Source organism: Triticum aestivum, chromosome 4A, assembly GCF_018294505.1.
Source record: "Triticum aestivum cultivar Chinese Spring chromosome 4A, IWGSC CS RefSeq v2.1, whole genome shotgun sequence".
Taxonomy (NCBI): domain Eukaryota; kingdom Viridiplantae; phylum Streptophyta; class Magnoliopsida; order Poales; family Poaceae; genus Triticum; species Triticum aestivum.
Genome location: NC_057803.1, coordinates 405,520,183 through 405,664,361, shown reverse-complemented (window position 1 = coordinate 405,664,361; position 144,179 = coordinate 405,520,183).

Here is a 144,179-nt window from a genome sequence, read left to right as displayed (position 1 = left end):
CAAACTTGTTCGTGTTTTGTGTTATACCTTGGGATCCTTACTAACCAGCAGATGTTCTTCCTTACCTTGGAATATTACCACCTTTATATCAAGTATGTTGTGAGAATTGCTCCACCTCTTGAGAATTCTTGGTATAGTGATACTTCTCACCATCACCATTCTTTCTTGTGTTGTTTCTAACCGAGATACCAACAGGTGAACGGTGTTGTTTGGATTCTGTCCTTCTATCAACCCTATTGCTTTGGAGTTGATGGTCAACATTACATCCTTAGGCCATTGATTATTGAATCACCATTCTAACATTGATTCTGCTACCTAAGCCCATATTTCGGGTGCACCTTTGAACCAATGTTTAAATTGTGTATGTTTTCCTCAAGCATACATCATTATACCATTTTGAATTGACAAATGTTATCTCCTTGTGCACATAACTGGGGAGATCCATCTTTTGAGAATCTCGATGGATTGTCACCGAGTCCATCAGCCATCCCCTCACCCTCTCCCTGTTTTAATGATGAACTCTTGCTTTGGAACTCGTTTCCATAGTTCATTTCCCTGAGAACCATACAATGTAATCTCGACAATTTGTGTTGCACCTTTCTTCTCAAGCATCCTGAATCTGAGTTATCCTAACACCAATCAGATCTGAATCTTGGTCAGATATGATGGTTGGAACATATATCCAAGAGTTATAGCGTTGGTCTTATATGACCCGGTAAGGTGAGGTCCTGCCTGGCACACCTGATTGGAGGACTATTGTTATAGTTTCCTTTTCAGCAAGGTTATCCATTCTTCCATGAGGAAATCGTAAGACTTATCCTATAAGTTGTTCCTGATGGATCCTTTGTGCATCCAAATTCTTACCCTTACTTGATGGCCATGTCAATGCTATCTCGAAGCATGTCTATGGTACCCCGATTTTCAACAAGAACATTTGAAGCCCAATGCTAAATGTTTCTTGGTCAATTATCCAAACACCGTTGTATGGGTAATGTCATGAAATTTCTCTTCCCTTACCTAAAAGTTTTCTACGCTATATCCCGTCATGGATATCATGCTTTGCTAGCCCTTGGGAAGGATATACCCCTGAAACATGTGTTTAAACACATTTACCTTTCCATTGTTCTGTTTTATCTGATAGACACTTTTCCCTTTCCATTGGTTTGTTTAAACCCCTTCTAGGATTTATATGATCTAAGCAGTAATAAGTCACTACTTTTGTAAGCACCTTGGTGTACCAATCTGTCAGTAAGAAACTGTTATTATTGTTGATGACATTCCGGTAACCACCGATGGACGAGAACTTTGCCTATTGGTCCGCCTCGTTTAATGAGCAGGAAGATGGTTCTCTTCGTCCCTCGCCCTTGGTACCAATGTTGTTAACGACATAACTGATAGGTTATTCTCAGACATGCCTTGCTATCATGATCGTGCATGATGAAAGCGCCCTTCCTACTTTTAACCCACATGGTGGGCCCATAACCCACAGGTCCCAGGATCGAAACCTGACTCTCCTGTATACACTCCTGTTCCCAAAGTCAATCCTCACGTTTGGCTTCGTATGTAATTTATGGGTCACCTTCCTAGTGATCTATTCTGGGATCAGACACAATACTTATTCCCGTTGTTTTGAACCCCTTTCACGCCTTGTTTCAGTCATCGGACGATTGCCTACCCGCTCGAAACTTCCCACAACACCTCCTTTATTTACTCTTGATATTTTCTTAAGTTTCAATTTGAGAGTTACTTTCCACCTCCCCCCCGATGTTATCGACCAGATAGTCGACCTTGCAGAGGTCCGTTCTCCCGGGATACCCACCCTTTATTCTTTTGTAAGCACGATGGAGCTTTCGAAGCATAGAAATGAAGACATCAACGTAATGAATTGACCACTTAGAGAAGAGTAACCAAGACCGAGAAGATTCGTTAGAATTTTGTAACCCGAACTTTCCCCTTACACCACCTCTTAAATCTCAGGACGAGATTTCTTGTAGTGGAGGAGATTTATAACACCCTGATAGTTATGCTACAGTAACCTCACCCTAATGATGTTATGCCATCACAATTATATGGCTAAACCTCGCTAGGTCAAAACCCAGTTTGAAATCATATTTAAATTGAATGTCAAAATTTTAATTTTTCAAACAATAAAAGGATAAATGTTGGTGGTGTTGCAAATATTCACTAAGGAATCGTCATGTAGAAAACAACATCATTTGACTCACAGATAAATTTCTAGGAAAATAATAAATGGTCCAACATCAATTATTTTGGCCTTCTCAAAATAAACAAATAGATAAGCCTTTCAAAATAATTTGAGAACTTGTGGGTGGTCCCTAAACTTTGTGCTTGAATATGCGCAAAATTCCGTTTATAAAAAAAATTCATTTGGTACTAAACTAAAATACAAGAGAATGTCAGAAAATACAAATAGAAAAGAATTAAAGAAAAAGAGCAAATGGAAATGACACTGTGCACTTAAGCCCACAGCCTACAAGAGAAGGCCCAGCCCACCCTCTCTCCTTCAACCTCCTACTACAGGAGGCAGGGAGGGGGTGGCGTGCATCCATGGCGCCATGGCCATGAATGGCCTCCACGTGCCCCCCCGGCCTATAAGTGCGCTCCCGCGAAACCCTAGCACGCCCTCGCTTGATCCCTTCCTTTTCCCCATCGCGCCCCTCCTCCTCTGCTCTAAAACGAGCTCGAGAACTCGCATTGTCGCGGCCTACGTGCTCCCCGGTGCCCAGGGTGATGTCCACGAGCTCCGGCGACGACTACTCCATCCACCAGTGCAATTGGTTCGAGCAGGGAAGCAACATGTTGTCGCCTTCATCTTTGTTTCTCTGCCATGGCTGTGGCATCTCGCAGTCGATTGCTGCCACACCGGTCCACCTCCGTCCCCCTGAGCTCGTCATCCGCACCGCGGTGAGCTCCTCCTCCATTCCCCCCTGCGTGTTCCCTCCATCCGTGCCGTAGTCGTCGTCCACGAGCTCGTCTTTGCCGCGTTGGCATGCGCGCCCACATGCTGCTCTTGCCCCGCTCCCGTGCGCCCCCTAGCTGCCCTTTCCCACACCGGGCGCGCCCCAGGTCGTGCCCTCGCGCGCGTATGTTTGCCCGGGCCATGCCCCTGCTCTCGTAGCTGCTGCTCCTACTGCCGCTGCTCTCACTTGCCACCGCTAGCTCCGGCACCGCCCCCCAGCCGTGCCCCAACTGCCGCTCCCCTGCTGCGCTGGGCCATGCCCCGACCTCAGGGCCACACGCCCACGCGCCGGCCTCGCAGGCCTCACCCGCATCGCGCGCCCTGCCGCCTCCCACCTGCGCTCATCCTTGCAGTCGTGGCCGCCGGCGCCCTGGGCCACCGTTGTTGCCTGCGGGGGCATCGAGCGCTGCTTGGTGGTCGTGGTTGGCTTGGGCCACTACCCCATGGGCCCGACCCCATTTAGTTTAGGGGATAACCCCCAATCAGTGCTAATTCCCCCTCCTAATTAATCTATGACATATGGGCCCCAGCGCCCTAAAAATAATAATAAGATTAAGTAATTGGCAATTTAATTAATTAACTTAGTTAATTGCCTAATTAACTAACTAATTAGTTAGTAACTTAAATAAACTAATAGATAAACCTAAGCAGTCAATGACCAGGCGGCCCCACCCTCCTGTTGACCAGTCAAAGTTTGACTGGTCAACTGGGTCCACTGGCCCACATGTCAGCCCTTGTGTACATTCTGTGTACACAGGGCTGGGTACCCATAGCATTTTGTCTATTAATTTTGAAATACAAATAATTTGGAAAAATGGATTAAATCTTTGAAAAATCATATAAAATAAACCGTAGCTCGGATGGAAAAACTTTGTACATGAAAGTTACTTAGAACGACGAGACGAATCCGGATATGTAGCCCGTTCATCCACCACACATCCATAGCATAGCAAACACGCAAATTTCCCCCTCCGGTTCATCTGTCCGGAAACGCAAAACATCGGGGATACTTTCCCGGGTGTTTCCCCCCTTCGTCGGTATCACCTCCTACCGCGTTAGGGCATACCTAGCACCGCGTATTGCCTCATTATGTTTTGTGATGCTTTGTTTGCATTATATTTATTGTTTCTTCCCCCTCTTCTCTCGCTAGACACCGAGACCAACGTCGTTGCTACCTAGTACGACTACGGGGTTGACTACCCCTCTCTCTTGCCAGAGCAACCAGGAAAGCCCCCCCTTTTATCACCAGGTATCGCCTACTCTTCTCTCTACTTCTTGCATTAGAGTAGTTTAGCTTGTTACTGCTTTCCGTTAATCCAATTCTGATGAATAGCATGTCATCATTGTTGCAACTGTTGATACCTTACCTGCAATCCTAAATGCTTAGTGTAGGATGCTAGTGTTCCATCAATGTCCCTACACTCTTGTCTGTCTGCCATGCTATACTACTAGGCCGTGATCACTTCGGGAGGTGATCACGGGCATATGATATATACTTATACTCTTACATTACTTATGATACTGTTCGGAGATGGGGGATGAAGGGGCAGGTGGCTCCATCCAGGTAGTGGTGGGCCTGGGTTCCCGACGGCCCCCGACTGTTACTTTGTGGCGGAGCGACAGGGCAGGTTGAGACCATCTAGGAGAGAGGTGGGCCTGGCCCTGGTCGGCGTTCGCGGATACTTAACACGCTTAACGAGATCTTGGTATTTGATCTGAGTCTGGCTACTGGCCTATACGCACTAACCATCTATGTGGGGACAGTTATGGGCACTTGACGTCGTGGTATCAACCGAAGCCTTCGTGACATCAGCGACTGAGCGGCGCGCGCCCGGTTGCACCGCGCAACACAACTTCCTTTGTAATGGAGGTTGCTAGGTCTGCTCATCGGCTGCGTACGCAACGTACAGGTGTGCAACGGGCGATGGGCCCAGTCCCCTGCGCCATAGGATTTAGACCGGCATGCTGACCTCTCTGTTGTGCCTAGGTAGGTCTGTGACGTGTTGATCTTCCAAGGCCGGCATGACCCAGAAAAGTGTGTCCGGACAAAGGGGATCGAGCGTGTTGGGTTATGTGGTGCACCCCTGGAGGGAAGTTGATCCATTCGAATAGCCCTGTCCCTCGGTAAAAGGATGACCCAGAGTTGTACCTTGACCTTATGACAACTAGAACCAGATACTTAATAAAACACACCCTTCCAGGTGCCAGATACAACCGGTGATCGCTCTCTAACAGGGCGATGAGGGGAGGACCATCGGATAGGATTATGCTATGCGATGCTACTTGGTGAACTTACCATCTACTCTATTCTCCTGCTGCAAGATGGAGGTTACCAGAAGTGTAGTCTTCGAAAGGACTAGCTATCCCCCCTTATTCCGGCATTCTGCAGTTCAGTCCACCTATGATACCCTTTTTCCATTTGAAACCAATGCATACATATGTAGTGTAGCTCCTTGCTTGGGAGTACTTTGGATGAGTACTCACGGTTGCTTTGCTCCCTCTTTTCCCCTTTTCTAAACCCGATTGTTCCGACCAGACGATGGAGCCCAGGAGCCAGACGCCACCATCAACGACGACTACTACTACACGGGAGGTGCCTACTACTATGTGCAGCCCGCTGACGACGACCATGAGTAGTTTAGGAGGATCCCAGGCAGGAGGCATGCACCTCTTTCGATCTGCATCCCAGTTTGTGCTAGCCTTCTTAAGGCAAACTTGTTTAACTTATGTCTGTACTCAGATTTTGTTGCTTCTGCTGACTCGTCTATGATCGAGCTCTTGTATTCGAGCCCTCGAGGCCCCTGGCTTGTAATATGATGCTTGTATGACTTATTTTATTTGTATAGTTGTGTTGTGATATCTTCCCGTGAGTCCCTGATCTTGATCATACATGTTTGCGTGTATGATTAGTGTACGGTCAAATTGGGGGTGTCACACTTTCCTTCTCCCCTCCCTCTCCTTCCCCCTTTCCCTCTCCATTAGAAGGAATAAGAAGAGGGCCGAATCCTACTTGGATTGGGAGTCCTAGTAGGACTCCCCCCCACTTGGTGCGCCCCCTAGGGCCGGCCTCCTCCCTCTCCCTCCATTATATACGTGGGCAGGGCACCTCTTGGAGACACAACATTGATTCCTAGCCATGTGAGGCGCCCCCCTCCATAGTTTACACTTCTGTTCATATTGTCATAGTGCTTAGGCGAAGCCCTACGTGGATCACTTCACCATCACCGTTACCACGCCGTCATGCTGACGAAACTCTCCGTTGACACTTTGCTGGATCAAGAGTTTGAGAGACATCATCGAGCTGAACATGTGCATAACTCGGACGATAGTATTTGGTGCCGTATGTTTGGTGCTTGATCGGTCGGAACAAGAAGAAGTTCAACTACATCAACCGCGTTGTCAAACGCTTCCGCTTTCGGTCTAGGAGGGTACGTGGACACACTCTCCCCCTCTCATTGCTATGCATCTCCTAGATAGATCTTGCGTGAGCGTAGGAATTGTTTTTGAAATTGCATTATACCTTTCCCAACATTAACATGCCTCTCGATGTACTTACACAGGACAATTTCGGGAACAACTGTTGTTTTCCATCGAGGATAGTTTCATCCCATGGCTTATATATACTCACTGTTCAGGATATCGGTAGTTGGTACCATATAGCTCGGTGGCTGATAAGGGATTAATCGGTGAATCCGACTTTTAACTAAATATATCTATAACCCATTTATCGGTAGCTTTACTACGGTCATATCTAATATATCTAAGGCTACATAGCAACATGCACTGTACTGAATGTCTAAATATGCAATCCTAGGATACATAGAAACAAGGAAGAGTGTTACCTTAATGTTCTGATGATGTCTAGATATACGTAGAAGAGCAGCAACAATAGCAACAACACAAGCAAGAAAGCGAATGATACAACACAATATTTGATTGCATAAAGTAAAGGTAAGAAATATTAACCACAAATGGAGTCAGTGAAGACGAGGATGTGTTACTGAAATCCCTTCCCCTTTAGGGGGAAGTACGTCTCCATTGGAGTGTGTGGAGGCACAATGCTCCCCATGAAGCCACTAGGGCCACCGTATTCTCCTAACGCTCTCGCACAATGCAAGATGTCATGATTCCACTAGTGGTGCCCTCGAAGGCGGCAGCTGAACCTATACAAACAAGGTTGGGTCAATCTCCACAACTTAATTGGAGGCTCCCAACACCACCATGAAGCTTTCATCACAATGGATTGTAGCTCTGAGGTGACCTTTTCCATCTTAGGGTGCCAAAACACCCAAGAGAAACAACATCCGCAAGGGATTAGTGGGGGGAATCAATATCTTTGGAGGTACCATAAATCGGTGCCCTCCTCAGCAAACCCTAGAAAATCAACAAGATTTGATTGCTAGGGAGAGAGATCAAGCAAAAATGAGCTTATGGGCAACAATGGGGTGCTACTTCTTGAGCTTTCATTGGTTTTCCCCTCGAAGGGGAAAGGGTTATACAACAAAGTATAGATAAGTATTTCCCTCAGTTTGAGAACCAAGGCATTAATCTAGTAGGAGGTACAAGCAAGTCTCCAATCTATGCACCTGCACACACAATCAAACACTTGTACCCAATGCGATAAAGGGGTTGTCAATCCCTTCATGGTCAATTGCAAAGGTGAGATCTGATAGAGATAGGTATAAAAGATTACTAAAACGTCAAACAAAATAAAAGTAAATAAATTGCAGAAAGATATTTTTGGGTTTTTTGGTTTATAAATCTGAAAATATATGATGTAAAATGGACTGAGGGCCATAGGTTTCACTAGAGGCTTCTCTCTTGAAGGCAAATAATATGGTGGGTGAAAAAATCACCATCGAGCAATTGATAGAAAAGCGCAAAGTTATGACGATATCCAAATCAATGATTATGCATATAGGCATCACGTCCGTGTCATGTAGATCAACTCCTGCCTGCATCTACTACTATTACTCCTCACATTGACCTCTATCCAGCATGCATCGAGAGTATTAAGTTCACAAATAACGGAGTAACGCCATAAGTCCGATGACATGATGTAGAGGGATAAACTCAAGCAATATGATGAAAACCCCATCTTTTTATCCTTGATGGCAACAATACAATATGTGTCTCGCTACCCCTACTTTGTGAAATCACGCAAGATTGAACTCAAAACTCAGCACCTCTCCCATTGCAAGAAATACCAATCTAGTTGGCCCAACCAAATTGATAATTCAAAAAGAAATACAAAGATATCAAATCATGCATATAAGAATTCAGAGGAGATTCAAATAATATTCATACATAATCTGATCATAAATCCACAATTCATCGGATCTCGACAAACACACCGCAAAAGAAGATTACATTGGATTGAACTCGAGGCACATCAAGGAGAATATAGTATAGAAGAACATAGAGAGAGAAGAAGCCATCTAGTTACTAGCTATGGACCCGTAGGTCTGAGGTAAACTACTTACACTTCATCGGAAGGGCAATTGGTTTGATGTAGATTCCCTCCGTGATCGAATCCCACTCCGGCAGATTGACGAAAAAGGACCCAAGATGGGATCTCATGGGAACAGAAGGTTGCACAGCTGAGAAGTATTTCCGTGGATGCTTATGAGGGTTTGGGACTATTTCAGAATTTATGGGCCTAATAATAGGGTTAGAGGACCTCCGAGGACCCCAAAATATACCCTTGCCGCCGCCTCGGGACTCTTCTGTCTTGGTTCTCAAGTCCTATGTTTGTCTTCTAGTCCAAGAAAAATCATCATAAAGTTTTATTCCGTTTGGACTCCGTTAGATATTCCTTTTCTGCGAAACTCAAAAACAAGGAAAAACAGAAACTGGCACTGGGCTTTGGGTTAATAAGTTAGTCCCAAAAATAATATAAAATTGCATATTAATGCATATAAAACATCCAAATCAGATAATATGATAGCACGGAACAATCAGCAATTATTGATAGGTTGGACACGTATCAAGCATCCCCAAGCTTAATTCCTGCTCGTCCTCGAGTAGGTAAATGATAAAGACAAATTTTTTTATGTGGAATGCTACCCAACATATTTATCCATGTAATTTTATTTATTGCAGCATGAATATTCAGATCCATAAGATTCATAATGAAAGTTTAATATTTACATAAAAACAATAATACTTCAAGCATACTAACAAAGAAATCATGTCGTCTCAAAATAACACGGCCAAAGAAAGTTATCCCTACAAAATCATTTTGTCTGGCTATGCTCCATCTTCATCATACAAAGTATTAAAGCATGCACAACCCCCATGACAAGCCAAGCAATTGTTTCATACTTTTGATTTTCTCAAACCTTTTCAACTTTCACGCAATACATGAGCGTGAGCCATGGATATAGCACTATAGGTGGAATAGAATATGGTGGTTCTGGAGAAGACAAAAAGAAGGAGATAGTCTCACATCAACTAGGCGTATCAACGGGCTATGGAGATGCCCATCAATTGATATCAATGTGAGTGAGTAGAGATTGTCATGCAACAGATGCACTAGAGCTATAAGTGTATGGAAGCTCAAAAAGGAACTAAGTGGGTGTTCATCCAAGTCGCTATCTCGCGAAGACCTAGGATAATTTGAGGAATCCCATCATTGGAATATGCAAGCCAAGTTCTATTATGAAAATTTCCCACTAGTATATGAAAGTAATAACATAGGAGACTCTCTATCATGAAGATCATGGAGCTACTTTGAAGCACAAGTGTGGAAAAAGGATAGTAGATTTGTTCCTTCTCTCTTTTCTCTCAATTTTTTATTCAGGATCTTTGGCCTCTCTTTTTTCTTTCTTTCGTCCGGAGTCTCATCCTAACTTGTGGGGGAATCATAGTCTCCATCATGCTTTCCTCACATGGGACAATGCTCTAAAAATGATGATCATCACACTTTTATTTACTTACAACTCAAGAATTACAACTCGATACTTAGAACAAAATATGACTCTATGTTAATGCCTCCGGCGATGTACCGGGATGTGCAATGAATCAAGAGTGACATGTATAAAAAATTATTAATGGTGGCCATGCCACAAATATGATGTCAACTACATGATCATGCAAAGGAATATGACTATGATGAAGCATGTCATAATAAACGGAACGGTGGAAAGTTGCATGGCAATATATCTCGGAATGGCTATGGAAATGCCACGATAGGTACGTATGGTGGTTGTTTAGAGGAAGGTAATGGTGGGTATAATGCACCAGCGAAAGTTGCACGGTACTAGAGAGGCTAGCAATGGTGGAAGTGTGAGAGTGCGTATAATCCATGGACTCAACATTAGTCATAAAGAACTCACATACTTATTGCAAAGGTTTATTAGTTATCGAAACAAAGTACTACACGCATGCTCCTAGGAGGATAGATTGGTAGAAAAAGACCATCGCTCGTCCACGACCACCACTCATAAGGAAGAAAATCAATAAATAAATGATGCTCCAACTTCATCACATAACGGTTCACCATACGTGCATTCTACGGGAATCACAAACTTTAACACAAGTATTTCTACCAATGCACAATTACGCACTAGGATGACTCTAATATTACCATCTTTATATCTCAACACAATCATAAGGAATCAAACTTCTCATAGTATTCAATGCACTTTATATGAAAGTTTTTGTTATATCCCTCTTGAATGCCCATCATATTAGGACTAAATTCATAACCGAACGAAATTACCATGTTGTTTAGAGAGACTATCAAAATAAAATAAGTGAATCAAGAGAGTTAAACAATTCCTATAAAATAAAACCACCGCTGTGCTCTAAAAAGACATAAGTGAAGCACTAGAGCATATTGTCTAGCTCAAAAGGTATAAGTGAAGCACATAGAGTATTCTAATAAATTCACGATTCATGTGTGTCCCTCTCAAAAGGTGTGTACAACAAGGATGATTGTAGCAAATTAAAAATAAAAGACTCATATCATACAAGACGCTCCAAGCAAAACACATATCATCTAGTGAATAAAAATATAGCCTCAAGTAAATTTACCTATCGATTGAAGATGAAAGACGGGATGCCTTCCGGGGCATCCCCAAGCTTAGGCTCTTGGTTTTCCTTGAATATTACCTTGGGGCATCCCCAAGCTTCGGCTCTTGCCACTCTTTATTCCATTGTCCATCAAATCTTTACCCAGAACTTGAAAACTTCACAACACAAATCTGAACAGAAAAGTCAAGAGATCCGTTAGTACAAGAAAATAAATCACCACTTTTGGTACTATTGTGAACTCATTATTTATTTATATTGGTGTAATATCTAGCGTATTTCCATGTTCTGCATGGTTCATACCCCCCCCGATACTACCCATAAATTTAATCAAAATATGCAAACAACACATAGAAAACAGAATCTATCAAAAACAGAACAATTTGTAGTAATCTGTAAAGTTCAAATACTTGTGTAACTCAAAAAATTCTGAAAAATTGGGACAATAGAGGCGATTTGTATATCAATCTTGTGCAAAAAGAATCAGTATTTTATCGCACTTTGGTGATAAAGGAAAATTATTTTACTCGGTGCAGAAGTTTCCGTTTTTCAGCAAGATCAAATCAACTATCATCGTAAGCCAATCCAAAGTTCTTACTTGGCACAAACACTAATTAAAACACCAAAGCACAATTACTAAAGAGGTAATAATGTGTATTTTCTTCAAAACAGTAGCAAAACAAAAAACACAAAAGTAAAATTGGGTTGCCTCCCAACAAGCGCTATTGTTTAATGCACCTAGCTAGGCATAATCCAATAGATCTAGGTATTGTCATATTTGGTATGCAACTCCTCAATTGCACCCTTGGTCCTTATAAGAGGTTCATTAATCTTATCTATAATCACACTCCTTTGTAACAAATCAAGAAATTCATATGTAACAAAAGTTTCCTTCATGATTTTGACAAAACGAGGGTAAACACTTATCATCTCAAGATCTTCATTTTCCCTGCTAGAAGATTCACCTCTATTTTTAGGAACATAAATAAACCTGGCAGCCTTGATGGAAGCAAAAGCGGAACCCAAGTTAGTAATGATATTCTCAAACTTATCAATCCTATTGGAGCCTTGATCTAACTTCTCATTAACTATGGGTTATTTTTCCTTTAGATTCTTCAAAGTAACTCCTACCTTCAATCCGTATTGAGTAATATGATTATGAATCTTTTTATCCAAATATTCAATAACATCTATGGTAGTAATTTTATTCTCAATAATATCAAGCCTTTGCATCACATGTTCCAAAGTTAAAACATTTTCATTAACCATAAGTGGCGAGCCTACCAAATCGATCATAGCATTATAAGCATCTAAAGTGTGGCTTCCCAAGAAATTTCCCCAAGTGATGGTATCTAGAACATATCTATACCAAGAAGTCACACCAACATAAAAATTTCGAAGAATAACTGTAGTAGATTGCTTATGAGTAGATCTATTTTGAGCATTGCAAATTCTATACCAAGCATCTTTTAGATTCTCCCCACCCCTTTGTTTAAAATTAGGAACCTCATTTTTTGGGGTATTGACTATGATAGAGGAGCTAGCCATGAAGTCAAAACAAGCGATCTGTCAAACGAGCAACCAAAAAGCAAACGAAAAGATGAATGGAAGAAGGGCGAATAAAATGGCAAACATTTTTGTGTTCTTCTGAAAATTGTTTTAGAAGTGGGGAAGAGGAAAACGAGAGGCAAATGGAAAATAATGTAATGCAAGAGATGAGTGTTTATGGTGGGTGTCGTGGTTCTAAGGCTGACAGTAGAATGGTGGGTAGGTATGAGGAGGCAAGATCCCAGCTGTGGTGAAGTTGTACACACAAGATTTACGAGTTCAGGCCCTTCACGGTGGAAGGAAAAGCCCTACGTCTCGGTGCCCAGAGGTGGTCGACTGGATTATATGAGTGTGGTATTACAGGGGTGCGAACCATTGTCCCTGAGGAGGGCGTGGCTTATATAGAGTTCACCAGACCCCTCCGGCCCTCAGTTACACAGGATTTAAGGTACATAAAGATGGGGCATTTCTGGTAACTCCAGCAATAAAGTGACATAAATAACCATTAAGTCTACAGAGTAAATGTTCGACCTTTTCTATACAGAGTGGTTTTAGGTCTTCTGATCGTCGAGTGACAATTGCTACGGTCGAGTGACTTCGAGTCTTTTGAGTGGAATGCTTTTGGTCGAGTGGATGATGGTATCCCTCGAATGTTTCTGGATTAGGGTGATCTCCTAGTGGAGGGTGTCTAGGTCAGGCCTATGACCCTACCCTAGGTACATAGCTTTACCATTAGCCCCTGAATGGTTTAGGGATCGAGTGGAGAAGGAGTTGAAAACACCTCTGACTCAATTCTTGCGCTTCGGAAGCGTTTGACTGGGATGAAATGACCAATCACGATGACTTCAACTTCTTTTTAGTCGCCTTGATCCATTCTTAGTTTTTCGAGTGAAATTTTATTGAAAAGCTTCGAGTGTTGATATGGAAAAAATCTTCCGTCTAACAGGTAGCTCTGTTGCTTGCGGATCCTGCAGGATTTGAATTTCGGGAAGCGCGCAAGGAGGAGAAGGCCGCGGTAATCAGAGAAGTTTAGGCAGGGGTGCCTCAATTTCCGTGCCACCTTTTTCGCCACGTACTGCGCGCGCGACTATTGTGGGATTTGACGGGATTGCTTGGACCCACAAGTCAGCCACTCGGGAGAAGACCTCATATAAGGCGATGTGGCTAGGGTTTTCTGCACAGTGCGCTCCATTCTCTTCCTTTCTCCTCTATTTCTCCACCACACCCCCTCTGCTCTCGGCGCTACCGGCCCGCTCGAGCTCTGTTCGCTGCAATGGGGAAGGAGAAGACGGCGGCCTTGGAGCGTCCGAAGAAGGCGACAGCGAAGGCGAAGGGGAGGAAGACCAGCCGGGGCGGATCCTCGTCGAGATCCGACCTACCGCGCAGCTGGATCCAGGGAGATTGGATTGGATTGACGATCTGGCAAGACGACATCGATGATCTGGTAGAGGGGGACTGATTCCCCATGAGTCAGGGCGGCTGCTGTAGGTCGAGACCGAGCCGCGGCCACTAGAGGGTGAGTGTGTCCTCCTCGCCACCCACACCGACCGTGGTTTTTCTTTGCCTCCCCACCCTTTCTTCCGAGGTTTCTTGAACTTCTTTGGAGCACAACTTCATCATTTCCCTCCAATACCATAATGTACCTTGCTGCATTTGTGTCCATGTGTGAGAATTTCCTGGGTTGTCGACCACACTGGGCCTCTTCAAACACATTTTCACCTGTCGTTCTCAGTCGGTCAAAAAGGCCAATCCGAGTGATGAGAGGACACATGTGATCCAGATGTGTGGGGGTCTTGGGATCCAAATTAGAGGGAAAAGTACTTTCGCAGCCATGATTCTTCTCGAGTCAGTCAGAGGGTGGAAGTCGACCTGGTTCTACTGCAAAGACCAGCCGACTCCAGGCCAGTCGACTGGGCTTCCCCCCTTTTCCATGGCTCGAGTTGAGAAGCCCTCTGCCTTGAAAGTGACTCCAAAGGAGAAAGCGGAGGTGAAGGTGCTAGTCGAGTGAGTGGTCCAGCTTGTTCGTGATGGCGTGACTAGCATGGATCTGCTGGAGGTCTTCCTCAGATGATGCATTCAGCCACTTCAAGCTCGCGACCATCCGATGTGGATGTATTCGGGCATCGATGATACCACTCGAATCCACCCAGAAGAACTCGACGAAGATACGGTGGAGCAGTGGTTGAGGGGCATCACTAGCAACAATGATAACCCGAGGGGGGCCAGGAGAATACCTCCACTCGACAACTCATATGAACCAGACAAGGTCCAGCTCTAACTTCCGAGTGTTTTTTGATCTATCATGTAATTGACTTTTGCCAATCGACTGACATTTGTTCCACATGTTGTCTTTCGGGACCTCACTGAGATGTACTCGGTGCCCAACGGAGAGCAGGAGCAGGACCCAGAAGGGCAGGAAAGTGGGGGCGAAAACATGGATTGGCAATCTGATGGAGGGGGAGAGGAGGAGGAAAGCGAGGAGTCGAGCAGTGGTGAAGAAGTCGAGTCACCGCCTCTCACTGAAAAGCGTTCCAAACATAAGCACGGCCCAGTGAGTGTCCGTGGAGAAGTGGCTAGGTCGACCGGACAAACTTCCAAGCGCACTCAGACCTCTTCCCATGTGCTAACTGAGAATGCCCCGAAGCAGCAAAAGGTTGCAGAGCCAAAGCCTCGGAACGCCCTACCCAAGATGAAGATCGACATCCCCGTTGCTTCTGCGTAAGTGTCTTGTCTCCACCTTTCGATCGAGGATTTATGTTGTTGACTCTCTTTCTCATTTGTCCGAGTGAATCTTTAAACTTGCAGAGCTTCTGGGACTTCTTCTTACAGGGATGGTGATTAAGACGTAGAAGACACTGTCACTTCTAACCCGGGTACGACTTTTGCAAACTTGCCTTTGCTTTCTCAGCCATTTTGTTGACCGACTGAATTCTGACAACTAATTCTTTTTGCAGCTCCTCCCCATGTCATTGATCTTCCGGATGACGACGAGGACGTGCCGCTGAGGCCTAGGAGGAGTAAGAAGGCATCAATTGGCAAGACGTCCCAATCGGTGCCGGTGGCAGAGCCAGTGATTCAACAGCCTGAAGATGTGACTCGGGCTTTTGTTACTATTGCTGTTCCAGTATCAAGTGAATGCCCCACATCGTCGACTGCACCAGTGTTTGCTTCAACTATCCAGCCTCATGCCTTGTAACTTCAAGATGCCGCTACTGAACCGCCAACCCCATTCTTCACTACTCATCACGTTCCAGAAGACCAGGCAGGCGCCACAGCAGAAGCCATTCACCAAGCTGGCGTAATGATGGAGCAAGTGAAGGTGGTGCATGAAAACAGTCAGGCTGCTTATGACGCCAGTGCGTCCCTTCGAGCCAATGTCCATGTAAGTTGTCTTACAACTGAATTCGTATCTTGTTGCTTGTTCTGTTAGGATATGCTACCTGAAAACCTTTCTTTGTGCATCCTCCTGTTATTCTGCACTTCCCATCTGCACACCTAGTGGGTGTTTGAATTTATGTCGAGTAGCTTTCTCAGTTGAGTCGACTAGGTTGTGTCAAAAAATGTCTTTATTGTTTGACTCTTCAACTTGGTCTGGGCGGACCATGTCGAGTGGAATCCGAACCAGTGGGGGCACGCTAAGTGCAGCCACTGGGTGTAGTCCCCGAGACCACAGTCGACAGCGGGCAGTCCGTTGGGGTCTGAGAATGTCTTTTGTTGACTTCGAAAAATAACCTCGGTCTTCTTCTCTTTTTTTTCTTCCACTCGGTCTGATCGGACCATGTCGAGTGGAACCCGAACCAGTGGGGGCACGCTAAGTGCACCCACTGGGAGTTGTCCCCGAGACTACTTTAGAATGTTTTGATTCTGCGGTAGTCTTAGAGCTCTATTTACTCGAAAGAGACTGCTCTTTGATCTTGTTTACTCATGTACTGTCAGGACCCCGGTCCTAAGTCAGACCGATCTAGCATGTAACACTTCATATCACTTTGTGGCCTCACGCACGGTATTCCCACGGGTGCCACCTTACCTGGCACGGGACCGCTTGCGCCTTTTGGCTCACATATATGATAGTGTCGCTAGCATCCATATGATAGAGAACCCAGGCCGACATGACTAGTCGTGAACACAAAGTGGCACTACCTTACGGGGACATGCATACATGAACCGGCATCGAACGTGTCGGTCATCAGCGTGTGAATCCAGGCTGTAGCAACTGGGCTAAAAGGACTCCGAGAACCCGGGCTATAGCAGGCTAGCAGGACTCCGAAAGTCACTGCATGACATTTCCCCGAAGGGACAGACACAAGAATGAAGTGAATCACATGCCGACCAGTCTAAGTGTTCCGGAGCAGTAGTACTGGGCTAGCAGTACTCCAGTAAACCGGGCTGTAGCAGACTACCAAGGCTCAGTGGAAGCACCAGACTACATTTCCCCATAAGAGAGGCTACCAAGGATAAACAACTAGGTTATCGGATCACACACATACCAAGTATTTCAATCATACACACAATAAGCTCGATATGTGCAAATACAACATGGCATCACAAGATGACTCTACAACTCAAAGTTTCATTCATTATACTCTGAGGAGCCAAGTATTAGAGGCATGGGTCTCATGACCCAACATTCAGAGCATAGAAGCAATAGCACAAGCGGAAGCTTAACTTGTCTGAGTACAGACAACTACAAATGAAAAAGGCTGAGAAGCCTAACTATCTACAAGATCCTGCCGAGGGCACAAGATCATAGCTGAGGTAACAAGCTAAACGTCGAAGTCCACATGGAACTACTAGCGAGACTGAAGTCTCTCTGCAAAACATAAAATAAGCAAACATGTGTACAAATGTAGCCAGCAAGACTTGCATCAGAACTATCTACATATGCATCAGTATCAACAATAGGGGTGGTGGAGTTTGACTGCAGCAATCCAGCTTTGACTCGGTGGCTATCCTAGACTATGACTGCAAGTAACTCTTTTGAGGTGGCGCACACGAGTCCACATATTCACCATATCAATACACCACTATGGATCCACTCCCATCTGCCTACGAGAACGCCATCCATAGCACTCACACTTATCTTGCGAGTTTTAGAGTATCCACTTCAAGTTATCTATGAACTGTATAGGCAACCAAGTAGTCCTTTACCATAGACGCGGCTATTCGAATAGATTATGTTAACCCTATAGGGGTGTACTTCTTCACACACGCTCTCACCACTTACCTCCATTTACATGACATGTACTCGGCAACCTTCAAGCGGAAGCCGAACGAGGGTGTCGGCCGCGACCTACCTAAACCCTCAAGTCTCTAGTCCAGGTTTATCGCGTATCCAGGTTCCATCCGCAGGGAGTCCGGCTGAGGTTTCCACATACGACCCCGAACGATGTGTACAGGGTTCCCGAGACACCAAACGGGCGACTCGGTACACCATGCCATGGTGTATCTACCGCATCATAGCCCACCCCTAGGGTCAGCACTACGAACGGCCGCCAACACATATCCTCTAAACACTAGAAACTAGTTGCAACTCCTGGATAGAGGACTAGGGTGGTTAAGAAGCCGAGAGGGTCAATTAAGGATCCCAATGCATGGTAGTAACTGATCCTTAAATCACACATACAGATCTCGGTGCTTAAGGACGGTTCCAATGAAACAACCCACCATGTACTCCTACATGGCCTCTCATTGATACCTTTACCAAATCGTGTTCAACATACTTAGCTCACACACAGTAGGACATGTTCACAACTTTCCAATTCATCCCCAATGAATCAGACATAACAGAACTCTAAGCAATAGCAGGCATGACAAACAAGCATGAATGTGTAGGCACATCAGGGCTCAAACAACTCCTACTCATGCTAGTGGGTTTCATCTATTTACTGTGGCAATGACAGGTCATGCAGAGGAAAGGGGTTCAACTACCGCAGCATGTAACAGTTGAATCATTGTTGTCTGAATGCAGTAAAAGAGAGCAGGAGCGGGAGAGTGTGATTGTATCGAAATGAACAAGGGGGTTTTGCTTCCCTGGCACTTCTGAAGATAGTATAGTTCGTCATGGTGTCATCGATATCATCGCCGGAACACATCTATCGAGACGGAACAATTACCGGCAACAAGGAAGAACACAATCAATGCAATGCACAATATGATGCGTGAATGTGACATGGCAATGATGTTATGATTTGTACTAATGCATCTAGCAACAATTTAGAGGAAGTCCATATGAACCAAAGGTTCATATGCAAGCTCCACATTAAGCACTTAAAATGCAATTATCATGTTTTCACTTATACAGTATGTATAAGTTGGTATGTCATGCATGAGAATGGTACATATGGACAGATTGCATTTTTCCGATAATTTTTCATATATAAATCTTTTCATATGGAGTTACGGTTGATTTACTATGAATTTTTGAAGTTTAGAGCAATTTCAGGAATTTCCAGAATTGTTTTAATCCCGAAATTACATTATTGCGTCAGCACTACGTTACGGTAACGTCAGCAGTCAACAGGCGTCGACCAGGTCAAACCTGACCAGTGGTACCCACTGGTCAGTCACCCAGTCAACTAACTAAGTTCGTTAGCCCTAACTATCTGGGCAGGGCCCACTAGTCAGTGACTATAGTAACTAACCTAACTAGTTAATTAGTTCTAACTAGAGTAATTAGTCGGGCGGGGCCCTCAAGTCCGTGAGAGAGAGAGGGGGAGGTCAAACCGGGCAGTGGGGTCAACCCACGCCAGTCAACGGGTCAACGGTAGCCGATGTTTAGCCGCCGGCGAGTCCAGACGCGGTGGTGCATTGTGGGATTCGCCTATAGAGCGCCGTTTGGCGCGCGAGGCACAACTACGAGATGCGGATGGAGTGGCGCTTCCAACGGTGGCGGTGGCGGGAGCTGGGGTGGCTAGGAGCAGTGCCGACAACGAGGTTTGCGGCGGCCGGAGTCGGCAGCGAGCGGGGACGCGGTTGCGGTGGCCCTGGCGATGTGCGTTTAGCACCTACGACGTCTACGTGGTGCAGTGGGTACGATGGGCACATGCCCGGGACCAAATTGTCACCGGAGCATCACCGGCGACGAGCACGGGCGGCGGCGCATTCGATTACAGGCGAGGCGACGGCTACGGCGCACAAGGGGAAAACAGAGAGGGTGAGCAGGAGCAGGAGCTCACAGCGGGTGCGACGAGATGCTCAGCGGGCTCGAGGACGCGCTGAGGTCAACGGGGCAGCGAAGGCGATCTCCTCCGGCCGGAGGTGAAGGCGACGGTGATGGCGGCTCTCCAAGGCTTCCCGCGTCACGTGGCTCGACGGAGAGGCGTAGGCGACGGTGGCGGGGTTCGTGGACAGGTCAGTGAGGCTAGGGGGAGGCGGTGGCCATGGTGAACAGCGATGGTGGCGCCGAGCTCCGCTCAGTGGTGCGCGCGAGAATAACATAAATAGGGGAGGAGAAGGGCCAGAGAGAGGGAGGAGTGAGAGGAGGTCGTGGGGAGTGCGTGGCGCCCTCGGGTGGCTCCATTGGCAAGCAGGGAAGCAGGAGGTGGCCGGCGCGTGCCTACGCGCGCCGGGCACTCGCTCGTCCTCCTGGCAGAGGAGGAAGACGGCTGGGGAGGAGGCGGCGGTGGGCTGGGCCGCAGAGTGGGCTGCGGGAGGTGCTAGGTAAGTGGCCCAGGTGGCTTCTCTCTCTCTCTCTAATTCTTTAAGTTTTCTATTTTCTTTAACTCTGTTTTGATTTGATTTTCAACCCAAATCATTTTCCGAGCTTCTGTAAATTGTTGTATGGACTAGTGACATTAATATAAAGCCCCACAACAATTCCCAGAATTATTGGATCATATTTGAAATATATCAAATATAAATCCAATGCAAATAGTTATTGAATTAATTCCAGATGCCCAAAGTATTTATTTATGAGCTCCTGAAAATATTGGTTTGAATTTTAACTCTAGCCAATATTTTCATAGAGAAATATGAACAGTTTCTTGGACCTATTTGAAGCAATTTTTATCTTGGTCATTTTCAGGAATGATTTCTGAGGCTTTCACATGTCCCCATTTCAAATTCATTGAAATTTAAACATGATGCACACATGACTAGCTAGTCTAGGTCATACCAGACTAGGGATGTGACAACGCACCCCTACTAAACAAGAATCTCGTCCCGAGATTCAAGCATAGGGTAAGATGAAGGGGAAACACAAACTAACACAGTCTTCACGATTCAGGATGCACTTTGTAAGAATGTTGATTCATCACCATCTTTGTCTCGTTGTCTTGCTCTGAGAACTCCAGTCAACATGGCAACAAGAGGAAAAGGAAACTCTAGAAGGATCGATCTTCTCGATGATCGAACTACTCAGGATCAACTCACGGAATGAGACATAGCAACATCTCTCGAGCTGAGACATTCAAACACACCTCGGAAGGGATGGAAGAACAGATGAAGGGGTTCAATTTGGTAGGCAACAATTCCACGCTTGAGAAGATCGTGAATGGGGTCAAGTAGCAAGGAGACAATTGCCATGATTCCATAATGTAACACCTCGGGGAAGGTGCCTTGTAGAATTATTCCCTTAAGTGGCCAAAAGAATTACTTTTGATTTAGAGATCATTGAAACTCTTTATACCAGCCTAAGGCAAATCACAACAATCATTTGGTGGAGTACGAAGGGATGGCATACCTGGACTAGAATGGATGATGTGGAATACCTTGTTGAAGACAACCCAAGGGATGATTTTTGCTTATCATTGGAAATGGATGCGACCCCTGGTAGGACCACTTTGAAGATGATCCTGATCAGTAATTACTGAGAAGGGTAGTCCATAGTTGGATGACATAATAGCGGTGCAAGCTGGGAAGAAAATGCAAATGCTGGGAATGATTCTAGTAACTGGGGAGAAACCCAACAGTAGAGAGAGATTCCACTTTTGGAAAGGTTATAGCATAACCGAGGAAACTGAGAGCGGATCCCAATTAATGCCGACGATAATTCCTAGTGATTGTGTGTGCTCTCAAGAACTTGAGCATTCCCGTATTCAACAAGTTTTAACAATATCCATGTCAAGGATCTTGGCAACACAACATACTACCATGATGAATAATGGTGGAGGATGTAGATGCAAAGAAAGATAACACTTTCTCAGATCTCACCTTAGCGAGGCCAGGGGATCAAAATCTGGATGATCGATCGAGAGACATTTAGCACTCCGCTTCTAATGTTCTCCTTGATGTGCTAGCGTAACCCATTTGTTAAAATGGTTTGGTACCTAGAACATCAAGTAAAAGGTCGGTCTTCCGGAACACAAAATTTCATAAGGAACAACTAGGGAGTAAATCCTATGGAATCCTTAGGGGAAGGTGGCCAAGTTCTTCAAGAAAGATACTACAATAATAGGTCTTCCGGTTGGGTGTGTTGGCCACGACATCCACTCCACCGGTTACCCCGAGACCAATATTATAGCTCTTGGGAAATGTTCCAACCATCACATCTGCCTGAGATTCAGATCTGGTTGGTGGCAGGATATTCCAGACTCATCGAGTCTTGAAAGAAAATGAAAGTTTGCAACACAAATTGACGAGATGACATTGCGAGATTCTCGGGAGATGAACTACGATAGCAAGCTACAAAACATGAGCTGGTTCTGCTACAACATGTGAACAAGCTGTCCCAGACAAACATGACCAGATAATAGTCTTACAATAAAACACTACCGATTTCTGATTAGAAACCATCATTGAAATAATGAAGTCTTGTGCATGTCCGTCTGGGCCCTTCGGGAATAGCATTTAAACTTCTTATCCTTGAAAAATTCAATCAGTGGCTTCGTGTGCTAGGGATACATATAGAATGAAGGTTGCAAGGCTCCAGACCACAAAATACTTTGCACATATGTATGACTGACTTGGGATGATTCCATGGGAAACAAAAACAAACTTTCTCGAATTCACGGCGACAACTTGCATCGAATGCACATGAACTAGAGGAATTCACTTCTTTCATCCAAACATATTGTTCATGAATGGGCATGAAGATAATCGTTACACAAGTTTCCAACACTGGCTTGATGTCCGACAAAATCATGTTGTTGATGGACTCAACAACAAACCATCCAAGCTTCCATATAGATGGAATTCCACAATTAATTAAACACGGTGATAGCATTGGTCAGACCCAAAAGATATAATGGTGTACGCTCGAGGAATCAACCACGAGCAAGACAACATTACGAACAGTGTTCGTTCTGATTTGATTTGACGATAGCCCATACTCAAATCAAGGATTGGATAAGATAATAGCTCAATCTCGTCAAAAGAGCCAATATGATTGTTAACATAAGCTCACGACTTATGAAGTCGGCGAGAAGGCTTACCTTCGGGTTACTCCGTTAAAGGGAACCCATCGTTTCGGTATCGAATGCAAATTGGCTCCTCGTTTCATTGGACCCTTTCGCATTCTTGCTAAACGAGGAGAAGTTTCCTACCAATTGGAACTACCTCCGCATCTTTCTAGAGTTCACGATGTCTTCCATGTTTCTCAACTTAGGCGTTGCTTCGCGGATCCTATCCGTGGAGTAGACCATGAAACGCTTGATCTACAAGATAACCTCTCATATCGGGAATATCCCGTTCGTATCCTTGGTCAAGCCGAGCGTACCACTCGACGCCATAACATCAAGTTTCTCAAGGTTCAATGGTCACACCATTCTGAGAAAGAAGCCACTTGGGAAAGGGAGGATCGTCTTCGACTCGAGTACCCCACCTTCTTCCCAACAGATCCTAAATCTCGGGACGAGATTCTTTTGAGTGGGGGTGAGTTGTCACACCCTAGCTAGTTCATGCATTAGAGTGCTTGCATCATGTTTAAATTTTCCAGAAAGGTGAAATGGGGATGACAGAACCCCCAGCACCCCCTTAAACCAACTTGGCTTTACTAAAATTGGTCTCAATGAACCCAAAATGCCCTTCACAAAATGTGCATCATTTTTGGTTTGGGCTAAAACCCCTGGCAAAAATGGTGCACTCTTTTCTAGGACATTCTGGATTTTTTGGATTAAATCATAAGTATTTGAATTTGGGCATTTAAATACTATAAAATATTTTAAATGCCCAAATAATTCTGGATTTAAGTGAGGGCTGTTAGGAATAATCACAACAGAGCCCACAATTATTTTCAGGATTTTTGGAAACATTTTAGTATTTCTAATAAATCCCTAAAGTTATAGAATAAATAAAAAAAGAAAACAGAAAGCAGAAAGAGAAAGGCTTACCTGGAAGCCCACCAGCCGGCCCACCTACTGGCCCAGCCCACCTCCTGCGCCAGCGAGCTGCTTGCACTCGCTAGCACAGGCAAGCATCTGCTCGACGGCGAGCACAGCATGTGTGCCACGCAGCTGCCCGCCGCCTCGCCGCTCCCCTCATCGAGCTGTCGACGTGGGACGAACCCCCTCTCTCTCCCCGACATCGCAGACACTCGCTCTCCCCTCTGGCTCCTCTCTCTCGCCCTCCCCGACATCGCCCGAGATGTCACCGTCACCGCTGCTCGCCGCAGCCGCGTCCAATGCCGTCCCCGTGCCCTCTCACCATGTCCGGACGGTTCGCCGTAGTCGACTACGTCGACCAGCCGAGCTGCACGACGACGGAGCCCCTGCATCGTCCCCGCCACCGTCGTCTTCAACCTTCGGCCGCCGTCGATCATCGTCGTGGATCCGCTGCACCCGAGCTTCCCCGAGCACACTAACCCTCCCTGCGGCTTCCCTGTGAGCTGCTGAACCTCCCCGTGCTTTCCGTTTCGCCCCTAGAATATCGTAGACGCCGCGCCTCTTGTGCCCGAACGCACCGCTGCCTGACCACGTCACCGGCGATGCTCCGGTGACCATTTGGTCACGGGCTTGTGCCCGTCACACTCCCCGTGCTGCGTAGATGCGGTAGGCATTTTCGCCGCATCGCCTAGGCCACTGCAGCCATGCGCACGAGCTGACCCGAGCTTCGGCCTCCGCCAAGCTCGTCGCCGGCGATGCTCCGGCCACTCCCCGGACAAGCCATCACCACGGCTAGATGCGGGCGAGCACCAGCTGCCCGTAGCTGCTCTCCGCGCATCAAATGGTGCCATGTGGGCGATTCCTGCAGTGCGCCGCCGCGTCTGGCCTCGCCGGCGGCTAAACGCCGGCGGGCTTTGACCAGCTGACCGGCGAGGTTGACTCTGCTGACACGGGTTGACCTCCCCCTCTATCTCATTGACATGCGGGCCCCGCCCGATTAATTACTCTGTTAGTGATAACTAACTAGGTTAGTTTAATTAGTATAGTCACTGACTAGTGGGCCCTGCCCAGTTAATTAGGCTAACTAAACGTAGTTAGTGCACAGAGTCACTGACCAGTGGGCCCCACTGGTCAGGTTTGACTAGCCCCTCACGCCTTTGACTCGCCGACATCACAGTGACGCAGTGCTGACGCAGTTATTCATTTTCTGGATATATTTTTATATAGGAAATTCCAGAAAATAGCCTAAAGTTCTAAAAATCATAGAAAATCAACCATAGCTCGAAATCAAACAAATTATATATGAAAAATGATCAGAAAAATTCAATCTGTCCATCTGTAATGGTTTCATGCATGACAAAACACTTTAACCTTGCTGTTTAGGTGAAACAAGCTAATATACTTATTATGCATAAGAGCTTAAGCTTTCATTTGAATCTTTGATTCAAATGGAACCATTTCAACTTCTTTCACATTGCATTAGGCAGGACACATCATTTTGCCATGTCATAGCATGCATCATATTGTTGCATATTGCCATGTGTTGATTATGTTCTGTGTGTCCTTCGTGGTAGGTTCTGCCTCCGAGGATATCTCCGAGTATCCAACTGAAGGGTAGTACCCTACTACCACTCCATCAGGCAAGCAGCCCCATTGATCATATTGATACAATCCCATGTTCTCGCCTCTGCTCTCATTTACTGCATTAAGACAACAACGTTTCAAACTGCTATGTACTATGGTAGTTGAACCCTTATGCTCTGCATGACCTATCATTGCCACAGTAACTAGATGAAACCCACTAGCATGTGTAGGAGTTGATTGAGCCATGTATGTGTTTCCTACCTTGCTATGCCTGCTATGCTTAGCATTGTGTCAGTCTGGTTCATCTGGGTGATGGGCTAGAGTGAAATGATTATGTCGGTAATGTGAGGGATGTGTTGAACATGTTTTGGTAAAGGTATCGATGAGAGGACATGTAGGAGTACATGGTGGGTTGTTTCATTGAGGTCGTCCATAAGAACTGAGATCTGTATGCGTGATTTAAGATTCAGCTACTACCATATATTCGGCCCTGGAATATGACCCCGCTCGACTTACTGACCCCTCTCGTCCTCTGTCCAGGAGTTGCAACTAGTTTTTGGTGTTTGTAGGTTATGTTTTGGCGGCCGTGCGTAGTGCTGACCCTAGGGGTGGGCTATGATGTGGTAGATACACCATGGCACAGTGTACCGAGCCACCCGTTTGGTGTCTCGGGAACCCTGCACACATCATTTGGGGCCGTTGAGGACACCCTGTCCGGATTTCCTTGCGGATGGAACCCGAATAGGCGATAAAACTGGACTAGAGACTTGTGCGGTTAGACAGGTTGTGGTCTACACCCACGTTGGCTTTCGCTTGAAGTATGCCGAGCACATGTCGTGTGCAGACGCTAAGTGGTGGAAACATGTGTGACGAAGTACACCCCTGCAGGGTATAAAACTATTCGAATAGCCGCGTCTGTGGTAAAGGACTACTTGGTTGCCTATACAGTTCATAGACAAGTTAATGGTTACTGCTAAAAGACTCAAGATAAGTGTGAGTACCGAGGATGGCTCTCTCGTAGGATGACGAGGGAGGATCCCCGGTGGAGTATTGTGTTGGTGATTAGTGGACTCGTGTGCGAAAACTATTTTACTAGTGGTGTCTCGTAGGATAGCTTAGCCAAGAGTCAAAGCTGGCTTGCTGCAATAACTCCACCACCTTCTTGAATATGAGCATGTATTGTAGGTTCTGATGTAAGACTTGCTGAGTACCTTTGTACTAATGTTTGCTTTAATTACTGCTTTCAGACGACAACACCACCCCTCCGATGGGTTTTTTGTAGATCTCGACGTCGATGAGTGACTTGCCACCCAGGTGGTGATCCTGGCCATGGAGGGCCCTATGTAGATAGACAGGCTTCGAGAAGCCTTCTTTCTTTCTAGTGTCTGTACTCAGACTATTTGATTCCGCATGTGCTTGTATGCTTGTATGACTTCAGTGTCGGGTCATGTGACCCCTACCTGTATGAACATGTTATGCATGGCTCTCTGGAGCCTTTAAATAAAGTACTTGAGTTGTAGAGTTTTGTTGTGATGCCATGTTGTATTTGCACATATCGAGCATACTATGTGTATGATTGAAATACTTGGTATGTGTGGGATCCGACAATCTAGTTGTTTATCCTTGGCAGCCTTTATTATGGGGAAATGTAGTCTAGTGCTCCTCGAGCCATAGTAGTCCGCTACAGCCCGGTTCACCGGAGTCCTGCTAGCCCAGCACTACTGCTCAGGACACTTGACTAACCGGCATGTGTTTCACTTCGTTCCTATGTCTGTCCCTTTGGGGAAATGTCACACGGTGACTTCCGGAGTCCTGCCTAGCCTGCTACAGCCCGGGTTCCCCGGAGTCCTGTTAGCCCAGTGCTACAACCCAAATTCACTCGCTGATGACCGACATGCTTGATGTGATTCATGTATGCCTGTCTCCATAGGTCTGTGCCGCTTTGGGTTCATGACTAGCCATGTCGGCCTGGGTTCTCTGTCATATGGATGCTAGCGACACTATCATATACGTGAGCCAAAAGGCGCAAACGGTCCTGGGCCATGGTAAGGCGACACCCGTGGGGATACCGTGCGTGAGGCCGCAATGTGATATGAGGTGTTACCGGCTAGATGGATGTGACTTGGAATCGGGGTCTTGACACAGTGAGGCTCTGATACCAAACCTGCCAGGACGTTGATCCTAAGTCACACCGATCTAGCATGTAACACTTCATATCACTTTGCGGCCTCACGCACGGTATTCCCATGGGTGCCACCTTACCTGGCCCGGGGCCGCTTGTGCCTTTTGGCTCACACATATGATAGTGTTGCTAGCATCCATATGACAGAGAACCTGCGCCGACATGACTAGTCATGAACCCAGATTGGCACTAACTTACGGGGACAGGCATACATGAACTAGCATCGAACGTGTCGGTCATTAGTGTGTGACTCCGGGCTGTAGCAACTAGGCTAACAGGACTCTGGGAACCCGGGCTGTAGCAGGCTAGCAGGACTCTGGAAGTCACCGCATGACATTTCCTCGAAGGGACAGACACAGGAACAAAGTGAATCACATGTCGGCCAGTCTAAGTGTTCCAGAGCAGTAGTACTAGGCTAGCAGGACTCCGGTAAACCGGGCTGTAGCAGACTACCAAGGCTCAGTGAAAGGACCAGACTACATTTCCCCATAAGAGAGGCTACCAAGGATAAACAACTAGGTTGTCAGATCCCACACATACCAAGCATTTCAATCATACACACAATATGCTCGATATGTGCAGATACAAGATGGCATCACAACATGACTCTACAACTCAAAGTATTTATTCATTAGACTCCGAGGAGCCAAGTATTACAGGCACGGGTCTCATGACCCAACATTCGGAGCATACAAGCAATAGCACAAGCGGAAGCTTAACTTGTCTGAGTACAGACAACTACAAATGAAAAAGGACGAGAAGCCTCACTATCTACAAGATCCTGCCGAGGGCACAAGATCGTAGCTGAGGTAACAAGCTTGTGACGCCCCGAGACAGTTGTGCCAGGTGTCTTCCGGTGTTTCGTTGTTGTTGCCTTGTCATTTTCTTGCGTGTCGCATATTTCCATGTCATCATGTGCATTGCATCATCATGTTTTAAAAACTTGCATCTATCCCGGTCTCCTCATTCTGTCCGTTGTTCGTTCTGAGCCCAACCACACATGCACGCGCCTGCGGCATGTCCGAAATAGTATTTTATAAGTGGCCAGAAAATGTTCTCGGAATGGGTTGAAAGTTGGCGTGTGGTCTTATTATAGTGTAGATAGACTGCCTATCAAGTTTCATCGCATTCGGAATTCGTCTGATAGCCCAACCATTAAAATATAGCGGCATTATAGCCGGGCACACGTCGGACGTTTTCGGTCTCCGAAAACAGTCGCCGGGCCTCCCTCTCTTCTCTTCTCTCAGCTCGAAACCGTCTACACAGCCCAGTAGCCCACTACCTACCGCCAGGTCCAACCTAACCTCTCTCGTCAGCCCGCAGCCCGCCCTCGCGCGCGTCTGAAAGTTGTCCCGAACCCGACCCGGACTGTCGCCACCGTTGTGTCCGGATCATCCCCAAACATCTACAAAACGTCTCCGTTTTCTTATCTGGACTCCCTAACTATTTTTTTCTCGACCGTCCAATTACGATCAGAGGGACGATATAGTATTACCCTAACACACCTACTATATATAGCCGATGTATTTCTAGACCAAACCCTACTTTGTAGGGATCCTCCCATATCCACTCGTCGCCGCCGCCGCTCCACCAAATCCACATCGGGATCCATCCCGCATCCACCTCGTCTTCAGCCACCCACCAACCAGTGCAGCGCTCGTCCTTCCCCTCGATCCATCCCTCTGCCCGAAGCTCCTCCTCTTGCGCCTCTACGCTCGACCCCCTTCGCCTCATGCCACGCCACCGCCAGTAAGCTTCGCCGAAGATCAGCGCCAATGCCCCTTCTTCATCTTCTCGTGCTCTCTCCCGTTTCTCTCTCTCATCTCCCTGCCTATTTTTTTCTGTCAGCAGGGAGCCCGCCATGGACGCCAGGGACGCCGTGTCCCCAAGCAGCAACAGCAGTTCCGAGCCCTGCTGCATCCTCTCGACCGAAACTTGCCGACGACCCGCAGGTGACTAGCACCACCTCATCTCCTCCTGTGCCTCTCCTCCCATGTTGTTCTCTCTGTCCCGCTGCTCATCTCTCCCCTCATGTCTTTCCCTACAGGAGCCCCGCTAGGGAACTCAAAGTCCATGGCCGCCGGTTTGCCTCCACCCCCTGCCGGAGCTGCCTCTTCTCCCGCGCCGGTCAAGGATCCGGCCGTCCCCGGCCTTCCCCGCCATCCCTCGCCGACGCTAAGCCATGGCGGACCCCCAAGACCCGTTGCTCTGCCTCGCGTCTCACCCGGACGTCCCCGCGTCGTCTGTGCAGCCACCTGCATCGAGCCCCACGCCGCCGGTCTTCCTCACGGATGTCTGCGTTCGCCTCTACCCTTGTCGATCTCGTGCACAAGCTGGGTGAGAACTCCTGAGCCTCCTCCCGCTCCCTTTGCTCTCTTTCGCTGATCGTAGTCGCCTTAGTTGCACGCATCGCCACCACCGAGGATGTGTTCCTCCGCAGGGCACACACACGCGCCGCAGCTCTCCCGCAAGTCTCTCCATGCTCACCTAGCTCCTGCCGCACGCCATGCATGAGGCAAGCATGAGCTCGTCCTCGAGCTCCCGCACATCTAGCCTTTGCACAAGCCGCCTTGCTGTGCGAGCACACACACATGTTTTTTCGCACGCCCGTCGTTGGCCTGTGGTCGCGAGGGTCGCCGTCTTGCTCGCCGGAGACGTCACCCAGTTCCTTGGTGATCCACGAAGATGAAGGCCTGGTCTCTGGTTTTGTTCAAGTCGAGCGACGCCCTTGTTTTGCACAAACATGCAGCAACATCACAGTGGTAAACACTCCGCTCCTCTATCCAGGAGGTCGTGGGATCGAGTCACAGCCGGCCTCATTTTTTGCCCTGTTTTTCCTGTACTGTTGCACGCACACAGCCACATCCACTTTGGGCCAGATCTGCTGTTGGGCTTCCACAGTGAGCATCATTCAGCCCGCATTTTTTTATGTTCGCTGCGATTTGTCTAATTCTAAGTGCATGCATATTTACAAAAAAATGCCCTCATTTTGAATTGTTCATAACTAAATATCCATGCATCCAAATAAAACATGTCATATATGCATCTTGCTTAGAATTTCATGTACTTTCGCAATATGCAACTTTTGACCATGTTAAAATGTTTAAACTTGTTGTTTGTATTAATTTGTTTAAATGATAGGCTAAAATGGTTTAATTCATAACTAAATAACCGTAGCTCCAAACCTAACAAACTTTATATCTAAATGGGGTAGAATTATGCCTAGTTTAACATGGTGGCCTTACTTTGCATGTTTAACAAATCTAAAATTGTGTTTAAGGAAGATCAGTATCAAACCTAATATATGCATATGAGGATTTTCCGGAATTGTTGTTCGTTGTTTTCGGCCTCATTTAAACTTGACTAGATAGGTAGTTTTACTTTGCTTCACCCTCTTGCCATGTTGAACAACATTTAATATTGTTGGGTACATAAACAAGATCGAACTAAATAACTTGAATGTTGTGTTTCGTCAATATGCAATGGAGTTGCATATTGAGCTCCACTTAATTTGTAGGATTGTTTGTGCACTTTGCCATGCCATGCCATGTACCATTAAACCGGACATGCATCATACTTGGTTGTGCATCATGCCATGCTTATGTGATGTTTGTTCACTATGTTGTTTGCCTTCTTTCCGGTGTACTTCTTCTCGGTAATCCGGTAACGTTGCGTTTGTGAGGATCCGTTGGCTACATCCGTTTGTCTTCTTCATGGACTCCTTCTTCTTCCTTGCGGGATCTCAGGCAAGATGACCATACCCTCAAAATCACTTCTATCTTTGCTTGCTAGTTTGCTCGCTCTTTTGCTATGCCTATGCTGCGATACCTACCACTTGCTTATCATGCCTCCCATATGGTTAAGCCAAGCCTCTAACCCACCTTGTCCTAGCAAACCGTTGTTTGGCTATGTTACCGCTTTGCCCAGCCCCTCTTATAGCGTTGTTAGTTGCAGGTGAAGATTGGAGCTTGTTCCATGTTTGGAACATGGATATGTTGTTGGGATATCACAATATCTCTTATTTAATTAATGCATCTATATACTTGGTAAAGGGTGGAAGGCTCAGCCTTATGCTTGGTGTTTTGTTCCACTCTTGCCGCCCTAGTTTCCGTCATATCGGTGTTATGTTCTCGGATTTTCCGTTCCTTACGCGGTTGGGTTATTATGGGAACCCCTTGACAGCTCGCCTTGAATAAAACTCCTCCAGCAAGGCCCAACCTTGGTTTTACCATTTGCCACCTAGCCTTTTTCCCTTGGGAGTCATGCATCCCGAGGGTCATCTTTATTTTAATCCCCCGGGCCAGTGCTTGTCTAAGTGTTGGTCCGAACTAGAGTCCTTTGTAGCACCACCTCGGGGAAACTTGAGGACTGGTTTTAGTTGTACGGAGCGCTTATCCGATGTTGCCTTGAGAACGAGATATGTCCAGCTCCTATCGGGATGTCGGCGCATCGGGTGGTCTTGCTGGACTTGTTTTCCCATTGTCGAGGATGTCTTGTAACCGTGATTCTGAGCATGATTGGGTCTTCCCGCTAGAAGGAATACCCTTCGTTGACCATGAGAGCTTGTGTTGGGCTAAGTTGGGACACCCCTACAGGGATATGATCTTTCGAAAGCCGTGCCCACGGTTATGGGCAGATGGGAATTTGTTAATGTCCGGTTGTAGAAAACCTGAAGTTGACCTTAATTAAAATACATCAACCACGTGTGTAACCGTGATGGTCTCTTCTCGGTGGAGTCTGGGAAGTGAACACGGTGTTGGAGTTATGCTTGACATAGGTTGTTCTAGGATCACTTCTTGATCATAGATTTCTCGACCGTGCTTTTGCCTTCTCTTCCCGCTCTCATTTGCGTATGATAGCCACCATATGTGCTAGTCGCTTGCTGCAGCTCCACCTCATACCATTACCTTACCTATAAGCTTAAATAGTCTTGATAGCGAGGGTTTCAGATTGCTGAGTCCCCGTGACTCACAGATACTTCCAAAACCAGTTTGCAGGTGCCGATGATATCGTGCAGGAGACTCAACCAAGCTCAAGGAGGAGCTCGATGAAGATCTTGTCCTTTGGGTTGTTTCGTTCTAGTTGATCAGTAGTGGAGCCCAGTTGGGGTCGATCGGGGATCTGTGTAGCATTGGGGTAGTCTTCTTTTATTTTGGTTCCGTAGTTGGACCTTGGTTGTATTTGGATGATTGTAATGCTTTACTCATGTATTGTGTGAAGTGGCTATTGTAAGCCAACTATGTATCTCTTTCCCTTATGTATTACATGGGTTGTGTGAAGATTACCTCACTTGCGACATTGCTTTCAATGCGGTTATGCATCTAAGTCGTGCTTCGACACGTGGGAGATATAGCCGCATCGAGGGTGTTACAAAGCTAAATGTCGAAGTCCACGCGGAACTACTAGCGAGACTGAAGTCTCTCTACAAAACATAAAATAAGAAAACGTGGGTACAAATGTACCCAGCAAGACATACATCAGAACTATCTACATATGCATCAGTATCAACAATAGGGGTGGTGGAGTTTGACTGCAGCAATCCAGCTTTGACTCGGTGGCTATCCTAGACTATGACTGCTAGTAACTCTTTTGAGGTGGCGCACATGAGTCTACATATTCACCATATCAATACACCACTATGGATCCACTCCCATCTGCCTACGAGAACGCCATCCATAGCACTCACACTTATCTTGCGAGTTTTAGAGTATCCACTTCAAGTTATCTAGGAACTATACAGGCAACTAAGTAGTCCTTTACCGCGGACGCGGCTATTCGAATAGATGATGTTAACCCTGCAGGGGTGTACTTCTTCACACACGCTCTCACCCTTACCGCCGTTTACACGACATGTACTCGGCAACCTTCAAGTGGAAGCCTAACGAGGGTGTTGGCCATGGCCTACCTAAACACTCAAGTCTCTAGTCCAGGTTTATCGCCTATCCAGGTTCCATCCACAGGGAGTCCGACCGAGGTTTCCACGTACGGCCCTGACCGATGTGTACAGGGTTCCCGAGACACCAAACGGGCGACTCGGTACACCGTGCCATGGTGTATCTACTGCATCATAGCCCACCCCTAGGGTCAGCGCTACGCACGGCCACCAACACATATCCTATAAACACCAGAAACTAGTTGCAACTCCTGGACAGAGGACTAGGGTGGTTAAGAAGCCGAGAGGGTCAATTAAGGATCCCAATGCATCGTAGTAACTGATTTTTAAATCACACATACAGATCTCGGTGCTTAAGGATGGTTCCAATGAAACAACCCACCATGTACTCCTACATGGCCTCTCATTGATACCTTTACCAAATCGTGTTCAACACACTTAGCTCACACACAGTAGGACATGTTCACAACTTTCCAATTCATCCCCGATGAATTAGACCTGACACAACTCTAAGCAATAGCAGGCATACCAAACAAGCATGAATGAGTAGGCACATCAGGGCTCAAACAACTCCTACTCATGCTAGTGGGGTTCATCTATTTACTGTGGCAATGACAGGTCATGCAGAGGAAAGGGGTTCAACTACCGCAGCATGTAACAGTTGAATCGTTGTTGTCCTAATGCAGTAAAAGAGAGCAGGAGCGAGAGAGTGGGATTATATTAGAATGAACAAGGGGTTTTTGCTTGCCTGGCACTTCTGAAGATAGTATAGTTCGTCATCGGTGTTATCGATATCATCGCCGGAACACATCTATCGAGACGGAACAATTACCGGCAACAAGGAAGAACACAATCAATGCAATGCACAATATGATGCGTGAATGTGACGTGGCAATGATGTTATGATTTGTACTAATGCATCTAGCAACAATTTAGAGGAAGTCCATATGAACCAAAGGTTCATATGCAAGCTCCACATTAAGCACTTAAAATGCAATTATCATGTTTTCACTTATACAGTAGGTATAAGTTGGTATGTCATGCATGATAATGGTACATATGGACAGATTGCATTTTTCCGATAATTTTTCATATATAAATCTTTTCATTTGGAGTTACGGTTGATTTACTATGAATTTTTGAAGTTTAGAGCAATTTTAGGAATTTCTAGAATTCTTTTTAATCCAGAAATTACATTATTGCGTCAGCACTACGTCAGGGTGACGTCAGTAGTCAACAGGCGTCGACCAGGTTAAACCTGACCAGTGGGACCCACTGGTCAGTGACCCAGTTAACTAACTAAGTAAGTTAGCCCTAATTATCTGGGCAGGGCCCACTAGTTAGTGACTGTAGTAACTAACCTAACTAGTTAATTAGTGCTAACTAGAGTAATTAGTTGGGCAGGGCCCACAAGTCAGTGAGAGGGAGGGGAGGTCAAACTGGGCAGTGGGGTCAACCCACACCGGTCAACGGGTCAGCGGTCGCCGGCGTTTAGCCGCCGGCGAGTCCAGATGCGGCGGTGCGCTGCGGGATTCATCTACAGAGTGCCGTTTGGCGCGCGGAGCACATCTACAGGATGCGGACGGAGTGGCGCTTCCAACGGTGGCGGTGGCGGGAGCTGGGGTGGCCGGGAGCAGCGCCAGCGACGAGGTTTGCAGCGGTCGGAGTTGGCAGCGATCGGGGACGCGGTTGCGGTGGCCGTGGCGATGTACGTTTAGCACCTACGGCGTCTACGTGGTGCAGTGGGTACGATGGGCGCATGCCCGGGACCAAATGGTCAAAGGAGCATCACCGGTGATGAACACGGGCGGCAGCGCGTTCGGCTGCAGGCGAGGCGACAGCTACAGCGCACGAGGAGAAAAACGGAGAGGGGGAGCAGGATCAGGAGCTCACAGCGGGAGCGACGAGATGCTCAGCGGGCGTGGGGACGCGCTGAGGTCGATGGGGCAGCGAAGGAGATCTCCGGCGGCCGGAGGTGAAGACGATGGCGATGGCGGCTCTCTAGGGCTTCCCACGTCACGTGGCTCAACGGAGAAGCGCAGGCGATGGTGGCGGGGCTCGTGGACAGGTCAGAGAGGCGAGCGGGAGGCGGTGGCCATGGTGAACGGCGACGATGGCGCCGAGCTTCGCTTGGTGGTGCGCGCGAGAACGACAGAAACAAGGGAGGAGAAGGGCCAGAGAGAGAGGAAGGAGTGAGAGCAGGTCGCGGGGAGTGCGCGGCGCCCTCGGGTGCCTCCAGCGGCGAGCAGGGAAGCAGGAGGTGGCCGGCGTGTGCCCCCGCGCGCCGAGCACACACTCGTCCTCCTAGCAGAGGAGGAAGACGGCTGGGGAGGAGGCGGTGGTGGGCTGGGCCACAAAGTGGGCTACGGTAGGTGCCAGGTAAGTGGCCCAGGTGGCTTCTCTCTCTCTCCCCCCCTCTCTCTCTCTTTCTAATTCTTTAAGTTTTCTATTTTCTTTAACTCTGTTTTGATTTGATTTTCAACCCAAATCATTTTCTAAGCTTCTATAAATTTTTGTGTGGACTAGTCACATTAATATAAAGCCCCACAACAATTTCCAGAATTATTGGATCATATTTGAAATATATCAAATATAAATCCAATGCAAATAGTTATTGAATTAATTCGAAATGCCCAAAATAAATATTTATGAGCTCCTGAAAATATTGGTTTGAATTTTAGCTCTGGCCAATATTTTCAGAGAGAAACATGACCATTTTCTTGGACCTATTTGAAGAAATTTTTATCTTGGTCATTTTTAGAAATGATTTCTGAGGCTTTCACATGTCCCCATTTCAAATTCATTGAAATTTAAACATGATGCACACATGACTAGCTAGTCTAGGTTATACCAGAACTAGGGATGTGACATGTACCTTTTGCTGACTGTAGAAATCCTATGATCTTATGTCCAAGTTCGCCGAATTCGAAGAAAAGCAGAGGCAACTCAACCATTATTTTGAAGCTGGCCAACCAAAACTTGAAAAAGGCTCAAGACGAAGTAGCTGGTACAGAAGGTATCGACCTGTCGACTGTTTATCTTGACTATCCCTCAAGTTATCTATTCGTTCCTCTCCTTGACCCGAATGCACATTCTTCAGAGAAAATGAAGCAAGCTTTGGCTCAAAAGGATCTTGACCTTCCAGCTGCACAGAAGGAGGCTAAGGAGAAGACTGCACTTGTCGACAAGAAGCTGGCTTCAGTTGGAGCACTGGAGGAAGACAACGCCAAACTAAAGGCACCCCTCACCGAGGCCAACAAAGAAGCGACCTGTCTGAAGAAGGACAAAGTTGCTTTGAACGAGAAGATTGAAGGCATTTCTCCTAAGAGAAATGACCTAGAGGCTTATTGGGGGCACTTGCCAAAAAGTTGTTCCTTATGCTCGAAAGTATTTCCCTTTGCTTGACTGTTTAATTGTTGTCGATTCATCAGGCATTCGTCGATTCATTATTTCCTTGAGTTTATAGAATTCTTTCAAAACTTTGAAGAAGAGACTGGGCAGGTCGAGATAGGTCTGGACCCAAGTCCTTTCTCCCATCGGTGATGATGATGCTATGAATGTGCTTCGACTGGAATCCCGTGTTGCCAGTGTTACGAGCTATCTTGCTTGCCTGAAGGTGGCGGTGTCGCACATGGATACAACATTCTGGCCAAGGGTGATGGTTCAAAATGACCTCGAGTCCCTAATGACTTGACTCAATGAGGTCCCTTGTCGAGTGCGAGAATGGAAGAAGTCTTCTGACTGATGCGGTGCTGACGTGGCTCTGTCGCTGGTTCGAGTCCACTACAAGGAAGACCGAGAAGAGAAGCTGGCAGCGATCAAGGTTACCAATACCAAAAAGCATGACTTCCGATCCTTCCTGGAAACCTTCATTGTTGCTGCCACTCGGATTGCTGATGGGATTGATCTGGACAAGTTTGTTGAGCCTGCAAGCCCTCGTCCTGCGGAGTGAACAAACTTTATGCCACGCCTTAAATTTGCCTCGGAATGCCGAGTGATTTTGTAACTGTTAAACTCCTTCGGGCCTGATTCTCGATTACTTTAATCCGTGTTCTGAACCTTACGATTTCATCTGAACTTTGGTTGATTTTGAATCTTCTGACTCTTTATGCAGAACTTGTTTCTTTCAGTTTGAGTTGCTATTGACTTTGTGATGCAGCTCAGTTGAGTGAATCATGGGTATATTGTGGTCGACCTGCACCCCTCCATCCTTACAAATAAGGATGGAGCGGACGTTGTATTTGTGTCAAAGCTCCAAGGATAGATCATGGACTACCTGTGCCTCGCCGTCCTTATGGGTAAGGATGGAGCGGATGTTGTATTTGTGGCGAAGCTCTAAGGGCAGATCGTGGTCGACATCCACCTCGCCGTCCTTACGCGTAAAGATGGAGCGGACGTTAAGACTTAGCCGAGTACTGGACTGCAGCTAAGCCCCGAGTGGGAGGCTTGCTCACCACTTGCTAGAATTATTTTAAACTTAGGCAAGTATTGAACTGTAGCTAAGCCCCCGAGTGGGAGGGTTGCTCACCAATCGGTAGGATTTTTTAAACTTAGGCGAGTATTGGACTGCAGCTAAGCCTCCGAGTGAGAGACTTTCTCACCACTCCGTAGGATTTTTTAAACTTATGCGAGTATTGAACTGCAGCTAAGCCCTCGAGTGGGAGGGTTGCTCATCACTCGGTAGGATTTTCTAAACTTAGGCGAGTATCGTACTGCAGCTAAGCCTCCGAGTGGGAGACTTGCTCACCACTCGGTAGGATTTTTTAAACTTAGGCGAGTATTGAACTGCAGCTAAGCCCCCAAGTGGGAGGGTTGCTCACCACTCGGTAGGATTTTTTAAACTTAGGCAAGTATTGAACTGCAACTAAGCCCCCGAGTGGGAGGTTTGCTCACCACTCGGTAGGATTTTTTAAACTTTGGCGAGTACTGGACTGCAGCTAAGCCCTCCGAGTGAGATACTTGCTCACCACTCGGTAGGATTTTTTAAACTTAGGCGAGTATTGAACTGCAGCTAAGCCCTCAAGTGGGAGGGTTGCTCACCACTCGGTAGGATTTTCTAAACTTAGGCGAGTACCTGACTGCAGCTAAGCCTCCGAGTGGGAGACTTGCTCACCACTCAGTAGGATTTTTTAAACTTAGGCGAGTATTGAACTGCAACTAAGCCCCCGAGTGGGAGGGTTGCTCACCACTCGGTAGGATTTTTTAAACTTAGGCGAGTATTGAACTGCAGCTAAGCCCCCGAGTGGGAGGGTTGCTCACCACTCGGTGGGATTTTTTAAACTTAGGCGAGTATTGAACTGCAGCTAAGCCCCCGAGTGGGAGGGTTTCTCACCACTCGGTAGGATTGTTTAAACTCAGGCGAGTGTTGAACTGCAGCTAAGCCCCCGAGTGGGAGGGTTGCTCACCACTCGGTAGGATTTTTTAAACCTAGGCGAAACGGATTCGCAGCTAAGCCCCCCGAGTGAGAGACTTGCTCATCACTCGGTGGGATTTGATTTTTTGAAACTTAGGCGAAGCATATTCGCAGCTAAGCCCCCGAGTGAGAGACTTGCTCATCACTCGGTTGTATTTGATTTTTTGAAACTTAGGCGAAGCAGATTCGCAGCTAAGGCACCCACTGGGTGATTGAGAACACTTAAAAAAGGAACAACAATCATCTGTGAAATTGTGTCTTTGATAATCGAACTACAATGTATTTCTTATTACATCACAACAATCTGAATGCTTAAGTATAAAAGGGGCAGAGCAGCTCCGCATTCTAAGCGCGTGGCTAGTCTTTATTGTGCTCCACATTGTAGAGGGGAGAAGCCCCGTTGTGAAGTACTTTCGTGATGATGAAGGGGCCTTCCCAAGCACGAGCGAGCTTGTGTGGTTTCTGCTGATCCACTGGAAGAACTAGGTCTCCCTCTTGAAATGCTCGAACTCTCACGTTTCTAGCGTGGAATCGACACAGGTCTTGCTGATAGATGGTCAACCAGATCAGCGCCATCTCTCTTTATTCTTCCAGAAGGTCAACAGCATCCTGATGGGCTTGTTCTGCTTCGGCTTCTGAGAAGTGTTCCACTCATGGGGCGTTATGAAGTAAATCACTCGGAAGCATAGCTTCAGCCCCATAGACTAAGAAGAATGGAGTTCGGCCAGTCGACCGATTAAGAGTTGTCCTCAATCCCCAAAGTACTGATGGAAGTTCATCGACCCAAGTGCCCGCTGCATGCTTGAGGTCACGCATCAACTGGGGTTTCAGTCCTTTGAGAATCAATCTGTTTGCTCTTTCAGCTTGTCCATTCGACTGGGGATGGGCGACTGAAGCATAGTCGACCCGAGCGCCTTGGGAAGCGCAAAAGGCTCTGAACTCATCATAATCAAAGTTCGACCCATTATCCATGATGATGGTATGCGGGACACCATATTTGAATGTTAACTCTCTGATGAAGCTGACAACAGTACTTGCTTCGAGGTTTTTAATAGGCTTGGCTTCAATCCATTTGTGAACTTGTCGACTGCTACGAGCACGTGGGTGAAGCCAGTTCTCTAAGTCCTCAGAGGTCAACCATATCTAATCCCCAAACAACAAAGGGCCAGACGAGTGGAATGGTCTTCAAGACTGATGCAGGCTTGTGAGATATGTTGGAGTAGAACTGGCAACCTTCACATCTGTCGACTATGTCTTTTGCCATTTCATTCACTTGTGGCCAATAAAATCCTGCTCGGTATGCTTTGGCCACAATGGTCCGAGAGGACGCATGGTGACCACAGGTCCCCGAGTGGATGTCGTTGAGGATCACTCGACCTTCTTCTGGTGTTATGCACTTCTGAGAAACTCCGGTAACACTTTCTCTCTAAAGCTATCCACCTACTACTGTGAAAGCTTTAGATTGTCGGACAATCTGACGAGTCTCTTCTTCATCCTCTGGAAGCTCTTTCCTGAGAATATACATGATGTACGACACTGTCCAATCGGGTATGACGACCAAAACTTCCACGACCAAGTCGACCACGGCTGGGGCTTCAACTTCAGTCGGATTAGTAGGACTCTTAGGTTGTGGGGGCTCCTCCGTGAAGGGATCCTCTTCGACGGACGGCGTATGGAGATGCTCCAAGAACACATTACTGGGAATAGGCTCACGCTTGGAGCCTATCTTTGCCAAATCATTAGCTGTTTGATTTTTCAGTCGGGGTATATGATGGAGATCTAACTCCTCAAACTTCTTTTCTGACTTTCTCACTTCATTGCAATAACCAGTCATAGCCGGGCTTCTGACGTCCCAGTCCTTCATTACTTGATAAACCACAAAATCTGAGTCGATGTAGACCATTAGGCAACGGACGCCGAGTGAAATGGCCATACGCAACCCATACAGAAGTGCTTCATATTCGGCTTCGTTGTTGGAGGAATCAAAATGGATCTGAAGAAGACTCTGTCTCCTCGAGGGGATACCAATACCACCCCAGCACCAGAACCGTTCAACATCTTTGTCGGTGGGAACGACACCTATGGGATCACAAGAATCCCTACTGTGGTTAACGGGGCGCGAGGTCGTGAGAAGAGCGGATCAAACAGATAGCACACGGTTCGTTTATCCAGGTTTAGGCCGCGAGGATGTGTAAAACCCTACTCCTGCTTTGGTGGATTGTATATCTGTGTTCTTGAGCTAGCTATGGGGCGTGAGGAGCTCCAAAAAGCCGAATCCCCCCTCTGGTCGCCTCGGGCCTCCTTTTATAAAAAAGGGGGTTGCCACAGTGGCACACAGGAGGTGGAAAGGGTACAGTGATGCGAGGTTATTCCTCGCGTTACATGACAAGGCGCATTTAATGCGTCTTTCTTAGGTGTCCTTGCTTTATCGGGGACGGGGGAGAGATCTGTCTCGTCCGCCGCTGCTCCTTCTTGTGTCGACACGCGCCCTGGCCAGTAACGCCTGCGATACCATGTATGTAGGCAGGCAGCTGAGGTGGCGCAGTGGTGGGTTTTCACGAAGATCTGCATGCCGCCACGCAGGTGCCTGCCTAGCTGGTTGGGTCAGCAGCTGCATGCGAACGATGGTGGAGGTTTAGTCGGTGTGGGCCTGGTGGTGGTCCTGTGGATGTCCTTGGCAAGGGCCTTCCCGGGGCCCCGGCAAGGGTTTTGCCGAGGCGCCTGCTGTCATCCCCGGCAAGGTGCTTGCCAGGGGCCTTGTGGTTTTCCTCGGTTGGGATCCCGCCAAGGGTTGTCATCTTCAATAGTGTGTATCTGATCTTGAATGTCTTCACAAAGATCTTCATGCCACCACGGGGATGTTTCCCGAATCCTTGCCCCATAGGGGTAGTGGACTCAAGGGTGATTTTCTCCGTAGGTGTGGGGCGAGTTGCCGCGGAAAGGGTCTTGGCGGGGTTGCTAAAACTGTCTCCCGGCAAGAATCTTGCCGTGGGAGTCCGCTTCGTCCCCTTTGCTCTTCGTGGTCTTGGCCTTGGCATCGTTCTAGTTCTCTTGAGCTTCGGTCTTACCTGGCTCACCTCCCTTGCCTTGCTTGGTGTGGTGGTGCCCGTGGCTCAGACTGCCCGTGCATAGTTATAGGGGTACAAAAAGTGTACCCCTCTTTTTGTACACCGACTGGAACCCCCGGGCCTGGGCCACACATAAGCGCAACACGTTGTTGGGCTAGGCCCAAAAACGGTGCGCGGGCAGGCGGGGCGGTTTTTACCGCGGTAAGGATCTTCGCGCGCTGCGCTTCCCACGACTCCTGCACGTGGCACGGCGTGGGGAGGTGTGTGTGACGTGGGCAGCATGCGTGGGGTTGGTTCCCATGGGCATGCGTCACACCACAGTTAATGTGAAAGGAGGCGGCCCGTGTGTTCCCCCATAAAAAAGGAATAACCGCGGGCGTGCTGCTCACTTTCTCCTCTTTCCTTGTGCCTTTTCCAATCTCAGAGCCGCCATTTCCTCTCTTCCTTCCGTCCTAAGGTTCCACCGTCGCCCATCGTCGTTGCTTCGCCATCCCCCTTCCTCAGCCCTCTAAACTTCTTGGCCACCATGGCGCTCAAATCCGTCAAGGGCAAGGGGGTGGCTAAGGGCGCTGGGACTGTGGAGCCGCCAGAGAGCGCGCTGTTTGGGGACCGGACGAAGTCCGCCTTTTTCTTCCCCTTGATGGTTCATGTTCATGAGCTCTGGGCCTCCTTCAGGCCCCTATGGAGAGGGAACACGGGGGGAGAATTCGGGACACCCGGCGACGTGCGTCATTCCTGCTGCTTGCGCCGATCCTGCTCCAAATCGGTATCCCTTTTTCATCGATTATCTTTCTTGCGGGTTATGCCCCCCATTCTCCGATTTCTTCTGCGACATTATGCACACCTTCGGCTTTCGCCTCTTGGATTTTACTGCGAATGCGGTGGCGTGCATGGCTTTCTTCGCGCATCTTTGCAAAGGCTTTGCCGGGGTGGAGCCCAACACAGCGCTCTTCCGCCATTATTTCTTCCCTCGGGTCCAGCCGGGAGGTGTCGTCTCTGGTTGCGTCACCTGGATCCCAAGATCCAAGGGGGCGTACTCGGACAGTGCCGTGAAGGAGAGGTGGGAGGAATGGCGTAGCCGGTGGTGCTGGATTGAGGATGAAGACCCGCCGGAATTCTGCAAGGTCCGCCGAGTGTCGTCGGTCCGTGGCAGCGATTGGAGCGATGTGCACGCCTCCGACGAGAGGCTCACTGTTGCCAGTACTTGGATTCTCTGGCTCACTCGGGCCGGACTCACCCTTGAGATGATCAGGGCGGACTTCATTCGCCGCCGGATTGCCCCGTTGCACAACAAGTGGAGGCCAGCTTGGCTCTTTACGAATCCGGCTGACATTATGCGACTCCGCCCCTTCCTCGATCACAACTTCACAGTGATGGCGCATGCCCACTTCTGCCAGCGGCTTTTCCAGCTTGATGTGGGTCGCGATGGCGAGGTCGAACGGACCGGCAAGGCCGCGAGGGCTGCCGCAAAGGTTGGCAAGGCCCTCAAGGGGCCGTTTTTCAAGCTGCCAGCGGGGGTGGTCCCGTTGTGCAACAATTCACGTCTGTCCTAGATCATCGCCATGATGCCGGACTGTAATGCACACGGCCCTGTCCCGAGCTAGAAGGAGCCGAAGGACGCGGATGTGCAGCAATTCTTTGACACCCTGATTGAGGTACATGTCAATGCTAACGCCGAGCGGTGGCTTGTCATGGACACCACCCAGGCAGAGCTGGACTACATCGCCACTAGGGCGAGGGAGGCACAACTCGCCATGGAGGCCGGCAGTGCCAGGGCGTGGAGGACAAGGCCGCAATGGCTGCGGAGGAAGAGCAGCTCACCCGGTGGGCGGCGGCCACCGAGGAGGTCAGCAGCGCCGACACTGGAGCTCCGCTTGTCGAAGACGCGGACGACGAGTCACCGGAGGAGGAGGACGTGGCGGCGGGCTCGACGCCAACCAGGCGAAGAGGGCGAGTCCTGCGGCGGGCTAGCTCCGGCGAGCCTGTCCGGCCCGGCAGGGCTACGCGGCCTCAATTGACCCTGGAGGGGTCTGGGCGTCACACGAGGGCCACGGCAGCCAAGAGGCTGATGAAGGCCGCTGAGAAGAAGAAGACAACAGCCCCTTCCTCATTTGGGTGCGCACAAACCCCGCCGTCTTCGCCTCCTCCGGCAGATGTCGACTCGGATGTTGACGTGGAGCTCGCTTTTGATCTCGGGCCTCTCAGCCCGAAGAGGAAAAGGAAAGTGGTGGAGGAAGAGGAGATGGGTGACGAGTAAGTAGTCCGTCCCTTACTGCCATTTCCATTCCCCTGAATTAAGTCACTTATCTTGATCTGTTTTTTCTTTTGCATGGATGCAGAGACGTTGGCCCAGAGGGTGAAGAGGGCCAAGGCCTTGGCGGGCGGCCAGCCCCCGGCCAGTGCTTCAAAGTCACCACTGGTGGTGCTGAGCAGCCCAGACAGCAGCCCCCAGCATAGCCCCCAGCGTAAGTTCGTCACCCTCCTCTTATCGACATGTGGTAGGCGTTCGATGCTATGGTGTTGACCTTGTCGGGTTTGCAGTAGGGGAGCGGCAGCAGGAGGAGCCGCAGAGGGCTACCCCCAACACACCACCCCCATCGACTACGCCGCCGCGAGGGGCGTCCCCGGCAAGGGCATCAAGCACGGAGCCCACACCCATGGAGGAAGAGGGGAACTTGGGCGCTGGTGACTGCCATGGTGCCAAATGCTGGCGGGGAGGGGACTTCTGCTTCACAGCCTGGCACTGGTGAGTCGCCTGTCCTCCGTCTCTGTTTTTCCCTTATTCTTTTCTTGGCTTCAATGCTCCCATTACTACCCAGGCCCTCCTTCAATAGGTATGGAGGACGTGGACACTGTTGTTGGGAATATTGCTGAGGAGGCCTCGGCGGAGGCCGGCAGGATTGCCGCCGAGGAGGCTGCCAGGGATGCTAACGAGGTCGCCGCTGATGAGGCCGCCAAGGATGCTGCCGAGGACATCGCTACGGGGGCCGCCAAGGCGACCGGCGAGGCTTTTACCGAGGGCACCAACGGTGGGCCTGCTGGGGAAGCCGACAAGGCCACTGCCGAGGAAGAGGTGGTTGATGATCATCCTCCCTCCTCCTTAACCTCGGGCCCCGGCAGATATCTGAAGGTGGGCGACGATCTTTTCGTCCATCTCCTAGGGGCGTCAAGTTCCCGATCGCTCGCTGAAGGGGAAGTCTTTGACGGCGAGGTGCTTGCCGCCACCGGGCTGGAGGTTTTCGATGAACCGGGCATTGGCGGTGATGGTTCTCCAGAAGAGCAGCTTTTCCGCGCTATGGGGGCCAACTTCCGAAAACTCCAGGCGCTCTACTGTGTCCGTCTGGACAAGGTTAAGTCCAGGACGGCAACAGTGGACCAGGCGGAGGTGGATTTCAAGGCGCGCATTGCTAAGACGCAGACCTGGTTCCACCAGACTCGCGAGGAGCAGAGGGCCTTTCAGGAGGAATTGGCCAAGCGCAATGTCGAGCTCACCATGAAGATAGCTGACATCGAGAAGGCCCAGGAAAAGGTGGCAAACTTGGCTGCCGCGGCCGAGGCTGTCCGGAACTAGCATCAAGCCGCACTGGATTCCCAGGAAGAGGGCCTCACCGTGCGTGAGGTGAAGCTTGCCGCAGCGCTCCGTGGCAAGGATGAGGAGCACGAGGCCTTTGTCGTGCGGCGGACTCGCGAGTTGGAGCAGAGGCACAAGGAGGCACTCGATGCCCAGGCTCTGGCCCATGCCGGCAAAGTAAGGCAGTTGGAGGTGGAGCAGGACGAGCTGAAGGAGCAGGCCCTCAAGCTGTCCAACGAGAAGAGCACGCTCAACAGCGCCTTGGCGGAGGCGCAAGGAGCGGTCATCAGCAGGACTGGGGAGCTCTCCGAAGCGCAAAACTCCGTCAGAGATCTCAAGCTAAAGCTGGAGGATCTCGAGAAGATGTTGTCGGAGAGCAGGGCTCGGGAGGAGACCTTGACCATGAGTCTGGAGGAGGAGAAGCAGCTGCGGGCGAACGAGGCCACCTCCCACCAGGAATATGTGGCGGGCGAGAACAGATGGATCAGCCGTCTGGAGGACGTCGCCGGCAGGGTCACCTCGCAGTTGGCCACTATGGGGATGCCAAACGTGATCTACGCCCCTGAGCGCAGCGGGACCATCAACACCAAGCTGACCCAGTTCTTCGAGGGCGTCCTTGGAGCCTTGGCTTATCTTCACTCCAACCGAGCAGCCACGTTGGCTGGGGAAGCCCGGCGACTTTGCCGGGGGGTCATGACCAAGGTCCTCACCAAGATGGCATACTGGAATCCCGACCTCAACTTCGATGCCGCGATGGATAGCTTGCCAGATGGTACTGACCTCACGGTGCTCAAGGAGCGCATCAAGCCCGTCATCAGCAGCATCGATGAAATCAAGAGGGTGGAAGGCCAGCGCCGGGATTAGGCATCCCGTTCTTCACCGCCGCTGCAGGTTCACAACCAAGACAAATTTCATCTTTAGTTAGAACCGCAACAACGATGTGATGTAATATAAATTTGCAGTACTTTTGGGATTATGCATGCCATTTTCCTGTTTGTTGCCTCTTTGTACGTCCACCCTACACCAGCTAGGTAAGCTTGCCAGCGCGGAAACCCAAGGCGGCGTCTTGGGGACGGGTCCCCATTGGCCTGCCGGGTGAGCATGCTGCCGGGTGAGCCACCTTACCACCTTTGACGCAGCTGCTCGAACTGTCGAGTTTGACTCGAGTCAGAGTCGAGAGCCTTGCCAATTGCAGAAGGCTACCCTACCGTTTTCAATGCAGCCATTTGAACTGTTGAGCGGACTCGAAACAGAACAAATGCATTGCCGATCGGGGAAGGCCCCATTTGCGTACAGGTTTCTTTTTGTACAAAGAACGACAGCTCCAAGGATAATAACTTTATATAATAGAATGGAAATATCCGGGGTCCAATGTAACTTAGCTTCTGTTTGTAGTCGCTCGAGCGCTGATCTTCCGGCCTCCTTCCCTCTCCAAGAGCCACGAAGACGAAGGAGTGCTGGGCTGATTGCTAGAGCCGATTCTCACAACTGCGCCCCCTACCTGGCGCGCCAAAGATGTCGGTGGCAATGACACCTATGCGATCACAAGAATCCCTATTGTGGTTAGCGGGGCGCGGGGTCGTGAGAAGAGCGGATCAAACAGATAGCACATGGTTCGTTTATCCAGGTTCGGGCCGCGAGGATGCGTAAAACCCTACTCCTGCTTTGGTGGATTGTATATCTGTGTTCTTGAGCTAACTATAGGGCGTGAGGAGCTCCAAAAAGCCGAATCCCCCCTCTGGTCGCCTCGGGCCTCCCTTTATAGAAAAAGGGGTTGCCATAGTGGCACACAGGAGGTGGACAGGGTACAGTGATGCGAGGTTATCCCTCGCATTACATGACAAGGCGCATTCAATGCATCTTGCTTAGGTGTCCTTGCTTTATCGGGGAAGGGGGAGAAATTTGTCGCGTCCGTCACCGCTCCTTCTTGTGTCGACACGCGCCCTGGCCAGCGACGCCTGCGATGCCATGTAGGTAGGCAAGCAACTGAGGTGCCACAGTGGTGGGTCTTCACGAAGATCTGCATGCCGCCACGCAGGTGCCTGCCCAGCTGGTTGGGTCGGCAGCTGCATGCAAACGGCGGTGGAGGTTTAGTCGGCATGGGCCTGGTGGTGGTCCTGCGGATGTCCTTGGCAAGGGCCTTGCCGGGGCCCCGGCAAGGGTTTTACCGAGGCGCCTGCTGTCATCCCTGGCAAGGTTCTTGCCGGGGGCCTTGTGGTTTTCCTCGGTTGGGATCCCGCCAAGGGTCGTCATCTTTTATAGAGTGTATCTGATCATGAATGTATTCACAAAGATCTGCATGCCACCACGGGGATGTTTCCCGAATCCTTCCCCCATGGGGGCAATGGACTCAAGGGTGATTTGCTCCATAGGTGTGGGGCGAGTTGCCGCGGCAAGGGTCTTGCCGAGGTTGCTAAAACTGTCTCCCGGCAAGAATCTTGCCGAGGAGTACGCTTCGTCCCCTTAGCTCTTCCGGTCTTGGCCTTGGCGTCGTTCTAGTTCTCTTGAGCTTCGGTCTTTCCCTGGCTCACCTCCCTTGCCTTGCTCGGTGTGGTGGTGCCCGTGGCTCAGACTGCCCATGCATAGTTATAGGGGTACAAAAAGTGTACCCCTCTTTTTGTACACCTACAATCTTTGATCCATCAAAGAACATGGTCCAATTCTCTGAGTGAATCCGAGCCGGTTATTGCCTGGGACTTGATAGCGTTCTTTGCCTCAAACATGATATCTAAGGGAAGGAGTTCAATCGCCCACTTTTCCACTCGGCCAGTTGCATCTCTGTTGTTCACAATTTCTGACAAAGGTGCATCGCTGACGACTGTAACGGAGTGATCAGAGAAATAATGTGCAACCTTCTTCGTGGTCATGTAAATCCCATAGACAAGCTTCTGATAGTGAGGATATCTTTCCTTGGATGGCGTCAAGACTTCAGAAATATAATACACTGGGCGCTAAACTTTATAGGTTTTTCCTTCTTCTTTCCGCTCGACCATAAGTACTGTATTGACAACTTGTCCAATGGCTGCAATATAAAGCAGTATAGGTTCTTTGCTGATTGGAGCAGTGAACACCGGCTGGGTAGAAAGCAGGGTTTTGAGTTCTACAAACGCTGCATCAGCTTTAGGAGTCCACTCGAATTTATGAGATTTCTACATCAGTCGGTAAAGAGGTAATTCCTTTTCACCAAGGCGAGAGATGAATCGACTCAAGGCGGCCAAACAACCAGTAAGCTTTCTAAACATCATGCACACGCACAGGACGTTTCATCCGGAGTATGGCTCCAACTTTCTCTAGGTTGGCATCGATCCATCGTTCAGAAATGAGGAAACAGAGTAACTTTCCTCCTGGGACTCTGAATGTGCATTTCAACGGATTAAGCTTGATATCATACCTTCTTAGGTTGGCTAAGGTTTCAGCGAGGTCAGTTAGCAGGTCATAACCTTTGCATGCTTCCACATTCCGACTGATTTGAGTGAGCAGGCATTTCTGAATCATACTCATAAATGTGGCACCAGCGTTCTTGAGACTGAATGGCATGGTGACATAACAAAAGCACCCGAATGGAGTGATGAAAGTTGTTTTTATCTCATGGGGTCCATACAGTCGGGTTTGATGATACCCGGAATAGGCATCATGTCATGGTTTTGTCACGGCAGATGTCCTCATGAAAGGACTTAGTCGTGGAGCCATCGCAACGGGTTAGCTTGAAGCGGTTAAAGCGGACACAGGGACGCAAGAGAGTTTATACTACTTCGGCCCCTTCAATGAAGGTAAAAGCCTACGTCTAGTTGTGATGGAATTGATGGTATTTCGATGACTAGGGAGCAAACAAGCTTCGCCTAAGTCTCGAGTTGTTGTCTGTTGTCCTGAACCGCCGCCAGGTTGTCCCCTTATATACATAGGTGACGCCCGTCGGTTCACAGAGTCCCAATACTGGCTCATAGATGTGTCCAGTTTGGTCTCTACTTATTCCTAACTTACAATACAAGTTACATACCAACGCCGGTTTACGGCTATAGGCCTTGATCCGACTATGGGCCTTGAGCCCTCATCTGCCTTCTTGGGCTTTAACATAGTTAACTACTGACAAAGTTAACCCGGCCCAGATAGGCCGGTTTACGCCCAGTAGTGATATCCCCAACATTAGGCCCCAGATTGATTTGAACAGGTTCATGTCAATCCTTAGCAAAATCTTCATCTTCAACATCTTCTTGTAGTTTGTTGAACCGCCGTGATGTCATCTTCTCCGGTCGTTGTAAACCAGCGTGACGTCACCTGTTATAAAGAAACTTATCCATGATACCCTTTTTGTTTAATAGGTCTGCGACAATCGAGGCGACAGCTTCGTTTCCACCCACGGTCCCTTGATTTTCGCGCCTGACACATGTCCCTTGCCTTATAAATAGGACCAAAGGGTCATTTCTTTTTCCCCTTCGTGCCCTTCTGCTTCGTCTTCCCTGCGTCGTGCAGCTTCGGAGCTCTGCCGCTGTCGACGACCTCTGCTCCAACCTTGGCCGCTGCATCACCCTGATTGTACCAGATCATCATGGCGACCATCTGCTTCTTCCTCGGCTCCGGTGAGTTCTTCACCTTTTCCTCCGTAGATCCGTTCTAGGGTTTCCAAGTTCTTCAGTGTTCATCATCTGCTTCATACTCATATGATAGATCTTAGATGAACCTGTGAACCTTTGCTCTGTGTAGCGGTAGTTTTTAGCATCCGCCTTCACTTACATGCCTCAAGACCATAGATCTATATGTATCTCTGCCCATTGATTCGGTACTGTTCTTTTTTGAACCTTGAATATTTTCCTTCTTTTCTGAACTTGCTTCAGATCCGTTGCTGTGGAGAAATCTTGTGAAATCTGTTTCTGTACACTTACCCATCCGCAATCTCAACTGTTTCAATGCTTAGATCCGGCGGTCTAACTTGGTGTAGAAAAAATTAACAAACCGGTATATACCATTAGTCCCCTTGTTGAACCGCCAGATGTTGTTGCTTCATAAAACTCCGGTTTAGAGAGAGTTGTCTTCGGTTTAACATTGTACATACCAGTGTACTTTAATCAATGCATTCTTGAAACGGAATCACCTATCTGGTAGATTTCATCATGGCCAAGCAAGTATATGAGTGCAACTGGGTTCCTTCTCGCGTCACAGAGACTCAACTGAACAATTTAGTCCTGATCAGTGCTTTAGGAAGCAAAAACACCATCCATTGGAGGGTCCCTGGCAAAGAATGCCCTCCCACACCTCAAGAAGGAGAGGTTGTCGTTTTCGTAGATCACTTAGCCCGGGGCTTTAAGCGGCCCAGTTCTAAATTTTACCGGGATGTTTTGGGCGATTTTCAACTCCGCCCACAAGACACTGGCCCCAACTCTGTTACAAACATGTGTCACTTCCAAGTGCTCTCTGAGGTGTTCTTTCAAGAGGAGCCCATAGTTGAGCTGTTCAGAGACTGCTTCCATCTAAACCGCCGTACTGAGTTTACTGACGGTTCCAATACGGAATTGGGTGGTGTGGCGATTCAGAAAAGGAAAGAGGTCACATACCCTCACACCAAACTGCACAGCCATCCCAAAGAGTGGAATCAAACATGGTTCTATTGCAAAGACACCTCCCCTGCTGGTGAAAATCCTTTGCCTGGCTTTCGTCCGGAGAGGCTTAGCAATACACACCCCTTTCCGCAAAGGTTGACTGCCAAGGAGAGAAGCAAATACGCCCCTCAACTGTCCAAGCTCAGAGCCTTCATGGCCAACGGTTTAACATGAGTTGATCTCGCTCGCTGTTGGATATCATGGAGCATACTGCCCCTTAGTCAGCGCTCCTGTTTGATGTGCGACTATACTGGCAGTGTTGATGACCCACTGCGACATGCTAACATCCAGCTCACCGATGAAGAAATCATAGAGGCTGTGTAAAATGCTGAATGAACCGGAATACGTCTGTGCTCGAATAGGCCTGCTTCCCTTCTGTGCCACCAACAAACCGCCAGCTGTAGGAGATTGATTTTTCTTTTTACTGAACCTGTTATTGATATATTTGGTCATTGTTTAATATCAATGTCTGTTTAAACAGGGCGATGATCCGTCTTGGAGCAAGAAACTTTCATAGGAGAAGCTAGAAAAAACAGACAAACCGGAACGACCAACCCGGCCAAAGACTAAAGTTGTGAAATGGCCTGCATCTTCTGATCCGGCCCCTGATGATGATGTGGGTAATCCGGACCTTGAGGTAGAGATTGACTCACTTGGCTTATTTTTCATGCGCCTTATTGATGATGATATTTGTCAGGATGATGCCGAAGCCAGCCATGCTGATGCCGCATAGGTAATTACTCTCTCTTCCGATTCAGACCCTTTGCCTTCACTAAAAATCCGTTAGGCAAACCAGAAGGTTAAATTTTCTCATCCTCTTGCTTACTTGGATCCCAAATTTCTTGTGAAGACCCAACAGCACGAAGCTCGCTGCACAACCCGGCACAGTGGCCAGGTAGTTGCCTCCGCCGGTTTACCGAACAGTCCAGTTCGGAAATGCCGTTCAGAGGTCTCTAATTTGCTTGTCAGTGCTTGTCCTGAAGCGGGTTGTTTTCGTCAACCCCTTAATCCATCTGACTCCGATTATCAGGTTACTTCCCACTCATCCTTTGGCGAGTGATCGGCTACTCACCTGCCACCGCTCAAAATGGTGCTTGGGTAAGCTACACTTGTCATAATATTTCTGGTACATCACCTTCTAACATATGATGTATTTGACTTTGTTATTCCTTTCAGGGCCAAGCCTAGGCTGAGCAAGAAGGCTCGCCTGGATAAAGCGGCCGAGGAGGACATCGTCCCTGAACCGGGTAAAACACCATATCTTGAAGCGGCTATTCATGAAGATATACCCAATGATCCACCACAGCAGGATGATGATTTTATTGCTGAAGAAAGGCCTATTGATGCCTCAGGCCCTATCAACCAGCCCACAAGCCCCATCCGGTTTGGGAGATCCACCAGTCCATCCCAGCCTGCTGACAAACCGACTGCGCCAGTGCAAACCAGTGATGCTAAGGATGATGAAGTTGTAATTACTGGTATTGGCCGTACAGAGCCCAGCAATCCTGTTGCTTTATCCAAGCATACCACCAAAGAAGAATTTGCTGCCATGGGCAAATGCAAGTGGAATGTTGACTTGGCGACCAATGCTACTCTGAATGCCCAAGATCTTCATTCTGGCTATCTGAACCGGAAGTATACCAGCCGTGATTATGAAGCGTGGTGAATATGATGAAAGAGAAATTTGAGGTAACTTCCTTGTGCTTTTCCCTGCTTGGACATTTCAATCTTGTTAATTCTCCTAGCCTCCAAGGGCCGGTTTAGAAACTTCATTCAAACCGAGACTTGCTAATACAAATCTCCATACTTCGGAATTTGCTGATGTAGCCCCCAAGGGCCGGTTCAACTTATGGTAGTTAAACCGGGACTTTAAGTAATTGTCATCTTTATTTGAGCAAATAGACATTAGCCCCCAAGTGCCAAGTTGAATACTTGTATTGATCTTGGGACTTTAGAATCTATTGAAAGATTTAAGGTCAAATATACATTAGCCCCCAAGGGCCAAGTGCATAACTTGTTATGTGGTTGGTACTTCAATTGTTGTACTGCATGCAGAATCATATATCTGTCTGTATGCAGGCTGAACTGAAGACAAAAGAAAGCCAAGTCGCCGATCTCCAAGAAAATCTGAAATCGCAACAAGCTGAAACCTCCAAAGCAAAAGAGGAATAATCCGGTCTTTAAGCCCCATGGAACAGCTTAAGGAGGGCTTCAAGAAGAAGCGGGCGGATTGGGCCACTGAAAAATCCGCTTTAACCAAACGAGCAGAAGATGCCGAGACTGCACTTAAACCGGTGGTAGACGAACTGACCAGCATAAAGCGGCAAGTGCATGCCATGACCGCTGCTATCTTTGGTAAGCTGGTTTGATTCCTAGATTGACTTGACCATCTTATAGAGCTGACGGTTTGTTAACCCTTTGCAATATTTCAGGGACACGCATTTGTCACTTGGGGTCAGATTTGCGGAAGAAATTGAAAGCCTCCTACACATTGACCGAACAACTATACACTAGTGCCCAGCGGATCATCTCTGCTGCATCCCACAACAATCCGGCGCCCACTTTGATTCAGGACACTCTGAAGAGACTATCGATGCTTCCTGCCCGGGTTGAAGAGCTAAAGAAATCTGCTGCTCGAACCGGTGCGATCAATGCCTTAATCCAGGCAAAAGCTTGGGTGCCGGATTTTGATCCTGTTGAAGCGGCTCAGGGCTATCCCAGCTTGAAGGAAGACGGGTCAGAGTTTAGTGAAGCGGATCTGCGAGTAATAAACCAGGAGGTGCGTCCGCTAGCTTGTCAATTGGTTGAAGAAGCAGACTTGTCTCATTATCAAGCCCAATATGACAACCAAAACAAGCGAGTAGTTGCACCAATTCCTGAAGCGGAAAATCTTATCCCTCCAATCCGTAAGCATACTTACGCTCCCGATATTGAACTGTCGTTGTTGATCCATGATGAAGCTGTCTTTCAAGCATTAATGGGAATCGACTGGACAACTGTTGATTGCCAGCCGTTGGGTAGAGAAGTTGAAGTTGAAGCAGCGCGGGATGACCCACAACCATCAGGCCAGGCTGGCGACCAAGCTTGAACCGGAAGCCGGTTTAAACTGCTTCTCCTTTGCAAAAAAACAATGATCTTATTTTGGGCACTGTGTTGCATTGTAATACGCTAGCCGATACTCTTGATTTTGATGTGCCTTCGTGCATAATTACTGCAACTTGTTCTTCCTTTGGGTGATGAACTTTCCAAACTATTTTCTGTAAAACAAAAAATCTTAAAGCGCCACCACGGTTGTACCGTCCGGCGGAGTATGATGTCTGCATATGTGAAATCAAAATATCTGAAATATGATCAAATGTTTGGGATACATAATACCTGCCATCATTGGGCATGAAGTTGGCTTGGCCAATCTTGAAGCGGAGGTTTATAAACCCACATTGTTGGAGGAGATAGCAGCTCCTGTATATATATAATGCCGGTTTACCATGTAAACCGTGCCGGGTTATAATAAAACACCATGTTACTCTGTAATAGGATGTTAAAAAATCTAACCGGAAAAATAGTCTCCGGATTAAAAATGGACCGTGTTCCGTCAATTGACAGTTTGAACCGGTTTAAAACCTTGTCGGTTTAAAAAACTCAAAAAAAGAAAGAAATATCTATCAAAGAAAATTGTGAAGCAAAGGCAATGATAAAACCGTTTGCAAAAAGAGGCTTATTTGAGCCGATCAGATGGCGTTACCATGGTCGGACACGACCAAGCTCCCGATAGGTGTAGCTATGGTTCAAGTCAGCAGGTCCCCAAATGAAACCGTGGCATTTATGCCGATCAAGAGGCGTGCCAATGGTTCGGGTTCGACCAAGCCCCCAAGTGATTCTGTGGCCTTAGGCCGATCAAGAGGCGTGACTGGTTTAGACTTGACCATGTCCCCAAGTGATCTGGTGGCTTTCGCCTATCAAAAGGTGTTGCATTGGTTCGGATACGACCAAGCCCCCAAGTGATATTACATGATGCTTTGAAAAGCTAACTCAAGGGGTAAACCGGAGGCCGCTTTAGAACAACTCCGTGTAACCACACATGATGTAAAAGAACAGATACCCCGCTTTAGCTGAGGTTCTGGTTTATTATATTAATCATAATATATACATTGTCGTAATATGTACATAAGTAGAGCCAATGGCTCAGGTATAGTAAGGACGAAGATGAGCTATGTTCCACGGCCTGTTGGTCTCCTCCTCTGATGTACGTGAGTCTTTATGCTCTCGAATATCGATCAGATAGTATGACCCGTTGTGCAGATTCTTGCTGACCACGAAAGGTCCCTCCCAAGGTGGGGATAGTTTATGCATATCAGTCTGATCTTGGATGAGCCGAAGCACCAAATCTCCTTCCTGAAAGGTTCTTGTTCTGACTCGGCGACTGTGATAACGACGAAGATCCTGTTGGTAAATCATCGAGCGGGCGGCTGTTATGTCACGTTCTTCATCCAACAGGTCCAAAGCGTCTTGCTGTGCTGTCTCGTTGTCCGCTTCAACATAAGCTGCCACACGAGGTGAGTCATGACGGATATCACTTGGGAGAACCGCCTCCGCTCCGTAGACCATGAAAAACAATGTGTATCCTGTTGATCTGTTGGGTGTAGTATTGATGCTCCATAACACAGGTGGTAACTCTTCTACCCAACAACCTGGTGTTCTCTGCAAAGGAACCCTAAGCCGGGGCTTAATGCCTCTCAAGATCTCTTGATTAGCCCTTTCTGCTTGACCATTGTACTATGGGTGTGCCACTGATGAAACGTCAAGCCAGATGTGCTCCCGTTCGCAGAACTCCTTCATGGCACTCTTGGACAAATTGGTACCATTATCTGTGATGATACTGTGTGGAAAGCCAAACCGGAAAATCACTTTTTTGATGAACTGAACCGCCATGGCCGCATCACACTTGCTAACAGGTTCTGCCTCCACCCACTTTTTAAACTTGTCAACCGTCACCAGGAGGTGGGTCTTCTTATCTTTGGACCTTTTGAAAGGCCCAACCATATCTAGCCCCCAAGTCGCAAACGGCCAAGTAATTGGAATCATTCTCAATTCTTGAGCTGGCACATGAGCACGTCTTGAAAACTTTTGGCAACCATCACATCGTCTGACCAGATCCTCCGCATCAGCATGAGCAGTTAACCAATAGAAGCCATGGCGAAACGCTTTAGCCACCAAAGATTTTGAACCGGCATGGTGACCGCAATCTCCTTCATGGATCTCACACAAAATTTCACAGCCTTCTTCAGGAGACACACAACATTGAAACGCCCCTGATACACTGCAATGATGCAACTCGCCATTGACAATAGTCATGGACTTGGATCGTTGGATTATTTGTCGGGCCAGAGTCTCATCCTCTGGTAATTCGCCCTGGTTCATGTACGCTAGGTAAGGAAGCGTCCAATCCGGAATGACATGAAGAGCTGCCACCAATTGAACCTCCGGATCAGGAATAGCCAAATCCGCTTCACCAGGGAGCTTGACCGATGGGTTGTGCAGCACATCCAGAAAAACATTGGGCGGGACCAGTTTGTGCTGAGAGCCCAGCCGTCTTAAAGCGTCAGCCGCTTCATTCTTCCGTCGGTCCACGTGGTCCACCTAATAGCCTTTAAGGTGACCTGCAACAATATCCACCTCACGACGATATGCTGCCATGAGTGGGTCCTTGGAATCCCAAGTGCCAGACACTTGTTGAGCCACGAGGTCCGAGTCACCGAAGCACTTAACTCAACTTAGATTCATCTCCTTAGCCATCCGGAGACCATGGAGCAAGGCTTCATACTCAGCTGCATTGTTAGTACAAGGGAACATTAAGCGGAGAACGTAACAAAACTTATCACCTCGTGGGTAAGTTAATACAACTCCAGCCCCCGAGCCTTCCAATTGCCTGGATCCGTCCAATATGTGTGATCCGGCTTTTCTTCAGGTGCTTGTAGTTTCGTCCAATCATTGATGAAATCAACAAGTGCTTGAGACTTAACCGCCGTCCGAGGCACATACTTCAACCCGTGCGGCCCATGCTCTATAGCCCACTTGGCAATCCGGCCAGTCGCTTCCCGGTTTTGGATGATATCCCCCAAGGGAGCAGAACTAACCACCGTAATGGGGTGCCCTTGGAAGTATTGCTTAAGCTTCCGGCTTGCCATAAAAATTCCATATACCAGCTTCTGCCAATGCGGATACCTTTGCTTGGACTCAATGAGTAGCTCGCTGATATAATAAACCAGACGTTGAACCGGATGCTCCTTGCCTGCCTCTTTTCGCTCCACCACAATAGCCACACTAACCGTACGAGCATTAGCAGCAACATATAACAGTAACGGCTCCTTGTCAGTGGGAGCGGCGAGCACAGGCGAATTGGCCAATTGCCACTTTAAGTCCTCAAATGCTTCATCAGCAGCAGAACTCCAGACGAATTGATCCGTCTTCTTCAACATCTGATACAAAGGGATTGCCTTCTCAGCAAGGCGGCCGATAAACCGGCTTAACACGACAATCCGGCCTGCCAGGCATTGAACATCATTGATACACTTCGGTTTAGACAGGGAGGTGATGGCTGTGATCTTCTCCAGATTAGCCTCGATTCCCCTGTTGGAAACCAGAAAACCCAATAACTTGCCAGCCGGTACACCAAAGACACACTTGGCCGGATTAAGCATCATCTTGTACGTCCTCAGGTTATCAAAGGTTTCCTTCAAGTCGTCAACCAGAGTCTCCTTCTCCCTTGACATAACCATGATATCATCCACATAAGCATGTACATTACGGCCAATCTGCTTGTGAAGACAATTTTGTACACACCGTTGATAAGTGGCCTGGGCACTCTTGAGTCCAAAGGGCATAGACACATAGCAGAAGGCTCCAAAGGGAGTTATGAATGCCGTCTTCTCCTGGTCCTTAACCGCCATTTTGATCTGATGATAGCCAGAATATGCATCCAAAAAACTCAAACGCTCACAACCCGCCGTAGCATCAATAATTTGATCAATACGGGGGAGGGCAAAAGGATCTGCTGGATAGGCCTTATTAAGATCTGTGTAATCCACACACATGCGCCACGTGCCGTTTTTCTTAAGGATCAGCACCGGATTGGCAAGCCACTCAGGGTGAAAAACTTCAACAATGAAGCCAGCTGCTAAGAGCCTGGCTACTTCTTCTACAATCGCCTTGCGTCTTTCTTTGTTAAACCGGCGGAGGAACTATTTCACTGGTTTGTATTTAGGATCCACATTAAGGGTGTGCTCAGCAAGTTGCCTCGGTACACCTAGCATGTCAGAGGGCTTCCATGCAAAAATGTCCCGATTCTCACAGATGAACTCGATGAGCGCACTTTCCTATTTCGGATCCAAGTTGGCACTGATGCTGAACTGCTTGGACGAATCGCCAGGTACGAAGTCAACAAGCTTAGTTTCTGCTGCCGACTTGAACTTCAGGGCCGGATCATGCTCCATAGTTGGATTCTTTAATGGAGTCATGTCCGCCGGATCAACATTGTCCTTATAATACTTCAGCTCCTCGGTGGCACAAACCGACTCTGCGTAGGCCGCATCTCCTTCCTCGCACTCCAAAGTGATTATACGGCTTCTGTGAACCGTTATTGTCCCCTTGTGACCCGGCATCTTGAGCTGCAAATACACATAACAGGGTCGTGCCATAAACTTGGCGTAGGCCGGTCGCCCAAACAGGGTGTGATATGGACTTTGGATTTTCACCACTTCAAATGTCAATGTTTCCGACCTGGAATCATGATCATCTCCAAAGGCCACTTCCAGAGCTATCTTACCAACAGGATATGCTAACTTGCCAGGTACCACACCGTGGAACACCGTATTGGACGGTTTGAGATTTTTATCTGTTAGTCCCATACGACAGAAGGTCTCATAGTACAAGATATTAATGCTGCTCCCTCCATCCATGAGCACCTTGGTGAACTTGTAACCTCCCACCTGAGGCGCCACCACCAGAGCCAACTGACTCGGATTATCAACCTGGGGAGGGTGATCCTCTCTGTTCCATATGATTGGCTGTTCAGACCAGCGTAGATAACGGGGCACGACCGGTTCAACAAAGTTGACTGCCCGCCTCTGAACCTTCCGGTCTCGCTTGTCCAAGCTAGTGGTGAAGACATGGTACTGCCCACTATTCAACTGCTTTGGGTTGCTTTGGTAACCTGACTGTGCTGTTGCTGGTTGTAACCACCCTGGTTGTTCTGATTATTTTGATTGTTATGTCCACCCAGATTACCATTAAATCCTGAACCGGAATTTCCTCCACCGTAACCCGGCCCGGATCCTGAGCCACCGCCGGAGCCATGATCATACCGGAAAGCATTAGAATTCTTGAAGTCCTGCATAATGAAACAATCCTTCCAAAGGTGGTTTGCTGGCACCTCCTTCGTCCCATGCTTTGGACAGGGCTGGTTCAATAGATAATTTAAGCGGTCCGGGTTAGGGTTAGGCGGTTTGGCGGTATTACTCTTGCGTCGCTGACCCTTGTCCTGCGCGTTGGTATTAGCCACAAAGTCCATGTTGCCATCCGCTTTACGCTTGCCTCTGCTACCGTTACCTGCCGAGTGATGCTGCTGACCTTTGGAGTTGTTCTTCTTCTTTCCCTTCCCTGTCTTGTCATCATCAGACTCGGGATCCTTGGTACTATTAGAATCAGCATACTTTACCAAGGCAGCCATAAGGGTCCCCATGTCAGTGCAATGGTGCTTCATCCGTCCTAACTTCAGCTTTAGGGGCCCAAACCGGCAATTGCCTTCTAGGGTTATAACCGCGGTGTCAGCGTTGATGCGGTCTGATGAATGCAGAACCTGCGAGACCCGGCACACCCAATGAGTCGTCGATTCTCCTTCCTCCTGGACACAGGCAGCTAACTCCACTATCGACATAGGCTGCTTACATGTATCCTTGAAGTTACTGATAAACCGGGCTCGTAATTGGGCCCATGAACTGATAGAATTGGCCGGTAAGCTTTTTAAACAAGTGCGGGTCGTTCCTTCAAGCATCATGGTGAAGTACTTCACACACGCCACATCATCCACATCAAGCATCTCCATGGCCATCTCATAGCTCTCCACCCATGTCTTTGGGGGTTGATCCGTCGTGTAATTTGGTACCTTGAGTGGCCCTTGAAATCCTTGGGCAGGCGCACATTGCGTAAACCGGGGACAAGGCAAGGCACCCCTAAAGAACTAGAAGTAGTACCGGGTTCGACCGAGATAGTTGGATGAACCGGCGTAAGCTACCGAGCCTGATACTGTGCGGCTAACTCGGCCTCCCTGCGCGCTCGGGCCCGGTCCACCACTTCCTGAGCGTTATCAGCACCACCCGCCGGGTTGTTGCCACGGGGTGCTCCACGTCGTTCATTACTTGACACTGCCGGTTCATCCATATGCCTGTTATAGCTCCGTCTTGGAAGAGGGGTCGAGTGGATCCGGTCGCGGCTATACGAGTATGCTTCCTGTTGGACCAAAGCTGTCCTAAGAAGTTCCTTGACCCGTCGCGTCTCTACCGCCTGTGGCGAGTCACCTTCAATTGGAATGGCCTCCAGCCGTGTAGCAGCATCAACGAAGATTGTCCATTGGGTTGGAGTAGTGACCCGGAGGTGTTGAAATAGCCTGAGGTATAACAGTGTTTTGACGAGGCGGATTCATCAGACGGGGCTGAGCCGGCGCGCCGGTCCCCGGAGCTTCCGCCCGGTTTCCCTCCAGCGGATTACTGGTTCCTGCTCCTGGGGTGTTGAAAAGGTCTCTGGCCTCGAAAACCAAAGGCAAATGGGATCGGTACTTCCTCTTCATGACTTCATGCGACGCGTTCTGGTCCAACATGAGCCTGTAGGCTTATGCGTCTAAAGCGGCCCGCTCTGTGGTCATCCTGGCATTCTCAGCTGCGAGGTCCGCCTTGGCCTGGGTGATCTGTTCCTTCACCTTTGCAATCTCCGCGTTGTGGACTTCCTGATCCGCCGGGTTAGCTTCTGCCATAAGCACAGCCAATGCATCAAATAGATCTGATAGAACTTGAGCCGGCGGGCGTGCAGAGCTTCCTGCCCCGGCAGCTGTCGCCGCTACTGAACCGGAGGTTATTGGCGCAGCGGTCGAAGAATGAAGCGCTGCTTGTGTGACGGCCATGAATATTCCAACTCGGTTGGGTAGATCAGAGGGGTCTGGAATACTATCGCCATCGGAACAGCCCCCAATCCGGCCATCTTGTAGCTGATATAGAGATTCGGTTTCTCCGGTTGATGACACATCGTCGGAATAAACGACGGTCTCGCCGCGAGATTCCGATCCATCCTCACAACTTCCTCCATGGATGACTCCCACGAAGGCACGCTTCACGGCCGGTTTAACCTGGGCGGATCGCGCACACTGAGCCGTTTCGACGAGGTTGGTGCAGATGTCCGGCTTAGGGCCCGGTTCACCGATCTTGCCGATGAAAACGTGTATGCCACCAAAGGGGACCTGGTACCTGTACTCAACTGAGCCGGCCTCGGGGCCCCAGCCTGCATCATTGATGTAGAGCTTGCCGCGACGACTCTTAGTCATCCGGCCCACAACGTAGCCCTCGAGTCCTTCAAAGCGGCCCTCCAAGAACTTGAAACCATCGTGCGATAGCCCCACGGTGGGCGCCAACTATCGTGGTTTTGTCATGGCAGATGTCCTCATGAAAGGACTTAGTCGTGGAGCCATCGCAACGGGTTAGCTTGAAGGGGTTAAAGCGGACACAGGGACGCAAGAGAGTTTATACTAGTTCGGCCCCTTCAGTGAAGGTAAAAGCCTACATCTAGTTGTGATGGAATTGATGGGATTTCGATGACTAGGGAGCAAAAAAGCTTCTCCTAAGTCTCGAGTTGTTGTCTGTTGTCCTGAACCGCCACCGGGTCGTTCCCTTATATACACGGGTGACGCCCGTCGGTTCACAGAGTCCCAATACCGGCTCATAGATGTGTCCGGTTTGGTCTCTACTTATTCCTAACTTACAATACAAGTCACATACCAACGCCGGTTTACAGCTACAGGCCTTGATCCGACTATGGGCCTTGAGCCCTCATCTGCCTTCTTGGGCTTTAACATAGTTAACTACTGACGAAGTTAACCCGGCCCAGATTGGCCGGTTTACGCCCAGTAGTGATATCCCCAACATGGAGTGATGAAAGTTGTTTTTATCTCATGGGGTCCATACAGTCGGGTTTGATGATACCCGGAATAGGCATCTAGAAAAGACAAACGCTCATACCCCCGCAGTCGAGTCGACGATTTGGTCAATACGGGGGAGAGGAAAATGATCTTTTGGGTAGGCCCGATTGATATGCTTGAAGTCAATGCACATACGAAGTGAATCGTCCTTCTTGGGGACCATGACAACATTAGCAAGCCACTCGGAGTGGTAAATCTCTCGGATGAACTCAGCTGCTAGGAGCCGAGCCACTTCCTCGCCAATTGCTTTTCTCTTCTGTATGGCAAACCGTCTAAGATGTTCCTTGACAGGCTTCACTTTCGGGTCGACTCGCAAATGGTGCTCAGCCAGTCCCCTGGGTACACCCGACATGTCAGAAGGTTTTCATGCAAAGATGTCCTAGTTCTCACGGAGGAACTGGATGAGCTCTTCTTCCTATTTGCTATCGAGTGATGTTGAGATATGAGTAGGAGCAACATTAGGATCGGTCGGGTGAATATGAATCGGTTTTGTATCTCCGGACGACTGAAATGCAGAATCTGTGGCAGGCTTCTTGGCTCACAACAAATCAGTCGGATCTGCATTTTTCTGATACTCATGCATTTCAACTGCTGCCATTTGTGCATCGGCAATTTTAGAACCCTTCTGGAAGCATTCCTCTGCCTTCTGCTGATTGCCAGTGACCGTGATCACTCCTCTGGGACCAGGCATTTTCAACTTGAGATACACGTAACATGGTAGAGCCATAAAACATGCGTATGCAGGCCTTCCCAGAATAGCATGATAAGCACTCTAGAAATCCACTACTTCAAATGTCAACTTTTCCATACGGTAATTCTTTGAATCACTGAAAACCACGTCAAGGGTTATCTGGCCGAGTGATTCAGCCTTCTTGCCAGGGATGACGCCATAAAAGCTCATGTTGCTCTCACTAAGTTTGGACATCGGAATGCCCATCCCCTTCAAGGTTTCAGCATAAAGGATATTCAGGCCGCTACCACCATCCATTAGCACTTTGGTCAGTCTAGTGCCTCCAACAACTAGGTCGACTACCAACGCTTGCCTCCCACGGGTGGATATGCGAGTAGGATGATCAGACTGGTCGAATGTGATAGCCATTTATGACCACTTCAGGTATGTTGTCGTTGTCGGAGCAACCATATTCACCTCTCTGTTGATTACTTTCAGTCAACTTTTGCTCTCAACGTCAGCAAAAACCATTAGGGTGGAATTGACATTGGGAAAACCATCATCTTCCTCTTTGTCTCCATCCTTGTCAGATTCTTTTTCCTTCTCATTAGGCTGTTTCTCTTGGAATTGCTCGATCAGAACCCGACACTGTCGAGTGGTATGCTTAGGACAAATCAGATTGCCTTCTTCATCTTTCTTGGTGTGAATGTGACATGGAAAATCCATCACATCGTTACCAGCTGCATCTTTTACTCTCTTAGGGGTCCAGGCCCCCTTAGGTTTCCTAAACTTTCCTTGAATCACTTCTGCAGTTTCACTAGGTCCCGCAGGTTCAACTTTACGCTTGTGTTTCCGATTGGAATTGCCTCCACCGGTGTCCTGACCGACTGGCTTTCTCTTTCCACTTTGGAGCCTATCCTCCTCTTCTCCATTAATATACCGAGTGGCTATTTCCATCATCCGAGTCAGAGACATATCTCCTGTCCGACCGAATTTCAGGACTAGCTCCCGATTTTTAACGCCTTCCTTGAAGGCACAAACTGCTTGATGGTGGGATACATTTTCCACTGTATGATGCAAAGTGGTCCACCTCTGAATGTAATCTCTCAGAGTTTCATTCGGTTTCTGCACGTAATGCTGCAATTTCGGTAACCCTGCTGGCCACTTGCAAGTACCCTCAAAAGATTTAACAAACACTCTGGCAAGTTCTTCCCAACTAAATATACTGCCTCGCGCTAACTGAGTCTACCATGCTCTGGCTGAACCTTCCAACATCAGAGGAAGATGCTTCATGGCCACTTCATCATTGCCACCACCGATCTATACATCCACTCGGTAGTCCTCAAGCCAATGTCAGCCTTAGACTCACCAGTGAACTTGCTGACTCCAGTCGCCAACCTGAAGTTGGGAGGAATCACTGCGGCTCTGATGGCTATGCTGAAACACTCTAGACCTGAAACATGAACTCTGCTGCCAGTCGGATGATCTGTGTCAAGGCCCTCCCTGTGTGCTCTGGTCCTGTCAACTAGACCTTGAACGAGAATAAATCTCGCATCAAAGCCTGGCTCCCTTGGGTCGGCTGGTACTCTTCGCTCGCCACTGCGAGGGCGTCAGTCATTGACGGTGTCCTGGACTAGGGGGTACTCACCACGTCATCTCCTGATCTGTTAGGTTGGGCCGAGGACCCCCATGGCTGTATACTCATGGGCCAGTTCGGACAGCTGCCGCGTACAAAGAAGATTCCACAAGACTTGGCGATCAAGACAAGGACTCCTCCCCACCGGCGTATCTAGCTAGGACTCTTGTTATCCTAGGCCTCTGGTGCATTATATAAACCGAGGCCAGGCTAGTCCGTAGGCAATCAACTCCATACACAACAATCATACCATAGGCTAGCTTCTAGGGTTTAGCCTCCTTGATCTCGTGGTAGATCTACTCTTGTACTATCCATATCATCAATATTAGTCAAGCAGGAGTAGGGTATTACCTCCATCGAGAGGGCCCGAACCTGGGTAAAAAACATCTTGTCCCTTGTCTCCTGTTACAATCCGGCCTTGACGCACAGTTCGGGACCCCCTATCCGAGATCCGCCGGTTTTGACACCGACATTGGTGCTTTCATTGAGAGTTCCGCTGTGTGATCGACAAAAGGATCGATGGCTCGCCTGCAGATCAACTGCGACTTCGGCATCTTCGTCACCACCTCGACTAGTCACCTTGGTTCGACCAAGGATTGCGCCCCGTGTTCGGATCACCATGTCCGGACGAGGGCCTTCATCAAACATCAACTCCGATCTCTATCAAGATCACGAAGGAATCATCTATGGAGCTCGGGGGCTCAACGTCAACATTGCCCTTAAGCGACTGTGCTGTTTTTCTGGATAGCGGACTCGTATCTGCCACCACCACCTCCTCGAGTATCGCTTTGACGATCGCTTTGGTGGAATTGTGCGGAATTGAGTCTACAACAACCCTGGAAAATTTCGTCGAGTTCCGATGGAGGAATCTCTGGAAATCCACGATATACCGAAGCCCTGTCAAATCTGGACGGGAATTTGGATGAGTTTAGGGCGTGGTGTCCAGCTTCTAGCTCGGACGTCCTTTGGAAGATCCAACCGTTGATCGGCTACAGGATTCCTATATCTACAACCTCTCAAAATTTCGGCTGGATCCGACCGTCCAAACTCCGGGAACCTTCCGATTAGTGCATCACTTTTCGGATCTGTTTTCTGCGCGAAAACGAATCCGACCCGAGTTCATCTTTTTTATGAACAGGATTTCGGACATCCCTTTTGAAGGAAGTTTTGTATGGGCTATTGTGTTTTGTTCCCGAACACATCCCACTAACTTTAAGATCTTTTGAACATGATTTTCAACATCATGCTGGTGTTAAACCAGTCCGGCAATATCACTCCACGGCTGCCGACCTATGCTAGACACGCGTCACTTTGTTTAGCCGAGCTCAACTTCTTCGGATCATCATCTCGGCAAGCCGAACAAGAGTCTGGCATTGTGAAGGATAAATCATCACCAACATTGCTGCCCCATGGATTACACGGGAGCGGGCATACCGGCATCGCCGCACGGTCGCTTCATCAAGCCGGCATCGACCACGTTACGACTTGCATCGGCAGGGCCGCACTATTGCTTCTTCAAGCTGGTGTCCATCACGCCGACCTACTTCGACTCATCGGCTGACATCGAGGCTTCGACATCTCAACTGGACCGGGGGCTTCGCCATCTCTTCATCAACCTACTCCGGACACTTCAGCGTCACTAGCCGACCAGCTTCGTCATGTTAGCTGGGCCGAGGGCTTTGCCTCGGCGAGCCAACCTTTACCAGCATTGCCATGCTGTCATTTTAGCGCCCATCAGGCAATAGGTGTGCGGATCGAGTCCCAATTTTGGAAATCACCTTCCTTCCGATGGCTACGACGAATAAACCAGGTGCTATCAATCCTAGTATTTTTTGCTTGTTTGGGTTCATTTTTCCCAAGGAATTATTACTCTGGTTTGTCCATCATATGTACACAGGTCCATCAGATGGTGGCCGCATTAATGACAGTCGCATGGTGGTTCAGTCAGTTTCCATACATAGTCCGGCGAACGCCGCATCCGGAGCTCGGACCGACCTGCGAATTCAGGCTTTGCCACGCCTTTACCGCATCACGCCGACGCCCTGCATCGACTTGACTTCGGCGCCAGGCCATATTTCTTTTATTACTCACTTTGCATAAATTATTTGTTATGCAACGATTTTTTTTTTAATTATCATTATTACTATTATCTCCGGTTTGCACTATTTTTTGTGCACGGGAAAATGATCCGGGGACTTCGGCGTCACTCTGCCGGTCTGCATTGATCGTGCTATGTCACCACTTCGGCGTGTCAAGCTCTCCGGTCCGCCACCTCGGGACCGGCTTGAGGGATGGAACCTTGCCCCGCATCAAGCTCGGACCGCATCATCAATACCGAACACATTAACCAGCTAAGTCGCTTTCATGCTCAAAGCTTTAATTTCTAACTTGCGTTTAGTTCGACCAAGCATTATACTTTTTTGGAAAAAAGTTGCTTCTAAAAAATTTCCTTGTCCAAACTTTGTTTGTGACGCATAAATTCAAATACCCCGTTTACTTGGGGCCTTCCTTTATGAAGCTTTTCCTGTTGCATATGATTATACTTGTACGGCTTCGTTCCCTGTTCGTGTATTACGCCACAATATGCACCACATTGACTTAAGCGATTTGCAAGCTGGGTTGCCTCGCTCCTGTGTTTACCCCTACGTTCCCGATTGTTCGGCTAGGGAGTAAAGGGAGGACCTCTGCGATTGTCACGATCGGGTCACCCGAGCCGGACCTCAGACTGGGTGAAGCCGAAAGCTAGCGCTCTTATAGTTATTCAATGATGGTCGGCACACAACGGAACTCATGAGTACAAAAAATCTATTGCACAAGTCTCATAATAACAATGAGCACCGAAGAAAGGTATCGGTGGGGGGTACTATTTTCTTCGAAGATGCTTCTTACACTTCATGGTAATATAGCATAAGTTCCTTGAGCGTGCTTTGTCTGTTACAGCCTGATGGCCTGATTGCCTGGTTATTGGAAACACCGTTGATATTCTCGACCGATGGAGTACATAACACTTTTCGGTCCTTGACCGAAGAGGGAGAAGCTAATGGTTGGTTAAGACGCGTTTAAAGTTTGGTTGAACATAGATATGATATAATTACTTCGGTACATGCAATCATTCTTCTACCCAAGTCACTTGGGGGCTCTTAAGTTTATTTGAGCCGTTTTATAATAAGTGTTCTTCTTCTTAGTAGTTGCAAAGTTTTATTATTATTTATCACTCCTTTTTCGACACGAGTGTGTGGTCACAAGCCGGGGAGCCTAATTTCTCTCTCAAAGCCGCTAGAGTTTAGTTTGCTAAACTCGCCTGATGAGAAGTACTCCGCCCTCGGGATAGGAGGTTGAAGCCGTAGGCTGACCCGCTCGAAGTCTTGAGATAGGATGTATCATGTTAAAGCACGACAGAAGCACTTCTTTTTTCTAAGACCAACTTTCGGATTGGCACCGAACACTTGATATTGTTCGGACGTCATGTTTTTACTGATGTTTCTTGGTTTTCCAAGCTTTTTGGCACTTTTAAACTATTTGTGCTTTTCCAGCATTAGTCTCGCAGTGCAACGCCGGACACCTGTAGGGATTCGGCAAAAACATTCTCAGATATTGCTATATATGCATCGGTTTCGAATTGTGTCTTCAGTCAATAGTTGGGTTGCCCGGCTCCTGCACTTGCTTCCTATGTTCCGTTTTGTTCGGCTAGGCGTGCAAAGGGAGAACCACTGCAATTGTGCTTCCAGCTCACACGGTTAAGCACCTCAGTGGAGAAAGCCGAAAACTGACTGTCACAATAAGCGTAAACTGGTCAGCGATCCGATGACTATGTTAAAAGACAGGTTGTTCATAACATTGGCCGAAGTGTTTACGGCTTGACCCCGACTGTCACTGAACACTACCGGGGGCTATTAACTGGCCTCCCAAACTAAATCCTCGGTATTTTGCTCTTACATTAGAGCTGAGGTTTAATGATCATGCTTAGCATGACAACCCATAGAAAGGAACCGATAGCGGGACTATTTTCTTTGGAAGACATTTCTTCTGTTAAACAGTAATATAACATATCTCTATGCGTACCTTTGTTTATAAAACCGTATGGCCAGATTGCCTTGTTTGTTGTAAATCTTTGCCCTCATAAAGGCTTTATAAAGTAGGACAAACACTCCTCGGCTACTGGCCGAGGAGGTGGAAGCCGATGGTCGGTCAACAAAGTTTTGTACAATGCGGATCCGAGCATTAATGACGTAAAGTACTTGGATACATAGAGTCATTACACATAATTTGTGGTTTTACTATGGATATTGATCCTTAATTCGGCCACCCGTGCCCGCATTAAGGCTTGGGGGCTACCGGGCTTCGGGCTTATTATTTACAAATATTAAAGGGGCACATCGATCCCCTGATCTAGTGTTTCCACCCGACCAGTGTCTCGGGTGCTACTGCATTGCTTGTCCAATGCAGAAAATTTTATGTGCAATATAGTTTCCGAGGAGATTTTGATCCTCAGGTTGGTCGGCAGCACCCAACCTCAGTCTCGAGGACTGAGCATGCCGCTTTTAGTGTCCCGAAGTATTGTGCCAAGCTTGGACTTGATCCTCAGGCCGATTTTGCAAATCAACCAGAGTCTCAGCGGCTACTGGGATCAGCGGTCTTACGTCATCCTTTAGGTGCTTCTCGGATTTTAGACCGATACACACCTTGAGGGCTACTGGCTATATATCTCGATAGAGAATAAATTGCACCAATAAAAAATATTCACAAAAATCAGCCCATAGTCGGGGTGGTGCACCACCTCGGAAGCAGTCCGACATAAAGCTCGGGCGCTAGTGACTGGCTCTATAGAGGGCATTTCCGGCATTAAGCTCGGTTAAACTCCTTCAACTTTTTTGAACCAAGGTGATATGACACCTCGGATATAGTCCAGCGTTGGAGCTTGGACACAGTCCGGCGATGGAGCTCTGATACATTCCGGTGTTGGAGCCCGAAAAGCAGTCCGGCGTTGGTGCTCGGCTGCAAAAGATACCTCTAATGCAGTCCGGCGTTGGAGCTTGGACGCAAGAGGACGCTGCCGCACGGGAACAACTTCAAACCCGAGGTGTGGCATAAAAATAACAAGGCATTGCTAAAGGCCGGAAACTTAAAGGGGCTCCTCGGATACCCGATGTGTAAACTCGTCGAATGCATTTCGACGATCCTCAAGATCGAAGATAAAGAAGATTTGTTGAACTAGTTTTCAAGACCGGCGACCGAAGATGAAGAACGGTTCGGAAGAATCGAGGAGCGTCCCTAATTTGAAGATCGGTTCAGGGGGCTACCGACGGTGTCCTAGACTAGGGGGTACTAACCACGTCATCTCCCGATGTGTTAGGTTGTGCCGAGGACCCCCATGGCTGTATACTCATGGGCCAGTTCGGACAGCTGCCACATACAAGGAAGATTCCACTAGACTTGGCGATCAAGACAAGGACTCCTCCCCACCGGCGTATCTGGCTAGGACTCTTGTTATCCTGGGCATCTGGTGCATTATATAAACAGAGGCCAGGCTAGTCCGTAGGCAATCAACTCCATACACAACAATTACCATAGGCTAGCTTCTAGGGTTTAGCCTCCTTGATCTCGTGGTAGATCTACTCTTGTACTACCCATATCATCAATATTAATCAAGCAGGAGTAGGGTATTACCTCCATCGAGAGGGCCCGAACCTGGGTAAAAAACATCTTGTCCCTTGTCTCCTATTACCATCCGGCCTTGACGCACAGTTCGGGACCCCCTACCCGAGATCCGCCGGTTTTGACACCGACAGTCATCATATTGCCGAGGCACATATGATCCACTCCTCTGAGGAGGTGTGGGCAGTCGACGACGGTTATCAGGACCGAGTCGGTGATTGTACTGCTCGTGGTTTCTGTATTGCTCTTGCTGATGCCCACGTCCCTCATGTCGCGGGGGCGATTTTGAGTTGTGGGCGGACTGGACTGTATCTGCCATCACAGATCTGCTATGAATCCTATTCCGCGACTAAGACACTGTTGTGTTCTGCTCTCCTACTACCCGGAGTAAGGCCCAGATCTGCATCAAACCTCTGTCAGCCTCTGACTGGGAAGGCTGAATTGACTCTGCTATATGGGCTGCAGCTATGAGATTTTGAATCGGAGTGCGGTATACCTGAGGTTGAGACTGGACTAAGCGATCCGTTGCCGTGCATGCTCAGCCAAATTGGCCAGCTGCGCCACCTCCAAGGCCCGGGCCTCGGAGGTTTCCCCAACGATAGACATGTGAAGTGCATACATGTTGCGGCAGCGAAGCTCTTCTCTCTGCTGCGAAGAAAGAGGCTCGGGGCGGTATTCCTCATGAGCGCACGACTGATCGCCACCACCATCGCCGCCATCGTCGCGGCGGAAGCCAGGAGGACTATGTGGTCCGTCGACCATCAACACTTCAGCCGCAGGATTGCTGCTGTCGCATTCGGATGCGGTCTCGACGGAGCCAGTCGATAGATCGAACAGGCCGTAGAGAGTTTTGTCGGGCTCGATTGCCGTGACTTGTGGGGTTGCCGACTGGCGGGCCACCGCATGTTGCACCCACCGCTAAAGCCACGACCGACCGGATCGCTTGCGCCGGTGAACAGCGGGGAGCGAAGACACCACGGGAGCCGACCGATACTGGGTCAACGGTTGCCGGAGAAGGACGCCGCAAGCGCACGTGCGAAAGTGCATCGCCCCGTGGACGGGAAGCACCTCCACGTCAAGGGGAGCTTGTTGAAGCCAGGCGGAGTCGTCGGCAACGAAGAAGAGCGCGCCAAGATGGATCTCACGGCCCTCAGCCAATCCACTGCCGGAAACAATGATGACGTGGATCGGAAAAATCGCAACTTCACCAAAAAATCTCTAAGACACCTGCCGCATGGTGGGCGCCAACTATCGTGGTTCTAAGGCTGACAGTAGAATGGGGGCTAGGTATGAGGAGGCAAGCTCCTAGCTGTGGTGAAGTTGTACACACAAGATTTACGAGTTCAGGCCCTTCATGGTGGAAGTAAAAGCCCTATGTCTTAGTGCCCGGAGGCGGTCGACTGGATTATATGAGTGTGGTATTACAGGGGTACAAACCCTTGTCCCTGATGAGGGGTGAGGGAGTCCTGGATTAGGGGGTCTCCGGATAGCCGGACTATATCCTTTGGCCGGACTGTTGGACTATGAAGATACAAGATTGAAGACTTCGTCTCGTGTCTAGATAGGACTCTACTTGGCGTGGAAGGCAAGCTAGGCAGTACAGATATGGATATCTCCTCCTTTGTAACCGACCTTGTGTATCCCTAGCCCTTTCCGGTGTCTATATAAACCGGAGGGTTTTAGTCCATAGGACAACAGGCAATCATACTATAGGCTAGCTTCTAGGGTTTAGCCTCTCCGATCTTGTGGTAGATAAACTCTTATAATACTCATATCATCAATAATAAATCAACTAGGACGTAGGGTTTTACCTCCATCAAGAGGGCCCGAACCTGGGTAAAACATCGTGTTCCCTGCCTCCTGTTACCATCCGCCTTAGACACACAGTTCTGGACCCCCTGCCAGAGATCCGTCGGTTTTGACACCGGCATTGGTGCTTTCATTGAGAGTTCCTCTGGGTCGTTGCCGTTAGGCTTGATGGCTCCTACGATCATCGATAGCGATGTAGTCCAGGGTGACACTTTTCTTCCCGGACAGATCTTTGTGTTTGGCTGCTTCGCACTACGGGCCAACTCGCTTGGCCATCTGGAGCAGATCAAAAGTTACGCCCCTGGCCACCAGGTCAGGTTTGGAAGCTTAAACTACATGGCCGACATCCGCGGAGACTTGATCTTCGACGGATTCGAGCCCCTGCCTTGTGTGCCGCGCGGTCACGATGAGTACGATTTAGCTCTATCATTGGATCGTATTCAGGAGATGCACCGGCACCCGCTCCGAGCCTCAATTCGGAGCAAGTTGCGCCAACCATGGACGGGTGGATGGACCCCGTCACGGAGGCCGTTCCCCTAGAGGCGATCGAGCCGAATATCGACCTTACCCTTCACGAGAGCCGTGTTGGCAAACTGTCGGATCCTTCTCTGGCCACGCACTCCGAACCGCCTGCGCCTGTGCCTGTCGAATCCTACTGGGCGCCGATCATGGAGTTCACCTCCGCGGATATCTTTCAGAACTTGCCTTTTGGTGACATACTGAACTCATTAAGGTCTCTCTCCTTGTCAGGAGAGTCCTGGCCGAACTATGTTCGGCAGGATTGGGATGCAGATGACGAAGAAATTCGCCGCCCACCCCCCACCCACTTAGTAGCCACTATCGATGACTTAACCGACATGCTCGACTTCGACTCCGAAGACATCGACGGTATGGACGACGATACAGGAGTTGAAGAGGAATTACTGCCCACAGGGCACTGGACAGCCACCTCATCATACGATATATACATGGTGGACTCACCCAAAGAAGGCAATGGCAACGAGACAACGGAGGATGACCCCTCCAAGAAGCAACCCAAGTGTCGGCGTCAGCGGTGCTGCTCTAAGTCCCGCCAAGGCAAAAGTGGTGATACCGGCATCGGAGATAATAGCACTCCGGATAGTGCCGAAGACAACAACAATCCCCTCCAGCAAGATTTAGAGCAGGAGGATGGAGGAGCCAGCTCTCCTGAGAAAGCGGCAAATGGAGAGCCGGAGGATGATAATTACATGCCTCCCTCCGAAGACGAGGCAAACCTCGGCGACGAAGAATTTGCCGTGCCAGAGGATCCCGTCGAACAAGAGCGCTTCAAGCGCAGGCTGATAGCCATGGCAAATAGCCTTAAGAAAAAGCAGCAGCAGCTTCAAGCTGATCAAGATCTGCTAGCTGACAGATGGACTGAAGTCCTGGCGGCCGAGGAGTATAAACCCGAACACCCCTCCAAGATTTACCCAAAATGCAGGTTGCTACCCCGACTGGAGGAGGAAGCACCGAAACCTATATCCCCGGTGTATGACGCGGCTGATCGGCCACCTCGTGGCCGCGACAGAGAGATATTCCAGCCAAAAGCTCAGCCCGCACCCTGACGTCATTCAAATAAAAAGGTAGGGGGAAATACGCTAGACCTGCGAGACGTATTGGAGGACAAAGCAAAACATGCAAGACCGATCTACGGATCAAGAGGGCACACCACTATGCGAGACGATAATCGTCACGCCACATATAGCAAAAGCAAGTCCGGCCGGGCCGAACACAACGGACAAGACTCATTCGAGCTGCGGCGCGATATAGCCCAGTATAGAGGCGCCGCACACCCCTTATGCTTCACAGATGAAGTAATGGATCATCAAATCCCAGAGGGTTTCAAACTCGTAAATATAGAATCATACGACGGCACAACAGATCCTGCGGTGTGGATCGAGGATTTCCTCCTGCACATTCACATGGCCCGCGGTGATGACCTACACGCCATAAAATACCTCCTACTCAAACTCAAAGGACCAGCTCGGCATTGGCTCAACAACTTGCCAGCAGAGTCCATTGGCTGTTGGGAAGATCTGGAAGCCGCATTCCTCGACAACTTTAAGGGCACTTATGTACAACCACCAGACGCCGATGACTTGAGCCACATAATTCAGCAGCTAGAGGAATCGGCCAGGCAATTCTGGACACGGTTCCAAACAAAGAAAAATAAAATTGTCGACTGTCCGGATGCAGAGGCCCTAGCAGCTTTCAAGCACAACATCCGCGACGAGTGGCTAGCCCGGCACCTTAGTCAGGAAAAGCCGAAATCTATGGCAGCCCTCACGACACTCATGACCCGCTTTTGCGCGGGAGAAGACAGCTAGCAGGCTCGCAGTAATAACATATCAATGAACCATGGTAGTTCGGATACCAAGGACGGCAATGGCAGGTCACGTCGCAACAAGCATAAGCGCCGTAGTAACATCGACAATACCGAGGATATGGCAGTCAATGCCGGATTCAAAGGCTCTAAATCCGGTCAGCAGAAAAAGCCATTCAAAAGAAACACTCTGGGCCCGTCCAGTTTGGACCGTATACTCGATCTCTCGTGTCAAATACACGGCACCCCCGACAAGCCACCCAACCACACCAACAGGGACTGTTGGGTGTTCAAGCAGGCCGGCAAGTTAAATGCAGAAAACAAAGATAGGGGGTCACATAATAATGACGAGGAGGAGCCCCGGCAGCCGAACACCGGAGGACAGAAGAGGTTCCCCCCAAAAGTGCGGACGGTGAACATGATATACGCAACCCACATCCCCAAGAGGGAGCGGAAGCGTGCGCTCAGGGACGTATATGCATTGGAGCCAGTTGGCTCCAAGTTCAACCCATGGTCCTCCTGTCCGATCACCTTCGATCGCAGGGACCACCCCACTAGCATCCGTCATAGCGGATTCGCCGCACTGGTCCTAGACCCAATCATTGACGGATTTCACCTCACTCGAGTCCTAATGGACGGCGGCAGTAGCCTGAACCTGCTTTATCAGGACACAGTGCGCAAAATGGGTATAGACCCCTCAAGGATCGAACCCACTAAAACGACCTTTAAAGGCGTCATACCAGGTGTAGAGGCCCATTGCACAGGCTCAGTCACACTGGAAGTGGCCTTCGGATCTCCGGATAACTTCCGAAGCGAAGAGTTAATCTTCGACATAGTCTCGTTCCACAGTGGCTACCATGCACCACTCGGGCGAACCACATTTGCAAGATTCAATGCGGTACCGCATTATGCATATCTCAAGCTCAAGATGCCAGGGCCTCGGGGGGTCATCACAGTCAATGGAAACAGAAAGCGCTCTCTTCGCACGGAGGAGCACACTGCGGCCCTCGCAGCAGAAGCGCAAAGCAGCCTCTTAAGGTAATCCACTAGTTCGGCGATTAAAGACCTGGACAACTTCAAGCGCGCCCGGAGTAATCGGCAACCGGACCGCCTGGCACGTCCCGAGCTCGCATAGCAATGCGGCTCCCACCCCGGCCCCAGCCAAATGGCGAAATCTGTGCCACGCCTACATAATTATGCATTAAAAATACCATGGGCATAGGCGGAGAAGGGGGCACGATGGCGGCACGCCCCAAGTCGCGGCTTAAACCGCACTAGGGGCTTCCCTCTTTGTTATTTTTCTCTTTCAGGACTTTAATCTTCGAAAACCCTGTCCGGCAGCGTGATTGCCGAACACATGATGCATCAACCAAGGAGGCAGAAAGCTACGTCACACCACGGAACTCCCAGGTGAATTACGATAGCGAGTGAAATATTTGTTTTAATACTATTCCTCAGCTTTCCCTTGGGAGGGACATGTCAAATAGTCCTACTTTTTGCTTATCGCAGTACTTGTATCATTCTTCTTTAACGCACCTTTTTGAATAAAAAATGCATAGCATTAAGACTATTATTGCATTCTTCTTTTATATATACATATGTTCATTCATGACATCCAGCACCCATACACTCTGGTACGACCAATACGCTAGGGGCTTAATCATACCTCATAATACGGTGTGAGAAGTACGAACACTTTCCACAGTGCGGCACCCCGAACTTATAGCATTATATGCATCAGCTCCAAATCATGTCTTGGGTCAATAGTTGGGTTTACCCGGCTCCCATGTTTTGGTACCTTACGTTCCGCTATATCGGCTAAGGTAGCACTGGGAGAACTACTGCGATTGTGCCCTAGTTCTGTTGGGCTAAGCACCTCATAAGAGAAAGCTAAAACAGACTGTCATGATAAGGCGAGAGACCGGTCGCTGTTCGAGAGGTTTTCGAGTCCCTAAAGACTTATGCCTCTTAGAGCGAGGAGCCGGCCCTGTACGGCTTAAGGCGTGTATCACACCCCGAATTCGGCCTTCCGAATACTAGGGGCTTCGCTAAAATTTAAAATTATAGAATTCTATGGCTAAGTGAGAGTGATAACGCATTATAGTCTGATTGCCTTGTTCGTTGTGCTGACCACCTCCCTCAAAGGACCCAACGATGGGAACAAGAGTGCTCAGGTTTATCCCAAACACCCCCACTCGTGGCGTGGGGGCAGAAGCCGACGACTAGCCATCTCTCAGATTTGATAAACAGCTGAACAAAAGGTAATATTTTAAATTCAAACAAGCGTTGCATAGGGCATATGAACAAGTTTTCATAAATACAGGATTGCACGAGCGAGTTTACTCAAATATTATATCTTTCGTACACTCGTCCGCTACGAGACGAGCGCCCTTCAGGACACCCTCATAGTACATCTCGGGGTGGCGATGCTCCTTGCCCCGCGGTGGCCCTTCCTTCACCAGCTTCACGGTGTCCATCTTGGCCCATTGCACCTTCACACGGGCGAAAGCCCGGCGTGCACCTTCGATGCAGACGGACCGCTTGATGACTTCAAGCCGTGGGCAGGCATCCACAAGCCGCCTCACTAGGCCGAAGTAGCTGTTGGGAAGGGCATCGCCAGGCCACATCCGGACTATAAAGCCCCTCATGGCCTGTTCGGTCGCCTTGTGCAGCTCGACCAGTTGCTTCAGCTGGTCGCTCAGAGGCATCAGGTGTTCGGTCCTAGTATACTGAGACCAGAACAGCTTCTCCTTTGAGCTTCCCTCCTCGGCCTGGTAAAACTGTGCGGCATCTGACATGCTGTGGGGCAAATCTGTGAATGCTCCTGGAGAACTCCGGATTCGGGTAAGTAACAAGTAATTCACTTTCGCATGCTTGCTTTGCATATAGAATGCCTTACCCGCCGCTATCTTCTTCATCGCATCAATCTCCTGGAGGGCCTTTTGGGCTTTGGCCTTGGCACTCTTTGCACTCTCGAGGGCCGTGGAAAGCTCATACTCTCGAGTCTTCAAGTCAAGCTCCAACGCCTCGTGCTTTGTCACGAGAGCGTGGAGCTCTGGCTGCACCTCGCCCACCCATGCCTCATGCCTTTCCCGCTTGGTGCGCTCCTTGGCCGCTTCGTTTTCGGCCTTGGATAGCGCTTGCTTCAGGGTCGCCACCTCGGTCGTGGTCCCTGGCAAATTTTATGATGATCCTATCATTTTGCAATCACATTCTTTTTATATATATCCATAGAATATGTACTACTTATCTTTGTTCTCCTCGAGCTGCCTCTTGGCAAGGCCGAGCTCGTCCTTGGAACCTTTACGGTCCTCCTTCAGTGCGGCGACCTCCGCAGTAAGTGCGGCAGAGGCCAACAGTGAAGCCTGCATACACATATAGACATACTTATATTAGACTCCTGCGATATTGTTTGATCCTCTATTCGGCTTTTCTTTTTGAACACCGAACAGAGCATCAGGGGCTACTGTCTATGCGGTAATATTTTCCTATATTTCAAAACCTGACCTCAAAGCCTGTTAGAAGGTTGGCACAGGCTTCAGTCAGTCTGCTCTTGGCGAACTGAACCTTCTGGACCATCGCACACATAATAGTGCGCTGCTCTTTGTCGATGGAAGCGCTACAAAGCGCTCCCAGCAGATTGTCCGGTGCCTCTGGATGGACAGAGGTCACCGGCACATGCATTTTGCCCCTTTTGGAAGGAGGCCGCCTGCCCGAGTCCGGAACCACTGGGGGTTCCGGCGTTGTGTTCGTTCGAGGGCCGAACTCAGAGCCCTCGGGAGCCTTGCTCACTCGGCTCCTGGATTCCGGAAGGTCGCCTTGAGGCGCCTCTGGGACTGCCTCCCCTCGGCCCGGTGCCTCTTGAGACAATACCTCGGCGTTGTCCGTAGGGCAAGGGGAGGTGGTGGTCGGAAGTGGATCGCTATCCATATCCAACGAGCCTAGGGAGCCGTCCGATGATACATCGATACGGGCTCGCGGCGGTCTGCATAGTCATAATTCGGCGTTAGGAGAGGCAGTGCGACAAAGGTATGCTATGAGTTATTCTGGCATCCGAATACTGACGACTTCTCCAGGGGCTTGGACCAGAGCAGCCACTCGTCTTCGCCTTCGGTGGCGGTGGCGGAATAGTCCAGAAGGAGAGTCCTTCCCTTCTTGGACACTTCGGCCCCCCGGTTGGGGCGGCCTTCCTTTTCTTCTCTCCCCCAACTGAAGGGGGAGCATCTTCTTCTTCCTCCTTGCCTTCACGGGAGGAGTGTGTCGCAGAGTTATCGGACGATGAGTCCAATAACACCTGGCGTTGGGAACTCTTTCGGGTTCCCTTGGCCTTCTTGGTCTTCTCCGGCACCTTATAAGGGGCCGGAGTCAGCATCTCCGTAAGGAGAGCGTCCGCAGTGTCCTCGGGCGGAGGGGCCGGACAGTTAATCTGCCCCGACGTCTCCACCCAGTCCTATCAAAGGCATGAAGATCAGACCCCGCACATGCTTAAGCTAGGGGAAATAAAATATCCTACCAGATGTATGGATCTCACTCACTTCACTCGGCACTTCGCGCTTAGCCCGCGGTCCTCGGTGAGGGAGGGAGGGACCTTAGCGCCCTTGAACAGCACCTTCCAGACGTCCTTGTGCGTCGTGTCGAAGAGCTTGCTCAGAGTCTGGTGCTAGGCCGGGTCAAACTCCCACAAGTTGAAATCACGTTGTTGACACGGGAGGACCGGCGGATGAGCATGACCTGGACTATGTTGACAAGCTTGAGCTTCTTGCCTGCCATATTCCGGATACATTTATGGAGTCCTTCTAGCTCCACCGAAGGACTCCAGGACAAACCCTTCTCTTTCCAGGAAGTGAGCCGTGTGGGGATTCCAGATCGGAACTTGGGGGGGCACCCATTTGGCGTCGCGCGGCTCGGTGATGTAGAACCACGCCGATTTCCACCCCTTTATGGTATCCACGAAGGAGCCTTCAAGTCATATAACGTTGGGCATTTTTCCCACCATGGCTCGGCCGCATTCTGCTTGTTGGCCGCCCACCACCTTCGGCTTAATATTAAAGGTCTTTAGCCACAGGCCAAAGTGGGGCCAGATGCGGAGGAAAGCCTCACACACGACGATGAATGCCGAAATGTTGAGGATGAAGTTCGGGGCTAGATCATGGAAGTCCAGCCCGTAGTAGAACATGAGACCACGGACGAGTGGATGGAGGGGAAACCCCAGTCCGCGGAGGAAGTGGTGGAGGAAGACTACCCTCTCGTGAGGTTCAGGGGTAGGAACGATCTGCCCCGCAGCGGGCAGCCGGTGCGTGATGTTCGCGGCCAAGTATCCGGCCCAGCGCAGCTTCTTGACGTGTCCCTCCATAAGGAAGGAAGCCATCCATTTGCCTCCCACTCTGGACATGATTGGAGAAGGTTGAGGGGAAGGATGTAGGCTTGGGCTTTGCAGCTCGAGTGCGCAAGAGAGGATGGGCACGGAGGAAGAAGGCATGAGTGGAAAAAGGTTGAACCTTGTCCCTTTATAAGGGCGGCCGAAACTATGCGCCCCCACTAGCCTGGTGAAACTCGCTTATCCCCCAAGCGCCGTAATCGATGGTGCGGTTGGGTTACCCACGCCCGTATTGATCAGAATCCCGTAATAAGGGGGACACAATCTCTGCTTTGACAATACGTGTCAAAAAACTGCCTCGCATTATGTGCGGGGCTAGTTAAAGGAAATGGTTCGAATAATCACCGGGCCATGGCATAATGTCATGTTGCCAAAACAAGTTAGCAGATTAGATTTGTGGAAATATTATTCTCTCTATAGTGGCATGTGGAACTTATTTTTTAGGGTCAGACACTATCCTTATATTCAAATTCTTCCGTGGTGTATTCGGAGGAGGAACCCGCCTTGCAATGCCGAACACAATACTCCGCGCCGGACTCATCGTCATTGAAGCCTGGTTCAGGGGCTACTGAGGGAGTCCTGGATTAGGGGGTCTCCAGACAGCCGGACTATATCCTTTGGTCGGACTGTTGGACTATGAAGATACAAGATTTAAGACTTCCTCTCGTGTCCGGATAGGACTCTACATGGCGTGGAAGGCAAGCTAGGCAGTACGGATATGGATATCCCCTCCTTTGTAACCGACCTTGTGTAACCCTAGCCCTTTCCGGTGTCTATATAAACCAGAGGGTTTTAGTCCGTAGGACAACAGACAATCATACTATAGGCTAGCTTCTAGGGTTTAGCCTCTTCGATCTCATGGTAGATCAACTCTTGTAATACTCATATCATCAAGAATAAATCAAGCAGGACATATGGTTTTACCAACATCAAGAGCGCCCGAACCTGGGTAAAACATCGTGTTCCCTACCTCCTGTTACCATCCGCCTTAGACGCACAGTTTGGGACCCCCTACCCGAGATCTGCCGGTTTTGACACCGACAAGGGGGGTGGCTTATATAGAGTTTGCCAGACCCCTCCGGCCCACATTTACAAAGGATTTGAGGTACATAAATATGGGGCGTTTTTGGTAACACTAGCAATAAAGTGACAAAAATGACCATTAAGTCTACAGAGTAAACGTTCGACCGTTGCTATACAGAGTGGCTTTAGGTCTTCTGATCGCCGAGTGACATCGAGTCTTCCAAGTGGAATGCTTCTGGTCGAGTGGATGATGGTATCCCTCGAATGTTTCTGGATTTAGGGTGTTGTCCTAGTGGAGGGTGTCAAGGTTAGGCCTATGACCCTACCCTAGGTACATAGCTTCATCAGTGGGTACTTGGTAGGCTTGATGTAGACCTCTGCGGCAACAGCGCCAAAAATTCTTGCTGCTACTTGTTGAGATTGCATTGTTTTTTCCCTTAAAGAGGAAAGGGTGACGCAGCAAAGTAGAGATAAGTATTTCCCTAAGTTAGAGAACCAAGGTATCAATCCATTCGGAGGTACAAGCAAGTCTCCAATCTATGCACATGCACAAACAATCAAACACTAGCACCAAACGCAATAAAGGTGTTGTCAAACCCTTCACAGTCAATTGCAAAGGAGAGATCTGATAGAGATAGGTATAAAAGATTACTAAAACATAAAACTAAATAAATTACATCAAGATATTTATGGGTTTTTTGGTTTATATATCTGAAAATATATGATGGAAAATAGACCCAGGGGCCATAGGTTTCACTAGAGGCTTCTCTCTTGAAGGAAAATAATACGGTGGGTGAACAAATTACTGTCGAGCAATTGATAGAAAAAGCGCAAAGTTATGACGATATCCAAAGCAATGATTATGCATATAAGTATCAAGTCTATGTCAAGTAACGCCTTAAGTAAGATGACATGATGTAGATGGATAAACTCAAGCAATATGATGAAAACCCCATCTTTTTATCCTTGATGGAAACAATACAATACATGTCTCGCTACCCCTACTTTGTCACTGGGTGAATTCACACCAGATTGAACCCAAAACTAAGCACCTCTCCCATTGCAAGAAATACCAATCTTGTTGGCCAAACCAAACCGATAATTCGATGAGAAATACAAAGATATCAAATGATGCATATAAGTATTCCGAGGAGACACTACTGCAGGATGCTGCTAACGCGACACTACGATCAGAGACCCTTCGAGAAACTGTGTGTGATGCAAAATCGCAAACGGAGTTGTATGTAAACCGTCAGAAATGATGCAAACCGTTTGCGATGAATGATACATCAAACAAGGTTCAGATTATAGTTGCGTGTGTGATGAGGGGCATACGGTTGATCTGTACGAATTGTTTGCGATGAGACAGAACAACAGAAATGGGCAGCCAGATCAAGGTGTGTGCGATATACGACATACAATTCACTCTGATGAACCATTTGCGATGAGTGAGGTGAACACAAATGATTCGGCGTAACAAGATGTGTGTGATACCCGGCAAGCATGTCCGTAATCAAAATTGTGTGTGATTGTTATAGACGGCCCATACGGTCTTTTTTTTGTGAATTGTTTGCTCGTCAGGGCACACAGTTCAACAAACCAACCTGTTGGCGATAATGTAGAAGATCTCTGTCGAATACATATTACTAACCGTCTGCGATGAGATTGACAGGATAAACAGAGATATATACAGTCTGCTTAATTTAGTCCTTCTTCTTGTTGTTGTTCTTATTGGATGGCCCCGCGACATCATCTTGGTGAGGATGCTTCTTGCCGCTGACCGTTGGATTTTCATCGCCGCCGCATTTGTCATCATCGTCCTCCTCCTCGTTCGACCATTCCTCCTCCTCATCATCGTCGCCCTCTTCTTCATCCTCCGACGGCTCCTCGTCCGTCTAGTTGTCGTCTGACGACTCCGGAGGCGGCGTCCCTTCCATGAACCAGATATTATCAAAGTCTAGGCTCAATGCCGGACTCATGGAAGATGAGCGGGATGATTCCAATGTTGTCCTATCATCAGGCGCCAGACTGTTGGCCAAACTGTCGTCCTCGCTATCACTCGACATGCCTGCAGAGTGTGTGCCAGTGTATAGCGCGGCCTGCCGGGGACAATGAAGATGGTGGAGACTTAACTGGGGTATGCAGAGAAGAGGAACTTCCAATTGAAGCGGGGTTTGACGTATTATCTAACCGCTGATATAATAAACTGCAATTATTTGTACCTAGTTGCTCCAAATTCACAGGGTTGCGCAGGACTCCTATTGGCCATTTGGCTGGTTTCCTTTTTCAGGACAAAAACAAGGAATGATTTTTGGGATTATGCACCTGTACCGGTACGAACGGAGTAGGACTTGGCAACCAATACAATGAGCTCTTCTTATTGTTAAAGCCAGTAATAATCAAACTAGAAAGGAAAAGAAAAAAGACAAAGAAATATATCTGCACGAATCCTCGCGTAACATCAATGGCATAGGACCTAGATGTGCATTACTTAGAGCACATCTAGATGTGCTTTAGCAATACTATCAAACAAAACCCCTAATCATCATTGCAAAAGAGCGCATAGAACATGGCTAATGCGACAACCACAACTACACATGCTAAATACTTCTTGTCTCATGCCTGTGATTGATTCTTTCTTGCTTCATCATACTGATTGTACATTCCAGATCAACCAGTTTCTTCTTCAGCTTTACGTTATCTTCTGCGAGCTTGGTGATACCACTCCGAGGCCTGCCATGCCATTCTTCATCCAGACAGTTAACAAAGGCACAAGCCTCATATCCCTGCCAATGTTAAATAGTATTCTGGATTAGCAGTGCATTAACTGAAGTAAAATGATGAACTTAATTAGCACTAACCTCTAAGGGGAAACTGAGAAACCGCTAGCCAATGTCGAATCCCTCCGTGCATGCACATCAAGCGGGGGTGTGCCCGTGCACACAACTCAGCTTTTGGTACTTCTCGATGGCACAAAACTCGGAGTCGAACTCATGCTGCGGGAGTCTGGAGTCAAGCTCCGGATCTGGCGGTAGATCGCTTTCCTGGGGGGTGGGGGCGGTCATTCAGGACGGATTCAGCAAGGATCTACACTTTGGACATGCTAAAACAAGATCGGGATAGATTGGAACCTGACAGGACGATCCGGATCCATAGTACACCTGCCTTCTGATGACCTTAGGCAAGTGCTCGGTGGCGATACGAGAAGGAGCAGCCGCACCGAAACCATCACCACCACTCGTCCGCATTCCCCCAATGTCAGCGCCATGCGAGGAAATTTGGAGGATATGTAGGGATTTGGGGCAAATGGGGAAACTGTGGAGATAAGCTAATGGTCGGGAACTACTAATGGCACTATATATATGTTGTATACGGCACACTGTTTGTACATGTCATTTGTTTTGGGTATCACAATGTCACACACGATTTCCGCACCAAACCGTGTGAGAAGACAACGTAGGTTAGACACGGTTGCCGTTACATAACCGTATGTGATGTACTACCCTATCCATATAATTGAGTTACGGTGAAATACCGTGTAAATAACCACTCCATGGATATCCGTAAAAAATAGCGCTCTACATATAGAGATGGCGGCAGCGGCCTAGGCAGCGGCGACCGGAGAAGAGGTCAATCCTCGGTCGGTGGGCGGTGGTGGCGTCATTGGAGGTCAATCCTCAGTCTGCGGCGGGAGATAGGAGGAGCTCAACCATCGCGGTCGACGGCGGCGTCATTCGAGCACATCCATCGCGGTCGATGGCGGGATAGTGGAGGTCGAACTTCAGGTGGCAGCCGCACTAAGCTTTGCTCCTCGACCCTGCTATCTCGGCGTGCCGCCGCATCGCACTTGTCTGTCTGCTGGGTGGAGGTCGCCGTGCGGCTAATTAATTAAGGTATTCTTTTCGTGAGTGGCTTAATTAAGGTATTCAATTCCTAAGTGTAGTGTTGTACTAGTACTCTGCGTGTAAATTGACTGGCCATTAATTTTTGTCATTGCACATCTGCATAACAACATGGAGCACCCTCAGTAATTATTAAAATAGAACATTGTGATTTATGCACGCATCTCTATGCAGTAGTTAATCCATGTATTAATGTTGTTGTTTTGTTTTTAATTACCATTCGTCTGCTGCAGATGGAACGATCTCGATGGATGAAGAATCGGAAAACCGCAAATTTTATCAGTGGCGTGACAGAGTTCATGAATTTGGCTGAAAGTACAAAGAGGAGAATTGGTGATGCGAAATACATCCTGTGTCCATGTACTGATTGTGCCAATACAGAGTCACATGACGTTGCAGATGTCCAGATGCACTTACTCTCTAGGGGATTCATGGATGGATATACACATTGGACCAGACACGGTGAAGAGGAGGTCATGGATGAAGATACCCAGGGCAGCGAGATGCCAAACCCCGATCAGTGTCACATGGATGTTTAATCTATCATCGGGGTAGAGGCGTCAAGCTACCAATGGAACACCGGAAAGCTGAAACACCCACTAGAAAACCAAGACGTCCACGCAGATGACGACGATCTTGATATGCCAGATATTAATGCTATGATTGCAGATTTTGAGGGCCCAGAAAAGGATATGATTGGGTACAAGGATGTGCCAACCATTGATGCGGACTCCAAGAAAGAATTGTATCCAGGTTGCAAAAAGAAATGTTCCAGGTTGAGTGCCACCCTGGCGCTTCTCAGATTTAAGCAGCAAGCGGTCTATCAAACAAGGGCTTCACAGAGATCTTAGGTATTTTCAAAGATATTCTTCCGGAAGATAATGTGCTCCCCAGAAGAAGGAATGAAGCGAAGAAAATTGTTTGTCCATTGGATCTTGAAGTACAGAAGATACACGCTTGTGTGAATGATCGTATATTGTACCGTGGTGAGTACAAAGATTTTCGTGCATGTCCCACATGCAAGCATGCACTATACAAGCGTAGGAGAGAAAAACGACAAGTACAAATTGGACGACGAGATCAACACAGGAATCTCGTTCAAGGTTGTTTGGTAATTGCCTTTAATTCAAAGGTTGAGGCGTTTGTTTGCATATCCTAGAGAGGCAAAGAGGTTGCGGTGGCATGATGATGAGCAAATTGCGGATAGGTTTATGACGCACCTGAAAGATGGGGCTCAATGGGAATTAATCGACAACAAGTTTGAAAAATTTGCCAAGGATCCTAGAAGTATATGGCTCGCACAGTGTACTGACGGGATGAATCCTTTAGGCGATATGAGCACCAATCACAGCACATGGCCGGTGCTTCTGTTCATATATAACCTAGCTCCTTGGTTGTGTATGAAGAAAAAATACTTTATGATGTCAATGGTTATCCAAGGCCCAAAGAAACCTGGAAATGACCTCGACATTAACTTTCAGCTAATGGTAGAAGAACTGCTGACAGTGTGGATAGATGCACCTTCTGTAAAATGTTATGATGCTTACAGAAAGGAGATTTTCGATCTACATGTGATGCTGGTGCACACCATTCAAGATATGCCGGCATTATGCAACACATCGGGGCAGAAAACAAAGGGAGATGTAGGGTGTGTCAGATGCATGGATAGGACAGCTAGCAGAAGACTTCCCAACTCGCGCAAAATAGTGTATTTGTGTCATCATAGGTTCTTGCGGATGAATGACCCATACTGAAAGATGAAAGATGAATTTGATGGTACGGCAGAGGCAGGTGTGGACCCAAGATCCTATGACGGGGAGGTGGTCCACAACATGGCTAAAAAAATTAGTGTTGTGCTTGGCAAGAACCACCCTTTGACGGTGAAACTAACACCCAAGGATCAAGTGTTTAAGAAGAAATCGGTGTTCTGGAAATTAACTTACTGGGAGATTCTACGTGTACATCACTGCATCGATGTCATGCATGTAGATAAGAACATATGTGAAAGCATCCTTGGTACTCTGCTCAAGATTAAAGGTAAAAGAAAGGATGGTAACGGTTCACGGGTCGATATGCTTGCTGATCAATCACAATGCAAGAGAGAAGCAGAAGATGATTACAAATTCATCAAAACTCGCCAGAGTTACAATTTCAGTACAAAAGAAGCAACACAGTTCTTCACCTATTTGTTGTCAGTTAAGACACCCTCTTCCAACTGCGCAAACATCAGAAGTCTTGTGGATGTGAGCTCAGGTAAAATGAAGCTGGGACACATGAAGTCACATGATTGCCACGTAATATTGACACAAATCCTCCCGGTGGCCATCAGGAATTTGATGGACAAAGATATAAGAAACACACTCATTGACCTCTTTGATTTCTTCAACAAACTATGGCAGAAAGTTGTAGATCCTGAAGAGTTTGATAATATGCAAGATGATATTGCAAGAATATTGTCCAACCTAGAGATGTTTTTGCCACCGTCATTCATTGATGTCATGGTCCATCTCACTATGCACCTTGTCGACGAGATAAAGTATTGTGGTCTTGTGTTTCTTCACAACATGTATCCCTTCGAGTGGTTCATGGGAATACCGAAGCGCTTTTGTCAGAACCGAAACCATCCAGAGGCAAGCATCCTACAAGGTTATACCACGGAGGAGGTGGTTGAGTTTTGCACCGGTGCATTAAACAAATACCTATAGGTTTGCCCCTCTCTTGCCACGAGGGAAGGATGAAAGGTAAGTCGGTCCTTGCTGGCACGCAAATGGTTGCACTCGGAGAATTGGCAGACAAAGCCCATTTGACAATACTGCTTAACAGCCCAGTTCTCATCGCTTATGCTGAAGAACACTTGGCAGAGATACACCAAAGCACCAAAGCTTCTTACCAATGGTGCCTTCATCAGAAGTGGAGATGAAGGAGCACACTAAGAAGTACGCCGAATGGCTGAAGAATTGTTTGTCACAAGGATCCATCTATGACATTGCTATGTGGTTGGCACAAAAGCCATCACGTACGGTGTTGACGTACCAAGCATATCACATAAATGGATACACGTTCTACACTGAGGAACGTGATAAGAAGACCTTGTATCTGAACAGCTCTGTTCGAATAGAATGCATGACTGTAAATGAAGCTAATAAAAGGTATACTATGGAACCATCAAAGAGATTTGGGAGCTTGACTATGTGAAAGTTAAGGTGGCATTATTCAGGTGCGCATGGATCCCTCTTGGTTAACAGGACAAAGATGGCATATCATGCAGACCCATTCATTCTTGCCAGCGATGCTACCCAGAGTTTCTTTGTGGAAGACCACTTGCATAAGAACGGCCATTTAGCGATGCATGGGAAGAGAAGGGTACTGGGTGTCGACAATGTTGCCGATCAGGACGAGTACGATGAATTTGATGAGTTGGCAACCAAGGGATCGCGCACCAGTGCAACAGAGAAGCGTAGAATCATCAAAAAACCCCAAGTTCACTCGGGGTCAACTTAATGATCCCAGTTCCCCCATGTACATGGGAATTAAGCCGTGAGACTAGTCTTTATGCCTACCCTGCAACTTAATTCGTTCAATTTAGAACTGTCGCATGTGCTGAATTTGTGAGTTATGCCCGTTTTTTGTTGATGTAAGAACCGTTAATATGTTGACCTTGATATGCTGTCATCTCAGGAAATGAATATGAACTTTTGTTGTTGTTATTATTATTATTGTTATTATTGTTATTATTATTATATCATAGAGATAGCACACTCAATCGATCTCATTACAGTATGTGTGAACAAAAATATGCAATCTGGTTTGCGAATAGCACACGGTTCATTGATGAAAGCAGTGTGCCGACCAAACCCCGCCACCCCACCCATGATCTGAGTCGTGCTTTCTAATTGGCCAGAACCCAAACCCCACGGATCATATGTCTGCTCCATTGGATGCCCTAGATCGAACGACGATCCTCATCCCTTTCGACAACACAAGCAGTTCCAGTTGTAATTTTATTTTTATGCACAAAATGCACGTTAATCTCCAATAATGTCTTAATTATAGCTAACGATACCTAAAATGTGCCAGAAAATCAAACCCGTGGTATAATGGTGATTGTGTACAGTGGAAATTTTTATGAAGCCAAACGATGATGTCACCGACCACCGGAGTTTGAATTGACACGTCTCCTTTTGCAAAACCATGATCCTTCATGTGAGATGCTCTAGTTTGGAAGGAGCGGTCATAAAAACTTGTGCAATGCACTTTACCAATTTTTTCCACGGGGTCATGAGAGCACACCACAAGCACACATCGATTTTGATGATGTCTGAACTACATCTGAATTTTTCGTAATTAAAATACCAACTAGTCCTACGCCAGTGGCCGCACCTCGCTGCCGAAATGTTGGAATCTTCTCCCCGTTTCTCGAACAAACGGATGAAAACCCACAAAGCGATGCACAAATGATCTGTACACGTTTGCTAGGCTGATAGTAAGGGGGTATCATAGCTAGTATCATTCATGCCAACTAGGCAATTTTGATGAGTTGTCATAGAATTAATTAAATGAAGAAAGAGAGGGTTAAGTATCATATCATGAAACTGTATCATAATAAATGTTATGCTACTATGTGTCATGCATGACAATATAAATAAAGTACTACATATCATACTAGCTACTCTATAATACTATGCATTAGAGAAAGTAAGTACACAATAGAGTGACATAAGACTAGCGACAATGGGTAGTAACATAAAATGTTACTAGTCTATGTTACTACCTCTATAGTGGGGAGTAACATATATGTAGTAACATGCAACACTTCATTTAATAGGCTATATACTCATCTTGCCTTGAGATGTTGATGTTACTCAGACTAGCCACAATGGGTAGTAACATAGACTACTAACATGCCCATGTGTTACTAGTCTATGTTACTACCTCTATAGTGGTGAGTAACATATATGTGTGGTAACATGCATCACTTCATTTATTATGATATAGACATATCTTGCCTTGATATGTACATGTGATGTTACTCATACTGCTAGTAACTAGCTATGTTACTACTTTCCTCTCTTTCTTCATTTATTTCTTGCCACATCATCTACTTAATTTATCTAGATATGTGTTATGTTACTACCTATGTTACTCCCATTGTGGGTAGTCTCATACTATAGTAAGACTATACCCACAGTGGGATTAACATAGGTAGTAACATCACACATATCCACTGTCCTCCATTTCTTCATTTATTGCTTGCCACATCATCTATTTTATCTAGATATGTGTGATGTTACTACCTATGTTACTCCCACTTTGGGTAGTCTGGCTATAATTAGTAGAATAATATGTATGTGCTTATTAGTTGGAGGAAAGAGAAGAGAAGCGGGCTCTTGGTTAGTAGAGACAGCTGCAACACGAGACCCAAGACACTTTGTGAGGATGTAAGGTGGGCCAACTATTGATAAACTAGTACGTATATAGAACTTATTATTGTACATGCCCGCTAAGAGGTTGTCTGTATATGACATGGCAACTTCTTATAGCTGACCCTTGGCTATATTATTAACCATGCATGTTCTTAGTGAGGTAGCTAGTATATCATAGATGACTAGCTAGTATCAAACTAGCCACAGTGGGAGTAACTTCAGTAGTAACACCGACTTCAACTCAGCAAACTTGCTTATGTGGCAATAAGTTAATGAGGAGAGAGATAGTTTGAGTAACTTAGCTAGTTACTGTAGCATCACATGTCCCAATGCAATATGAGTCTGTAACCTAAGAAATGAAGCTTTGCATGACACTACACTTATGTTACTACCCACTATGACAGTAGTAACATATATAGTCTAGGGATATGTGTATGTTACTAGTGTACTACTCTCCATTGTGGCTAGTCTCATACTCCCTCCTTTCCGGCTTAGGCTGGTTGTAATGGTATTATCATAAGTGGTATCATGCATGGCAACTAGACTTTTTGGATGATGTGGCACACAAGAGAGGATGTGGTATCATATCATGATACCGTGTCATATTAAATATTGTACTAGTACTTTGTGTGATGCATGACAATTAGTAAGGCAACATAAGATGTTAACTTATGATACTATGCATTACGGAAGTAGTATCCTAGCTACACTATCATATATATGCATGCATGATACTACTAGTATATATATATATATATATAATACCCCCCATTACAACCAGCCTTATAGGGCTTAATTCATAAATACGGTCATCTATGATATATATACTCCCTCCGTAAACTAATATAAGAGCATTTAGGTCACTATTTAGTTATCTAAACGCTCTGATATTAGTTTACACATGGAACTAGTACTACCCTATGATATACTATATATGCACTATGAAGGTACGTACGTAGTATCATACACTAGTATCATATACATGATACTATATATATATATATATATATGTAACGCCCGGATGTAACTTTCCATATTTGTAACTCTGACTCTTGCCATTTCTGGCTATGCGATATGTTATTCCCCTTCATGGTTGGATTTTTGTCTTTCATTTTGCATTTTGCAAATGTCATGCATTTCATCTCATGTCATCATGTGCATCTCATTTGCATTCGTGTTCGTCTCATGCATCTGGTATTTTTCCCCGTTGTCCGTTTCGCAAACCGACACTCCCTCATGCACCCGTTGCACCCCTCTAATTTTGTTTCGTGAGCAGGAGAAAAATGTTATCAGAATGGAATTAAAGTTGGCGTGCGGTCTTATTATAGTGTAGGTAGACCGCCTGTCAAATTTCGTCGCATTCGGAGTCCGTTTGATAGCCCAACCCTCTTCCGTAGCGGCACCATTGCCGGTTAATTCGTCGAACGTTTTCGGTCTCCGGAAACTGTTGTCGGGATGCACTCCTTCCCTCTCATCTCATCCCAACCACTCTAGCACAGCCCACTAACCCCATCTAGGCCCACCTATACTACCCCTTCGTTTCAGACCGTCCGATCAAGATCAAACGGTCCGAAAACAGACTACATCTCCCTCTCCTAGACCTCCATGCTATAAATAGACGCCCTACCCCTCCAATTTTGGAAACCCTACCCCTAGCCTCAATCCTTAGATCCGGCACCGCCAACCCACCGCCGCCACTTGGCGCCGAGCCGCTGGCCGAGCCGCCACCAGCGCCGCCACTCCCCTCCACTCATAGCGCGCCACCTCGCCCGTGACCATACACCAGCCGCCCAACTCTACAGAGCTGCTCGCCCGACCCCATCTGGGCCCGGATGAGCCCTCACCACCACCCGCAGCCACGGGAGCTTCCCCGAGCTCTAGTTCCTGTGTGCCTCGCGTTGACCAGGACCTCCGTCGCCTCGTGACCTCGTCGCCGGCGACCTCCGCGCCAACGTCCGCCTCCACCAGGTTGTGCCCCATCGCTCAACCGCCTTCTCCCTCATCTCACCCTCACCCGGTCTCTCTCTGTGCTCTAGGAGCTCAAGCCCCGCCATGGCTGCCCATGCTCCACCGGCAGCGCCGCCCTGAGCTCCGTCCACTGTCGCCCTTGCCCTGATCCGGCCGCCCACGACCCGATCTACCCATTCTCGGCCTCATTGATGCCTAACGGAGCCCCACACTTCCCAAGCGTCGCTGTTGACTTTCGCCGAAGCCGCTAGGAATGGAGTTCCCCCGATCTGGATCCCGTTTTCGCACTGGTAGTTTTTCACTAAGTCCCTCAGTTTCGAACATTATGAGTGCATGTTGTGTGGGCCCTAACTCTGTGCATATGTGTCTGATGATGATGAAATTTATATGTGAATTGCTCTACTCTTCGTGCTATACTTGATGGTTTCTGTTTCATGCATGATACAATTCATCTTGACATGATTATCCCTGTTGCCAGAGTGCCATATGTTGTTAACTACTGAAAACTATTGTAACTTGCCTATTTGTCTTTTTCGTTGCATTTTGTGTGTGCATCCTATGAGCATGATGCCTATATGTTTTATGATGTCCATCATGCCATATTTACAGGCGTGCAAGTCTTGTATTTTTGTGATCTATGTGGTGACTAGCACAAGCATGCAAAGTAGGCTCCGAGATGTTACTGTTTTCAGGCACTTGTAATTTTGCCAAGTCATTTTCCTGATGTTATTTTGATGCCATGTAAACTTGTTGCTACCATGAGATCCATGCACTTTTTGGGATACTTTAGTAAGGATGTTTTATACATGTGGTTATGATATATCCATTCATTCCTCTGGTTGCAATTATGGAGTAGTGTATCATGTCATTACCGTGCTTTACTTTTGCTAAATTTTGTTCCTGATAGATTGCTAACATGTTAATCAATATTGCCATGTGTTTGCTAGTGATGCGTGCATCCTATGAACTTTCTCTTGCCATGTTTAGCTTCATGAACATGTATTATGACGGTTGGTATGCTTGTGTTTTCATGTAATGCTTTGTGGTGAGTGGCATGAGCTTGCAAAGTTGCTATCATGAATCTGTTTTCTGCCATGTCCTGAATTTCACCAAGTCTGAAAGTGTTAATATAACTTGTTATGTTTACATGGGTGCCATCATACCTTCTGTGCCTTTTTGGCTCATGTTCAGTAAGGGAGTTTTGTTCTATGATTTTAGTGGAAGCATGCCATTCCTTTGTTTGCCATAATTTGTCCCTGTAGCATGTTGTTGGCTTGATCTAAACATTGCTTCCTGATGTTGTTTTTTGACATGTTAGTATTTTCATCAAGTCAGTGAAGCTGATATCTTTCGCACTTTTGCCACGCTTGCTTGAACTTGTTTTAGTCTGATTTAGCCGTAGCACAGTTGTCATGTTTTTGTCAAGAATCTCTTGTACATCACTGCCATATGCTTTGTTGCTATGTTGGAGTGCAGTAGCTTAGTTTCTTGTTGCATTCTAAGTGTTATCATGTTGTTAATCGCAGATTTGCATCATCCTTGTTTTGCTTGTCATTTGCAAACCATGCATTCGTTTCCGGTGATCCTTATATTGATTTCGACCAACATCACCTCATCTTTTCAGTGGCATACTTGGTTTGCCAAGTTGATCCCTTGATCATTATTTTCCCTTCCAGAGCACGCATATGCATTGCATATCATGTCTTTCATATCATGCCATGTATTGCATTATGTTGCTTGCGCATTGCACCACGATTGATTGTTATTATATTGCTTGTGTTCTTGCCTTGGGTAGAGTCGGGAGACAAGTACGTGAATCAGGAACCTGTTGAGTACGTTAACGAGGAGCAAGCTTTTGACAACTCTAAGAATATTGCAGGCAAGATGACCATACCCTCGATATCATGTCTACCTTTGCTTGCTACTTGTTCGCTCTATCGCTATGTCGCGCTACCTACCACTTGTTTATCATGCCTCCCGTGTTGCCATGTCAAGCCTCTGACCCACCTTCCTAGCAAACCGTTGTTTGGCTATGTTACCGCTTTTGCTCAACCCCTCTTATAGCGTTCCTAGTTGCAGGTGAAGTTGAAGTTTGTTCCATGTTGGAACATGGATATGTTGGGATATCACTTTATCTCTTATTTAATTAATGCATCTATATACTTGGTAAAGGGTGGAAGGCTCGACCTTATGCCTGGTGTTTTGTTCCATACCGCCCTAGTTTCCGTCATACCGGTGTTATGTTCCTTGATTTTGCGTTCCTTACGCGGTAGGGGTTATGGGACCCCCTTGACAGTTCACCTCGAATAAAACTCCTCCAGCAAGGCCCAACCTTGGTTTTAACATTTGCCACCTAAGCCTTTTTCCCTTGGGTTCCGCAGACTCAAGGGTCATTTTTATTTTAAACCCCCGGGCCAGTGCTCCTCTGAGTGTTGGTCCAACCTGGGTGATGTCCAGCGCCCCCTGGGCAACCAGGGTCTATGCCAACCCGACGTCTGGCCCATCCGCTGTGCCCTGAGAACAAGATACGTGCGACTCCTATCGGGATTTATCGGCACATCGGGCAGCTTTCTTGGTCTCAAATGTCTTGTAACCGGGATTCCAAATTTGGTCAGGTCATTTCGAGGGAAGGAATATCCTTCGTTGATCGTGAGAGCTTTTGATGGGATAAGTTGGGACACCCCTGCAGGGTATAAACTTTCAAGAGCTGTGCCCGCGGTTATGTGGCAGATGGGAATTTGTTAATATCCAATTGTAGAGAACTTGACACTTGACTTAATTAAAATGAATCAACCGCGTGTGTAGCTATGATGGTCTCTTTTCGGCGGAGTCCGGGAAGTGAACTCGGTCTTGGGTTATGTTTGAACGTAAGTCGTTTCAGGATCACTTCTTGATCACTTCTAGCTTCACGACTGTTGCGTAGCATCTCATATTACTCTTTATTACATATGTTAGCCACCATACTTGCTTAGCGCTTGCTATAGCCCCACCTCTTTACCTTATGCTACCCATAAGCTTAAATAGTTTTGATCTCGCGGGTGTGAGATTGTTGAGTCCTCGTGACTCACGGATACTTCCAAAGAGTTGCAGGTGCCAATGATACCAGTGCAGGTGATGCTACCGAACTCAAGTGGGAGTTCGACGAGGACCTTGTTCTTTACTATGTTTCGTTTCCTGATGATCAGTAGTGGAGCCTAGTTGGGACGATCGGGAATCCAGCATTTGGGGTTGTCTTCTTTTATTTTGGTTCCGTAGTCAGACCTTGATTGTACTCTGGATGATGTATGTTTAACTTGTTATTTGTGTGAAGTGGCGATTGTAAGACAACTCTTTATCCCTTTCTTATTCAGTACAGGGAATTGTGTGAAGATTACCCCTGTTGAGACAAAACCACCATGTGGTTATGCCTCTAAGTTGTGCCTCGACATGTGGGAGATATAGCCGCATCGTGGGTGTTACAATATAGTATATGATACTCCCGACTATATAAGGCTGGCCATAGTGGCCGACGATGTCATGCACTCGGAAATAGCAAGTATGTTGATGTGGCAAATAATTAAATATATATAAAGAGGGTTAGAGTAACATATAGTAGGAAGATACCGTATCATGTTAAATGCGATGCAAATTTGTGTCATGCATGGCAATAAATATGATCTATATATGATACTATACTCTATAATTAATTGAAGGTAGTATCATACACTAGTATCATATGTACTGTATATTCATGATACTAGTATATGACACTCTCCACTATACTCATGATTTCTTACCATGGGGAAAATTGGAGGCGAAACGATGAACTCATGTTTTCATTCGAACAAAAATATGATGTTAGGTAATATAAATGTTTCAAAGAGCACACAGTTCACTCACAAAGCCGTGTGTCCACTAAACCGTGGCCGATGCACCCCTCCACCCCTCTGCCATGCGCGTGATCTGAGTCGTGCGTTCTGATTGGCCAGAACCCAAACCCCATGGATCATACGTCTGCACCATTGGATTCTCCTTGATTGAACGGCGATCCTCATCCCTTTCGACAACACATGTACATGTTTTCAAATAGCCCCTCCCAAAAATGTTTTCAAATAGCACACGGTTCACACACCAAAGCTGTGTGACTACTAAACCATGGCCGATGCCCCCCTCGCTGCGCGTGCGATCTGAGTTGTGCCTTCTGATTGGCCAGAAACCAAACCCCACGGATCATACGTTTGCACCGTTGGATGCTCCCAGATCGAACGAAAATCCTCATCCCTTTCGACAAGAAATGCAGTCCGGCTAGGAATTGAGTTATATTCCAACATGCACGGTAAATGCCAAAAAATGTCTTACATATAGCACACAAGACCTGAAATGTGCCAGCAAATCAAACCCATGGTAAATTATGATTGGTTTACGTGCGAAAAAATTAGAGGTGAAACGATGAACTCTCGTCTTCATTTCAAAATTAGTACATCTTCATTTCAAACAAAATTATTCTGTTAGAGGCAACTGTTTGCATAGGCCTTTCCACTCGCGCGGCGACCGGGGATATTTTTCACCCTTTTCACCTAGGCCGCCAACACCCCCCCACTGTCCGCCCGTGTTTCACTCAACTAGTCCACCCAATCTCCTCCGCCAGCTCCCCCTCCCCCAGATCCATAGCAGAGCCCTCACCGGCATTCCGTGCTCACCCCGGTCGTGTGCCGGCTCTTCGGCGTCAAGCCTACCTCCACTGTCGTTCCCAACACGTGGCGGCCCGCGCCTCGCCAGCCACCCTCAAGCATATCGATGTAGTAACCCTCGCCACTCCTATGGTCCGGCCGGGTTTGCATTAAGAAGCATGTTAGTTACTGCTCTCCATCGCGGTGAGGCATATTTCCTCGCAATCCCTCTTCCATTTTCGTTCCGTATGTTCCCATATTGGCTATAAATAAAGGAGAGCGTATGTATGTCATTATCTACCTTCCTTACTACATGTAGGATGTATTTGTTCCAATAAGTTCCGGCCTATTTACAGATCGCGGGCGCCCGAGTCACAAAAACTTAACAAATTAGCCGTAAATTTTCTAAATTATTGCATGGTATGTTTAGAAAGCTTGATACTAAGTTGTTAGTTCTATGCTTATACTCCTTTCCTGAGTTTCACATGTGTTCTCTGTAGATGCCAAGTAGCAGCGACAACACTCATTCAGGCCATGTATCTTCATATGATTCGGACAACCCAAGGTCTTCAGCAGATTGTGAGGGATCAAGTAGTCTTGAACGGGATAGAGCTGCAGCAATTACCCTTCCGGTCAGGACACGGAGGAACGCTCCAAGGAAGCCCACACACCAGCCTAAAGGTGTATATGAAGTAACCGAGATTGATTTAAAGTCCTAGTCTCCAACTAAACCAGATAAAGCACACATGAGGTTTAGGAGTGTGTGTGGATTTTTTGGCAGGGCACGGCTCAACATTAATATGCTGGGGTTTCGGAAGGCTGACACAGAAACACGGAGAAGGATAGTCCGGAAGATCATGGATCACTTCAACGTTCCAGAGCAGTGGAGAATGCAGGTGGAACACGCTGCACTGAAGAAGGCTAGGGATGCTTGGAGAAACTGGAAGCACGTGTTGTACAAGAAGTACTTGAGTGAAGGCAAGGACCCAATCCCTGCATACCCCAAATTACAAAGGTAGACTGGGAAGAATTCAAAAGGGTCAGGGCAACTCCAGAGTTTGCTGCGAAGAGTTTCAAGCAATCGGAACTTCAGAAGAAGAACATACACCCCACCGTATGGGTGTGGCAGGATACTATGGCATGAAACTGATATGGGAATAGGAGGACAAAGAAGCAGTAGCGGCGGGTAAGAATCTGGCCTTTAGTGAAATCAAGGGCGAACGCGCCAGAGACTACTTGCAGGGACATGCAAAGAGGTGTGATGACGGAACTTATTACTTTGAAAACGCACGTGACGCCAAACTATATGAAGTGATGGTAGAGGCTTCCAAGATCCCTGGAAGGTTCTACAGGAACTCAGGGCCATGTGACATTCTGTCCATTGCTCTGGAAACAAAGGAGCCTCCTGGCCGTGCAAGGGGTATATGTGTTATTGTTGCGCACAAGAGGGCTTTCACACTCAGCAAAGAAGAGAGGCTCAGCTTGAAAAAAGCGAGGAGTGAAATGAAGCAGAATGCATTGTTTGAGAAGTTAAAGAAGGAGATTTATCCGGCTCTTCGAAAGGATGTTGAGGAGTCAATGAAGATGCAGAAGACTCTAACACTGACAGATAGCCAGCAGATGGGAGGGTAGGCGGGCATGGATGATGCTGCTTATTGCGCGACAACACTGCACAAGAGTAGCTGTGCATCAGCTGACCCCGGCGACACTGAGACTGCAGCTACTCGTGATGATGCTATATCTGATCTATCTGGAATGAAAATAGACTGAAGGGCATACTTACACATTATGAAGGTACATTAAAATGTGCAACAACCTGGGTTTTCCCACCCTTCTTGCAAGATGGCCTCTTCTTGGAAAATATGCCATTGAAGCCGGGCTGTGTGAAGTGCTACGTAATTGAAGTAAAGCCTGGATTCAATGAATTTGCCCTGAAGAATGTCCAAGGAGACTTCAATGAGGAAAGGACCTTGGGACACTACAACAAAAACCGGCATACACCAAACATATGTACCAACGGAACTAGGATAAGTGTTGTTTTATTCAATCTCCCACCTCCCCACTCAGCGTTTCCTAGAAAAAAAACCTCCCCACTCAGCGCTAACCTCCCCGTTCCCTGAGAAAAAACTAACCTCACCTTTCCCACCTCTACTTTATCCAAAAAAGGCAATTTATCCTATCCCATCTCTCCCCCCGATTCCTCTCTCACCCGAGATCCATGTCCATGACGCCGCTGCCGCGATCATCGATCTCCAGTGCTCTCCTCCACCGTTACTCACTGGCCCCATCGCCCTGGCTCCCATTGAGTTCTTCCTCCGATCCTCCGCCACCATGACATCCTGCACGCCCATCCATGTGCCCCTGCAGCAACTCTGACACCGACACATCTCCTGCTCCTCTGGTTTTTGCCGGCTCACCAACAAATGCGTCGTCGCGCATGCAGCTGCTACCACGGGCTCGACGGTGCTGCTCTGCCTCTGCTACCTCATCTGCGACGCCGATAGTTCACTGAGTCACCCCTCCTCCCTGCTCTTATCTCTCTGGTCCTTTCTGGCATGGCTACCTAAAGTTTGCCGTCGCGGCATTGTAGATCATGGCTGGATACAAGAACAACCGCGGCCACTCTCTCCCAGGGAGACTATCATGGTTGCTTACTGCGTGCTGACGGCTATCTGGATTCCTTTTACACAAGAATGTGACCATTCCCTTGTCCCCAATAATCCGTTCTGCCCAATTTAGCAACATGGTGGCTTCCATTATTCTGTTTGGGATTTGGTGCCCCAGATTCTCAAACGTTTCACTTGTGCATGGGTGACAATTAGGTACGAGATTGGACAACATGTTTGACCCATTCCTATTCAACTAGTCAATGCATATTTATACTATTGTACTTAAGTTATGGCTAGCGATCCTCTTTTTTTTGTTGGAGGAAATCTGATCCTCTATTTTTGTTATGCATGTTTTTGCTAGTGATCCTCTACTTTAGTTGTTCATAACATATTATTGTTTGCAACATATACTGTTCGCAGGTAGCCATGCCACTCCATAACAAAATAATTATTTTTCTCTAGATGACTATTCACTATTCTTGTTTTGATATCAATGTTTGCATCCTACGAGTATTATTGGGAGAGAATCTAGTTCTATGTGGAAACAGGAGTTATTCCGCACTTATTTATTCACTCCATTCACAAAAACTTTCGTTGTCAAGGGGGCATAAGTAATATTAACCATGAGTATACAGGTAAATCTGATTCATTTGAACTATTTTGTTTAACTTGAGGTCCTTCTAAATACTGATTTTTTCCAATTATTTGAATGTTATGATGAATTGCAATCTTTTTTACTCTCTCCAATTAATGTTACTTGTCACACAAATGGACGTATCTAGAACTGAAATACATCTATATACATCCGTTTGAGCGACAAGTAATAAGGATTAGAGGGAGTAGTTCGTAAGGATGCATCACAAAAAAATGCTTCGTAAGATGCCACACTAAATCTTTAATTCTCTCTAGTATTTGAATTTTAAGTTGTTACTTAGTGTACTATGGTCTTGCAGGTTTACACTTATAGCATAAAAATCTACTTGACGTAATGAGGTTGAGCATTTGCATGAGTGCTGCAGGTTTGGAAGATAAATATGACTGGCGATGATGGCAGCATGTTAATGGCATCATGTAGGTGTGGTGTTCATCGATCCCTTCTCTCTTTGTGTGTGTGTGTGTGTGTGGCGTATATATATGGATTCATCTTAATATGCCATGTTAATTGTTCATTTAGATTGATCTCTTTCCCAGCATGTTTATCCCATATATTTGATATCTCTCTCCCAGCAGGAGATTTCATCTTGTAATTTGCGTAAGTGTTTGTTCGTATTGTGCAGTGGTAATATATTTCATTTCTCAAGAATATTAACTATTATTGCATATGATTGCAGGATAATGCATTATGACAATCGCTTTGTGCATCTACCTATTCTTACACTCTGACTTCAGAAGTATAAACAGATGCGTAGGTAAGATCCAAAGTAAACAAGTGCCTTTTCTAATTTTGATATTATTTTAAGACAAATTATGATGTAGATCGGACTCCATTGATCTCTTTGTAAAAGACAAACATACACCAGTACACATAACACATCAACACGATAGGAAGTTCCAGGACTTGTTAGTGTATTTTCAGAGATAGGATGTATATGAACTTGTTAAATCAGCACACAGTTCCATATGCTTGCTAACAGGTATTTGTTCCTAAGTGAGAACATGCATTCCTTTCAAGAAGGTGTTTGCCTAACAACCCCAACAGCCCAGCAACGCCGCAGCCCACCAGCGCGCCCGAGCCAGCCAGCCCAGCTCCACGCCAGACGCCCGGAGCCCCTTCGCCTCGGTCGCCCGCTCCCCTCTCGCTCGCCCCGCTGCCGCTGACCCATGGACCCCACTGCCCGATCGCTCTCGCCCGCGATCTTCTTCCTCTCCACGCCAGAACGACACCGCCGCCGCCGAATCCCAGATTCCTCGGGAGCCCCCTCCTCGATCCGCCCCCTCCTCCAAGATGGCCCCTCTATATGTACCTCTCTCCCGCATCCCGTCCCCCCTCTTTCCCCTCGCCGAAACCCTCTGCCCCGCCCGCAATCGCTCGTCGGAGCCAGAAACCGCCGCCGCGCCATTGCTGCCCCACCGAGCGACCGAGATCACCTCGCCCCTCTCTGAAACCACCACCACAACCCCCTCTCTCACCCGTATCTCCCTGTTCCCTCGCCCGACTTCCTCGACCATCAGAGCGCCGTCGACATCATCTCCCGAAGCTCACCTGAACTCCGCCATCTCGCCCTTCTCGACTCTGTCAAGCCCCGAGCCTCGCCGTCACCATCATCTTTTTCGTCGTTGTCGACTACACTGCCCCGCGCCTTCCCCGACTCTGAGGACCCCTGGAGCGGTCGCCCCCTTCATCACCGAAGCCGCCGCCGCCGTCGACCGTTGCCAGAGCTTCACCGCCGCCCATTGTAAGTCGTCCACCCCTCCCTGTCCGTTAGATCTTGTAATAACGGCCTAGATTAGATCTAATCTGAATAGTTAGGTTTTATTTTATTAGATCGATTTTAGTGCGGTTTATTTGACGTTTCATTTGGTTTACATCGAACCGGGTCTCTCCGATTTTTTTTCACGCCGTCTCTGGTTCGATTAGATTGCGAACGTTCATTGAACCAGGAACAACCATGTGACCTATGACCGATCCGTATGCTTTTGTTTTTTTTTTCAGATCTGTTTTTTTCAGAAATAGTTTATGTTTTAGATTGTTAATATCTTTTAGGTTTTAAGTCCAAATTCAGTGGTTCTTTTTTCATTAGATTCTAAATTTCCCGAAGTTTCTGTTAGAACAATTAGATTTCAGATTTGAGTAGTTTAAATTTGAGTTTGATGAAATTTATTCAAATCACTATTTTGGCCATATCTTGAGTTTTATGAAATATTTTTGATTGATTCTTTTTGCTACTATTTTATTATGGTTTTGTCTATCCAGTAGCTTATAATTATTTATTTTGAGTTTATTTTAAACTAGGTTTATTGCAGAAAGAGTACTGTTTTGCTTATGTAGTTGCTTTAGTTACATAATTAGTGTTTTTAATTATTTTTAGTTAATTCTTTTTGTAATTCTTTTACATGTGGTCATTTGTTTTGTTAGCCTGCAGTAGCTAAATTTTTGTAGTTATTTATTAGTGTTTAGCTACTGTTTTAGTATTTGTTTGCTTAGTTCATAGTGGTAGTTGATAAAAGTAGTTTCATTAGTTTCAAAAGTAATTCTTTTTGCCATTTTCATTATTAGTTGTCATTGATTCAGTTATTTAGGAGTAAATTAGTTTGATATTTATTTTAGTATTGTTTACTATTGTCTTGGTGTTTTGCTAGTTGTTATAGTCGTTTTGGTGTTGACTAGTCAGTTACAATAGTTTTCATACTAGTTCTTTTTGCTAGTAAATGCTTTAGTAAATTACTTTTTGTTGTTTCATTAGAATTATATTTTCTATGCTGTAGAAAAGTTATTAGAGTAATTTAGTTTTAATAAGAGAGTATTGACGGTTATTGTGTGAGTTAGTTTCTCACTTGTTTTCGTGAAGTTTTCTTTGGAATTCTATATGGTTTTCCTTGACTACATTATTGTTTTATTTATGACTCTTTGATTGCTATTTTTGATTGCTAGTATTGTTTGCTAGGATTATTCGAGTATAATGTTTGATTATATAGATTTTCTCGGAGTTACGAATAGTTTATCAAAGATTTCGAGAGCGTTATTATCTTCATCAAGCAATACCAGGCAAGTTCACTTTGACCATGTTTTCCATACCTATGTTTATTTGCATGTTGTAGCACCCTTTCAACAATCCCTCCAGTAGTGTTATTGAATATTGTAGTTGAGTAGAATGCATGAGGTAGAAATCCATCTCCCTGTTACCAAAACCCGGGACGTTACATACTCTTAATGCTACGCTATAGTAGACGGGGTTTGGTATGAGTGCATGAGATTGGTGTGAAGAAGGACTCTACGTCAATGGCGACAACGTCATGACGGCACCGGCAAGGACTGCATCTTCAGGACTCCTCAAGATTTCGAGACTCGAGACAAGAATTCAATACACACTATTAGGTGAAGGACGGTTGACGGGCACCCTGGAGAAACCAGTGGTTGGCCGGGATGCATGGAGAAACGCCATGACATCTTGCGGAAAGCTTCACCTAGACTCAAAGAGACGGAAGAATACTTCATGCCCAGAAGATTACCTGTGCAACCAAAAGTCACTATGGGCTCTGGCTAGGTTGACCTTAGTTGTGACTCTAGCTGGGACGGTGCTAGCAGATGTAGAACTACGGTAGGATTGGATGAGCACCGGACAGTGGTCAGAGGAACTCTTCGGAAGACCATGTTTCGATCATCTTGTTCTCAAACACCCTGGAGTGCGAGAATGTAAAGAGAGGGATCGAATCTTGCGGGTAAAGTGTACAAACCTCTGCAGAGGGTTAAAACCTAATCGATTAGCCGTGTCCCCGGTTACAGACAATTTGAGCCTCTGGACTGGGATCTATCTCGGAACTCTCAACACCGGACTGATAACATAATTGTGGGAAACTTATGATGATTTGGGTATGAGACATCGGTTGGCAGAACCATGTCATGATAGAAAACTCCATAGTACAGACTCCTGAAATTCCTTTGATGTAGGGAAAATAAAACCAGCTTTTATGCAAACAAAACTCAGTTACAGAGCCACAGAGTCATATTGCATATAGTATAGTTTATCATTTGTTTTCCCATATTGTGATATTGCCGGTACATTCAATGTACTGACCTACACGGCTGCAATGTATCATGTTGCAGATATTTCTTGGACAAGTAAGAGTTACGATACAGGGTTACGGTCTACGCTCAACTTCCCGATGGCGTTGATGGGACTCCACATCCGATTGTTTGTTTCCGCTGAGACTTATGAGGTATATATCAGTTTTACGTTATTTATACATGTGATTGCACTTTGATATATACATTGATGTACTGTGTGTGCTAGCATACCGATCCAGGGATGGCACAGATACACAAAGGCTTGACTGTCTGAGGTGGGATCACTACAGATATGGTATTAGAGCACATGTTGACTGTAGGACGTGACCATAAAAATCGGAAAGCCCTAGGACAGGTGTCGGTGTCAAAACCGGTGGATCTCGGGTAGGGGTCCCGAACTGTGCGTCTAGGCCGGATGGTAACAGGATACAAGGGACACGAAGTTTTACCCAGGTTCGGGCCCTCTCGATGGAGGTAAAACCCTACGTCCTGCTTGATTAATATTGATGATATGGGTAGTACAAGAGTAGATCTACCACGAGATCGAGGAGGCTAAACCCTAGAAGCTAGCCTATGGTATGATTGTTGATGTGTATGTTGTCCTATGGACTAAAACCCTCCGGTTTATATAGACACTGGAAAGGGTTAGGGTTACACAAAGTCGGTTACAATGGTAGGAGATCTTCATATGTGTATCGCCAAGCTTGCCTTCCACGCCAAGGAAAGTCCCTTCCGGACACGGGACAGAGTCTTCAATCTTGTATCGTCATAGTCCAGGAGTCCGGCTGAAGGTATAGTCCAGCTATCCGAACACCCCCTAATCCAAGACTCCCACAGTAGCCCCTGAATCAGGCTTCAATGACGACGAGTCCGGTGCGTAGATTGTCTTCGGCATTGCAAGGCGGGTTCCTCCTCCAAGTACTTCATAGAAAATTTTGAACACAAAGATAGTGTCCGCCTTTGCAAAATAAGTTTCCACATATTTCTATAGAGAGAATAATATTTACACCAATCTAATCTGCTGACGTATTCCATAGCGTGTCACACCACGACCAAGCCCTTTATCCGAGTCGTTTCATTACCCCACCTCAGCGCGTCATGTAAGGCGGTTTCCTTGGCACGTCTTGTTAAAGCAGAGATCGTGTCCCCTTATCCCGGGATTCTCATCAATACAGGTGTGGGTAACCCAACCACGCCATTGATTACGACGCTTGGAGATAAGCGAGTTTTACCAGGCTGGTGGGGACATGTAGTTGCGTCCACCCATATAAGGGGATAAGGATCCACCTTTTCACCTACGCCTTCTTCCTCCTTCGCCTATCCATTCTTGCGCACTCGAGCTCCAGCGCCCAAGTCCGCACTCCCCACCTCAACCTTCTCCAGCCATGTCCGGAGTGGGAGGCAAGTGGATTGTCTCCTCCGTCATGGAGGGACACATCAAAAAGCTGAGGAAAGCCGGATACCTGTCTAACGACATCGCGTACCGGCTTCCCGAAAAGGGGAAGCTCATCCCCGCCCCTAGGCCCCATGAGAGGGTGGTGTTCCTCCCCCATTTCCTCCGTGGACTGGGCTTCCCTCTCCACCCATTTGTCCGGGGGCTCATGTTCTACTACGGCCTGGATTTCCATGATCTGGCCCTGAACTTCGTCCTCAACATCTCGGCATTTATCGTCGTGTGCGAGGCCTTCCTCCACATCCGCCCCCATTTCGGCCTATGGCTCAAGACTTTCAACGTCAAGCCGAAGGTGGTGCGCGGCAACAAGGCGGAGTGCGGAGGCGCCATGGTGGGCAAGATGGCCAACGTCCTATGACTCGAGGGCTCCTTTGTGGAGACCCTGAAGGGGTGGCAATCGGGGTGGTTTTACATCACCGAACCGCGCGACGCCGAATGGGTTGCACCCCCTGATTTTCGATCCGGACACCCTACGCGGCTCACCTCCTAGAAGGAGACATGCCTATCGTGGGGTAAGAAGGGAGAGCTGACCGGACTCCAAACATGCGTCCAAACCCTGGTGGACAAGAAGCTCAAACTTGTCAACGTAGTCTAGGTTATGCTCATCCGCTTGATCCTCCCGTGCCAACAACGGGCTTTCAACCTGTGGGAGTTCGACCCGGCGCGGCACCAAACTCTGAGCAGGCTCTTCAACACGACATACGAAGATGCCTGGAAGGTGCTTTTCAAGGGCGCCGAGGGTCCCGCATCCACTACCGAGGATCGCGGATTCAGTGCGCAGCGTCATGCTCTCATGGTAAGCTGTTTTGTTCTTTACAGGGTATCAGTTTTTCATAGTTTGACTCCATGCGGGATCTAAACTCCCTTACCCTTGACAGGATTGGCAGGTGTCATCCGGATAGATCAACTGTCTGACTCCTTTGCCCGAAGGCCCAACGGACGCTCGCCTGGCGAAGATGCTGGTTCCGGCACCCTATGTGGTGCCGGAGAAGAAGGCTGCAAAAAAGGCCGCGGGGACTCGAAAGAGTGCCCGGCACCAGGAGGTGTCGGATCCATCATCCGACGGTTCCGAGGCGCATTCCTCCCGTGAGGACGAGGAGGAAGAAGAAGAGACCTCTCCCCCTCCAGCGGGGGGAGAGAAGAAAAGGAAGGCCGCCCTCTCGGGGGAGGCCGGAGGGTCCAAGAAGGGGAAAACCCTTCCTCCGGACTGCTCCACCGACGCCGATGGTGGCGGAGAGGAGTGGCAGCCAGGGCCAAGCCCCTGGCAAAATTGTAAATATCCGGATACCAGAGTAATTCATAGTATTTGTTTATTGCACAGCTTTCCCTTACGTCGAATATGTTTATGCAGCCCACCCAAAGACCGGCTCGACGCGTCGTCGAGCGGCTCACTAGACTCGTCGAATGTGAACTCGCTTCCGACGGCTTCCTCCCCCCGCCCTACGGACGACACCGAAGTGTTGTCCCAAGAGGTTCCAAGCCGGGAGGAGGTGGTCCTGGAGGCACCGCAAGGCGACCTCCCGGACTCCAGGAGTAAAGGGCATGAAACCCCCCCCCCCCCAGGGCTCCAAGTCCGGCTCTAGGCCGGACACTGCTCCGGAACCTTCAGAGGTTCCAGAGTCCGGCGGGGGACCTCCTTCCAAGAGGATCAAGTCCGCCGTGCCGGTGGCCCCCGTCCAACCGGAGGCGCCAGACAATATGTTGGAGGCACTCCAAGGCGCCTCCATCGAAGAGGAGCACCGCACTATTATGAGTGCGGTGGTCCAGAAGGTTCAGTCCACCATGAGCGGACTGACTGAAGCTTGTACTAGCCTTTTAACAGGCTTTGAGGTAAGTAAAGAATGTGTAAATAATATTACCGCATAGACAGTAGCCCCTGATGCTCTGTTTGGCGTTCGGGAGGAAAAGCCGAATAGAGGATCAAATAAAATTTGCAGGAGTCTAACAAAAATGAGTCAATATGCATGAGCAGGCTTCTCTGCTTGCGTCCGCCGCACTGACTGCGGAAGTGGACACGCTAAAGCAGAACCTCGAGCGGTCCGAGCAAGAGCTCGGGCATGCCAAGAAGCAGCTCGAGGACAATGAAGGAGAGAAATACCTTGTTTTTAAATATATATAAAAAGGTGCAATTGCAAAGAATGATAGGATTATCTTGGCTATTGTAGGGGCCACGTCTGAAGTGGCCACCCTTAAGCAGGCGCTGGTCGAGGCCGAGAAGAGGGCGGCCTCGGAGCGCACCGAGCGGGAGAAGTATGAGGCCGAGGTTGGCAAGGTGCGGCAAGAGCTCCAGGCTCTCATGGAAAAACATGAGAGTTTGGAGCTTGACTCGAAGACGCAAGCGTCCGAGCTCGCGGTGGCTATTGAAAATGCCAAGTCTGCCAAGGCCAAATCCCAGAAGACCCTCTAGGAGTTGGATGAGGTGAAGAAGATAGCGGTGGGTAAGGCATTCTTTATGCAAAGCAAACACATAAACGTGAGTTACTTGTTACTTACCCGAATCCGGAGCTCTCCAGGAGCGTTCACAGATCTTCCCCGGAGTGTGTCCGATGCCGCCGCATTCTATCAAGTCGAGGAGGGCAGCTCGACGGAGAAGGTGTTCTAGTCTCAGAACGCTGAGGCCGGACACCCCGTGCCCCTGAGCGACCAGCTGAAGTAACTGGTCGAGCTCCAAAAGGCGGCCGAACAGGCCATGAAGGGCCTCATTGTGCGGCTGTGTCCTAGAGGGGCTCTGTCTGGGAGCTATTTCGGGCTGGTGCGGCGGCTGGTGGAGGCCTGTCCAAGGCTCGAAGTCATCAAGCGCTCCGTCTGCATTGAGGGTGCCCGTAGGGTCCTTGCCCGTGCTGAGGTGCACTGGGGCAAGCTGGATGCTGAGAAGCTTGTGAAGGACGGGCCACCGCCGGGGAAAGAGCATCGCAAGCCCGAGAATTACTATAAGGATGTTCTGAAGGGTGTCTGCCTTGTGGCGGATGAATGTTCTAGGGATGTAATTTTTGAGTGAAACTTGGTCGTTTTGTCCTGTGTGCTGAAAACTTGTTTATATGCGCTAAGCAATGCTGTTGGAATTTAAAATATTACCTTCTGTGTGGCTGTTTATCAATTCTGAGAGATGGCAAGTCGTCGGCTTCTGCCCCCGTGCCGCTAGTGCTGGGGTGTTCGGGGATAAACCTGAGTGCTCTTTTTCCCATGTTTGGGTCCTTCGAGGGAGGCGCTCAGCCCAACGAACAAGGCAATCGGACTATAATGCATGAACACTCTCACTTAGCCATAGAATTCTATAATTTTATATTTTGGCGAAGCCCCTGGTATTTAGAAGACCGAGTTCGGGGCGCTATCCATGCCTTGGCCGGACAGAGCCGGCTCCTCGCCCTAAGCAGCATAAGTCTTTAGGGACTCGAAAAAACCTCTCGAACAACGACCAACTCTCGCTTCATCATGAAAGTCAGTTTTAGCTTTCTCCATTGAGGTGCTCGACCCAGCTCAACTGGGGCACAATCGCAGTGGTTCTCCTAGTGCTACCTTAGCCGATATAGCGGAACGTAAGGCACCAAAACATAGGAGCTAGGCAAACCCAACTATTGACCCAGGAAATGATTCGGAGCCGATGCATATAATGCTATAAGTTCGGGGTACCGCACTTGTTAAAGTGTTCGGACTTCTTACACCATATTGAGGGGTACTAAAGCCCCTGGCGTATTTTGGCCGTACCAACATGTACGGGTGCAACATGTCGTTAAGGAACATATATAAAGAAAAAAGGTAATGCAAAAATAGATGAAAGCTATGCATTGTTTATTAAAAAAGGGGTGCGATCAAGGCAGAACGATAGAAGTAATGCGATAAGTGGAAGGTTGGACTAGTTAACATGTACGTTCCAGGGGCAAGCTGTGGAATAGTATGCGGAACGGGTATACTGCTCGTGATAGAGACCACCTGGGAGTTCCGTAATGCGGCGTGGCTTGTCTGCTTCCCTGGTTCTTGCATCGTTTTTGCGGCAATTGAACTGCCGAACAGGCCTTCCGAAGGATGGAGTCCTGAAAGTAAGAGAAAATTAAAAAATCGGCAGCCCCTGGTACGGTTTAAGCCGTGTTTTGGGCGTGCCGTGATGGTGCCCCTCCCCCTGTGCCCATGGTATCTCTAGATCGTAGTTATGTACGCGAAGTACTGGCATCACCTTTTTGCGAGGGTTGCGGTTGGGGCCGCATTGCTACGCCTCCTCGGATCGTGTCAGGCGGTCTTGTTGTAGGTTTCCCCAGGCGCGCTTGACGCTGTCCGGTCGTTTAGTGGCCGGACTGGAGAACTGCCTGGAGAGGCTGCTTTGTACTTCCGCTGCAAGGGCCGCCGTGTGCTCCTCCGTTCGGAGGGAGCGGTCGGTGTTTCCATTGACCGTCATTACTCCTCGAGGGCCTAGCATCTTGAGCTTAAGGTATGCATAATGCGGTACCGCATTGAACTCTAGCGAATGCGGTTCGCCCGAGCAGTGCGTGATAACCACTACGAAACGGGACTATGTCAAAGATTAACTCCTCGCCTTGGAAATTATCCAGGGATCCGAAGACCACTTCAAATGTGACTGAGCCTGTACAGTTGGCCTCTACACCTGGTATTACGCCTTTAAAGGTCATTTTGGTGGGCTTAATCCTCGAGGGATCTATGCCCATTTTCCGCACTGTATCCTGGTAAAGCAGGTTCAGGCTGCTGCTACCGTCCATAAGGACTCTAGTGAGATGAAATCCGTCAATAATTGGGTGTAGAACCAATGCGGCGAATCCACCATGACGGATGCTAGTGGGATGGTCCCTTCGATCAAAGGTGATCGGGCAAGAGGACCATGGGTTGAACTTTGGGGCGACTGGCTCTACCGCGTATACGTCCCTTAACGCGTGCTTCCGCTCCCTGTTGGGGACGTGGGTTGCATATATCATGTTCACCGTCCACACTTGTGGGGGAAAACCCTTCTGTCCACTGTTGTTCGGCGGCTGGGGCTCCTCGTCGTCATCGCTATGCAGTCCCTTGTCTTCATTTTCGGTATTTAACTTGCCTACCTGCTTGAACACCCAACAATCCCTGTTGGTGTGATTGACCAGCTTTTCGGGGGTGCCATGTATCTGGCACGAGCGGTCGAGTATTCGGTCCAAATTGGACGGGCCACGAGGATTCCTTTTGAATGGCTTTTTCCGCTGACCAGATTTAGAGCCTCTGAATCCGGCATTAACTGCCGTATCCTCAGCATTGTCGCCGTTAATGTGGCGCTTCTGCTTGTTGCGACGCGACCTGCCACTACTGTCCCTAGTGTCCGAATTATCAGGGTTCTTGGTCATATTGTTGCTACGAGCAAGCCAGCTGTCTTGTCCCGCACAAAAGTGGGTCATGAGTGTCGTGAGTGCTGCCATAGATTTCGGCTTTTCTTGTCCAAGGTACCGGGCCAACCACTCGTCACGGATATTGTGCTTGAAGGCTGTTAGGGCCTCAGCATCCGGATAGTCGACTATTTGATTTTTCTTTGTTAGGAACCGTGTCCAGAATTGCCTAGCCGATTCCTCTGGCTGTTGAATTACGTGACATAGGTCATCGGCGTTTGGGGGTCGCACATGAGTGCCCTGGAAATTGTTGAGGAATGTGGCTTCCAGGTCATCCCAACAACTGATTGATCCTGTTGGCAAGCTATTAAGCCAATGCCGAGCTGGTCCTTTAAGCTTGAGTGGGAGGTATTTGATGGTGTGGAAATCATCGCCGCGGGCCATGTGGATATGAAGGAGATAATCCTCAATCCATACCGCAGGATCTGTTGTGCCATCATATGATTCAATGTTTACGGGTTTTAAACCCTCGGGGATTTGATGATCCATTATTTCGTCTGTAAAGCAGAGTGGGTGTGCGGTGCCTCTGTACTGGGCTATATCTTGACGTAGCTCCAATGAGCCTTGTCTACTGTGTTCGGCCCCGCCGAATTTGTGGCCGGCGTGACAGTTACCATCTCGAGCTGTGGGGCGCCCACGCGATCTGTAGATCGATCTTGTTTGCCTTGCCTTGTCCTCCAACATGTCTCATAAGTCCGGCGCATATTCCCGTGCCTTGGTACGGGGTGCGGCTTGAGTGGAGGGCCGAGAGGCCTCTCTATCGCGACCACGAGGTGGCCGGTCGGCCGCATCAAGTGCTTCCTCCTCTAATTGGGGTAGCAACCTGCGCTTTGGGTAGCTCTCGGAGCGGCGTTCGAGTTTATGCTCTTCGGCCGCGAGGACTTCAGTCCATCTGTCAACTAGCAAATCTTGATAAGCTCTAAGCTGTTGCTGTTTTTTCTTGAGGCTTCTTGCCGTGGCCATAAGCCTACGTTGAAAACGCTCTTAATCGATGAGATCCTCTGGAACGACGAATTCGTCGTCGTCGAGGCTTGCCTCGTCTTCGGAGGGAGGCATATAATTATCATCCTCGACCTCTCTGTCTGCCGCTCTCTCATGAGGGCTGGTTTCTCCATCCTCCTGTGCTAAATCTTGCTGGAGGGGGTTTTCTTCGGCGCTTTCCGGAGTATTATTATCTCCCTTGCTGGAATCACCGTGTTTGTTTTGGCGGGATTTTGAGCGGCGCCGCTGACGCCGGCGCTTAGGCTGATTCTTGGAGGGGTCATCCTCCGTTGTTCCATCACCATCTTCCTCTTTTGGGATATCACCGAGAGGCCAGTGCTGAAAGATGTCGCGGCAAGGGTGCGGAGGGTTCGGAGTCCGAAGAGGAGTCCGGCTCCTTGGAGTCACGAGTCTCGTAGAGTACGGGGCTGGTGTTTGGCTCAATCACCGTTGGGGTCGCAGCCCCCGAGGTGGCGTCCAACCGCCCATCCTCGATCGGCCCAGTTGGCTCCGAATTAAGGGTCGGAGCTGACGCGGGTGCGGCCTTCAGGGCACTGTTCGGCGGCAGAGCTAAATCATGCTCGTCGTGACAGTGCGGCGTGCTCGGCAGTGGCTCGAATCCATCGAAGATCAAGTCCCCACGGATGTCAGCTGTGTAGTTTAAACTTCAAAATCTGACCTGACGGCCGGGGGCGTAGCTTTCGATCTGCTCCAGACGGCCAAGCGAATTGGCCCGCAGTGCGAAGCCGCCGAAGACGAAGATCTTTCCGGGGAGGAAGGTCTCACCCTGGAGTGCATTGCTATTGATGATCGTAGGAGCCATCAAGCCTGATGGTGACGACACAGAGGAACTCTCAATGAAAGCACAAATGTCGGTGTCAAAACCAGCGGATCTCGGGTAGGGGGTCCCGAACTGTGCATCTAGGCCGGATGGTAACAGGAGACAAGGGACACGAAGTTTCACCCAGGTTCGGGCCCTCTCGATGGAGGTAAAACCCTACATCCTGCTTGATTAATATTGATGATATGGGTAGTACAAGAGTAGATCTACCACGAGATCGAGGCGGCTAAACCCTAGAAGCCAGCCTATGGTATGATTGTTGATGTGTACGTTGTCCTACGGACTAAAACCCTCCGGTTTATATAGACACCGGAGAGGGTTAGGATTACACAAAGTCGGTTACAATGGTAGGAGATCTTCGTATCCGTATCGCAAAGCTTGCCTTCCACGCCAAGGAAAGTCCCTTCCGGACACGGGACGGAGTCTTCAATCTTGTATCTTCATAGTCCAGGAGTCCGACTGAAGGTATAGTCCAGCTATCCGAACACCCCCTAATCCAGGACTCCCTCAACAGGAAATCTCTAAAACTTTATTTTCAAAAGAATCTAATACTTCTCATCTTTTCTAATTTTATCAAACATCCTCTCTTACCTCAAATAGTTAGAATATACCCCTTTCCCTTTTGACCACACGGAGGATCAACTAAAGCCGCTCCAAGAAGGACAAGATATCGAACAACCGGTGACCATTTCAGAGTAAAGAGGATTTCACCATGCATTAGAAGAGTTGAAGCTACAACAGTTGAAGACTCCAAAGATTTGAAGAATCTGAAGAATTATTTGACATTATAAGACCAAACCCATGTTATATACTTACGTTAGATGCGGCGATTTGTGAGTTGTCATTCGTTTGATGTTTTTTCGACAGCCACAAACGAAAAACCATTTCTTCAAAACTATTGCTTGTATTGTGTGCATCTTCACACCTCTCTCTTATCTCACCCTAAAACCCCTGACCCAGTAGATGATGAATGAAGTTGGACTGGTATTCTCTGGACCGAAAACCCAGCCGGAGGCAGAGCTATGGATTCAGAACATGGAGAATCACTTAGGGAGCAATTTGATTTCAAGAAAGAATGAAGTATCGTACGCTCTTTGGTACTTGAAGGAAGTGCTGCAACATGGTGGCAGATGCATCAAGCTATACATGGATGGAATGGAACAAGGACTTGGGAAGAATTCAAGAAGACTCTGACAAGATCCCGTCTTATCCGGAAGCACCATGATATCCCAAGAAATAAACCTTGTGCCTGAAAGATTTGCGGAGAAATAGGACACACCCAGGAGGAACACAAGGATGGATGCCCTCATTGTAAGGAGAAACACCCGGCAGAGGAATGCGCAACTATTCAGGTGACTTGTTTCTTGTGTGAAGGAACCACCCACTACCCAGCTCATTGCCACATTTACCCCACGGTGCAACAAACTATTCAGAAGCAGCAAGAAGGAATGAAAGAAGCCCTCCGAGAAGTTATGAAAGAACCTGTGATTAAGGAAAGTGTTGAACACCCTGATGGAGAAAGCCTCAACAGATTTTACTCCAATGCCTGTTATTCATGTGCAGAAGAAGGACATTTTTCACAATATTGCACCAAGGAAAGAAACGAGTATATGGGATACTTCCCGACAGAAGCAGTGGAGTTTGATCCACAGGGAATAGAATGTTTGATCAGAACAAAGAAAACCAGGAAGAGAAAACAAAGACACCCTCAGAACAACTCAATCTCTGCAAAGAGAGACAAGAGTCATATTACCTGTTTTGAATGTAAGGACGTCGGACATTATGCCAATGATTATCTCGAAAGGAAGCAAGGAACTCAAGGAGCAGGCACCATCACCAAGAAGCCTCGAGACATGCCGGAAGTTATTTGTTTTCGTTGCAAGGAAGCAGGACATTTTGCTAGGGATTGTTCAAATCATGAGAAATCTGGAGCTGAGTAGTGGAGATGTTCATATCAGTAATAGGGGTAGTAAGGAAAACACTTTTTCATGAGAATGCGGGGTTGAGTTATGTAATAGATTACTCAGATTGTAATAATTCATGACTCAATAAAGTTGATATGTCATATGCTGAAAGGCTTTAAGGAGTTGTTATGTTTTATCTTGGAAATTAATATTCTGGGTGAACATGGAAGAAAATGAGTTGTGATGCATAAACTGGATGTTGGAAATTGAGTTTGAAGTTTTGTTTGGATGATATGAATGTGTACCCAAGAAGATATGCACCTTATTCTGAGCACCATTTTTGTTTTACAACTGCAAATGACGACCCTTTATGAGTCTTTCTTCAAGGGACCGAAAACGATCATGACCCTGACAAGTGATCATGATTACCCAAAAATCCTGAAGGACATGATGAAGCATATTCACCTTGAAGTAGATGCAGTCTACAAAGGCTACCCCTTCATGCAAAAGGGAGTGGAACTTTGGTATGTGGAGGTACACCTCCACCGTACAAAAGGAGTTTGCCCAAAGACGATGGAGCAGTACTTTTTCATCTCATGTGTACCACAAGCAACTTTCTTCGACGCTGTTCGTGAAGCAGCCATGGAAGCCATACGCCAGACCAGAGAAATACTTGAAGCAAGACTCCGTTATACTCAGGAATACCTAAGAGAAGTGCATGCAGAGATGATGGAGGTGAAGCTCAAGGCCACCACGATGAAACAGAAGATTGAAGATTTCAAGGCGCATGTCGCACAATTCCAGTGGGACTGAAGAATCCTCAAGGAGGATTTTTTTTAATAAAGTTGGGAGTAATGCCTGACCATACCAAACCATGTGGGTGGTAGCCTTTCTAATTAAGTACTTTTTTGGAATTTGGATTTACAAAAAATGGTTAAGGATGTAATAAGATATTTGATATGAAAATAATATGATTTATGGATAAACTAGTGCATTTTTTTGGTGTGGTAGTACTCCGTAAAGCCACATGATGAATGAAGAAAGAAATGTGTTATTCATGACGATCCATAGAAGGGAGCTGGAACAAATAAATTGGAGTTTTGTTTGATCATCACCACAAGGGTACGAAGGAAGAAGTACTATTGAATTTAAAGGAGATGTAATGTTGGAATATGGAATGATAATCCTCGAATAGATGAGTTAAAATTGTACAAGAGTTGAAGTGGGCCATAACCCACAGGCCCAGGAGTTATTAAGAAGCAAGCACACTCTTGCTGAAGGAAGATATTTTGAAAGAAAACTCTAAGTTAATCAGCCAACATTTATAGGAGGATACAAAAACCCGAGGGTTGTGAAGAAACGTTAGATGCCTTGTTCAGCTTGCAGAAACAATGGATTTATTCAAACTCAGTTCAACGACAAGAGAAATTCTACAATGCTTGTGAATATGCCCAAGTGTTAGAATACGTGATTTGATGTCCGCATATGTAGTAATGGTTCAAGTACGGGGTGGATTGGCTTCTATCATGAACTATCATATGTTGATGGAAAATCAGATAGCCTTGAAAACCTTAGAAGAGTGTCGACATGTCAAGCCATAAAATCATAGAATGGTAGGACGATTAATCCATGTACCACGCACCTGTTGCCAATCGTAGGATATACGGTGAGATTCAACCAAACCCATTTTTCTAGGAGAAACCATACATGGCTGACCACCAGGAGAATTTTGATAGTTATTTAGTATTGGAGACAGGCCAGTCAGCTAAGAAGACCTAGTCTTGGAGGAACGTCACCAAGATGAAAGGACACGTGTTTGAGGAAAAGGTTATGCCCTGACCAGAAGAGCACCCGTGAAAGAGTTATTCCAGGGAATATGAGAAGACCGACACCGTCAACTCAAAAGAATGAGCACATTAGTTTTGGACGGGACCATAACCCTGCTTCGAAGTATGGTAGCACACTAGACCATTCCAATCAATGGCGCTGCTAGAAGACCCCAAACCCTAACCTTTTCTTGCTAGCCTCTTCGAATCTCGAGGACGAGATTAATTTTTAAGTGTGGTAGGTTTGTAACATCCCAAAATTCTAAATTTTGGAATGTTATATTAAATAAATATTTATGAATGTTTGTTTGATTTTTGTGTGACTGATTGTGTGAAATTGAGTTGCATTTGGAAATTCCAGAGGTATTTGAATTTCATTTGAATTTTATTCTGGATTCAACTTGGCATTCAAAATTTATTTCATATACCCCTGACAAATACTTGTTTAAAAGTATGAGAGGAGCTAACATGACACTTCAAATAGTCAGGAGAAATTGATGCCAAAAGTTTTTGAATTAAAATTGGAGTTTATTTTGAATTTAAAAAAATGTTTTCTTTTAGTTTGCATTTTTCCTCTGGAAATTTTTTCACGTTGTAGGGTTTATTTTTACGATTTATTGATATATATATGTCCTATATAAAAAAACTATAGGTTTTTCTATATTTAGTTTTTTCCTCTGTACTTTAATTCAAAAAAAAGAAAGAAAAAAAGCCCCAGCGTGCGGCTAGGCCAACAGGCCCAGCAACGCCACAGCCCACCAGCGCGCCCGAGCCAGCCAGCCCAGGTGCGCGCGAGACGCCGGAGCCCCTTCGCCTCAGTCGCCCGCTCCCCTCTCGCTCGCCACGCTGTCGTTGACGCATGGACCCCACTGCCTGATCGCTCTCGCCCGCGATCTTCTTCCTCCCCACGCCAGCACCACACCGCCGCCGCCGAATCTTGGATTCCTCGGGATCCCCCTCCTCGATCCGCCCCCTACTCCAAGTTGGCCCCTCTATATATACCTCTCTCCCACATCCCGTTCCCCCTCTTTCCCCTCGCTGAAACCCTCTGCCCCGCCCGCAATCGCTCGTTGGAGGCAGAAGCCGCCGCCGCGCCATTGCTGCCCCATCGAGCGACCCAGATCACCTCGCCCCTCTCTGAAACCACCACCACAACCCCCTCTCTCACCCGCATCTCCCCGTGCCCTCGCCCGACTTCCTCGACCACCGGAGCGCCGTCGGCATCATCTCCCAAAGCTGACCTGAACTCCGCCATCTCGCCCTGCTCGACTCCGTCATCCCCGAGCCTCGCCGTCACCATCATCTTCTTCTCCGTTGTCGAATATGCTGCCCCACGCCTTCCCCGACTCCGAGGACCCCTGGAGCCGTCGCCCCCTTCATCACCGAAGCCGCCGCCGCTGTCGACCGTTGCCGGAGCTTCACCGCCGCCCATTGTAAGTCGTCCACCCCTCCCTATCCATTAGATCTTGTAGTAACGGCCTAGATTAGATCTAATCTGAATAGCTAGGTTTTATTTTATTAGATCGATTTTAGTGCGGTTTATTTTACGGTTCGTTTGGTTTAGATCGAACCGGGTCTCTCCGGGTTTTTTTTCCACGCCGTCTCTGGTTCGCTTAGATTGCGAACGTTCATCGTTTAGTCTCCGCAGTGCACACCTCCAGCGAACCAGGAACAACCACGTGACCTATGACCAATCCGTATGCTTTTTTTTTTCAAATCTGTTTTTTTTTTCCAGAAATAGTTTCTGTTTTAGATTGTTAATATCTTTTAGGTTTTAAGTCCAGATTGAGTGATTCTTTTTGCATTAGATTCTAAATTTCCCGAAGTTTCTGTTATAACAATTAGATTTCAGATTTGAGTAGTTCAAATTTGAGTCTGATGAAATTTATTCAAATCACTATTTTGGCCATATCTTGAGTTTTATGAAATATTTTTGATTGATTCTTTTTGCTACTGTTATATTATGGTTTTCTCTATCTAGTAGCTTATAGTTATTTATTTTTAGTTTATTTTAAATTAGGTTTATAGCAGAAACTGAACTGTTTTGCTTATGTAGTTGTTTTAGTTATATAATTAGTGTTTTTAATTATTTTTAGTTAATTCTTTTTGTAATTCTTTTACAGGTTGTCATTTGTTTTGCTAGACTGCAGTAGCTAAATTTTTGTAGTTATTTACTAGTGTTTAGCTATTGTTTTAGTATTTTTTTGCTTAGTTCATAGTAGTAGTTGATAAAAGTAGTTTCATTAGTTTTAAAAGTAATTCTTTTTGCCACTTCATTTTATGTTGTCATTGATTCTGTTATTTAGGAGTAAATTAGTTTGATAATTATTTTAGTATTGTTTGCTATTTTCTTGGTGTTTTGCTAGTTGTTATAGTTGTTCTGGTGTTGACTAGTCAGTTACAATAGTTTTCATACTACTTCTTTTTGCTAGTAAATGCTTTAGTAAATTACTTTTTGTTGTTTCATTAGAATTATATTTTCTATGATGTAGAAAAGTTATTAGAGTGATTTAGTTTTAATAAGAGAGTATTGATGGTTATTGTGTGAGTTGGTTTCTCCCTTGTTTTCGTGAAGTTTTCTTTGGAATCCTATATGGTTTTCCTTGACTACATTATTGTTTTATTTATGACTCTTTGATTGCTATTTTTGATTGCTAGTATTGTTTGCTAGGATTATTTCTTATGTGAGTATAATGTTTGATTATATAGATTTTCTCGGAGTGACGAATAGTTTATCAAAGATTTCGAGAGCGTTATTATGTTCATCAAGTAATACCAGGAAAGTTCACTTTGACCATGTTTTCCATACCTATGTTTATTTGCATGTAGTAGCACCCTTTCAACAATCCCTCCAGTAGTGTTATTGAATCTTGTAGTTGAGTAGAATGCATGAGGTAGAAACCCATCTCCCTGTTACCAAAACCCGGGACGTTACATAGTTTTAATGCTACACCATAGTAGACGGGGTTTGGTATGAGTGCATGAGAGTGATGTGAAGAAGGACTCTACGTCAATGGCGACAACGTCATGATGGCACCGGCAAGGACTGCATCTTCAGGACTCCTCATGTAACATCCCGGATGTAACTTTCCCTATTTGTACTCCAACTCTTGCCGTTTCCGGCGTTAAGTTTATTTATTTCCTTGGGTTCGGGTCTTTGTCTCTGTGTGTTGTTGTCGTTGTCATGCATCTCATATCATGTCATCATGTGCATTGCATTTGCATACGTGTTCGTCTCATGCATTCGAGCATTTTCCCCGTTGTCCGTTTTGCATTCCGGCGCTTCGTTCTCCTCCGGTGGTCATTTCTACCTTTCTTTCGTGTGTGGGGATTAAACATTTCCGGATTGGACCAAGACTTGCCAAGCGGCCTTGGTTTACTATCGGTAGACCGCCTGTCAAGTTTCGTATCATTTGGACTTCGTTTGATACTCCAACGGTTAACCGAGGGACCGAAAAGGCCTCGTGTGTGTTGCATCCCAACACCCCTCCAATTTGGCCCAAATCCCACCTAACTCTGCTCCATCATCTAGAGCGTTCGATCACGATCGCGTGGCCGAAAACCGCACCTCATTTGGACTCTCCTAGCTCCCTCTATGCCAATTTATACACCCCACCAAATCCGGATCTTTCTTCCCTCCCGAAACCCTAAAAAAACCTCGCGCGCCGCCGGACATTATCCGCCCGGGGCGGACACACCGCGCCGCCGCCCCCGCACCAGTGGCGTCCTGCCACATGGCGCGCCGCCACCCGCTCCCGCGCCGGCCCGCTCGGCCTGAGGAGAGCCCCCGCGGCCCAGCCGCCCGCGCCGCCTCCTTGTGCACCCCCGGCGCCGCCTCCCTCGACTCCGGCGCCGCCGCACGCCATCGCCGCCCGCCGCCGCCTCTCCACGCCGGTGCCTCCCTTCGTCCTCGGTACGTTACTTGCCTGATATTTGATCGTCGGTATCATCATACCTAGTTCAATCTCGTTACCGACAAGTCTCCTTACTCGTTCTGTAATGCAACATCCCACAACTAAATCATTAGTCACATTGCTTGCAAGGCTTTTAGTGATGTGCATTACCGAGAGGGCCCAGAGATACCTCTCCGATAACCAGAGTGACAAATCCTAATCTCGATCTATTCCAACTCAACAGATACCATCAGAGACACATGTAGAGCATCTTTATAATCACCCAGTTATGTTGTGACGTTTGATAGAACACAAAGTGTTCCTCCGGTATTCGGGAGTTACATAATATCATAGTCATAGGAACATGTATAAGTTATGAAGAAAGCAATAGCAATAAACTAAACGATCATAGTGCTAAGCTAACGGATGGGTCATTGTCAATCACATCCTTCTCTAATGATGTGATCCAATTTATCAAATGACAACTCATGTCTATGGTTAGGAAACTTAACCATCTTTGATTAACGAGCTAGTCAAGTAGAGGCATACTAGCGACACTCTATTTGTCTATGTATTCACACATGTACTAAGTTTCCGGTTAATACAATTCTAGCATGAATAATAAACATTCAACATGATATAAGGAAATATAAATAACAACTTTATTATTGCCACTAGGGCATATTTCCTTTAGGTTGGCATAAAAGTTAACAGGCTGGCAGATAAATGCACCACCAAAAGTTCAGAAGCTCGGTTCATTTGACCTGACTGTTTCGTTTTCATGTTGTATTGTCCGATGGAGCACCATAACCTTCGCCTTCATTTCTCCTAGGCTCCTGAACAACATAGCAAATGTCTAATAGTATGGTTTCAAAACCATGCATATCTTGACGACATCAAACAATGGTTTTCCTTGTTTCACAAAGGGTCTCTGTTAGGGAATGGACTTGTCTCTGGAGCACAGATATAACATTGTTTTAAGCTTGCATATCTTGCTCATGAGGCAGTTTGGACGAGACTGCCTTAACAACCAACCGAGTATTACGCGGGAACGTGCTTTTGGCAGTGTTAGTGGACAGGTACTGACCCACTACAGCAAGAGGTGACATTGCGGTTATAGTTGCCTCGTCACCTTCAGAAGGTGGCGGTTCAACCATTTTTTCCATAGCTTGCTGAAAAGTTGAGTTTTTACATTAGTAGTACCAGAACAGAAGATATTAAGGAGGCAGCAAAACCAAACAAAATAGCTTTGGTCTATATACAGAACTTATTCTTATGAATCCATATAAAATATTAGTTGTATTTTACTACAAAGTACATAATAAAACCAGGTTCCAAACATATGACCATGTACCTTAGCTGTCAATACAATGTGAAGAAATAGATAATACATTAATGTATTGTCTATTTCTTCACATTATATATAGAACTTATTCTTGTGAACCCATGTAAAATATTAGTTGTATTTTACTACAAAGTACATAATAAAACCAGGTTCCAAACATATGACCATGTACCATGGCTAAAGTATTGTCTATTTCTTCACATTGTATTGCCAGCTAAGGATAAAGAGACAAAGTTTATAATATGGTAAGCATAGTATGACATCATTCATATCACAAAACAACTGAGAACATACAAACATGCAATTGTAATATTGTGTGGGCAAGTCCAACACCAAACTAGATTATAGATCAGGATCAAAGGAATATCACTCCTCTCTTTTAAACCTTGTAAGGTGCAATGATACGCTAAGACAATTGTTTATAAAATTGAAAAGAGTACTAGACATTGGCTGCAAACCATGCAGTTCAATGCACAAGTCAGAGTACATACTAGTTAGAAGGCATGAGGATTAAGGACTTACAATAGCGACTTTGACCGGTGTAGTCATGCTCTTCGTCTTGCTGGTGTGACAGTCCTTGCAGATTTCCACAGCATTTGGTTCAGGTACGTTTTGGTCCCTGCGGGCTTTCTTCTGCATTTGGAACAATTCAATATAGATCTGATAATATGGTACAACAAAAAATTGAAACAACAGCTAATTACAAGAACCTCACAGTGTGTAATATAGCTACGAGATCCTGTCGTCTCTTGGAATTTCACTTTCGTATGGTTGGCCTTGTTCTTTAAACAGTTCACCTACAAGAAGATAGATTTTTGAGGCACATGTGTAAATAGGAGTTCAACATGTGATCTGATCACATATATATAATGTAGATGATACTTTGGATCAGACCAGTGTTTAACGAGGCCTCTCCAGTCTTCATCCAATATATTTTCCACTAGAGAAGTTTGGGCAGGTTCACTGTTAACATTGCCTTTAAAGTGAGTTTTCCTCAAGTTATACTAATACTGTCGCAGAGCAGACTTGAAAACATGGGTGCAAGCTTGTCTGGTTGCATCATCTTGGCTATCCAACTTGAACCTCATCAGTTGAAAATTGTGGGAGTCTCATTATCGGCGACCTAGAAAGTGTGGGACAGAGCAAGACGATATTACTAGTTTCCATACATAACCATACTTACAGATAAATGGTCGAGGAAGGTGTTGAACCGGGTTTCATCTTTATCATTCCTGTACTGAATCCATGTTGGGAGGATACGTACATGACACCTAACGGCAACCGCTGCCTCTAATACTAACTTGGCTAACTCTGTAGCATCATGTGGCCTTTTAAAACCTGCCTCAATGTCAGGACCCCGACTCGATGTCACATCGATCTAGCCGGTAACACCTCATATCACTTTGCGGCCTCACGCACGGTATCCCCACGGGTGTCGTCTTACCTTTTCCCGGGACCGTTTGCGCCTTTTCGCTCACGTATATGATAGTGTCGCTAGCATCCATATGATAAGGAGCCCGGGCTGACATGACTAGTCATAAACCCAAAGTGGCACAGACCTACAGGGACAGGCATCCATGACCCAGCTTCGAACGTGTCGGTCATCAGCAAGTGGGTCCGGGCTGTAGCACTGGGCTAGCAGGACTCCGGTAGACCGGGCTGTAGCGGGCTAACAGGACTCCGGTACTCAAAGCGTGACATTTCCCCGAAGGGACAGACACAGGAACGAAGAAGGACACATGCCGGCCAGCCTAAGTGTTCCAGAGCAGTAGCAAGCTACCATGGCTCAGCGGTAACACTAGGAGACATTTCCCGGTAAGAGAGGCTACTAAAGATAAACAACTAGATAGTCAGATCCCACACATAGCACTACACATTACACGTACGCATAACATGCAAGTATGTGCTGTACAACATGGCATCACAGCATAACTCAACGATTATATAGATAAAGGCTCAGAAGAGCCATCACAGCATTATTACAAACAGGGGTCACATGACCCAACAGTCAGAGCAATCAAGCAACAAGCGGAAGCATTACATGTCTGGGTACAGACATCTACATATGAAAAAGGCTGAAGAGCCTGACTATCTACAACATCCGATCAAGATCGTAGCTGAGGTACTAGCTACTAGTCGAAGTCCATGAGAACCCTAGTAAGACCGAAGTCTCCGCTGCAAAAACATAAATAAGGCAACATGAGTACAAAGGTACTCAGCAAGACTTACATCAGATCCTATCATACATGCATTTGTGTCAAGAGGGTAATGTGGGATTTAGTTGCAGCAAGCCAGCCTTGACTCTGTGGCTATCCTGTTCTACGACTACCAGAAACTCTGGAGGTGAAACAACGTACACGAGTCCACTAATCACCATACAATACACTACTATGGATTCATCCCCGTCTCCCTACGAGAAGGCCATCCATAGCACTCACACTTGTCTTGAGCATTTTATAGTATCCACTTCAAGTTGTCTATGTACCATGTAAGCATCCAAGAAGTCCATAACCGCGGACCCGGCTATTCGAATAGATCATGTTAACCCTGCAGGGGTGTACTTCTTCACACACGCTCTCGCCACTTACCGCCATGTACACGTCATGTATCTCGGCAACCTTCAAGCGGAAGCCTGGCGAGGGTGTCGGCCACGACCTGACTAACCACACAAGACTCTAATCCAGGTTTATCGCCTATTCGGGTTCCATCCGCAAGGAGATCCGGCCGGGGTTTCACTCACGGCCCCAAACGATGTGTGCAGGGTTCCCAAGCCCACCTCGCCGGATGGATCTACGCTTGGTACACCGTGCCACTGGTGCCTAGTCTGTCCCAAGCCCACCTGGCCGGGTGCCACTTGGTAGACTACTAACACTACCTACAAACACCAGAAACTAGTTGCGACTCCTGGACAGAGACCAAGTTGGTTAATAAGCCGAGAGGGGTCGAGTTACCGGAACCCAATGTGTGGTAGTATCGAGTCATTGGACAACATACACAGAACTCAGTGCTTAAAGACGGTTCCAGTGAGACAACCCACCATGTACTCCTACATGGCCTCTCACCGCTACCTTTACCAAATCGTGTTCACACACTTAACCCTCAGCATCATAGCATATCGTAACACTCCAATTCATTCCCAATGAACCAGACCTGACACAACTCTAAGCAATAGCAGGCATAGCATGGTAGGAACACATCAGTGGCTTCAATCAACTCCTACACATGCTAGTGGGTTTCAACTATTTACTGTGGCAATGACAGGTCATGCAGAGGAATGGGTTTAACTACCGCAGCACAAAGTAGCAGATGAATCGTTGTTGTCCTAATGCAATAACTGAGAGCAGGAGCGAGAGAGTAGGGGGTTTGCTTGCCTGGTAAATCAACAAGGGAGGCACTGCTTCACAGACAGGTACTCTGGAACGTCTCCGGAGCAGGACCTATCGAGAAGGAACGGTGCCGGCAATCAATACCCAATCATATGCAACAATATGATGCATGAACATGGCATGTAGATGTGATGCTGTTGAGCTAATGCAACTAGTGTTCAATTGGTTTGAAGTCCATTTGAACCAAAGGTTCAAATGCATTTCTAAATTAGGTCTCTTATATATGCCATAATGTGTTTTCCCATATTCAGCATGTATAAGTTGGTTTTTCATGCATGAAACTAGTACAGATGGAAAGGTTGCATTTTTCTGATAATTTTTCATATATAAATTATTTAAATCTGAGCTACGGTTGAATTGATATGAATTTTTGAAGTTTAAAACATTTTCTGGATTTTCTGAATTATTTTAATTCCAGAAAATGTATAATTGCGTCAGCATGACGTCATCATTGCATCAGCGGGTCAACGCGGCTGTCCAGGTCAAATCTGACGTGTGGGACCCACACGTCAGTGACAGGGGGTTAACCCCGAGTCAAACCTGGGCTGGTTAGCTTTGACTAAGCCCTGGGGCCCACTTGTCAGCGTCAGCGGGTGGGGAGTTAGTGACTAATTAACAAGCCACGTCAGCCCGCCGGAGTTCTGGCCGGCGGCGACCATTAGCGCGGCGGCGACTCGCCGGACTTGCGTTACAGACGGCGTTTGATCGCGCAAAGACCACCGGGGCGTAGCCCGTCTTCGTCCGCAACCAGGGGAGCTGATGGGGGGCTGCGGGGGCGCCGGAGCTCGCCGGAGCGAAGCTCGGGGCGGCGGCCGGAGCTCGGCTGTGTTCGGGGACGCGGCTGCAGCGTGCAAACGCGCGAACTAAAGCGCTAGCGGGGCACTACGAGGTGCGGCGAGAGTGCTAGGTGCACTGGCGTGGCCAAAAGGTCGCCGGAGCAACGCCGGCGACAAGCTCGAGCGGAGGCGAGCTTCGGCCATGGCGGAGCTAAGGCTTAGACGGCGCAAACGGACACGGGGAGGAGGGGGTTCGGTGCGGGGGCTCACCGCGGAACCCAGCGAGCGCGAGGGCGAGGTCGGGGATGCCCGGTAGCTCCCGAATCGCCGGCGAGGATCCACGGCGGCCGGAGTCGAATTTGGCGACGGCGACGGCTCCACGGGGCACTCCGGCTTGCGTGGCTCGGCGAGGAGGTAGCTGGCAACGAGGCGGAGCTCCTGGGGACGACGGGGAGGCGAGGGAGAGGCGGTGGCTACGGTGATGCCCGTCGGCGGCGGCGGTCGCGTTCGGTGGGAGTGAGGGGGAGCCAGAGGAGGGGATGAGCGAGAGGGAGGGGAAAAGGACCGGGGCGGCTGCGTGGCGACGTGCGATCCATCCAGAGCGGCGAGGGGAGGACAGGCAGACAGGGAGGGAGGAGGCGTGGCGCAGTGGCGCGCGCGCGCGCCGGCCACACTCCGTTCCCCTGTCGGGAAGGAAGACGACAGAGGAGGGGATGCCTGGTGGGCTGGGCCACCTCCTGGCTGGGTCGGCCTGCTGCGGCTGGGCTGCACAGGGGAAGCCCCAGGTAAGCACAGGTAGGCATTGTTTTTTAATTTTGTTTTCTAATTTTTCTGACATTGTTTGGATTTAATAAATATATTAAATCATTTAATTTTATTATGCCAATTTTTGCAGGAGCTGGATATATTATTCCAGAGCTCTTTTATAAATGGCATAATTTTTGGACCATATTTCATATATATAGAAATATATTTCCAATGCAAATATTTATCGAATTAATCCAAATGGCCAAAATAAATGTCCATGAGCTCCTAAAAATATTGTTTTGATTTTTATCTCTGTCCAATATTTTCAGAGGGCAACATGAGCATTTTCTTGGACCCTTTTGGAGAAATTTTTATTTGGGTCATTTTAAAAAATGATTCTGAGGGTTCCACCAATCCTCATTTCAAATTTAAATGAAATTTAAATATGATGCACAAATAGCTAGCTAGCCTAGGTCATACCAGACTAGGGATGTGACAACTCGCCCCCACTTGAAAGAATCTCGTCTCGAGATTCAGGGGTCGACGGAAAGAAAGCGGGGTACTCCAGTCGAAGACGATCTTCTCGCTCCCAGGTAGCCTCTCTCTCGGAATGATGAGACCACTGAACTTTGAGAAACTTGATGTTCTGACGTCGAGTAACACGCTCTGCTTGATCAAGAATGCGAACCGGGTACTCTCGGTAGGTGAGGTTATCTTGGAGATCAAGCGTTTCGTGGTCCACTCCGCGGATAGGATCCGAGAAGCAACGCCTGAGTTGAGAGACGTGGAAGACATCATGAACTCGAGAAAGATGTGGGGGTAGTTCCAATTGGTAGGCAACCTCTCCTCGTTTAGCGAGAATGCGAAAGGGACCAATGTAACGAGGAGCCAATTTGCCCTTGATACCGAAACGATGGGTACCCTTTAAAGGAGTAACCCGAAGGTAAGCTTGGTCGCCAATTTCATAAGTCATATCCTTATGATGACGATCGTACTGACTTTTCTGACGAGACTGGGCTGTTTTCAAATTCTCACGAATGATGCGAACTTGCTCTTCTGCCTCCTGGATCATATCCGGTCCAAAGAATTGTCTTTCACCGGTTTCTGACCAGTTCAAAGGTGTTCGACATCTTCGTCCATAGAGAACCTCAAAAGGAGCTTGCTTGAGGCTGGATTGGTAGCTATTGTTATAAGCAAACTCGGCAAAAGGAAGACATTTCTCCCAATCCATACCGAATGAGATAACGCAAGCTCTGAGCATGTCTTCGAGAATTTGATTGACCCGTTCCACCTGACCACTCGACTGAGGGTGGAAAGCGGTACTGAAGGAAAGATGGGTTCCCATGGCAGTTTGGAAACTCTCCCAGAAATGAGAAGTGAAAAGACTGCCACGGTCTGAATTGATCTCTAGTGGAACACCATGAAGTGATACTATTCGAGAAATGTATAAGTCCGCAAGATGACTAGCAGTGATACTCTCTCGAACAGGAAGGAAGTGAGCCACTTTGGAGAGACGATCAATGACTACGAAGATAGCGTTATTCCCTCTCTTGGTCCTGGGAAAACCGGTGATGAAGTCCATACCAACTTTATCCCATTTCCATTCAGGAATAGCTAAAGGCTGAAGGGTGCCAGCAGGCCTTTGATGCTCTGCCTTAACGCGACGACATACGTCACAGTTAGCAATGAACTCAGCGATTTCTCTCTTCATCCTAGTCCACCAGAACCTCTGGCGTAGATCCTGATACATCTTAGTACTACCGGGATGAATTGTGAGAGGAGATTCATGCGCCTCCTTAAGAATCAATTGTCGAAGATGTTGCTTCTTGGGAACCACCAAGCGATTCTCAAAGAAAACAACACCACGATCATCCATAGAGAAACTACCAGCAATACCCTTGGCAATGTTTCTCTTGATCCGAGTAATCCCCGAATCATGCTTCTGGGCTTCTATGATAAGATCCACAAGGGTAGGTTTCGCCACCAAGGTGGAAAGAAAACCGCGAGGAGCTATGTGAAGATTAAGCTTACAGAATTCCTCATGGAGAAGTGGTTGGCCTTGCTGCAACATGAGATTATTGCAATAAGATTTACGGCTTAGAGCATCAGCCATGACATTGGCTTTGCCTGGGGTGTAGGTAATCCCTAGATCATAATCTGTGATTAACTCTAACCAACGTCTTTGCCTAAGGTTCAAATCTGGTTGGGTGAAGATATACTTGAGACTCTGGTGATCGGTGTAGATCTCGCAACGTTTACCAAGGAGGTAATGTCGCCAGGTCTTGAGTGCATAGACTACGGCTGCAAGCTCTAGATCATGTGTAGGATAATTCTCCTCATGTGGATGCAACTGTCGAGATGCATAGGCAATCACATGACGATCCTGCATAAGAATGCAACCTAGTCCTTGTCGTGAGGCGTCGCAGTAGATAATAAAGTCTTTAGTGAAATCCGGTGGCACAAGTATGGGAGCAGAAGTCAGGCGTCTTTTCAGTTCCTGAAAACTGTACTCACACTGTGGGGACCACTCAAACTTTTTATCTTTCTTGAGAAGTTCCGTGAGGGGTTTGGCTACTTTGGAGAAGTTTTCAACAAAGCGGCGACAATAGCTGGCTAGACCAAGGAAACTCCTAACTTGTTTCACGGTCTCAGGTGGAGTCCAATCGAGAACGGCTTGAACTCTCTCGGGATTGACAGCAATGCCCTTACCAGAGATTACGTGGCCTAGGTAGGTCACTTCTGGCAACCAAAATTCACACTTGGAGAACTTGGCATAAAGGCGGTGTTCTCTGAGTTTTTCTAAAACAAGTCTAAGATGTTCGGCATGCTCTTCCTCGTTCTTCGAGTAAATAAGAATATCATCGAGGTAAACCACGACGAACTTATCTAAGTACTCCATGAAGATCGAGTTCATCAAGCGGGAGAATGTAGCTGGGGCGTTGGTTAGACCAAAGGACATGACCGTGTACTCGTACTGGCCATAACGAGTGACAAAAGCTGTCTTGGGAATGTCCCCGTTTATGATCTTGATTTGATGGTAGCCTAATCTTAAATCCATCTTGGAGAAGACTGAGGATCCAGCGAGCTGATCATACAGGTCGTTGATCCTGGGGAGCGGATACTTGTTCTTTATCGTGACCAAATTAACGGGACGATAATCAACGACCATCCGGTCCGTACCGTCTTTCTTCTTGACAAAGAGGACGGGGCAAGCCCAAGGAGAAGAACTAGGACGGATGAAACCCTTTTGCAAGGACTCATCGAGTTGTTTCTTAAGCTCGGCTAGTTCTAAGGGTGCCATCTTGTAGGGTCTCCGGGAGATTGGAGCTGTTCCTGGGATAAGATCTATGACGAACTCTACATCTCTGTCAGGCGGAACACCTGGCAGTTCCTCTGGAAAGACATCTGGAAAGTCACGGACTACCGGGATATCTTCAAGGTCTGGAAGAGGGCTGGCATTAAGGGAATAGAGCTGACGCTTTGCAACTCTAGTGGAGACAATGGCTATCTTGCCAGATGGGTGTGTGAGCTGAACAGACCAGGTGAAACAATCAATCTTGGCATGATGAGCTGTCATCCAGTCCATACCCAAGATGATGTTAATATCCGAAGACTTGAGAGATATCAAGGAAGCAAGGAATACAAGTCTGTCCACAAGGATTTCATTGCCATAACTTATCCTAGAAGTTTGCCATTTGGATCCAGGAGTTTGAATAAGTAGTGGGGAGGGCATATCACAAAATGACATGTCGTGCAAGCGGGCATAGCTTTCAGAAATGAAGGAATGAGACGCTCCAGTATCGAACAAAACCGATGCTGGATGACAGTTGACAAGGAGTGTTCCAAGAACGACATCTGGATCATCATGAGCGGCTTTAGCTGAGACATGATGCACACGTCCATGTTCAGTGGGAGCTGACTTGGCACTGACCATCTTGCGTGATGGCTTACCATGGACAATAGACTTCTTGGGCTGGGGTGGAGCAACTCTGGTCTGAGTGCAAATACGGGCAATGTGGCCTGGCTCCCCGCACTTGTAACAAATCTTGGAGGTAGGATGTGGACCTGCATTGGAAAGCGATCCACCAATAGGCCTGGGTGGAGCATACTGCTGAACTGGACGAGGTGCCACATAGGATGGCCTCGGTACATATTTGGGTGGAAGAGCGGAGTTTGGAACCCAAATCTGGCGCTTCTGAGAACTAGAACCGGAGGAAGATCCCAAAGCACGAGTGTGCTTACGAGACTCCTCGTAAGTGAGTTGAGCTGTCTCTGCATTAATGGCCTTGTTCACAAGGGCTTGGAATGTATCACAATGATGCAGGTGGAGATCACGACACAACTTGGGGTTGAGACCCTTCCGGAACCTAGCCTGCTTCTTGGCGTCCGTGGACACCTCTTCTGTAGCATAGCGGGCGAGGTTCTCAAACTCTCGGCTGTAAGCATCAACAGCCATTTTATCCTGGGTGAAACTACATAACTCTTCTCTCTTGCGATCAAGGAGGGCCTGGGGAATGTGATGCTCGCGAAAAGCCTCAACGAAATCCCTCCAGGTGGAAGTCTGGCCAGCGGGAAGCATAGCCTCATAGTTCTGCCACCAAAGACTAGCAGGACCTTCCAGGTGGTATGTGGCATAGGTGACCTTGTCATCTTCAGCTACGCTCGCGGAACGCAGCTTATGGGTGATGCTACGGAGCCAGTCATCTGCATCGAGTGGCTCGATGGAATGATGAAAAGTAGGTGGGTGCAAGCGAATGAAATCATGAATGGTAGCAGACCCTTTGAACTGATGTGCGGTGTTCTCCTCGATACGTGCCAACAAACGGTTAGACTCACGCTTGTTCCTCTCCATCTCTAGCATGAACTCTGTCAACGAAGGCTGATCAGGAGGATCCTCATCCCTACCATCTCCGTGGTTCTGGCTACGAGCAACGGAACTTCGCTTAGCTGATGACATCCTGAGAAACGAAACCAAGGACGAAATCAACATTAACTATGGACTGTAGAATGTAGGACAAGGAATTAGTATCTCTCGAACTCCTAGGGAAATTTCGGCAGCATAATGGCAGTAAAATGCTCAGAATGAGACATCCTACTAAAAATGGGGTGGTAACATACTCAAGGTTCTGAGATCATACTAAGCAGACTACACCGGAAAATACTCAAAACTGGGGTATGACTCTGATCAACCAGTCCTATGGAACTACGGAGTAGTAACACGTGATCCTGATAGACGGAAGAGAAAGCCTAGTTCCTTAACCCCGTAGGAAAGATAGGATGACTCAGATCAGAAGGCCATGAGGTAAAGGAGTAAAAGAGCCTTACGTTCCAACCCACAAACAATTCCCTTACATAACTAAAGATTTTCTAGACTCAACTTCGACCAGTTGGCTTGGTAATCCTACAGGCAGTCAAGCTCTGATACCAACGCTGTCAGGACCCCGACTCGATGTCACATCGATCTAGCCGGTAACACCTCATATCACTTTGCGGCCTCACGCACGGTATCCGCACGGGTGTCGTCTTACCTTTTCTCGGGACCGTTTGCGCCTTTTGGCTCACGTATATGATAGTGTCGCTAGCATCCATATGATAAGGAGCCCGGGCTGACATGACTAGTCGTAAACCCAAAGTGGCACAGACCTACAGGGACAGGCATCCATGACCCAGCTTCGAACGTGTCGGTCATCAGCAAGTGGGTCCGGGCTGTAGCACTGGGCTAGCAGGACTCCGGTAGACCGGGCTGTAGCGGGCTAACAGGACTCCGGTACTCAAAGCGTGACATTTCCCCGAAGGGACAGACACAGGAACGAAGAAGGACACATGCCGGCCAGCCTAAGTGTTCCAGAGCAGTAGCAAGCTACCATGGCTCAGCGGTAACACTAGGAGACATTTCCCGGTAAGAGAGGCTACTAAAGATAAACAACTAGATAGTCAGATCCCACACATAGCACTACACATTACACGTACGCATAACATGCAAGTATGTGCTGTACAACATGGCATCACAGCATAACTCAACGATTATATAGATAAAGGCTCAGAAGAGCCATCATAGCATTATTACAAACAGGGGTCACATGACCCAACAGTCAGAGCAATCAAGCAACAAGCGGAAGCATTACATGTCTGGGTACAGACATCTACATATGAAAAAGGCTGAAGAGCCTGACTATCTACAACATCCGATCAAGATCGTAGCTGAGGTACTAGCTACTAGTCGAAGTCCATGAGAACCCTAGTAAGACCGAAGTCTCCGCTGCAAAAACATAAATAAGGCAACATGAGTACAAAGGTACTCAGCAAGACTTACATCAGATCCTATCATACATGCATTTGTGTCAAGAGGGTAATGTGGGATTTAGTTGCAGCAAGCCAGCCTTGACTCTGTGGCTATCCTGTTCAACGACTACCAGAAACTCTGGAGGTGAAACAACGTACACGAGTCCACTAATCACCATACAATACACTACTATGGATTCATCCCCGTCTCCCTACGAGAAGGCCATCCATAGCACTCACACTTGTCTTGAGCATTTTATAGTATCCACTTCAAGTTGTCTATGTACCATGTAAGCATCCAAGAAGTCCATAACCGCGGACCCGGCTATTCGAATAGATCATGTTAACCCTGCAGGGGTGTACTTCTTCACACACGCTCTCGCCACTTACCGCCATGTACACGTCATGTATCTCGGCAACCTTCAAGCGGAAGCCTGGCGAGGGTGTCGGCCACGACCTGACTAACCACACAAGACTCTAATCCAGGTTTATCGCCTATTCGGGTTCCATCCGCAAGGAGATCCGGCCGGGGTTTCACTCACGGCCCCAAACGATGTGTGCAGGGTTCCCAAGCCCACCTCGCCGGATGGATCTACGCTTGGTACACCGTGCCACTGGTGCCTAGTCTGTCCCAAGCCCACCTGGCCGGGTGCCACTTGGTAGACTACTAACACTACCTACAAACACCAGAAACTAGTTGCGACTCCTGGACAGAGACCAAGTTGGTTAATAAGCCGAGAGGGGTCGAGTTACCGGAACCCAATGTGTGGTAGTATCGAGTCATTGGACAACATACACAGAACTCAGTGCTTAAAGACGGTTCCAGTGAGACAACCCACCATGTACTCCTACATGGCCTCTCACCGCTACCTTTACCAAATCGTGTTCACACACTTAACCCTCAGCATCATAGCATATCGTAACACTCCAATTCATTCCCAATGAACCAGACCTGACACAACTCTAAGCAATAGCAGGCATAGCATGGTAGGAACACATCAGTGGCTTCAATCAACTCCTACACATGCTAGTGGGTTTCAACTATTTACTGTGGCAATGACAGGTCATGCAGAGGAATGGGTTTAACTACCGCAGCACAAAGTAGCAGATGAATCGTTGTTGTCCTAATGCAATAACTGAGAGCAGGAGCGAGAGAGTAGGGTTTATCGAAATGAACAAGGGGGTTTGCTTGCCTGGTTAATCAACAAGGGAGGCACTGCTTCACAGACAGGTACTCTGGAACGTCTCCGGAGCAGGACCTATCGAGAAGGAACGGTGCCGGCAATCAATACCCAATCATATGCAACAATATGATGCATGAAGATGGCATGTAGATGTGATGCTGTTGAGCTAATGCAACTAGTGTTCAATTGGTTTGAAGTCCATTTGAACCAAAGGTTCAAATGCATTTCTAAATTAGGTCTCTTATATATGCCATAATGTGTTTTCCCATATTCAGCATGTATAAGTTGGTTTTTCATGCATGAAACTAGTACAGATGGAAAGGTTGCATTTTTCTGATAATTTTTCATATATAAATTATTTAAATCTGAGCTACGGTTGAATTGATATGAATTTTTGAAGTTTAAAACATTTTCTGGATTTTCTGAATTATTTTAATTCCAGAAAATGTATAATTGCGTCAGCATGACGTCATCATTGCATCAGCGGGTCAACGCGGCTGTCCAGGTCAAATCTGACGTGTGGGACCCACACGTCAGTGACAGGGGGTTAACCCCGAGTCAAACCTGGGCTGGTTAGCTTTGACTAAGCCCTGGGGCCCACTTGTCAGCGTCAGCGGGTGGGGAGTTAGTGACTAATTAACAAGCCACGTCAGCCCGCCGGAGTTCTGGCCGGCGGCGACCATTAGCGCGGCGGCGACTCGCCGGACTTGCGTTACAGACGGCGTTTGATCGCGCAAAGACCACCGGGGCGTAGCCCGTCTTCGTCCGCAACCAGGGGAGCTGATGGGGGGCTGCGGGGGCGCCGGAGCTCGCCGGAACGAAGCTTGGGGCGGCGGCCGGAGCTCGGCTGTGTTCAGGGACGCGGCTGCAGCGTGCAAACGCGCGAACTAAAGCGCTAGCGGGGCACTACGAGGTGCGGCGAGAGTGCTAGGTGCACTGGCGTGGCCAAAAGGTCACCGGAGCAACGCCGGCGACAAGCTCGAGCGGAGGCGAGCTTCGGCCATGGCGGAGCTAAGGCTTAGACGGCGCAAACGGACACGGGGAGGAGGGGGTTCGGTGCGGGGGCTCACCGCGGACCCAGCGAGCGCGAGGGCGAGGTCGGGGATGCCCGGTAGCTCCCGAATCGCCGGCGAGGATCCACGGCGGCCGGAGTCGAATTTGGCGACGGCGACGGCTCCACGGGGCACTCCGGCTTGCGTGGCTCGGCGAGGAGATAGCTGGCGACGAGGCGGAGCTCCTGGGGACGACGGGGAGGCGAGGGAGAGGCGGTGGCTACGGTGATGCCCGTCGGCGGCGGCGGTCGCGTTCGGTGGGAGTGAGGGGGAGCCAGAGGAGGGGATGAGCGAGAGGGAGGGGAAAAGGACCGGGGCGGCTGCGTGGCGACGTGCGATCCATCCAGAGCGGCGAGGGGAGGACAGGCAGACAGGGAGGGAGGAGGCGTGGCGCGGTGGCGCGCGCGCGCGCCGGCCACACTCCGTTCCCTTGTCGGGAAGGAAGACGACAGAGGAGGGGATGCCTGGTGGGCTGGGCCACCTCCTGGCTGGGCCGGCCTGCTGCGGCTGGGCTGCACAGGGGAAGCCCCAGGTAAGCACAGGTAGGCATTGTTTTTAATTTTGTTTTCTAATTTTTCTGACATTGTTTGGATTTAATAAATATATTAAATCATTTAATTTTATTATGCCAATTTTTGCAGGAGCTGGATATATTATTCCAGAGCTCTTTTATAAGTGGCATAATTTTTGGACCATATTTCATATATATAGAAATATATTTCCAATGCAAATATTTATCGAATTAATCCAAATGGCCAAAATAAATGTCCATGAGCTCCTAAAAATATTGTTTTGATTTTTATCTCTGTCCAATATTTTCAGAGGGCAACATGAGCATTTTCTTGGACCCTTTTGGAGAAATTTTTATTTGGGTCATTTTAAAAAATGATTCTGAGGGTTCCACCAATCCTCATTTCAAATTTAAATGAAATTTAAATATGATGCACAAATAGCTAGCTAGCCTAGGTCATACCAGACTAGGGATGTGACACTCAAAATGGATCTCCATTCTTCCTCCTCTAGATTTAGTTAATCTATCGAGTATTATCCCTCATGTTTGTTTCCTCTTGCGCCTAGGATCTACTCCAACAATGAACATAGGAAGTGTTAGTGTATATAAAACTATGAGACTACATATAAAGAAGCATGCAACTGTAACTTGACTCCAGCAACTACCTTCTTGCTGTTGAAGCTCACAAAGTTCATATGATCTTGCCAACTCACCTTGTGACAAGAGTGCTTCGGAATTAGTGTCAGGTGGCAAGGGAGCTTGGGAACATGCTGCTAGCTGAGTTGCTGAATGAGTAACTCGTGCAGCTGGTGGTACTATAGAAGGTGTTGCAACAACTAGGGTTGTCTCTGCTTGTTTGGTGGCAGCTATTGGTTTTTGTTTGGCTTGTTCTGCAGCTCGTGTAGCACGGGATGCCCCATTTTTACAATTTTCCGCTGGACTTTGACCTTTTATTGCACCATCAGTACCAGTAGAATCTGCGGGATCATTCCGCTTCCTTTTCCGTGTGTCCTTAGTACTAACACCATCCGCTGTTATTTTGTGTTCCTTCCTCTTTATCTATACCATGTTAAGTCAAGCCAACAAGGAAAAGGAATAATAGTTTAGTTCTTCTGAACAAATTGGTGCGTGATAGAGATGAACTGAACTTTGATGTTAGACAACCACATGATAGGAGGATGTAATATGTACGAAAAACAGGACGACATGCAACAATCCGAACTATGATGTGTAAACTAAGCATAGGACATTTCACTAAATTAGAAGCAGTGCAATGGAAGGTAGACACCATATGAAAGATGCTACAAATATTGCTCTGCCAAGTTAATAGTGACTTGTCATAACTGGCATCTAAACAAATGTAAAGGAGTACAAGAAATAAATCATATGAAAGAAGCAAGCAACATTACTCTACCAAGTTTAAGGTCTCTCGTCATTAGTACCATCGCATATTCATATCTTATGATGTGTAAACTAAGCAGAAGGCATTTCAAGAAATTAGAAGCAATGAAAGCTAGACACCATATGAAAGATGCAATGAATATCACTCTACCAAGTTAAAACAATCTCCTCATAAGTGCCATTTCAACAAATTAGAAGTAGTACAAGCTAGAAAAGAGTGCGAGATGTAAGGCAAACACATGATACCATGATGTAATATGTACGGAAAACAGGACGGCATGGCATATTCACAACTGTTTGTGTAAACTAAGCACAAGCCATTTCAACAAATAAGAAGCAATGCAAGCTAGAGACCGTATGCAACATGCAAGACAATATAACACTGCCAAGCTAGAGAAAGCACCTGGGATGCCGGTTTCGTCGAAAGACCGCCATCAGTCCCTGCCTTATATATTTCCTTCCTACTTCTTAGTTTTATTGCCTTCTCAAGTCAAACCCACAAGAAAAATGAATAAAAATTTCCTTTTCAGAACTCATTGATGCAGGATGCCGACGAGCACTACTTTAATGTAAGGCAACCTCATGATAGGACAATTGAATGTGTAACAAAAAAGGACACCATTGCATATTCATAGCTATGATGTTTAAACTAAGCAGAAGGCATTCCAACAAATTAGAAGCAATGAAAGTTAGACACCATAAGAAAGATGCAACGAATATCACTCTACCAAGTTAAAATTGTCTTGTTGTAAGTGCCATTTCAACAAATTAGAAGTAGTACAAGCTAGAAAAGAATGCGAGATGTAACCTATATCACACTCCCAAGTCAAATGTGTCTCATGATAAGTGATTGCTGCAAGTTACACAACAGTAGTACTTTGATGTAAGAACATGGTGTGATAGACATATATTGAATGTTCTAGAAACAGGAACACATGTCTTATTCACAAGTATAATGTGTAAAGTAAGCAGATGGAATTCAACAAAATTAGAAGCAATACAAGCTACACATCACGCATAACATGCAACCACATATAACAGTGCCAAGTTAGAGGGAGCTCCTATGATGGTGCACTAGGGGAGACGTGCTCATCATCAAGACAACTACGTTGAGTGTCTATGCATGTGTTGTCTTGCAAATCATCTAGGGGGTGGAGGTGTAGAATCTATAGAGGCCCTCTGTTTGGAAGGAGCATCTTTATCCGATGCCTTTCTAACTTCCTTCTGCTTTATTGATTCTGAATTGTCTAGTAAAACCGATAAGAAAAAGCAATACAATTCACTCTTCAGAACTCATTCGTGCATGATAGTGACAATCACTACTTTGATGTAAGGCAAACACATGATACTAGGATGGAATATGTACGAAAAACAGGACGGCATGACATATTAACAACTATTTGTGTAAACTAAGCAGAAGCCATTTCAACAATTAAGAAGTAATACAAGCTAGACACCACAGGAAAGATGTAACCAATATGACTCAGCCAAGTGAAAAGCGTCCCATCATAAATGGCATTTCAACAAATTAGATGTAGCGCATGCTATAAATCATTTAAAGATGCAACTAATATCACACTTCATATACAAAAGGTGTCTCATCATATTGATTAATGCAGGATACAAAAAAACAATAGTTTTATGTAAGGACATGCTTAATAGACAGATGTACTATGTACTACTAGTAAGCTGGTATGTGCATAGCATGTGCAAAGTTTTAATTTATGTGTTTCGATGAAAAGTCTAAGGAATCAGCCGTCTTTTTGTGTGTGTATGTAAAGCTCTTGTGATAATTATTATAATGAGATAATTCCATTAACCAGTACTACAATGGGGTTCCAATGCACCCTAATGGGATAATCTCTCGTAGTTACATTTGTTCCCAGAATTTTTTATGTATTTATTTAAAAAATGTTGGACCATGGCCTTTGCATCATTAATTACCATGCACAAAAAATTGAGAAAATGATGCATTTGAAGCTAGTTTATGCTCTAATCACAAGGCTACTTCTAACGAGCTGCTAATTCTGCCATATCATGTAAAGATCAGCCTAGTAAATCCCATGAAGCCTTTTGGACACAAGGTATTGCAAGTAGTGTCATCCATGTGACCTACAGTGAATGCCTTGGGAGGGCCTAGAATTTTCACGAACAAAGCGAGATGATACACTTGCACTGTAGATGGAATCCCTTCACTATGAGCCATAGTATTGACCTTCATTAATGGCTCAAGTTGCTTCTCAGGCTTAGGATTCAAAATTTCAAAACTCATACACTATATAGTAGTAAAGAAAAACAGAAAGGCATGTCCCATTAATAGGTATAATGTATAAACTAAGCAGAATAGCACATGCAATTTAACTAGATTGGAAGAATTACAATCTAGACACCATATGCAACATGCAACCACATATCACGCTGCCAAGTTAGAGCAAGAACCTGCGATGCTCGTGTAGGGGAAACTCGGTAATCAACTACAGAGCTACGTTCACTATCTTCATCTAGACTTGCTGTTTCTTGAGAATCATGTGGGGAGGCTAACGCTGCAATCTTTAAATGAGGATCTTTACTCACAGTAGTCCACTAGCCTGACTGCCTCATCATAAGTGATTGATGAGGGATACACAAGAACATTAGTTTGATGTAAGAACATGGTTAATAGACAGATACACTAGTATGTACCAAAAATAGGAAGGCATGTCATATTCAAAGGTATAGTGTGTAAGCTAAGCAGATGCAATTTAACCAAATTGGAAGCAATACAAGCTAGACATCTGGCTGGAGTGGTGAGTATGATCATCGAGGACCTAAGAGCCTGGTGGGAGGTGACACGTCCATTTTGCATCATGCTTTTATATCGGTATTTATTGCATTATGGGCTGTCATTGCATATTATGTCACAATACTTATGCCTATTCTCTCTTTTTTGACAAGGTTTACATGAAGAGGGAGAATCCCGGCAGCTATAATTCTGGGCTGGAAAAGGAGCAAATATTAGAGACCTATTCTGCACAACTCCAAAAGTCCTGAAACTTCACGGGAGCATGTTTTAGAATATATGAAAAATATTGGGCGAAAGAAGTACCAGAGGGGGGCCACCCACCGTCCACGAGGGTGGGGGCGCGCCCTACCCCCTAGGCGCAGCCCCAACCTCGTGGGCCCTCTGTCAGCCCTCTGATGCCCATCTTCTGCTATATGAGGTCTTCCGTGGAGGAAAAAATCATAAGCTAGCTCACGGGACGAAACACCACAACCAAGAGGCAGAACCTTGGCGGTACCAATCTAGGGCTCCGACGGAGCTATTCTACCAGGGAAACTTACCTCCGGGAGGGGGAAATCATCACCATCGTCATCACCAACGATCCTCTCATCAGGAGGGGGTCAATCTCCATCAAAGTCTTCACCAACACAATATCATCTCAAATCCTAGTTCATCTCTTGTATCCAATCTTTGTCTCAAAGCCTCAGATTGGTACCTATGGGTTGCTAGTAGTGTTGATTACTCTTTATAGTTGGTGCTAGTTGGTTTATTCGGTGGAAGATAATATGTTCAGATACTTTATGAATATTAATACCCCTCCGATTATGAACATGAATATGATTTGTGAGTAGTTATGTTTGTTCCTGAGGACATGGGATAAGTCTTTCTATAAGTAGTCATGTGAATTTGGTATTCGTTCGATATTTTGATGAGATGTATGTTGTCTCTCCTCTAGTGGTGTCATGTGAACATGGACTACATGACACTTCACCATTGTTTGGGCCTAGGGGAAGGCATTGGGAAGTAATAAGTAGATGATGGGTTGCTAGAGTGATAGAAGCTTAAACCCTAGTGTCAGGGAAACTGATCCTCGAACACCTATGGGGCCGGCGGACTGGGCCCCTTTCGGTTTGGCGGGGGGCGGAGATCGGACGAAGAGCAGATCGAGGCGAAGCACACGAGCAGTTTACCCAGCTTCGGAGCTCTCCGGGGAGATAACACTCCTACTGCTGCTTGTCTGGTTCTATTATCTTCTTGCTCTAGAGAGAGAGCTAAGTGTTTTCTGGCTCATGAATGAATCGAACCGAACCCCCTCTACATTGCGCATGGGCCTCCTTTTATACGCTAAAGGGGTCACCGACAGGTGGCAACACAGAGAAGGGTACAAATGTAAAAAGTGGGGTGGTTGGTACAGTTACTTTTATAGTGCACCCTACCTAACCCTGACGGCAGGGGACAAGGGCATTAAAGGCCCATCTGAGTCGCCCAAATAGTGCAGAAAAGGACCGTTAGGGGCGCCACCATTCGCCACGATGGCGATCTTGTCAGCTTCGCATGCCACTGCGCACCGCTGGCTGCACAGCCTCCCGCCACGCGCGCCTGGAGAGGCCCCTAGAGCGACACGTTGGTGGATGCGCTGGAGCGTGGGCACAGAGTGGCCGCCTGCCGCGGCAAGCGCCTTGCCGTTGTTGTTATCTTGTCGGGTCCGGAAGCTTGTCGCTCACCGGGCCTCGAGGTACCTTGGTTGGTCTTCCCGGCAAGCTCCTCTTGCCGGGGCCTTGTTGCCTTGCCGGAGCGCGAGGCGCGTCACGGCAAGTTCCTTGGAGTGTCCTGGTTGGCCTTCCCGGCAAGCTCCTCTTGCCGGGGCCTTGTCTCCTGAGCTTAAATACTTTGTTCTTGAATGGCTCCAAGGGAACCATGGAGGATCTTGGCATTCGCCTGGCAAGCCTTGCCGCGGGGTGCTGCAACTGCCCGTGCACAAGTTCGGGGTACTAGGGTACCCCTATTCTAGTACACCGACAGGAGCCCCCGGGCCTGGGCCAGACACGGTGCCGAGCGCTGTTGGGCCAGGCCCAAGACAGGGCACGGGCACACGCGGACTGGGCCACACCGAATCTCGCTCCGTATCCACCGCGCTCTCCCATAATGGCACGCGTTGAATGCGGCATCGTGGGAGAGATCGTGGGTGGTTGTTTATTCAGAAGGGCGAAATGAACGCCCCGTCCCTCTTTATAAGCAGAGGAAACAGGGGCAGTTCGTTCCCCCTCGCTGGTTGCTGCTACTCCATCTTCACGAACCTCCGCCGCTCCCCCCTTCTTCTCGAAGCCGAGAGAGCAGTGCTCCACCCCCCATTGCCACCAGCATCACCAAGACGTCGACCTCCCTCACCACCTCCGCCATGGCCCCAAAAGCCGACAAGGGAAAGGGCGTGAAGTCGGCCGAGGCGCAGCGGCTCGCGGCACTGCGGAAGGAGCGGGCGATCTTCTCCCCTCAGCTCGGCGTGCAGGAGCTGAGGGAGTACTTCTACCTCTTTTGGGCGACGAAGACGCGTGCGCATCCGCGCACGAGGGTACTCCCGGCCGCTGCTTCGGAGCTGGCTCCAAACGGGTACCCATTCTTCGCGCTATTCTTCTATTGCGGGCTCTGCCCGCCCTTCTCGGAGTTCTTCTGCGATATCATGAACACATACGGCTTCCGCCTCCTTGACTTCACCCCCAACGCCGTTCTGACCATGGCAGTTTTCGCACATTTGTGCGAAAACTTTGTCGGAGTCCACCCCAGTGTTGCCCTTTTCCGCCACTACTTCATACCTCGGGTAGAGAGAGGAGAGCCGCTTGCCGGAGGAATTGCCTGGATCTCGAGAGTCGGCAAGAAGGAGGTGTACTTGGAGGGTGAGCTCCGCAGCAAGTGGGATGAGTGGAGAGCGGAGTGGTGCTGGATTGTCGAGGAGAATCCGCAGCCCTTCACCGCCGTGCGCCAAACTCCAATAGTGCGCGGCAATGACTGGAGCAACGTGACCCCGGAAGACGAGAGGCTGAAGATCGCCATTACTAGGATCCTTCACCTTAGGCTTGCCGGGCTCACTATAGGCGCTGTAGGCGCAGATTTCCTCCCCCGCCGCATCGCCCCCCTGCAGGAGAGGGGGAGGCTCGCCTGGGAATTCAAGAACTCGGCGGACATCATGAGGCTGCGGCCGGGCCTCAACTACAACTTCACCGTCTTGGAGCTGGATGCAATGCTCCTGGAGTTGTTCAAACGCGACCCCCAGCACCCATTCACGCTGCCGAGGGGCATTGTCCCATTATGCAACAATTCTTCGCTTGACCGGATCCGCGCATGATGCCGTTGTGTGATTCACACGGAATCGTTCCAACTTGGCAAGAGCCTACGGATGACGTCGTGCAAGCGTTCTTCGACAACTTGGAAGAAGTGCCGGTCCACGCTGACGAGCAGAAGAGCCTCACCCGTGACACCACCGACGAGGAGCTGCAGCGCATCGCCACTAGGGCGGAAGAGGTTGCGGCTGCAGCTGCCGCGGGCGTGTTTGGGTTCACTGTGGAGGAGGCGGAGGCTGTAGAGGCGGCAAACCTTGCCGAGCGCGCGGAGTTCATTGGAGAGGAGGAGCCTGCCGGTTCCGAAGCCGAGCCGAGCGAGGCCGGCGAGGAGGAGCCCGAGCCTTCAGAAAACTTGCCGCAGGCGGAGCCCCCGGCCCCGCCAAGAAGGCGCCTTCGCAGGGCCGGGGACGCAGCGGGGCGGTAGCCGGGTCAACAGCCGCCGAGCCGTGCGACGCGCTCTACCGCGGCAAGCAATGTTGCCGCGACAGCGCCTCATGCAACAACGGCAACTGGAGCGGGATCTTCCCGGGCCACCGCCACCGCCCCCGCCAAGCGGGCAAGGGATCCTACTCCTCCGCCTCGCCGCACGGGAGGAGGGCCGGACTTCGATCTTTCCGCGCTCAGCTCCGACGAGGAGGAAGAAGAGTAAGTTTCTTTGGTGCTCTTGTAGTTCTTCGATCTTGCTGTTTATATCTTGTATCTGACTTGCTCCAATCTGGACTCCTTTCTTTTTAGGACGCTGGCCCAAAGAGCGGCGAAGACGGCCAAGGCCGCGGTGATTGTCATCGAGGATGACCCCACCGTGTTAGCAGGAGGTGGGTCCGAGACCACCTTGACGGACCCGGCAATCACTCCTCAAAGCAGCCCCCAGCGTAAGTTCATAGTTTAGCCTTCTGCTGCCGGGCGCGCTTGAGTGCTTTTTCCTTTGTTGATATCTTGCTTGTTGATTTATGTAGGAGCAGAGCAGCCACATCAGGAGCGCCCGGAAG